Source organism: Acomys russatus, chromosome 25 (genome assembly GCF_903995435.1).
Source record: "Acomys russatus chromosome 25, mAcoRus1.1, whole genome shotgun sequence".
In the NCBI taxonomy this organism is placed as follows: Eukaryota; Metazoa; Chordata; class Mammalia; order Rodentia; family Muridae; genus Acomys; species Acomys russatus.
Window position 1 is genome coordinate 52,598,939 of NC_067161.1, and position 142,263 is coordinate 52,741,201.

The 142,263-nt window shown below is 46.5% G+C and overlaps 6 protein-coding genes and 1 pseudogene across 8 annotated transcripts; 3 read left to right on the top strand and 4 right to left on the bottom strand.

Moving 5' to 3' along the window:
• Window positions 1-7,700: 7,700 nt before the first annotated feature.
• Kiaa0753 (KIAA0753 ortholog) lies at window positions 7,701-55,841 on the bottom strand. Its single transcript, XM_051167306.1, has 19 exons — window positions 55,444-55,841; window positions 54,210-54,355; window positions 48,823-49,417; window positions 46,707-46,813; window positions 45,355-45,417; window positions 42,086-42,301; window positions 40,156-40,366; window positions 33,311-33,543; window positions 31,159-31,325; window positions 29,473-29,592; window positions 28,339-28,428; window positions 28,013-28,102; window positions 24,044-24,122; window positions 22,932-23,027; window positions 19,146-19,331; window positions 18,137-18,218; window positions 12,088-12,208; window positions 11,441-11,665; window positions 7,701-7,818 (listed from the first exon to the last, which is right to left on the bottom strand). The coding sequence occupies exons 2-19, from the start codon at window positions 54,300-54,302 to the stop codon at window positions 7,701-7,703; spliced, it is 2,892 nt and encodes a 963-aa protein (XP_051023263.1). The 5' UTR covers window positions 54,303-54,355; window positions 55,444-55,841.
• Window positions 55,842-55,975: 134 nt separating this feature from the next.
• LOC127208703 (collagen alpha-2(I) chain) lies at window positions 55,976-59,460 on the bottom strand. The gene has a single exon (XM_051168231.1). It carries the CDS (start codon window positions 59,107-59,109, stop codon window positions 56,221-56,223), a length of 2,889 nt encoding a protein of 962 aa, XP_051024188.1. The 5' UTR covers window positions 59,110-59,460; the 3' UTR covers window positions 55,976-56,220.
• Window positions 59,461-59,870: 410 nt separating this feature from the next.
• Txndc17 (thioredoxin domain containing 17) lies at window positions 59,871-61,853 on the top strand. The gene is made up of 4 exons (XM_051168232.1): window positions 59,871-60,038; window positions 60,476-60,557; window positions 60,949-61,024; window positions 61,633-61,853. Exons 1-4 carry the CDS (start codon window positions 59,894-59,896, stop codon window positions 61,699-61,701), a joined length of 372 nt encoding a protein of 123 aa, XP_051024189.1. The 5' UTR covers window positions 59,871-59,893; the 3' UTR covers window positions 61,702-61,853.
• A 603-nt stretch (window positions 61,854-62,456) lies between these two features.
• Window positions 62,457-70,921, bottom strand: Med31 (mediator complex subunit 31). Of its 3 annotated transcripts, XM_051167641.1 has the most exons (5): window positions 70,826-70,921; window positions 69,612-69,689; window positions 69,250-69,346; window positions 63,467-63,691; window positions 62,457-62,844 (listed from the first exon to the last, which is right to left on the bottom strand). In XM_051167641.1, exons 1-4 carry the CDS (start codon window positions 70,851-70,853, stop codon window positions 63,499-63,501), a joined length of 396 nt encoding a protein of 131 aa, XP_051023598.1. In that variant the 5' UTR covers window positions 70,854-70,921; the 3' UTR covers window positions 62,457-62,844; window positions 63,467-63,498. The 3 variants fall into 3 exon arrangements, with proteins under 3 accessions (XP_051023598.1, XP_051023599.1, XP_051023597.1); XM_051167642.1 differs by lacking the exon at window positions 63,467-63,691; XM_051167640.1 differs by lacking the exon at window positions 62,457-62,844 and having other exon boundaries at window positions 63,177-63,691.
• Window positions 70,922-71,070: 149 nt separating this feature from the next.
• Window positions 71,071-71,758, top strand: C25H17orf100 (chromosome 25 C17orf100 homolog). The gene has a single exon (XM_051167604.1). The coding sequence runs from the start codon at window positions 71,180-71,182 to the stop codon at window positions 71,573-71,575; it is 396 nt and encodes a 131-aa protein (XP_051023561.1). The 5' UTR covers window positions 71,071-71,179; the 3' UTR covers window positions 71,576-71,758.
• Window positions 71,759-98,864: 27,106 nt separating this feature from the next.
• Window positions 98,865-122,257, bottom strand: Slc13a5 (solute carrier family 13 member 5). Its single transcript, XM_051167664.1, has 13 exons — window positions 121,925-122,257; window positions 121,427-121,547; window positions 116,635-116,763; window positions 116,224-116,360; window positions 114,792-114,979; window positions 113,630-113,798; window positions 111,864-111,986; window positions 108,679-108,897; window positions 107,744-107,844; window positions 106,512-106,630; window positions 104,401-104,562; window positions 101,657-101,794; window positions 98,865-100,142 (listed from the first exon to the last, which is right to left on the bottom strand). Exons 1-13 carry the CDS (start codon window positions 122,017-122,019, stop codon window positions 100,011-100,013), a joined length of 1,833 nt encoding a protein of 610 aa, XP_051023621.1. The 5' UTR covers window positions 122,020-122,257; the 3' UTR covers window positions 98,865-100,010.
• Window positions 122,258-131,385: 9,128 nt separating this feature from the next.
• Window positions 131,386-132,223, top strand: LOC127207969 (cofilin-1-like; annotated as a pseudogene).
• Window positions 132,224-142,263: the final 10,040 nt, after the last annotated feature.

Below are 142,263 nucleotides of genomic sequence, written 5' to 3' on the forward strand. Positions count from 1 at the left end.
TGGGCTCTCTGGCCAGTACCCTATCTCCCAGGCTCAGGTAGCCTGTGACACGTGCAGGTCATAAGGCAACAGCACTCCCTTTCGGTATCAGGCCCAGCTCAGAATGGAAGGAGGACACTGACAGAGAAAGCCTGGCCTGGACCGTTCACATGAAGGTGTCTACACATTTGTAACACACATGCCTGGGTTTTCTGAAAGAAAATGCTACCCAGGGAGCTGTCTAAATAGGTGACAAAGGCTGGAGAGCTGGGAGGAGATTGGGCAGGTCTTAGACCTGCCAAGACTCCTCCATCATTCAGAGCAGAGACACACAAGCCAGAGAGTTAACAGGATACGCCTGCAGGGGCTTTGTGGCGATGCTCACCTGTCCCTGACATGGCCTCTGAGCCTTCAGTATCTTCCCCTCTGTAATGCCCTTCAGTACAGTTCCCATTGTTTTCAATCCGTTTTCTCATTCACTGTAAAGCCAGGCGCCTGCAGACTCTTTGCACGGTTATTGTGAGGCTGGAGTGTGTATGCCGTATTGGGTTTCATAGGGATTGATTAACACAGATGGAGCACTTGGCAAGGGCCTGGGGCTCCCAGCAGACTCCCCCATTTAGACATGGAATAAAGATTAGAGAGCTGGAGGGCAATCTAGGGCAAACCATGCTTTCAAGGGAAGGGAGGGACGAGGGGTGGAGCTGCCCATTCCAATTCAAGGGTATCTTCTTGAAGCTGGGTGAAATCCCTTGCTGGAAGGAAAAGATGAATAAGGCTAAAGCCATTGCTGCCACCTAATATCCAGGCAGCCTCCTCACACCGTGAGGCTCTCTTGTTCATTTGCCCTGAGGTGAAGTGGGGAGGCTTCACCCTGCAAGCCCTCCAGCACCTGTGCTATCTGCACTCTGTAGTACTTTCATACCTGTGTTTACCTTCCTCAGGGTGTGAATGCCTTCTCTGTATGGTCCCCTCTGCAGGCAAACGCTTTCCTCCTTTCTGGAGTACAGTCTAAGCTACCTACCGCTCAAGGCCCAACTCAAAATACTCCCTTCTCCAGGAAGACCATTCCAACTGCTCTCCTCAGTGGGAACGAATCCCTCCTTCTCATCTGTTTACTTCAGCTCTGTTTTCATTCTGCCTGCTTTATTTTTGCATACACATTTGAGCTTTAACATTAGTGCAAATTGCAAGTTGTCATCTGAAGACAATGGTGTGTTTGATTTGCTTCTGTGTTGGGAGCTGAGCCTCAGGTCTTTGGTGTGGCAAGTGCCTGCTCTACTGCCTCTGCCCGGGAGCTGTTGTGCTTCTTTCACCTTCACGGGCTATTTTTGCTTGGCCACCATCAAGTCCTCTTGTTTCAGAGAATGGGGCCTTCTGTTTCCCACCCAGGTGCAGAGATGACGGTGAGCCAGCCTCTGTTCCAGAAGACAGGCGTCTCTGACCTGACCAATGCGGGCAGAGGGATTAGATGGGACTGTTTCTCCTTACTGGAAGTGACCAACACCAAGGACTCAGGTGCCAGCTTGGAAAGTGGAAGGTCTTTATGCTGTGAATGTTAAATGGGCTGCTTGGGCCCATGTGGCTCCATGTGGGACCTTGAATTTCTCATCCTCCTGCCTCCAGCTCCTCTGTGTGGGGATCACAGATATGCATCACTGTGCTGTTTGTTTGGTGCTTGGGACTGAACCTGAGGAGTTGAGCATGCTAAGCAAGCATGTTACCCACTGAGCCACAGCCATTAAGGAGACTCGCAGATCAAGCAGCTGTCAAATACAAGTCGAGTCTTCATTTTTAGTGGAAGTAGTTGGTGTGGCCGGTCCTGCTCTGTGGCTGCCACAGTGCTTGGTTCTGTGCATATGAACACAACCGAGCCATGTCTGCTCTTTTTGAGGCAGCCTGCCACAAAGTCCATTTTCACCCACTCTAATCCTGGCACCATTTTCACCTACTCCATCCTAAAGTGTTTCCTACTTTCTTGCTGAGGCTGGACCCTGCCTGACGCTGGCCTCCATTAATAGTACTGACAATCAAGTCACTCCAACACCTGGGGGCTAGGTGCTATAATTCTACCACCTTGTTTGACTGTCACACTAACACTGATACAGAGATTATTAATCCATTCTACAGATGAAACTGAAGCCAAGGGAGCAGAAGATTTCCTAACCACAAAGTAATCCTCACCAAGTCTGGCTGGAAATCCTCTGTTCCTCCCCTTGTACTGCAGTGCCCTTCCCCGGGCCCTGAAAGACAGGCAACTGTGACGAAGTGGTAGGACCTGGGGGTTAAAGATGGAGACTGGTAACTCTGGATCTGTCACTGTCTGGATGCCCCTAATCGAGTTCCTCTTCCGTAACCTTCAGTGTCTCCATCTGTAAAATGGGACTGACACTGCACCTCCTACAAAGGGTTGTGATCCAGCTTAGAAAGTTCTAGTGACCTCCAAGGCCCTAGACAAAGACAGCAGACCATCTGGACAAGCCCCAGATGTGCGGCCCAGGTAAGCAAAAGACAAAGCTAGGAAAGTGCTGCCAGATGTCCAGATGGAAGGACATGACAAGGAGCCACACAGGACAGTGAGCAGGAAAAAAAATCTAAGAGGCCAGGAGAGCAGTCCAGAGCCCAGCTTCTTGGTGCACGCCAAGGCTCCCTCCTAACAAGTGCTGTAAAAAAACCTAACAGTGAATAATTATCAAAGCTTACGGCCAGGGATGACCTCTGAGTTCTCAAGGCCACATCCTTTAACTTTCACTATAACCTTAGGCAGGTGCCATCTTCTTGTCCCCATTTCACAGATTAGGAAACTAAGGCATGGGGTTTACAGGGGATTTTAGCCGCCTGGACCACTGCTGGCACATAAAGGAGCTGCTATATGACACAGAGTGAACAGCATATACCCAAAGGCACTTAGGAGGGTTTTTGTTTTGTTTTGTTTTTGTTTGTTTGAGCCAGGGTTTCTCTGTGTAGCCTAGGCTGTCCTGAACTTGCTTTGTACACCAGGCTGGCCTCAAACTCACAGAGATCCACCTGTCTCTGCCTCCCTAGTTCTGGGATTAAAGAAAGGCACACACCACCATGTCCGGCTGGCACTTGGGAATTTTAAGTTGATGGGTAGACAGGAGGCCGTGGTAAACCCAAGTACACATAGAGTCTTTCTTGCTGTCTAGATAACTCTATCAGACATCTGTGATGATCAAAGCCCTTTAATCTCACAGAGTATCTTGGAGCTGTGGCTCTCCTGGGGTCCTGAAGAATTCTGCAAACATTCTGGTAGCTGGGCCAGTCTCCATGGTGCCCAATCCCTGCTTTCTTTGTGCAGCTGAGTAATCAGTGTTTTCTGGGCTTTTCTAGGTCAAATATAGCTTAGATTTGGTGAACCTGAGGTTGGAGTGTGATGGACGGCAGGGCCCAAATGGCAAGATTTAAGTACTCTTACCTCCCTGGACCAGAGATTCAAGAGCCAGAAGCTCCTTTGAATTCTCCCACGCCAGTGGCCTCTCCTACACTAAGAGGCAGACGAAAGGCATTGAAGGCCCTACCCCAGCTGGAGCAGGAAAATACACTGGGTTTTTAGGTAAAGGCTCCGTTACCTGCATCCTATGAGTAGGAGGTCTTAGGAGACCTCACCAAGACCAGGAAGTCAGAGGAGTAGATTTGTGGGCAGGATGCTTGGGAAAGAAGGAGGAAAAATGCGTGTCTAGGCCGGGGAGAGAGACAGGGACTAGGACAGAGATAGAGGAGGGCACATGGCAAGTGTAGTTAAGAAACCCAGAGCTAGAACAGAAGAGAGCAGGGTAGAAGGCTGGACTGGAAGTAAAGGGCCCTTAGCGCGGCCCCCAGGGAGCAGAGGTGTGTGCGAGAGAAGGGCTGTCAGAGCACAAAAGGTGGAGGTGGGTAGCCTGCCTTCCAGCCCTGCCCCCCATAAAGTGCCATGGCGCCTCATGGCTGTGCTGAAGATAGTGTGTAGGAGCTTCAGAAACCACAGGGCAGGCCTTCAGAGGCCTCCACAGAGGACTGTATGGTATGGGAGTGGGAAAGACAGAAGCCAAAGCTGCATGACTCAGGGGGATGAATGATGCTATGCAGAAGAGGCTGCTGGCTCTTGTTGAGGCACAGGGGCCCTGGGACAAGGCTGCAGCAATGTCAGGAGCCACTGATGGAGAGATGCATGAGACTCTGGTGAAAAAGAAAAGGCATCGAGGGAGACTGGGCACGTTCAACACTCTAGGACGGGTAGTGGAAAGGGGGACATCTAATAGGGTGTGTGCAAGCTCTGGCTGGACCGAAGATGCACACGGGGCCCTGCGTGGACTGGTGAAAGCAGAACGCCTGTGTTAAAGGAATAGAGGCCTGGCAGGCTGGAGACAGGATGCAGCACAGTGCTCCCATGGGAGGAGGAGATGGGCTGCTCACGGGAGTCAGCAAGGGAGAGGCCCTTTCTAAAGACCTAGAGTAAACATACAGCATGGCTGACAGGAACCCTTCCACCCCGGGCCCACACTGATGGCCACTGAGATGCACACCCATGCTGAAACTGACTGCTCTAGCACCAGCTGTGAGCTCATGGGACTTCAGCACTGATAAGGACGTACAGCTAGGTACCTGCCTTCTGCTCTGCATGGCTTGCTTAGAGGAAGCCTCCAGAGCAGTGGGTCTCAACCCCTGAAAGACCACCGGAAAACTCAGTATTTACAGTACGATTTGTAACAGTAGCAAAGTCACAGGAATGAAGTAGCAACAAAAATGATTTTATGGTTGGGGCCACCACAACATGGGCTGTAATAAAGGGTCACAGCATCAGGAACATTGAGAACCACTGCTCCAGCGGGTACCTCAATGGTGACCAGGAGTCATAGTGAGGGTACACTCTGGTTTTCAGTTGTTTCAGGGAATTCCTACCAGTGTCAAGCTAAGACACTAACACTGTATTCAGGGGGTCACTCTTTCACCTGTGAGCCAGTGGCACTGTGTCCCCTCCCAGCACTGCCTCTTTTGCCCACTCTCCTGGAGTTCTGCAGTTCAGAGAGGAAGGAACCTGGACCAAGTGGGGGAGAAGACGCGGAGAGGTTTCCCTCATCACTCTTGCTCCTCTTCCAGCATCCCACCCTGGTACAGGAATGGCGATCACACCAAGAAGGGGGAAGGGTCACCTTCCTGCCTCCACCCCAACTCACTTTTCTAGCCTTGGGCCTGCCCCACATCCAATTAACAGGAGCAGCCAGACTAAGGCCCAGGAGCAGCTGGGGCAGACAGCCCACCACCACCACATATAGCAGTCTAAATAGAGGGAGAGAAATTTGCCACAACGAGTTGGAAATCAATGGGAGTGGACCCTAGGAGGCAACGTGCACCCTCCTAGATGTCCATCTGCCAGGGTGCACAAGGTCAACAGGCATTTGTGGACTTTACTGAACGTGATCCATCCTCTATATATTAATTCAAGTGAACCGGCAGAGCAACAACTATGTGCTAGGCCAAATCCCTGCCCTCAAGTCTACCTGAGACAAGGACTAAAGAGGTGGAGGCTTCTAGCCAGACAGTGAAAGAGCCTACAGAAGGGAGCACTGAAGAGCACACAGGCATCTCAGCAAACTGAGGGAGCTCATGCCACACAAGCGTACTCAACTCATGCATGGTTCTCTTTAACACAGGCCGTGAATACGTCATGAGAAAACTGCAGGGCATTAGAGAATAACTCACATGTGCTCACGAAGCAAAAATTCTAGTGGTCTGGCTGCCAGGCTGTACGCAGGCACATTTATAGAGTCAGAGCATTTAATTCCCATTTCCAAATTCCCATTTCTTGTGGCTCACTCCTGTGTCTCATTGTGGCTGCCGGTCTGGGCTACAGAGCAGACCCTGGGCACGAGGCAGGGATGAGGCTCAACCACCTTAGCTAGTGGAGGTCAACTGGTAGAGAAGGCTGGGCCAGACCTTCAAGGACAGGCTGCAGCAGGAAGTACTTAGCAGTGTCTAGGGACACTACGTGGGAACAAGGAGAGTGGGAGCACATTGACATAGTACTCGTCATGGGAATGGGTGACTCCATGACCAGAGTCTATCTCATGGACACTGGCCAGCTGGCAAAAATTCTCCCTTCCTACTCGAATCTATTAGTGGGGGTGCAATGGTATCTATCTCACACAGAATACACAAGCATTAAGTTAGTGCAGGGAACACTTTTAGAGCAATACTCTAGTATGTGCTCAATAAATGTTAGGCTTTATTAGCACTTATTTTTCTCTGAGGTGGCAAATAGTCCACTATGTTCACATCAAATACAAAAGCATTCTCAGTGGTTTCTGTAAATCCCATTTCACATTGCCTGTAGGGAAAAGGAGATGTAAATTATTTCAAATAGACATGTTCACAATTTAAAATACTGAGTTTATTTTTTTAATCAGCATAGTAAAAACTGCATACAAATGACGTTACACTACCAATGACAAGTGCTTCTATTGGCTCAAGCACATGCTTAACCCTCCAGACCTAAGACTTATGAATCTCTTAATGCCCTTTACAGTGAGGTTATATAATATTAAGCAGGAAAATAGTAAACATAAATTAATTTTGCACAAATACGTGTGACCAAGAAGCTTAAATCATCACCTGAACTTCTAGTACCTTAGAAGCAATCCCAGGAGGCCACTTTGGGCACTCACAGAAGTGAGGTTCACATTAGTTCTTGGGTATGTCTCTCCCTTTGCTCTTCACATTTCTGTCACCAAGCCTCATGCAAATTGCTGAGGCAAATTTTGACCCAGGCAGACTTTTTTTTTTCAGGCAGTTGCCTCATTTTTACGCATGTTCCTTTTCTCTTTCTCAATTCAGAGTTTCTGAAAATCTTGGCAGCAGGACCCATGGGCCTTCAAAAGGCCACAAGGGCATCTTCAGTCCTCTAGAGAGTCCAGAGTCTTCAAATCACCCAATGACCAACTCCCTCCTCCAGACGGGTTGCTCTGTGTGAGGAGAGAAGCTTCTACCCTCTAGGAGAGTAAGCTGGCATAGGGATGGACTGCCCTCTCCTGTTCTCAAACCTCTTCTGCACTCAGAGAAATGCCTTTTATACCAGCATGTGTCAAAACAGCAATAAATGACTCCGAAGAACTGAAAACGTGAAAACCCCCTAGGAAGTGAGCCTTGGAAAAAGGTGTGCTTGGCATACATGCTGGGCTGCCCACTTCTACTGCTGCTGAGCAGAGGCTTGGTGGCATTGCCACTCTGCATTCCATGTCATTTGCTACCCAGTAGAGACAGGTGTCCTGTAAGGACACCACCAGTGACAATGTGAGGGACACATCTGCCAACAGGAGCCAGGTGCTTGGACCAAACAGTAACTGCACTTGGGTTAGCACTGACTCCCACCCCCAACCCCTGTGGGCTCAACAGAGGCTGGAATCCCTATGTGAAATATCTTTATCTATTACCTTTCAAAACATTTTGATCTCCAAACTGAGTCAGAGGAATGAACATACCATTTCAGTAGGAAAATTATACTAAAAATGTTGTACCATTATAGTCCTCTCACGCTCCTCAGGCACTAATAAATATAACCCATCCTTTCATAACTTCCAGAACCACTGTTAAGGCAGAGTGCGGAGTGAGGATGACCTCACTGGCATTTCCCTTCAGTGGGCACTGAGGACAAAGACCGCCCATGGGCTGACACCAGGGTGTGCTGTCCCTCCTGCAGGGGTCTGAGGGCCCGGCCTGGACAGCTTTCAATCCGCAGCCTCTAGGAACTCTGAGGTGAACACAGCTTCTGCATAGTCTTCACACACATCCTGCAGCTCCGCGGCCACGGCCCCCAGCGCTTCATCTACCAGCTCATCTGAAAAGCTGGAAGACAAAGGACACAGCTGAAGGCGTGGGCAGCCAAACACAGAGCTGATCAGTATTCATGAAAACCTAGTGAATCAACTCGGAAACTGTGCGAAGATCCAGAAGCCAGAAGAGCCAGGATGCTTCTGGAGAAGAAAGGGGTGAGAGCTTGGCTCGTCCAGGTGTTAAGATGGTAGTACCTCGATCCCCACGCCCAGCAAGACAGACAAAATGGACAACCCCTGAGATGACGACATTAGAGGTGACAGGAAATGAATGACCTGGCCACAACCCAGCCCCAGGTCAGAGAAGGTGCAAGCTTTCTCTATGGGAAAGGGCAGGGCCCTCCAAATCCCAGATTCCTCTACATAAACATGCCTGTACACAAAACACACAGCCTTTTTCATCTGAACTGTTGGAGAGTACGCCGCAGACCTGCATTCCTCAAGAACTTCAGTGTGTCCTAGAAAATACACTGTGTAGGCAGCTGTGGTAACATCACTATAAACCATTATCTAATCTGACCTACAGACTATTCAAACCTTGCTGACCATTCAAGCGACATCCAAGAACATCCTTAAAACTTTTTTTTTGTTGTTTTTTTCGAGACAGGGTTTCTCTGTGTCGCCTTGGCTGTACTAAGGCTCACTTTGTAGAGCAGGCTGGCCTCAAACTCACAGCGATCCATCTGCCTCTGCCTCCGGAGTGCTGGGATTAAAGGCATGCGCCACCACGCCCAGCTCTTAACACTTTTTATAGTCCAGGATCCAGTCCAGGCCATTTAGTTGTCTTGGCTCTCTAGACTACTTTCAGTTATAACACACTCCTCAGTCTCTCTTGAGGAGTAAAGCTTTTTCTTCCCTCACACTGGCTCCACATCTGGGCTTGTCCAGTATGCTCTTACAATCACTGTCAGCTACATATTTCTAGAACAAAAGAGGGATACTGTGTCCCCTCAGTGCTTGTCCCTTTACTGATGACTGCTGATTTTGGCCACTCAGTTGTGGTGAAGTCTGCCAGGCTTCTCCCTTATAAATCACCATTTTCCCTCTCTAACTAATACATATGGAGATATCTTCAGAGTCACTTGGTGTTTGGAGGGTGTCTTATATTTTCATGGTCTTTGTAACTCTGCAGGTGATTGACAGCCACTGTCTCTCGGATTGTTTCAGATTCACTTCCTTACTCTTCTCTTCTTCTAAAATCATAATCCCGCATGTGTTAGCCACACTGCTTGGTCTTCCATGTCCCTAGTCACCCCATCTTTCACCCCATCTTTACTTTTTATCTTTATTTTTGCCTTTCTGCACCACTTCAGTCAAACACACACACAGCTCCACATTCCAGGCTTCCCAATCTCCCTCCTGTTGTGTCTAACTTGCTATCGAGCCTATCCAATGCATTCCTTATTTCAGAAAGTATATTTTTTAGCTTCAGATGTATGTTTATATTTTGATTAGCTCCCAGTCCTCTGGCAACATTCTAAGTTGAGTCTTTATTTCCATGTACACACCAGACAGCGATTTGAGGCTGTAAACAGATTCACTATTTGGAGGTGCTGGGAATACGCTGTTATTGTTGTCTCTCTCTTGCCTATTTTCACTATAAAATAGACACTGTTTATGAAAATAATAGAAATATGATTAAGTCTCCCGTGATGATATGATTTTCCCCCAGAGAAAATATGTTTGTTTACATATGGAGCCTGGGGAACAACAGCTTCTAGAGTCACCTCAGCAACTGAGAAGATGTGGCATTGAGCAGAGCCCCTAAAAAGACCCATTTATGTCCAGGTCAGCTGAACTTACAGAGAACACAACCACTCAAAGTTTCAATCGGATGTAACACAAGGCCTGGAGCTGCAGCGCAGTAGTTGAGGGGTTGGCCCAGAATGTACAAGCTCCTGGGTTCAATACTAGCACCATAAACAACAAAGCGAAGAGACTTTAGCGTGGCACTGTTGGGTTCCAGCCTCTGCCTCTGCCTTCTGACCTGAGGAGGTTGTAGTTGGGTTCTCCAGACTGAATCACGCAGCACCACACTGTGGGCGGAGCTCTTTTCTCCAGGGTCCTGACCTAGTTACTCTTCATTACCTAGTTAGTATTTGATGCCTTCAAGTGTATGCATTTTATTTTTAACCCAGCTTTTCTATTAACAGTTATCCTCAGGGGAGAAGTGGTCCAAATCACCACGTATGTCACTTCTGGAAGCAGAGGACCACCTGGTCTTCGTGTTTGCTTCACTCTTTGTTCCCACTACTGCTCCTCCACCAAACTGTGAGGAACACAAGGGCACTTCTCACTCACTCAGCACAGCATGAGCTGGCGGCATGACTTGGAGCTTCCTCTCAGCTTTCTTCACAAAGCAACATCCCTCCTGAAGCCCTCTGTCTGTCTTCTCTCAGTCTGCACTGGCTGCTTCCTAAGCTAACTGGCAACTTCTCTTGAAGTGGTTTTGCCATTTTTTTGTTTGTCCCATGTTGGAATCCAGGGCCCCTGAAGTCCTAAGCCATCTTCTTTCTTTTTTTGACCAATTTTTAAAAAAGATTTATTTACTTATGAGGCATACAGTGCTCTGTCTGCATGTATACCTGAAGGCCAGAAAAGGGCACCAGATCTCATTACAGATGGTTGTGAGCCACCATGTGGTTGCTGGGAACTGAACTCAGTACCTCTGGGGAGCAGTCAGTGCTCTTAAACTCTGAGCCAACTCTCCAGCCCTGCCATCTTCTTTCTTAGTGCACAGCTTGCACTGGGCAGCACATGGCCTCCAATAACTTAAGGAGAAACAGGGATACCAAAAGCTCACAAATATATAAAACAAGAATGAAAATAAGAGGCATGTCTAAAACTTAAGGGAAAAAATACAAGTGATCTATTTAGCTCAATGATGAAAATGCCTTGCAATTGTAATAAAGTGGTACTCTATCAGAGGAAGTGAGTAAAAGCAGTGCAGTCAGAAGCTACCTGCTTGCCAAGGCTAGTGTGTGTCAGTCATGAGGATTTCATAATGGCTATTTCCTGCCCAGCAAAACCTGTGCTCTCTCATGCAGTACAGTTCCCAGCAACAGCATCAAGAAACCAGCCCCAACTTGAGTATTTATATTCATATATTGAAGCCTTAACTTCCAATGTGATGGCCTGAGCCTGGAAGGAAATGAAGTTCAAATGAGGTCACAAGGGTAGAGTCCTCATGATGGGAATAGTGCCCCAAGAGGAAGAGATAGTGGACCTCTGCCACTAGAAGACAGAGCAAGAAGGCAGCTGTCAGCCAGCCAGGAAGGGACACTCAGCAGACACTCCGATCTTAGATAACTCCCAGCCTCCAGACTGTGAAAAAGGCATTCTTGCTGTCTCTCAGGCTACAGTGTTTTACGGCACCCTGAGCTCAGCCTGACAGTCTGCCTGAGAGGAGGACACTCAAGGGCACTCTGCTCCTCCAGGTGGCAGAGCCCATAATGGTTTTCATGGTCTCCTGATCTGAAGAGCAGTTCACAAGGGAAGCTGCCCACCAGCCCATGAGCAGCTTCTGGAACCCCAAAGCCCCAAAGAATAAGATCTTGTCAGGCCTTCCTCCAGTTTCTTTTCAAGTCTAAACTTTAGTCCTTGGCTTGTAAACAGAGACACAGAAATTTACTGACCTTTCAGCTATTAGCCATGGGTTAAAGGAGCCTATGGCCTCATGAGACATGATCCGTAGGAACTGCTCAAACCGGCTGCAGTAGTCACCAATGCTGTGCCGCATCCCTGCTGGGACACAGAGCGGAGTTCGGCCTTCTTTCTGATGGAGATCTTCTCCGGTGGAGGGAAAGGGGGCCTCCCTCTTCTCTGGTCCCTCCTGTGTTCCCATACTTTCTTCCAGTGAGCTGAGAATACATAAGAAGGATAAAGCATTCAAATGTAAGCAAGGGTGAACTGTTCCTGTATCACCATAGTTTGCCTTCCTCATACTGAACCAAACTCAGCATCCTATGCGTCTTTCTATTACAATAATCCTCCACACTGCAAGCATTCCTGCTCCACAGATGAAATAAAACTCACACTAAGTGTCAGGACAACATGTATAGACCAGACTGAAAGCCAGCTAAATGCTGCCAAGTGCTGGAGGCTCCCTTACAATGCAAGTATTCAATGTCCACCACAGAACCACTATTTTACTGATCCATCACAGAGTTTGCAAGACCTTGCTCAAAACAACTTCTATCATGTGGGAACTAAAGGGATGTAGCATTTAACTACGCCCAGTGCCACCAACTAGCAAACATCACACAGTGTCACTGCCACTTACTTGGCATTGCAGGGCCTTTCTAATAAGATGTTCACGGCTGGGTCCTTGGGAGTTGCTGTCTTGGTGACCTTGATTGGATGGGGAGCCAAAGGTCTTTCACTTACTGCTGGTGTAGTCTGGTCTAGAAAGGACAGGCATAAAATGACTATTGTCAAGAAAAAGTGTGTCCTTCTTAAGAGTGTGGTAGTAACTAACCAGCTGTGAGAAAATCACAGCCATCTTTCTAACACGACCTTGTAAGACATAGGTAGTGGTGCAGATGCTCTTCACACACAAAGGTGTTTAAGGTTACAGAGAAGCAAAACCCTGCAGAGCCAGTCTTCAGGAAGGACTACTGCTCCCCAGCTGTACGCAAGACTCCTTGCCCAATCTCCAAGACTTTAGGAGACACCATTTTCCTGGGACCCAGCTGCCAGTCAGGGGTCTGAAGTCATGAAGTTTGTTTTTTAACCTTTGATTACTGAAGAAGAAAAAAGCCACTCAGACACCAACACTTAATTAGCTGATCTAACTTGTCTCTGGACATTGTTGCAAAAAAAAATCTGAATGAGAGTCAAAACACTAATTTATTAACTACAACTTGCAGGCCTGAGAGCTCTCCTGAGTTTCAGGTGATTTCTAGTTTTAAACGTGTTTCAAGTGGAAGAAAAAACCTGTCACTCATGTGAAGTTGTCCCAGCAAGACACCTTTCCTGACTCACACACATTCTTGAGATCGCACACTGCCAGGAACAAACACTGCAGAGGTCGGCCTCTGTAAAAAATGTTACCGCTGCTGAGTACAATCAATGTTCAGTTATTCTCAGAGTTGAAAGCAACGCATTAGACACCACACACCGTACGATCACTGTAAGTTTGGTTCTGAGCCAACAAACACGAGGCCTGGATCCCTGAGTGGTCTCGTGATGCTGGAAGTGTCCAACACTCACTTCAGTCCTTGGTATTCTAGAGAACTCCTATTTTTTTTTTTTAAAAAAATTAATTATTCGTATGTGTATGTCTGTGTGTGAGTGTATGCACTGGAGTGCAGTGCTGATAAGTATCAGAAGAGGGCCAGATGCCCTGGAGCTGCCTGAGCCTAAGTGCTAGGAATCAAATTCTAGCCCTTTGCAAGAGTAGTGTGATCTCTTAGCTGCTAAGCAATCTCCCCAGACCGTAAAGAGCTCCTCCTAAGTGTTAATGCAGCCTCGACAGAGAGACTTATTAGCAACTAAAATTAAAGGTTGTCCTCTTAAAAGGAAAGGACACTAAGTTCCTCCTAAAACTGTCTTTCATAGTATGCAACCTAACTTTGTGGCACATAGCCAAACCATCAGTAAAACACATCCCTTTCCTGTCTCCAACTAAAAAAAAAAAAAAGTTAAAATGCCCACTGTCTGACTATGCACTCATTAGGCACATCCCTGCTGTACCCTCAGTAGATAAGATGCCAGCATGACTAACTGGCAAACTTTCTAGGCCTCAGGGAACATGGGGCTTAGTTGGGAAAGTTGAAGCACCTTGACAAATAGCTGCAGCCTGCTAGAACAGGCAGTGGGAGTGCACAAGTAAGAACTGGGCAAAAGGAGAGAGCTCTAGAATAAAGGTTGGGTATCCCTAATTGTTTGGGACCAGAAATGTTTCACATGCAGGAGTTGTTTAGATTCTGGGACATGTGTATAAGCTTCATTGACTGAGCATCTCAAATTGGAAAGTCCAATCTGTTAAGGCTCTGGAAGCACACTGTATCTCAGCATTTTTGTTTATGGCTGCTTGGCCTGTTTAAGAAAAAGTACTACACAGGTAAGATCAAACAAACTAGACCCAGAAGAACAATTCAATTATTCGCCCATGAGGTAGAAGCCAGAGGTTGTCAGCACCAGTAACAACTAAATGCCCCAAAACACAGAAAGAGTGTGTAAGTGTTGTTAGATGGCCCATAGTTCTAGTAAAGTTTAACATAGAGAATACTTTTTCTAAACCAATGACTCAAATTTGTATCTTGAGATAATTCCATGTGATATAAACTGGCACCAACAGTTGGTGCCACAACAAACAGACCTGCAGCTTCCTTCACAACTCTAGTTAAGTGTAATATGCATTGGATTTAAGTTCCACTGGGGGTGATACTCACCACATCTACTGCTTTGTCAGGAAGATGAACATGAGTCAAAACAGGTTTGATTGACACTTCCCAGGCAACTATGGCATCAGCCTAGCAATTGCAGCCACAATGTCAATGTTTTGCGTTTTAAAAGTGGAAGAGAAAAGCAAGTCTCTTTCACCAAATAAAACTAGAACAAGTGAGTATCTACCAGCCTTTTTCTCAAACTACAAATGACTACTTATGATGGACCATAAGGCTAAACATTAAAGCTAAAACAAACAAACAAACAAACCATAAAGCTTCTAGAAGAAAACAATATCCTCTCACCTCAGTGGCACGCAAACTTGTCCTGAGCCACAAAAAAGAAATCACATATAAAGATGATCAAGGCTTTCATAAGAAGTAAAACTCGAACATCATTGAGAGGAAGTAGTTAGGCTATAAACAGGAAAAAAATCTACAAAACATCCACTTGAGTGATGGCTGTCAGGAGGTACTGGGGGTGGGGCAACCACTGAAGCATAAAGAGGGTTGTTCTAGGGGAGAGGTATGTGAAAATAAATGTTCTGGAGTTCAGAAAATAGCAATGAACATTGGTCAGACAACCATGTGAATATAGCCGTCACCTTAAAAAAAATAAAAATAAAAAGGTAGTACTGGGGAGATAGTTCAGAGGTGCATTGTGCACTGTGCACACTCAAGACCCTAGGTTCGAGCCTCAGCATTGCAAAAATACAAAATACAGAACCAACCCAACCCAACCCAAAACTTTTGAACGTATGCCTAGAATACACAAATAATTGGTATAATTAAAAAAGGGGGGGCACCCAATTAAAAAGAAGACAAAACAATTTTGAACCTCCCATTAAGAATTATATGCCAGTGGCTGTAGCTGGATTTTTGCTACTATGTGGGTTCTTCTTTTTGCCACCCTTTACCTCCCTGCACCCCCAGTTTTACCCATCACTAGCTAGGAGAGAAAGAAGACAAGAGGAGAGAGATAGAGATCCTTGAACTAATTTCTTTCTTCTTGTTTCTTTTTTGACCACAACTACAAACAAACCACAACCAAGCCCCATGAAGACTAACAGCCAGCAACCTTGCCTTTTGGGGCCCTAACACTTAAATGCCCTCTGAAAAGTTACTGGAATTTCAAATACCACACAATCTCAGAAACTATCTGCAGCTGGCAAAACCATGCCTCTGCTAGAGCATGAGGCAAATCACAGCCAGTTGCTGCAGACAGCCCAGACAGCCCAGCACCCCATACCTGGGCTAAGAACAAAAATACATTTTTATAATATTGCTGTGTTTTTAAAGAAACCAAAATTACAAAATTGTCACAACATTTCTCCCTTCTGTTTTAAGCCATTAATTACAATGGGAAATTAGTAGTGGCCAAGGTTTTCAGAATACCTCTCCTGCTCAATTCTAATCTTTATTAGTTTTGACATTATTCAAAACTTTTCATTCCCTGTGGTAATATAAGCAAATGCAAAACTTTCACTGCCTTCCACTTTGATGTTAACAATTAGCTACTGATCCCTTGAAAGGGTTCGCAGCATTACTTATCAAGAAAAAGAAATTGAAGGCCCAGAGAGATGGCTCAGTGGTTAAGGGCATAAACTGCTCTTGCAAAGAACATGCGTTCAGTCCACATCTGACAACTCCCACTGACTTGAGATCAAGCACTACAGAAATCCAGTATCTTTGTGTGCCCCACACGCACACACATATAACTAAAAATATGCTTTAAAATATTAGAAAGAAATAAAACTGAAATACAGTGAGATACCAATACCCCTGCCAGATTCATTACAAGGACACAATGTAAAAGGCTGACACTGACAGAGGCAAGCAAGCACAACTCAATGGAGAAGAGAGCTGACAGGCTCAGCCTCCTTGGCAACAGTCTGGCAGGTTTTTATACAGTTTGGAACATGCAACACATGACCTGGCAAGTCTACTTCTTAGGTATTTATCCAAGAGTAATTAAAACTGATGATCCACACAAAGACTACAGATTACTATGTTTACAGCAGATTTATTTGAGACAGTGTGTGTGTAAGCAAGGCAATCCTGGAATTCATATGCTCCCCAGGATAGAAGTCTTGATCCTCCTGCCTCAGCTTCAGATCACCATGCTTGCTTTTAGATTCATCATTAACTTAAAAAAAAATCATTTAGATTTATTTACTTTTATTCTACATTAAGTGTTTGCCTACACATGTGTACATACTGTGTGTCTGCTGCCACAGTGGCCAGAAGAGGGACCCAGATCCCTAGGAACTGGAGCTACAACCTACTTTCATCATGTGTGTTGGGAACGCCAAGGTACTCTGCAACAGCAACAAACGTACTTAACCACTGAGCTACCTCTCTAGCACCTTAGATTTATTCTTAATAATCCTAAACTAGAAGAAACCAAATATAGACTTCCTGCAAACATGCAAATTAGATGTTTTACATACATCCCAAGGAGTACTACTCAGGAAGAAAGAGGAAGGATAACAGAGGGTTGGAGAGAGGGCCAAGCAGGAGGGTAAACGGACCATCAGCAGCTGGATTCTGTATTACCTCCACTGCAGAAGGGACTTTAAGATCCTGAGAGGGGTGGGGAGAGTAGTCTGTGATTGTGACTGTAGGCATGTTTACACTAGGCAAAGAAAGAAAGGTCGGACTACAGGAGGGAAGGTGGCTGACCATGGAAACAGACACTGGATAACAAGGCGTGTCTGGGGAATGGAGGCACCCTTAGGAACAGAAAGAACTGGAAGAAACAGACCCTCATCAGGAGCCTCCAGAAGGAACCCCACCAGCACTTCCACTTCTTTTTCTTTTTCTTTTTTTTTTTTTTGAGACAGGGTTTCTCTGTGTAGCCTTGGCTGTCCTGGACTCACTTTTGTAGACCAGGCTGGCCTCAAACTTAGTGATCCGCCTGCCTCTGCCTCCCGAGTGCTAGGATTAAAGGCGTGCGCCACCACGCCCGGCTTCTCCACTTCTTTTAAAGACTCGTTTTCAGCCTTCTGATCTCTCAAACTATAAGAGAATAAGTTTGTGTTCTAATTCAGTAATTTGTGAGTAAGGAACACTCTAAGCTTCGATTCGCTATAGTAGGAACAGGAAATAAGCAACAATAGGCTATAAAATGTTATGTTGACTGAAAAGGTCTAGACAAGAACACATCTACCAGGAAGAGGCTGCACTTACTCAAACCTCTACATTAGTCACCATGACTGAAAAGCACAGTGCTGCCTAAAGTAGGGCACTGACTGGGAAGGGCACGGGGAAACTTCTGCAGCGATGGTGTGTGCTACACTTAGACATAAGTTTGGGTAAGAAATAGATCCATTTGTCAAACCCCCTCAAATGACGCAGTTAATATCTGTGTGTTATATGTAAATTTTAAAAGTTAATGTGTGTGTGTGTGTGTGTGTGTGTGTGTGCGCGCGCGCGCGCGCGCGCGCGTGCGCACGGGCTGATGCAGATATAAGCACATAGGCAATATCCTGGCATGAGGTCAGGAAAACCTTAGGTGTCAGTGAGGACCTCCCCCTTTGTTTGAGACAGGCTCTCTTATTGCATCTGTCAGCCGAGCTGGCCCAGGAGCTTCTGTCACTTCTCCTGCTTCAGCCTCTCACGAAGTAATTTCGCTATCCCTTATATGTAAATTTACCTCAAACAAAACAAAACCATAAATAAATAAGAAACTCAAGCTGATGCTGCAATGTGGAGTAAAATGTGCTGTTATCTAGCAATTTACTTTAAAATGCATAAATAAGATTATCTGAAATGTAAAGCTGAGATGAATGGAGGACAGATTGGGTAAACAGTGACATGGGAACCTCACAGCTGCAAGGTAAGGGTTTTTGTCGTCATTGGACAGATTTTTATCAACCTTTCAATATGTTTGAAAATTTTCAGAGTTAAACATTGAAGATGGGGTTAGGGAGAAACACCTACCATTTCTTCCTTCGTGCATCCATAAGTGAGGGTCAGCGTATACAATTTTATTATATCTTTGGCGAACTGTCTCCTGGTATTTCTTTAAAAAAGAAAGTTTAATTTATGAGAAAATGTAATTTTCATTATAAACCAGAAGTAGTAAGTATGGAAACAGCTCAGCAGACAAACACTGATGAGAACAGGTGTCTGCGGGGACAGACGGTGAGCAGGTCATGAGGGAAGCCTAGCATGACTAGCACCCTGCAACCTCAGGCAGCTGTGTCCCCTAGAGCTGCTGTGGTGATCGATATATCATGTCCCCTGTCCATCTATGACCACCTGTATTTTCATCTTGTTTTGTCTTTCAAGCGACATATGTTGTCTACTTAAACTCCTTAGGACAACTTAGATCTAGGGACAACAGTTAAAAGAATAGGACAAACAGTGTGTCTTTAAATTTTCAAAAACAACCAAAAATTATCTTCTTTATAATTTCTTACTTAGCAATGAGAAATAAAGTTAATCACATAACTTAAGTTAATCATGAGCAGTGCCTGATCTTGAACTATCCAGTAGGATGTCTGAGGTCTACAAGTGTATAAGAAAAAGGGAGTCATTCTGAAAGTAAAAGTCTGGAAATTAATTAGGTGAGGACATCTGTGATTGACAGGAGAGGCGGCAGAAAGTGCCAATAAACAATGGACGCGAAGGCCAATGGTTCAAACTGTGGGGTCAACTTTTGTCTCTATGTTTTTGGAATCACAAGTCACTGTTAATGGGGTGACAACAGAACGGACCTTTTACTGGGCTGTGTCAGATGGTGTGCTAAACGCTTTACATCTTCTGTTCTCAAACACCTCATGTCTTAGACAAGGCAAGTGACTGAACCAAGGTTATACACTCAGCTGGCAACAGAGCTTGGATTTAAAAGTAGGATCCCGTGGCTCCGCCATATTGGGCCGGCAGTGTGATAAGGAGCAGAGGTGAAGCCCCACCAGCATGACAGACCAGTCGCCCAAGACCTTACTTCCATTTCCTCCATCCGGAGCATTATGGTCCCTAGATCTGGGCTGTCCTTGCTGGTTCCCAGTGTGGCTGAAATTTCTGACCCCGATATCTTGTCATGAGTCACAGCCCAGAGCTCATGAGCAGTATTTTCCAAACAGTCATGCAGCTGACGAATATTCTTGGATTCAGAATTGACGCCTGAAGCCTACAAAATGAAGGAAGAAACGGTGGAGAGGTGAGATAAAGAGAACTGAAAAATTAAGGCTTATTGTTCAACATTATAACTGCAGGCATAGTGATCCCCATGGCAGAGCTCCTATGCTGCCACAAACTTAGCAGTCACACCTAACAAAAGCACCAGCCAACACAACCCTTACCAGTCACTTAACTGACCACACTAAGCAAACAGTGCCAGTACTGCCAATGTAAGCAGCCCCTTCACCTGTGCCGGCTGGCAGAGTGTGTGTCTCTTTTGCCATCTTTAGGGGAATGTTCCCTATTTTATATGTCGCACGTTCTGGATGACATGTCTTCTCTTTTGGTCTGTGCCACTATAAAAGCCTCACAGCACTGCTAAGTTCAGGTTCTCTGCTTGAGGCTCTTGTTATAGTCTAAGAGAACTTTACTGTTCTCTCCTGATTTTGTGTTCTTTAAATCCACAAAGTACTTTACAGTTTGCAAAGCCTTTCTCCTTGCTTGTTTCTCTCCTCTTCCCACTCCCTCTGCACCCCCGTGTCTGTCTGTCTCTCTCTCTCTCTCTGGAGACAAGGTCTCTCTACATAGCCCTGGCTGTCCTGGAACTCACTATGTAGATCACAGTGGTTTGAACTCACAGAGAACTGCTTGCCTCTGCCTCATGAGTGCTGGGATTCCAGGCTTTTGTTATCACACCTGGTTATTTATGTTGATCCTAATAAAGGTCTATACTATGATATACTTTCTTTCTTTCTTTCTTTCTTTCTTTCTTTCTTTTCTTTCTTTTTTAAAGAATGTCTTCTGGTAAAGAATGAGACATTCCTGGGAGTAAGGTCTGGGCTTGTGGTTGTCATTTCTTCTTTCTTCTTTCTTTTCGTTTCTTTCTTTCTCTTTCCTCCTTCCCCTCCTCTTCTTCTTTTTGGATTTTCAAGACAGGGTTTCTCTGTATAGCCCTGGCTATCCTAGAACTCACTCTGTAGACCAGGCTGGCCTGGAATTCAGAGATCTGCCTGCCTTACCAGGCCAAGCAGGGCTTATCTTCCTATCTATATTATGGCACTAAAATTTTTTTATTTTCGGAGTCAGAACTTAGCCCAGTGCTTAGCACAAAGACATTCAGTGAAAAATGACTACTATGGCAACTGAAAACAACTTTTCCAGTTTACAGAAGTATAAGGAAATGAACGAATGCTAAAGAAATAAAAATTAAAGAAATAAAATGAAGAAAAATAGTTAAAGTTAAGTGCTGTGGTGGGTTGTGGGCGGGGCTCTCTTTTTCTGAGAAGGGGAGGTGGTATGGGGAAGAGGGTGGGAGAGTAGGTTCAGGAGGAGAGGAATGAGGGAGCTAAAATCAGAGTGCAAAGTAGATATATAAATTAAAAATAAATGTAAAAATATATTTGATTATTTAATCCTTGTATTAATAAAACATTTTATTAAATTAAGATATATTTAAAAAGTTAAAAATATAAAAGCTAAAAAAACAAAACTCAGGTGAGATTACAAAAAGAATGTAGAGACAAGTATACCAACAGTACAGGTCTAGTTAATTAAGAAATGTGCCTGTTAGCGTAAGTAAAGGTTTGCACTTACACAGACAGGAGTACAGCTGGCCATAGTGGTCTATGATCATAATTTCCATTTGAAAGACTTTTTTTTCTTTTTCATTTGTCAGTTTTTCAAGACAGTGTTTCTCTGTGTAGCCCTAGCTGTCCTGGAAATCACTCTGTAAACCAGACACCCTTCAAACTCAGAGACCTGCCTGCCTCTGCCTCTGCCTCTGCCTACCAGGTTCTGGGATCAAAGGCGTGCACCACCACCAGCTCTTTCTTAAGTTAACATATTTTTTTAAAATTCTAATTCATTAAGACAATATCCACAAGTGAATGTTTGTTTACATTTATTTATTTTTTCAATTAAGAAAATTAATTGAAATACAATTATATAATTTGCCCCCTTCCCCTTCTGCTGTCCAAACCTTCCCACACCTACTCCTTTATCAGTGTTACACACACACACACACACACACACACACACACACACACACACACAGGGGGGGGGGCGGATAGAACCTGCTGAGCCCACTTCGCAGTGCTTGTGTGTACATTTTCAGGGCTATGCAGTTAAGGGGCTCATCCCTGGAAAAGACTAATTTTCCTTCTCTCAGCCTGTTTGGTTTTGGTTGTTTTGTTTTATTGGTTTTGTTTTTCGAGACAGGGGTTCTCTGTGTGGCCCTGACTGTCCTAGAACTCACTCTCACTCTGTAGACCAGGCTACCTTCAAACTCAGATCTGCCTGCCTCCGCCTTCCAAGTGCTGGGATAAAGGTGTGCACCACCACGCCCAGCTATTTGGCTATTTTTAACACTGATTATCTTCCAGGTTGATGTACAACCTGGAAAACTCTTTGCAATGAGAATGTTTCTAACAGCCCAGAATTCTAAGCAAGAGATGGGTTTTCTCTTTCAAACAATTGTATTAGAAATGATTTAATGCCTGTAAAGTAACTTGTGTATAAAAAGGCCTTTATTATTCAATGTGTGTGTGTGTCTGTGTGTGTGTGTGTGTGTGTGTGTGTGTGTGTGTGTTACTGTTAGGAATCCATTTCATTTCCCTTTCATATTGAAATGCCTTACGGAGCTGTTTTCCTAGGTTAAACGCTAGCCCGTCACTTCATTGGGAGTCTAAGAGAGGCTTTTAGTGGTCACACTGCAAAAAAACCACCAAAGCATCACACACCTGAGACTGTCACGGCTAGTGACTTAGCAGCCTGACTTCACTTGGGACTCTTAACACAAATGAGCAGCACACAAGAATTACAACAATGAAGCTGCTGCTAAAATCCTGCTTAATAGTTAAATTGGTTGAATACACTCTTGACCTACAGTCTGGCTCCCCAGGCCACTGGGCTATTGAAACGTCCCTCTGGCTTCCTTCTAACTCTTTTATACTCTGCCTGTAACTTGCTTTGAGCAGTTACAGCAGCAAGCACTTTTTTCCAACCTTTAGAAGACTAAAGGAATGTAACTTGCACCGTTTACTCCAAAGTCCCTAAGGCTAGTCAGGTGGGTACAGTCCACTAAACACTAAAAGCAAACCCTCCAGAGGAAGATCATCTTGAGCAACAACAAAAGAGAATTTTAATTTTCTCAAATGCTTTCACTTCTGTTTTTCTTCTCTGCTAGGCCAGACATGGGTACTGTGTACTCAAAACTTGCTTGCCTAACAAAAACATTAGGGGTAAGAAGAAAGGAAATTAGGCCAGTACTGAGGCAAAGTAGGCTGGACGAAAGGAAAATGAGGGCAGTGATTCTTGTACCGCAGGCCATCCACGTTCAGGGCCACAGTTTATCTACACTCTGTCATGAGGGGATGAGATAAAAGTGCACCAACAAAGCACCTCGTCTCTGGAGACGTCTGTGGGCTGTTGGCAAGGCTGATCCAGACACAGAGCTAAATATACACCCTAAAAATTAACATGCCACATAAGAAAAATAATCTTCATTTTCCTTGAGTAGGATAATGCAGTGTTTGCAAAGTGATCTGCACATCATTTTCCCTTGACTGGGGACATCATCACACAGTAACAGCAGAGTACCAACCACACACACCTGCTCAGCAGGCTGGGCTGCCGCCGCCGCCGCCGCCGCGTTCTGTGACGGACGATCCTTCAAATGACTATTTACCTCCACAGAAGAATTAACTCTCTATTAATGGAAAAATGCATTCATAGATTATAAAAATCCACATTCACAATTCATATGAGAACAAATGAGCCATGCTGCAGAATAACCTGTGTGGCACTATTCCTCAGCTCTAGCTACTCTAGGCTTTTTGCAGCAATTAAAGCATTGGGTCCTTGTTAAAACAAACGCCATGTGCTGTTCTTGGTGTTCCAGACATTTTCTATGTCTACATCTGTCGGTGAATACTGACAGAGTAGCTATATGTCGCTATGCAGTCATTCAGCTTGTTGTATACTTTGTTCAAGAGTCACATGAGGTGGCTGCACATCTCTAGGAGGCCCCTGAGGCTACTAATCTGAGGAGCTCCATGAACTCTCTAATAATCTAATACTTCTTAGTCTCAGAATGCCAATCAACCAATTAAGGTTGATAATATTCTTATGTGGCCTCATCTATAAAAATGCAAATGACATGCTTCTATTTCCTGGAAGGATCTATCGCGTCTCACTACTGAATCCCTACTGCTTACAGGAGGGTGACACAAACTCCTGGTACGCGGTAAGTCATTTCATCTTAGAGAAAGTCCTAGTTTGTGCAGAAGTGCCTCAAATTTCTCTCTCCAATTGTAAAATAACCAATCAAGGTCACAGAGACCAGCACCCAGGCGATCATTAAGTGAATACCATCTTCATCAATAGATTGACTTGGAAAGAATGGAAAATGCACTCTCAACTCCTTCCCTAAGTTAAAATGTCCCCCTTCTCAAAAGCAGTGCTTCTCTTCCCCTTAGCTATACCCTCTCGTGCCCACCCACCCACACCCACACAGAGGGCACATCGAGAGTGGGCACTGTGTGGTGATCTGGAAGTGCTGAGGGGCCAACAGTGAAACCATGTTCTGCACTGCAGGCTCCCCATCCTGCAGCCTCCCACCAACAAAGAGACCCTTGGCCCTCTAAAATGGGTCAGTGTGGCCTATGTAACAACTCTTTTCATTTCAGAACTGCCAAAAGGAGGCAAATGAGAAGAATCAATTACCTGGGCCTTGACCAAGAGAGGCTTCAACCGCTCCAGAACTGCCTCCTCTACCTTGTCAGCTAACTCGGTGGCAGAGACACTGTTTAGAAGTAAAATTGAAAACTCAAGTCAGAAGCTAGAATGTCCTATTCTACATAATCAGGCAAAGGCAAAGGAAGTGATGACAACCCACAGTACTCCTCCAACTGCAAAGGCCACAGGCATTCCCTGGGGTCTTGTAAAAGGTAGCTCTAAGAGAGAAGAAGTTCCCTGCTCCCTCTCTCCCCTACCGTCTCTCTTCTTACAGATCAGCATGTAGTTCTCAGCTACTTCTCCTGTACCAAGCCTGCCTGCCGCCATGCTCTCTGCCATGATGCTAATGGACTAAGTCTTTGGAACTGTAAGCAAGCCCCCAACTAAATGCTTTCTTTTATAAGAGTTGTACTGGTCACGGTGTATAGAACAGTGACTCAGACAAAAGCCTAAACATACAAGAAGCATGCAACCCAGCAAATTCACTTTGGGCATTTACTATAGAGAATAATAACACATTACACAATACATGGATGTTTATACAGTCTTTAATAACAAATAATGTCAAGCTAAAAACAATCTAGCTGTCCCTCAGCTGTTTACTAAGATAAGTGGTTAAACCATGAGATCCGCCTCACCATCATAAAGAATGAACAAATAGCACTCTCTAGAGAATTATATCAGGGAGAAAAGTCAACTCAGGAGCAGGTGAGACCGTTCAGCAGCTAAAGGCATTTGCTGCCAAAGCCTGATGAGCAGTTTGAGCCCCACAGTTGCAAGCTGGCCTCTGCGTTAGTGGTGGCCATGCTTACTGAGTCAAAAGGTAGCTGGGGGCAGCAGGGAGGTATGTACGGCTATAAAAGGGCAACAGGAGGGATGGTGGTGCTGATGGGTATGTTCCAGACTCTATCAATGTCAGCTAGTCGCATGAACCCTCACTGTGCCGATACCTTTATCCTGGCTATATGCAGTCAACAGTTTGTTAAGATGTTACACTAGGTAGCTGAGAAATGAGTGCCCAAGATTATTGTAACTTTGTATGAATACAGAATAATAAAAAGTTTAATATTAGCAAATTTTCCACTAAAAATCATTTCCAAGTTGGCTAATAATGAGTATTTTAAAAATTAGCAAATATAAGCATAGACCATTTTTAGATTTAAAATGTCTGAGAAAAGATTTCTTCCCCATCCCCCTTTTAAAAAACTTTTTTAAGGCAAGGTTAAGCTATTGGAAAATGAGCTGGCCTCAAGTCAATCTTCCTGCCTTAGTCTTACAAGTGATGGGTCACAGGCATACACCACCATGTCTAGCTCATCCTCTCTTAAGAAGCTAAATTAGAGGGCCTAGCAGAATGGCTCCTACAAGGGGTGAAAAAAGTCCATTCTGTCATCAGTGAGATGGCTGTGGTAGTTTGAATGAGAATGGCCCCATAGGCTCACATGCTTGAATACTTGGTCCCCAGTTGGTGGAACTATTTTATTTGGGAAGGCAGTAGGTGTGGCCTTATCGGAAGAGGAGGGGGAGACCTCAAAGCCATCCGTTTCTCATCTCTCTCTTTCTTTCCTCCCCTCTCTCTCCCCCAACTTGTTGAACAAAATGTGAGCTCTTAACCATTCCTTCATGCTGCTATCATGTCTAATTTTCTGAAACTGTAAGCTTTCTTTGATAAGTTGCCTTGGTTGTAGCGTTTTATTGTAGCAATAGCAAAGTAACTGAGACTGGGTAGCCTGAGAACGCACCAACATTCGCAAGGATATCCACAGAGTGGGCTTCAGCAAGTACGCCTCCTGAATACTCAAAGATCTGAAATCTTCCATAAAGAAGATGGGAACACCATACATGCACAATGACAGCAGACGCAACAGAGCCATCTGGGCCAAGTGTGCAAGGAATGTTCCTGTCATATCTGCACTTGTCCAGAAAATGAGGGTGGGTAATCAGCAAACAACAAACTCCATGCTTTGGTAATCTCTGTCCTTGTTACAACATTCAAAACCATACACACAAAACAACAAAACCCTCTTAACAACCAAACTGCAACCATCCCCCGACACACACAAGCCCTGCAGTGTAGAGGAGGACTGTCTGAAGCGTCAGATAAAGCTATAAAGTTACAATGTAAAAAAGCTAAGTTAAGCTGTGCCTCATCAAAACAGGAGCACAAACAGGAAGAGGGTATGGCAACATGAGAACCCATGTGAGCAGATCTCTCCTGCATGCTTGTCTTGTCTTCCCTGATGCTCATGACGCGCTCGGCCCTCTGCAACTTATCTGCTAAGGGTCCTCATCTCATCCCATAGGCTGCCCAGACAGAGCTGAGAGAGCAGAGCACGGCCAGGCAGCCCACTCTCCAGACTAGGCTTCCAGAACTTCAGTGGACCTAGCTTACCTACAGCCCCGAGGTGGTAAACTCTGTCTTGTCTGCCATGGCTCACTCATGCCCTTGCTATAGGAGCCCTGCACTCGGGCTCTTGAATACTCTGAGGAAAGCTTAAAGTCAGTTTTGATCCAGATTCTGCATTTATCTAACAGGAGCAAAGCTGCCCTTCCCATGCTCAGCTAATTTTGTACCTCTGTTTCCAAAATTAAGGTTGTTGGCAGAAACATACACATCAGTAGGAGATTTGTGAACAAAGGTAATGAAAAGATGGACTCAGAAATCTGGGCAGTAGGTACATCTAAGGGAAAGGAGGTAGTTCTGAGACAGCATTACCTGGTTTGGGAGGTAATGCATAGTTATTTGTTTTGTTTGTTTGTGTTTTGGTTTTTAAAGAAAGGGTTTCTCTGTGTAGCCTTTGCTGTCCTGGACTCGCTTTGTAGACCAGGCTGGCCTTGAACTCAGAGATCCGCCTGCATCTGCCTCCCCAAGAAATGGGACTACAGGTGTGCGCCACACTACCCGGCTAGGTGTTCATTATGATATTCTGAACTATATACATGTGAATTTAGTGTTTTTTTCTACGTGCATACTACATTTATTTTTTCAGAAAAAAATTACACAAAAAGGAATAAATGAGGTACAAAAAAGGACAAATGGGTAGGAGTCATAGGCCAACAACCTTCTAATAGCTAGAGATGACCAAGGTGTACTCCCTCAGCAGCAGTGTCCACACCATCACTGTGATGGCCTCTAATGAAAGAACCATGGCCCTGTACGGGACTGAATGCTGTCACAAATGATGATAAAATTGAAACAAATGTTTCAATCAGTGCTTTGCTAATTTGACTAGAGGGTACATGCTTATCAGAGCTAGAAAAAACTAGTCAACTGTGGCAGTGGCATCAGCCCCATTACATCTTAAGTGTATTTCTTTATTGCCTGTTAGGTGGCAGCACTCCTACGTGATGAACGGGAAAAAGCAGCCTCATCTGAAACCCTCAGACTATATTCATGCTAACATGTGGGAAAAAAAAAAATCCACACACTGGGTTAGAGAGATGGTTCAACAGTTAAAGAGCTCTGGCTCCTCTTCCAAAAGTCCCGAGTTCAATTCCCAGCAACCACATGATGGCTCACAACCATCCATAATGAGATCTGGTGCCCTCTTCTGGTGTGCAGGTATTACATGCAGGCTGAACACTGTATGCATAATAAATAAATAAATCTTAAAAAAAAATCCACAAACTCATTATCACATGCACCATGCACTTCCACACACCCTCCTCCCTCTGCAAGCATTAGCGCTAGGCAGATGTCTAGGGATACTAAGCAGCAGACAGAGGCAAACACAGAGCACTCTCCAGATCACACATGCCTTTGCAATTCTCCTTCACTCTCTACACATGACCAGGAAACTGTGAAATGGTGCACATGAAACATGCAAACTCCATCCATTTGATTACTCACTCTTGAAATGATGCCAGGTCAAAAAAGTCTAGGTTGGCTGATAAAACTCTACGGATCAATTAAAACAGGGACACATACCCCAACACTCTCTGAGGGCCAACATATACCTTAATTTTTGGAGTCTATCCATTTCTTCAGTTTTCAGCTCATCCAACTCTTTGGTTCTTCTAGAAGTCTCGGCCTCAAGCCATTCGAGCCTAAGGTACAGTAAGTCATGTCAACTCTCCTCCAAGCAGAGTCAGGACTCCCTTGGCAGATCCCATCTCAGCTCTACCAGAGGCTCCTATTTCTAGGCGGCTTCACAGTCTCAAAGAGGCAGAAAGCCAGTTAGCACAAGAAGTGTGGCCGCCATCAACAGGCCTGACTCACCATCCAAGGAGGGATAACGCAGAACAAGCCAGCCTTCTTGTTTACCTCAGAAACAAACACTTACCTCTGCTTTTGTGTTCTTTCCATTTCTTTGGCTTCCAATTCCTCTAGTTCCTTCAATCTTTTGGAAGACTCAGCATCTGGCCAAGAAAGCCTGACAGACAGACAGGATTCAAGGTAATCATGCCTCAATGCCACAGGGTGTCAGTAGCACAGAAACAGAGCAGAAATGGCCCCTCCCCTAACCCAGCACCAATCCTGGCTCTCTTAAAGGACTCAAGAGGTAATGTATCCACTGTGTGCTCAGGCAGCTCCCACAGCATGTTCCTATGAAAGGGTATTTATGCACAAAAGTACAAGCTAGTACATATACAAAAAGCTGTGGCAAGAAAGCCAACCACCACTGATCTCAGGACATGTTACTTGTTTAGACAAAGAAACAGACCCCAAGTGTAGGAGTAAAAAGAGCCAAATAAAAACAAAAGGGAAAGCTAACTGTAAACAACTTTATGTGCAGGTTAAAGAGTTTAGATTCACCCCTAGGCTTTGGGGATGTGAATACCGCCCACTCCTCTCTACGGGCTGAAGATGGAGCTGGGGCTTCACACACACTGGAGCTGCACTGCGCTCCTGAGTGCCTCAACCCTAACACCTACTTTCATTTTTGCTTTTCCAGAATTTTCAGGGTTATTTCAGCCAAACAAATGCAGAGCAGCCAGCTGGCTCCACGGCTATCTTCCATGGAGCACTCTCCTTACACCTCATGTTTGTTCCTACCTGTGCAGGTCCTGGTTCAATGTTTACCTCTCTACGTGAACCTTCACTCTCTGCAGCAAGAGGTAAACGTTCCCTGTTCTGAGCACCACACGCCATCTTATATGACAGCTAATTACAGGCATTTCCCACTGGCTGAAAATGAAGACTGTGACCATGGTCTTATTTGCTTTTTAAAAAGTGCATAGAGCGCACAACTGTGCCATACACAAATTAGCAAATGGCATACATACAAGTTTTCAAATCAATGAAATAAAAAAAAAAGGGAAAGAGTGGTGGGCCTGTGGTAACCTGGAGAGTGCAATGGGGAAGCTTAGCAATCTAATTTTAAATAATCGTTTTTAGGCACTGGAAAGGCAAGAAGAGCTTTGCTTCAGAGTCTGTATAACTGGAGCCCTTTATTTTGAAAACTCTTGGCACAAACCTGGCTGTTTCTTGCTTGGCAGCAGCACCCAACTGACTTCCCTGGTGGGCACCCTCCTGCTGAAGGGGCTGCTCCTGTGCAGCCTCTCTGGCGCTGGGCTTCGCCCTCAGCCACGCGGCACTGCACAGAAAGGGAACACGTGCCGTTTGTAGTCATTCATTCTCCCCTGGGACTCATCCTAAGAGAACTATGCAATACAGCGCAGCGCCTGCCGTCTACATCGAAAAATCAAATTGACAGGATCTTCCAGCTCTCATGCCCAATGTCAAACGGAGAAAGCTATCACAGGATAAATAATGTACTTCAACAAAACATGCTATAAATGTGTAAGTATGAGTCACTAATAATATCCCAGGTCACATCCCTGTAAGTGTCACTGTTAGGTGTCTCACAGCACTGTGATCCAGGAAGCCTTATCTGCCCCAGGTCTCCAACCACCATACATACAGTCTAGGGCGGTGGTTCTCAAGCTTCCCAATGCTACAACCCTTTAATACAGTTCCTCATGCTGTGGTGCCCTCCAACCATAGAACTACTTCATGGCTACTTCACAACTGCAACTCTGCTACTGTTATGACCCTAATGTAAACATCTGATATGCATGCAAGCCCTGCAACAGAGTCATCTGACCCCAAAGGGTCACGACCCACACGTTGAGAACTGCTGGTCTAGAAGCTAGTATGCACTGCATTTGGTTAGCAGTGCAAACTTTAACCTGTTGATGTTTTATATTACCAACTCAACACAGATCCCTGAATTGACACATATAAAACAAAGAAATCAGAACAAAGTCATGAAAGCAAAATAAAACAAAACAAAACAAAAAAGCCGCCCCATCCACCCCAGTCAGGTCAGAAGACCCAGCTCTTGGTCACATAAGCTTCTTTCAACACTGCTCCTTCTCCCTCCCAAGGGTGATAGGTGTGCACTTCCAAAGACACACATGCACACCTGCACACCTGACTCACTAGAGCCAGGCCCCTTCCAGCCAGGCAGACTCCCTTTCCTTGTTCTTACATTGCTGTTTGTGTCACCTCCTTTGCACTGCTAAACATTCTAGTTCTTTCCACTGCGCCATCAAGGACTCCCAAACCTTGCCAAACAAGCTCCCCTTTATCTTTAGCCACCTCCCTGAGCCTGTTTCAAACTGGACCCTGCTCCCTGAGAACAGTACCTTCTCGCTAGCCTGTGGGACAGCAGCTCCACACTGTCCTCATGCTATGAGTGTGGGTAACAAGACAGTAATGTCTACCTCCTGCACGTAGGGCAGAGTCCGATCAATAGGATGAGCTCAGAGTTCACAGCTAATTTGACTTAAATTAAAATTATTTAAAAATATCTACTTCTTCAGCTAAGGTTAAGTGAATGCCTATTATGTGTAGGCACTGGACATTAAGACCGAGAGAGATACGATGCCCAGCCTCAGGAGAGCACAGCCTGTTCACAGAGCAGACATCAGTTTACAATCCTTCCTACACTGACACATGCCCACTGAGGTGCTCCACCCGCGGACAGGTACAAACAGAACCAATAGGCTTCTAGACAAAACCTCCTGTATCACTCACCCAAATAAGCATCTCTGCCCAAGGGGAAGAGTGAAGCCTCCTAGTTCATCTGCTCTAATGTGTGTCCTCTGTGGAAGGAAATGAAGCCATACAAACTCACAGCCCTTGAACTTCTGCATACCATTTAGGAGAAGCTGGGGGGGACGTGGGATTTGGAGGTATCCAAGGAGCTCTGAGGTCTTTCACAGGCTGTCTGTTTATTTTTAATCTGGATGACACTGTTGTCTGCTGCAACCTGCTTTTGCTGTAAGATTGGTTTGGTTGATGTTTTTCAGATATGTGGAGTCCCTGTAAGAAATAAACATGCACTACAAAGCCAAACAAGTCTCAGAGACACTCCAGTTCCAACATCTGACTCACCGGAGCACAAAGAGCCTCTTTGCTATTCATGCGACTCATTCATTCTAAAGCTAAGAGAAAGCACTCGAAGGAGAATGGGAGAAGCATGTAAGTCACACCGAAGTAAACCTGGGCGAGGGTGGACCGGGAAGCCTCGGTTTTTCCACATTTATATATAAAATACTTATTATCATTTTCCTTAATTAGATCTCCCCCTTTTAAAAGTTCATGTTTGTTTACAGGTAAATTACAAAATATTCTTAGTCTAACTACAATGAATGACACAATTTCAAATACCATTGGGCATGAGGCTGAGAAGAGATCCAAGTAGAACTCTTTCTTATAGGCTCAATCCTGATTTCCAATGATACCATTACACGTTTGTTTGGGAAGGAATAGACTTGATCCCAATCCATGATCTGTCAGTTATTGGCTGTTCTGATTAGTGTTTTGTTGTCTTGTCACAAACTGGAGTCCTCTACAAAGAGGGAACTTCAAATGAGAAAGAAAGTACCTCCATCAGACTGGCTTGTAGGCAAGTCTGTGGGACATTTTCTTGATTAATGAGTGATGGGAAAGAAGCCAGCTCACTGTAAGCAGAACCATGGGTGGTTCTAGGTTGTATGACAAAGTAGGCTGGGCAATGCATGGGGAACAAGTCAGTAAGAAGCATTCTTCCATGGTCTTTGCTTTAGTTCCTGTCTTTAGTTTCCTACCTTTAACTCCTGCCCTGGCTTCCCTTTATAACAAAAAAGACCTTTCTTCCCCATTTTGGTGTGTGTGTGTGTGTATGTGTGTTTTCTTTTTCCTCACAGCAACAGAAAGGAAACTAAGACACTAGTAAAGTACCAAATTTCCTTTTCCAAGGTCATGTGATAATACCCAGGCTTGCTAGAGAAGCCTCCGGACAGCACTACCGAGTGGCAGACATTGCAGTAAGTGTATTAGACCATAGGTGCTCATCTGGCCAGTTTTCCATTGCAAGACTATTGCTGCTGCTAATTTCTAATTAATTAATTAATTACATATGTATAAGTATTTTTCCTGCATGTATATCTGTTTATTACTTGCATGCCTGGTGCCCATGGAGGCCAGAAAAGAACACCAGATATACTGGAATTGTTGGTTGTGAGCCACCATGTGAGTGCTGGGAATCAAACCTCAGTCTTTTGGAAGAGCAGTCGATGATAACCATTGAGCCCCATAAGGAAGTTTTAGACAGAAGCTTAAAATGTAAGGTAATTTCAGATCACAAGCTCTGACTACTCAGCTAGCTCCCAAAGCCATATAAAAGAGCACTCACCTAAAGTGGCCCTTTAATATCCACAGACTATTATTGGTCAATATTTATCTTTAGTAGAAATGTTTTTATGTGTACATGCGTTTTGTCTGCATGCATGTCTGTGCACCACATGTATGCAGGAGCCTGTGGAGGCCAGAAGAGGGCATTAGACCACCTAGAACTGGAGGTATGGGTGGCTGTGAGCCATCACGTGGGTGCTGTGAACATAATCTGGGTTTTCCAGAAGGGCAGCAAGTGCTCTTAAGACCACTGCACCACCTTCAGCCCCAGGGGCACACCCTCCACTAACCCTCAGGGCAGAATGTTAAATCCTCTCAGCTCTCACACTTTCAAATACTGAATTTTAAGACAAGCTTTCTAATTATAACCATGGTATTAAATTAGTTAGGATCTTACTGAAGCAGAGAAGGATAGAATGTTCTATCCTATAACACCACTGCAAACTGGCTTTTGTTAAAAGAAAACAACACAAACCTGGAATTAAGCTAAGTCAACTTAGATTTCCTGGACTCAGGGCTGTAGCATCCATCTGCCCCAAACCAAATGCTGGTCCTCCTCTTTGCTAGCTTGTGTGGCCCTGGACAAAGTCAGATGAATATAAACAGGTCACAAGAAAGGAATGACTTCATACCTGCTGTAGTCTGGCTGAATCCAAAGCATCTCTCTTCCTAACTGGCACGTGCTCTGTCATGGTCTTTTTTCTTACTGCTTGTGTTTTTCCTGAGGTTAATGCTTCATCTTTGAAGTCTGTATCATGGCCCAATACACAGGGGTCTTCTTCTGGAAGGAGCTCTGCGTCTAACACGTCAAGTTCACTCTCCAGCCTCTGAGTCACTGGAAGCTCCGCATCAGGCTGCCACCCATCTACACAGAGATGCCAGAGGAGAAATTCTACTTAAGCCACATAGGGTGACTGACTGAACAGTACCTGAGATCTGCCTTCCAGCCCAGCTCTGTGAAAGCACTGAGGCTTTGTTGACACACCCACTACTCCTTACTGACACCACCAAAGGTGCCCAATGCCCAAGCACCAGGGCCAAAGCGGAATCCATGCCCATACTGACCAGCACTTAGCTCACAAACAGCATGAAGTCCTAAAGAAGAAAACTTCAGAGCTTTAAGAAAAATAGAACATCATCATGTCATCAAGACTAAAAAGACTTTCTTAAACTCAAATATGGTATCGACTTAGTAGGGTTTATTTGATCAAAGTCACCTTAACAAACCAGGCAAATCTGGAAGGAGATCCTTGAAATACTAGGTGTAATTAACATGGATTAATACCCAGATGATATAAACAACTTTTACAAATCTATAAAGGAAATAAACAGTTCAGCAGAGAAATGGGCAAAGTATAGAAACTACAATTTAGGCAGAAAAACAAGGTCAATAACAGCATGAAAAAATGAAAAGCATTTAGTAATCAGGAAAATCAAGCCATAAGCTGGTGTTCACAGCCATTAGAATGGGGAAATGTGACATATGATACAAACATAAGTGAGGAGGGAGGAAACTCAGAAACCACTAGGGCAGGAGTGAAGCGGTTAACTCCCCTGAAGAGGGGCTCCCTCTGCCCTGAAGGCTGAAGAGGGGCTCCTTCTGCTCTGAAGGCTGAAGAGGGGCTCCTTCTGCTCTGAAGGCTGAAGAGGGGCTCCCTCTGCCCTGAAAGTGAAGAGGGGCTCCCTCAGCCCTGAAGGCTGAAGAGGGGCTCCCTCTGCCCTGAAAGTGAAGAGGGGCTCCCTCAGCCCTGAAGGCTGAAGAGGGGCTCCCTCAGCCCTGAAGGCTGAAGAGGGGCTCGCTATGCCCTGAAAGTGAAGAGGGGCTCCCTCAGCCCTGAAAGTGAAGAGGGGCTCCCTCAGCCCTGAAGGCTGAAGAGGGGCTCCCTCAGCCCTGAAGGCTGAAGAGGGGCTCGCTATGCCCTGAAAGTGAAGAGAGGCTCCCTCTGCCCTGAAGGCTGAAGAGGGGCTCCCTCTGCCCTGAAGGCTGAAGAGGGGCTCCCTCAGCCCTGAAGGCTGAAGAGAGGCTCCCTCAGCCCTGAAGGCTGAAGAGGGGCTCCCTCTGCCCTGAAAGTGAAGAGGGGCTCCCTCAGCCCTGAAGGCTGAAGAGGGGCTCCCTCTGCTCTGAAAGTGAAGAGGGGCTCCCTCTGCCCTGAAGGCTGAAGAGGGGCTCCCTCAGCCCTGAAGGCTGAAGAGAGGCTCCCTCAGCCCTGAAGGCTGAAGAGGGGCTCCCTCTGCCCTGAAGGCTGAAGAGGGGCTCCCTCTGCCCTGAAGGCTGAAGAGGGGCTCCCTCAGCCCTGAAGGCTGAAGAGAGGCTCCCTCAGCCCTGAAGGCTGAAGAGGGGCTCCCTCTGCCCTGAAAGTGAAGAGGGGCTCCCTCAGCCCTGAAGGCTGAAGAGGGGCTCCCTCTGCTCTGAAAGTGAAGAGGGGCTCCCTCTGCCCTGAAGGCTGAAGAGGGGCTCCCTCAGCCCTGAAGGCTGAAGAGAGGCTCCCTCAGCCCTGAAGGCTGAAGAGGGGCTCCCTCTGCCCTGAAGGCTGAAGAGGGGCTCCCTCTGCCCTGAAGGCTGAAGAGGGGCTCCCTATGCCCTGAAAGTGAAGAGGGGCTCCCTCTGCCCTGAAGGCTGAAGAGGGGCTCCCTATGCCCTGAAAGTGAAGAGGGGCTCGCTCAGCCCTGAAGGCTGAAGAGGGGCTCCCTCTGCCCTGAAAGTGAAGAGGGGCTCCCTCTGCCCTGAAGGCTGAAGAGGGGCTCCCTCTGCCCTGAAAGTGAAGAGGGGCTCGCTCAGCCCTGAAGGCTGAAGATTTGCAGTCCAGCAGCTGAGTCACAGGCACACTCAGCCCGGGGAACCTGTACATGGAAACACAAAGTGAGGAGGTGCAGCCTTTACTTCACCCTGTCACTGTTTATAAAAGCAGAAGCAGCCAGCATAGTGACATGGTGGCACCTGCATATATTCTCAGCTGCTCAGGAGGTGGTAGGGAGGATCACTCCATTCCAGCAGTTCTGGGCCACCCTGGCCAACGTAGTGAGACCTTGTACCACACACAGAGATGTACGGCAGAAAGCTGGGAACAACTCAAGCATTTATTAAGTATGAAGAGATTTTAAAAAATTATCTATGGTTTGTTTATTCAAGGGAAACCCACACAAAAGTTAGAGCTAGAACCCTAAGAGGGTCTGAACTAGAGCACTGGAAAATTTATATTTCATCTATTAAATGAGTAAGTCTTACTAATTTAAAATGTGAACCACATTACAGGCTGATACATATGTGAAGCAATATATGATGAACACGTACATGAGCAACTCAGACATAAAAACAGAATAGGATTGTATGGTAACCTCTAGAACGGGAAGGAAGGAAATGGAATGGCCTTAACAGTACCTATCACATTTTTTGAAAAAAATTCCAGAGTTAAATGTTTTAAACTGCATAGTAGATACATGGTATTTAGTATTTTCATCCTTTCTGTTTAGATAGAACCAAAAACAACTGGCAAAAAAACCCAAACAAACAAACAAAAAGGTGGGAGGGAAATCAATAAAAAGATTCCTGGTGGCGGGCTGGCCGGTGGTGGAGCACGCCTTTAATCCCAGCACTTGGAAGGAAGAGGCAAGAGGATCTCTATGAGTTCGAGCCCAGCCTGGTCTACAAAGCAAGTCCAGGACAGCCAGGGCTGTTACACAGAAAAACCCTGCCTCAAAAAACAAACAAACAAACAAACAAAAAGTCCTGGTGATATTCTGCTATACTCATTGATTGGTGCGTAGCTCAATTGTCATAAGAGAGGCTGCATCCATCAATTGATGGAAATATAGGCAGATCTTGGGGAATCCTGAGGAAGAGAGGGTAAACAGACTGTAGGAGCCAGAGGGGTCAAGGACACCACAAGAAAACCCACAGTATCAACTAACCTGGGCTCATGAGGGTTCACAGAGTCTGAGCCAACAACCAGGGAGCCTGCATGGGAGTGACCTAGGTCCTCTGCTTATATGTTACAGTCATATAGCTTGGTCTTCTTGGGGGGCTTCTAACAGTGGGAGCAGGGGCTGTCTCTGACCCTTCTGCCTGCTTTTGAGACTCTTTTCTTCCTACTGGGTTGCCTTGACCACCCTTAATAGGAGGAGAGGTGCCTAGTGTCACTGCAACTTGATATGCCATGTTTGGTTGATATCCATAGGAGGATGCCAACCCTATTGTGAAGGGAAACAGAGGAGGAGTGGATGGGGATAGGGGAGAGAGGGGAGGCTGTGGGGGAGTGCCTGGGAGGAGAGGGTGGAGGAGAAACTGGGGTGGAGATGTGAGAGAGAGGGGAGGGGAGAGATGAAGAGAATGAATCAAAGTAAAGAAAGCTTTATTCAGATTCTTCCTTAGCAGCAGCAAGTCAGGACCCAGATCCCCCCAAGCCACCACTTTTCTTAGCTGTTCTCAAAGCTCCTTAAGTTACACAGTCAAGAGTACAACCCAGACAAAAGGATGCCGCTACTCAGTCCGCAGCTTAGTAACTCCCATTCAGCTGTGAATGGCATCGAACTGCCCACTAATGCAGTGCAAATTCATGGGAGCTGAGTCTGAGGACACTGCTGCCAACAGAGTGGCAGCCACCAGCCAGCTCCTTGCATCCTCACACAGTACAGTAATGCAATCAGTAGTCAAAGCCTCTAAGAAACGCACTAGCCAACCATTACTTAAATCACAAGGAAGCTGATCCAATTGGGCTCAATCATAAATCCCAAATGACAGAGACCGCTTCTCTCCCTTGGGGCTCCCTGTGACATTTTAGAGGTATTGGGTAGGGAGCAGGAGCTTCAGGAAATTAGAATGAAGAATTAGGAACAGGAAAAGTGCTATCTAAAATAGAAATAGAAAAATGTGACCTTCTGAAAGATCCTAAGAACAAGAAAAACAAAGCTAAAGATCACCACATTGCTCTCCAGGAGCAAATTCATGCAGCTTGCAAGCCGGTGACTTATAGCTTCACTTCATAGTGACGGTGACAGTGTGGCTGTTACCACGCCTCATATTTGGTGCTACACACTTTTGTTTTTAACAGAATTCACATCCATTTGAGCCCCATCCTACAGGAAGTACAGGAAGAACAGGGTTACTAAAAATTCTTCAGGTGAGGAAGTAAATCAGCGTTTGCTCACGGTCACAAGGAGAGTGAAGCAGATCCAAGCCTCCTCCCGTGCCTGCAGGAGGAATTTTATTTATTCCATCCCCCATGCTCAAAGAAGGGTAGAAGATGGGTGGGGCTTGAGCTATAACCAATCCTCCAATGTGATGGACATTCCATGGCAATCTCTTATATTTGGGGCTTCAGAGAGCTTATGGGTCGCTATGCACATGGGGCTTCCTGGAGGTGGCATGCCTCTTCCCACATGCCTGGCCTTAGGTATCTCCCATGTGGGTATTCACCTGTATCCAGTGTAGTACTTTGTAATGGAAGTAAATGTGAGTTTATGAGCAATCCTGCCATGCCCAGATTTAGAGTGTCAGGTTACAACCCAAGCCCTGAAAATGGTCTCTCAAGTGGGGCTGCCTTCTGGAACTGAGCTTTCCACCTGTGGGACGGTCAGAATTGGGCTGAGCTACAGAAGCCCTCTTCACACAATGAACTGTAGTGCTCCACTGAGGCAACCGTACAACACTGAGCCATTCAGAGTCCACACAAGAGCAGCAGATGAGCAAGCACACCATGAAATGGAGACACTCATGTAAGTTTCTGACCATTAGAAGACAATGACAGAAGAAAATGCCCAATAGTAAATTACAGTGAGGAAAAACCCTCAAACTCTAACAAATGAGAAACACAAAATAAGGTCAAAGGCACATCAATGTGTCACTGTCAGTTCTCTCAGTAAATCTAAGACACAGAGCTCTACAACAGGCAGGCGGATCTCTGTCAGTTCAAGATCAGCCTTGTCTACAAAATGAGACTCTGCCTAAGGGGGGTAAAGTTAACTTCTATGCTGGAGATTGCTCAGAAGTTAAGAACCTATGCCCACCTCAGCGCCATGCCAGGCCACTCACAACTGTCTCTAACTCTAGCCCAGGGAATCCACAGCCCACTTCTGTTCTCTATGGGTACTACACACATGTAATTAAAAACAAAACAAAATATTTTTTAAGAATTAAATACATACCGGAGGCCAGGTGAGAGGGAGAAGGACACGGGGCATTTCCCAGGTGCAGGCCCTCTAGTCTCAGTGCCAACAGTTCATAATGTGCATGGAGTTCTCGTTTCTGGTTTTAGCTCAGCAGTGAGCTGACACTTTCTTTGCACTCTATCTAATGAGGATTAGGGCCAGAAAGATGGCTCAGAGGATAGGAGGGGCTTACTATGCACTGACAACTTGAGTGCAATCCTTGGAACCCATGGTGCATAGGGAACATTGATCCCTCAAAGTTGTGCTCTAACACCCACAGATATACCTATCACCCCACCATATCCCTTCTCTCTAATTATAATTGTAAATGAAATAGAACCTTTTTTAAGAAAGGAAAATTAGTTTACTGGTTTTAACCATAAATGTTTATAGATTATTTCATCTATCTAGACAATGACCAAAACCAAACCAAAAAAAAAAAAAAAAACCAAGAAAAGCAAGCAACAAAACCCTTTATTTCATCAAATCTAAAACATCAGTTTATAATACATATCACTATCCTTAGAAATTTTAAATTATTAAAAATTGTAACTGTTATAATTAGTTACCAGGCACATCCCTTAGCAGGATATTGTGGCTCATACGTGTAATCCCAGCACCCAGAAACTAAGACATGAAGTTTGCAAAGTTCCAGGTCAGCCTTAGTTATAGGCTGGCCTGTGCTACCAAGCAACACAGGCAGGATGGCTCTATTCAGGGGTTGGGGGTATGCCCTCCATCTGGCTGTGTGGCTCAGTGGTGCTAAGTCTGCCTGGGTGTGCAAAGGCTGGATCGCTAACACTAAAATAAGAAGAGCTCTCTGGTTTCAGAAATTGTCAACTGTAAGCCCAATGAAATATAGCAGCTAATAACAGACCTCAAGACACTCCCAGATTTGAAGCCAATGCACAAACCCAGCAGCTTCCTTTAAGTGGCAATAACCAATTTCATAATTAATTAAAAATTTCATTCACAACAGCAATAGAACTATAAAATAGAAAACTAGAAATACATGTAGCAAGGAACTTATAAAACTCTACACACAGAAAGCTCTAATACTGGACTTAGGTATAGAAAAGAGGCCTGCACATGTGTGCACCCACACCCAGGACAATACAGTCTCCTTAGCACCACGACAGAGCAAAGGGATGTAACTTGCTCACTGCCTTCTGGAGAAGCATATTCCAGGCTCCAGTCCTTGGGCATATGCTCGCTGCTACTTCCTGACCCAAGGGACAAGGCCACAAATACTGACTTCCTGGGGTGGTGCAGTAACTATTGCAGCCATTTTCACAGAGTAAAATATCACACAGTAACATCATGAGACACATACCAGCAAGAAGCCACTTTGCCACAGAGGGTCGGCTGGTTTCCTGTGGAAATGTCTCCTTTGTGACCAAGGGTCTCCTCTCACTCTTGGACAGTACAGCTGGCCACCTCTCCAGGATCCTTTGGCTGCCATTAGGAAATCTGCTCCGAATTTCTGTGAAACATTTCTTTACCTTTTTAGGTGACAGTTTCTTTTCCAGGAGAGACTCCAAGGCCTGCCATGAAATGGCCGTTATTCTCTCAGCTCACCCACTAGAGTATGACTTTAGTCTCAACACTAAACATAACGCCTTCCAAGAGGCAGGCCATTGAATGGCTAGCTCTAGCGGCTAACTTAATTCAAAATTGGTATTATTTATAACATGTGATTAATTAATAAAAATAACTTCCACAAGTTCTTTTACTACTTGAGCTTGTTAAAATCAACAGTAAAGACGTTACAAGCATGAGCAATTCATTCTAAGAGGTTCCCTAACCTTGAAATTCAGAATCATCATTCTGGAAATTTAGCACAGTCTTCAGAACATAGCCATATGTGCTTTAACAGGTTGTTAATTTTCAACAGAACCTCACGAGTATTATTTTATGTGAGTAACACATTATACTAAACATACATTTTCATAAGCTAACGGACCTTAGTGGGTCCAGCGGCTGTTTGCTGAGGCAGTGACAGCAGGAGGCCTCCACTCTCTAAGCCACATGCAGGCTCTCAGTACCAGGCAGCAGCGGTCAGTACACTGGTCGGGGAGGCTGAGTTCACAGGGTCATAGGGAATAAGACAGTAAGTCGGGAAAGGAATCAACATGAATTTAACTTCCTACATTACTGAATACTGTCAAAACTAGGGAGATCTATATTATAATTCCGATGCATTGTTAAAGGTGCTCTTGCTCAGGGTATGGGGCAATCTCTTGAGATCCTTTATAGGATTTGGAAGATAGGGCCTCCAGACAAAATTACTTTGTCCAGCAAATGTTTCTTGCAGGTAAGTTGAAAGAGCATGACGGCATGATGGGATATGCTGTCAAAAGTCCTGAGAGCTGCACTTGACACTCACACTCTGATAGTGAGCTCTGTCTACACGGATGTAGCCAACGTTAGTAATGGACGTTTGCTAGACAGCAGGACTGCAAAAGCAGACCAGGTATCAATGATCACCAGAGCTAGTAAGTGACGGCCAGCCACGCCTTTCCGTCCTGAGGTCCCCTGGCTACGCCATTCTTCCTTGAAGGCCAACAGCTTACTAATACAGGGTCATCTTTTCCTATTTATGGTTGAAGATGTGTAACAATGACAAAGGTGGCTAATTGGCTCCAGCTCTCAAGAGATCTGACTTTTGCTTTAAAACATAGCACAATACAAATTAGTAGTAACAGATTTATTTTTGCAAAAATTAAAGGCTACATTGTATTGCAGGACTCTGCAAACTTATGAAACTATAAAGCCAAAGCTCACTGCTAATGCTGTCTCTGTGACCAGTGAGAGCTAAGACCCCTGTCCATTCCTGACCAGAACATGTGGAATGCCAGATGTTTCCAGTCATCCCAAGATCTGAGGTTTTTGCTTGCATGCATGCTAAGTGTTTTCTTTCTAGAACCTATCTAGTTCAACTACATTAAACACTAATCTGAGAATTCCTTGCCATTTTCCTTCCCTTTTCTTCTTATTCATTTATTACTGTGTGTATAGATGACTATGGGCATGTGTGCCACAGTATGCGTTATTTGACATCTCTTATGGTTCACACTTGGAGAAGAGAAATGTAATACAGACTGGAGTGTAAAACAATAAAAATGTAAACTAATATTCTCTGCAAAGTACCGAGTTACCAGGCAGCAGCTTTGTCTTGTATTCTCACTGCCTAGAACTAGACTCAGTCTTTTCCCTGTCTGGAAACAACACCCTTTTAACAAAAACTGGAGTCCATTTCGTACCTCGATTTGCTGCAAGATGTCTATGACCACATCTGGCATGGAAGGGTCAGAATCCAGCTTGACAGAGCACAGTGAAAGCTGACGAATAAGGCTGCCCAGTTCCCTACACCGAGCAGGAACTGGGTGCTCCCCTCGGTCAGTAAACTGAGTGACAAACACTTGTAAGGCCCGGATGGCTCCTCGATGAGCGGCTGCCAGCCTAGACATTGCCCGTGACTGGCAACAAACAGAAGCAAGGGGTGACTTTAGGTTCTGACTTCCTAACACCACAGCAACCTTTAAGAATATCTGGAGTCTACTATACAAAGTGCTCCCTGTTGTAAAAAACCTTTTTCACATAGAAGAGAATTATAAAATCTCAAATTTTCTAGAAACAGGTTCTTCTCTTTCCTATTGTTTGCATACCTGGAGAGACTATACAGTGACCTGTCTGTATACCAGGAGTGACTGTACAGCAACCTCTCTGAATACCAGGAGTGACTGTACAGTGACCTGTCCGTATACCAGGAGTGACTGTACAGCGACCTGTCCGTATACCAGGAGCGACTGTACAGCGACCTGTCTGTATACCAGGAGTGACTGTACAGCGACCTGTCTGTATACCAGGAGTGACTGTACAGCGCCCTGTCTGTATACCAGGAGTGACTGTACAGCGACCTGTCCGTATACCAGGAGCGACTGTACAGCGCCCTGTCTGTATACCAGGAGCGACTGTACAGCGACCTGTCTGTATACCAGGAGTGACCATACAGCGCCCTGTCTGTATACCAGGAGTGACTGTACAGCGACCTGTCCGTATACCAGGAGCGACTGTACAGCGACCTGTCTGTATACCAGGAGCGACTGTACAGCGACCTGTCCATATACCAGGAGCGACTGTACAGCGACCTGTCTGTATACCAGCAGTGACTGTACAGCGACCTGTCCATATACCAGGAGTGACTGTACAGCGACCTGTCTGTATACCAGGAGCGACTGTACAGCGACCTGTCTGTATACCAGGAGTGACTGTACAGCACCTTGTCTGTATACCAGGAGCGACTGTACAGCGCCCTGTCTGTATACCAGGAGTGACTGTACAGCGACCTGTCTGTATACCAGGAGTGACTGTACAGCGACCTGTCTGTATACCAGGAGCGACTGTACAGCGACCTGTCTGTATACCAGCAGTGACTGTACAGCGACCTGTCCATATACCAGGAGTGACCATACAGCGCCCTGTCTGTATACCAGGAGTGACCATACAGCAACCTCTCTGAATACCAGGAGTGACTGTACAGCGACCTGTCTGTATACCAGGAGTGACTGTACAGCGACCTGTCTGTATACCAGGAGCGACTGTACAGCGACCTGTCTGTATACCAGGAGTGACTGTACAGCAACCTCTCTGAATACCAGGAGTGACTGTACAGCAACCTGTCTGTATACCAGCAGTGACTGTACAGCGCCCTGTCTGTATACCAGGAGTGACTGTACAGCAACCTGTCTGTATACCAGGAGTGACTGTACAGCGACCTGTCTGTATACCAGCAGTGACTGTACAGCGACCTGTCTGTATACCAGGAGTGACTGTACAGTGACCTGTCTGTATACCAGGAGCGACTGTACAGCGACCTGTCTGTATACCAGGAGTGACCATACAGCAACCTCTCTGAATACCAGGAGTGACTGTACAGCGCCCTGTCTGTATACCAGGAGTGACTGTACAGCGACCTGTCTGTATACCAGGAGTGACTGTACAGCGACCTGTCTGTATACCAGGAGCGACTGTACAGCGACCTGTCTGTATACCAGGAGTGACCATACAGCAACCTCTCTGAATACCAGGAGTGACTGTACAGCGCCCTGTCTGTATACCAGGAGTGACTGTACAGCGACCTGTCTGTATACCAGGAGTGACTGTACAGCGCCCTGTCTGTATACCAGGAGTGACTGTACAGCGACCTGTCTGTATACCAGGAGTGACTGTACAGCGACCTGTCTGTATACCAGGAGTGACTGTACAGTGACCTGTCTGTATACCAGGAGCGACTGTACAGCGACCTGTCTGTATACCAGGAGCGACTGTACAGCGACCTGTCTGTATACCAGGAGTGACTGTACAGCGACCTGTCTGTATACCAGGAGCGACTGTACAGCGCCCTGTCTGTATACCAGGAGCGACTGTACAGCGCCCTGTCTGTATACCAGGAGTGACTGTACAGCGCCCTGTCTGTATACCAGGAGTGACTGTACAGCGCCCTGTCTGTATACCAGGAGTGACTGTACAGCGACCTGTCTGTATACCAGGAGCGACTGTACAGCGCCCTGTCTGTATACCAGGAGCGACTGTACAGCGCCCTGTCTGTATACCAGGAGCGACTGTACAGCGCCCTGTCTGTATACCAGGAGCGACTGTACAGCGCCCTGTCTGTATACCAGGAGTGACTGTACAGCGCCCTGTCTGTATACCAGGAGCGACTGTACAGCGCCCTGTCTGTATACCAGGAGCGACTGTACAGCGCCCTGTCTGTATACCAGGAGTGACTGTACAGCGACCTGTCTGTATACCAGGAGTGACTGTACAGCGACCTGTCTGTATACCAGGAGTGACTGTACAGCGACCTGTCTGTATACCAGCAGTGACCATACAGCGCCCTATCTGTATACCAGGAGTGACTGTACAGCGACCTGTCTGTATACCAGCAGTGACCATACAGCGCCCTGTCTGTATACCAGGAGTGACTGTACAGCGACCTGTCTGTATACCAGGAGTGACTGTACAGCGACCTGTCTGTATACCAGGAGCGACTGTACAGCGACCTGTCTGTATACCAGGAGCGACTGTACAGCGCCCTGTCTGTATACCAGGAGCGACTGTACAGCGCCCTGTCTGTATACCAGGAGCGACTGTACAGCGCCCTGTCTGTATACCAGGAGCGACTGTACAGCGCCCTGTCTGTATACCAGGAGTGACTGTACAGCGCCCTGTCTGTATACCAGGAGCGACTGTACAGCGCCCTGTCTGTATACCAGGAGCGACTGTACAGCGCCCTGTCTGTATACCAGGAGTGACTGTACAGCGACCTGTCTGTATACCAGAAGCGACTGTACAGCGACCTGTCTGTATACCAGCAGTGACCATACAACAATGTTTTAGATCCTTTTTCTTGGAAGGCATATACACATTCAGAACATTTAGCAGCTTAGTCCCCAACAAGTGTACATAAACACTGACAAAACATTGCAAAATGCTCTGTTAATAAGCATTCATCAGAATTATAACATACCTTCTTAGTGTGTTTAATTTTTTGTGGACTTAATTTATCCAATTCTTCCTGGATCTCTTTTACCTGTTTTTTGAAAAGAGGGAAATGAGATTTTTATGTCATTGATCTTTCTTATAGAAAAACAGACCCTGTTTTGTCTAAACATAATCCTTATTAACTCAAGTCACTCAAAAATGAGAAAAGGTTTCTCATTCACTCCCCAGCACCCCCCAAATACTGACTGGTTTCCAGTTCAAAATGATTACTAGAGCTATGCCCAAGTTCCCAGTGTAAGAAGAAGTGCACATGAGAGTCAGATAGAAGGGCAGCTCACTAAGACTCAAGATCCACACTGAAGAGTTTTGCTTTCTCCTGGCTGTACTAACACATATCGTGGATCCCAACCCTGGGAGGCAGAAACCGTGGTTATCTGAGTTCTAGGACAGCCAAGGCTACACAGTAAGACCCTTTCACATCTCTCACACACACACGTGTGCACACGCATGCACACATACACACACACACATAGACAGATAGACAGAGACAGAGAGATAGAGAGACAGAGAAAACGTGTGTGTTACCAGGCACCACTAAAGTCTTTAAGTGAAGATCTGACATGGTAGATTCATGATCCAGAACAATCTCAGGTGGAAACAAATGTAGCCTGTTGTGCAGCACGTGCCTAGCATAGTCTCTGGGGCTACGGTGTAGAATAAGAACCAACACAGGATTCAAAAAGAACGCGTAAGGAAATGTAACTATGGCATTTGCTTTTAAACAAAGTATAGCTTTTGGTTCAAGCAATAAAAACCAACAGTAACTTCAGTGACCAGAAATGATTTTAAAGCAATCTTTTTAAGAAATCCATTACATATACACAAACAAAATCCAATGCAAATGCCTGTTTATCAACCATTAAATGTTCCTTGAAAGGCAATAGTCTTCATTCTCTACTATGAAATAAAGAATAACACATGTAATAAACTAAAGACAAATGAGTGAGTCCCTTCAAGACTCAGGCTCATATGTACAAGCATTCTTTTCAGAAGGAAAAATGTCTTTTAATAGATTCAATCGACTCTGCCCCCAAAGTAAAAAACAAAAGTTTAAGGAGCCTGGTCATATGCACAACACGCACGCACGCGCGCGCGTGCACACACACACACACACACACACACACACACACACACACACACCCTTTTTGTCAAAGACTATGAATTACCAGTACGTTAGTTTAGAAAATTAAGCCTGAAAATTCACTAGCATTTATGTAGGGCCCTTTGTGCTCATCTTTCTGTGACAGACAGAAAACTGCACGTCCCTAAGAGACCCACATGCAGGCCACCTGCTCCAGCCCCTTTGCTTTTCCACACCTGCTGCTGAAGAGTATAGAGCATGCGGGCACAGCGCACGGCCTGCTCCTGCCTCCTGACTCGGATTCGACGCTCTTCGTCTGGGTCCAAAGCTTCTTCAAGTCTATCTGAAAGCATTCCCCACATAAGGTTAAAAACCACACACAGAGATGCTAAGCACTTAATGGAGTAATAACTGAAGATCTCGAGTCTCACTAAGGAAATGAAAAGGCTGGCTTAGTGGATTTAACTTCCAACAGCCGAAGCTAGGACTGCGTGAGTGCCCTGTGTATGTACTCAGGGACAGAAGGGACAGGGAGATGCTAGCAAGCTCTCCTATGCACCACAAGTCACTGAAACAAATCCCACTGGACGGCAACTTCACTGTCTCAAAACTCTTTTATATTGAGCCAAAATTCACAATGCTTCCTCTTATTTAAAAAAATCTTTATTGGACTATTTTCATGTTAAATGAGATCATGGTAAATTCTTTCTCTAGCACACTAAAATAGAGTTGTTAAAAATCATTTGAGTGTCTAAGCCTTCACCTATGTGTCAAGAAGCACACCCTTATACACACTGGCTCTCCACAATTTTTTAAATATTAGCTCAGACCGTTTCTGGAAGACTACCTAGAGGAGAGCCAATCTATCCATTTATTCTAGACTACTGTTTCCAAATATATTTACAGAATTTTCTTTTACAAAACTCTTAGCAGACAAGTTTGATCAAAGTGGTACTTTGCTCCTGTAAGTATATTCTGAGTTTGATTTTCTCAATTGTTTCACATGAGAGAGGTGGGCTGAAATGCAGCTTGGCAGTATAGCACTTACCAAGTACATGTGGGTTAAGTTCTAGCACCAGTTGAAAAACAAAAACAAAAACTAACAAAAAACAAACAAAAAACAAGAACAAAAAGGCAATTAGACTGCTTTAAAAAGGCAAAACTTTGAAGCCAGAAGTACAAATCCAGGTAGATGTCACATGGGAGCCTCTAGGGCAAACTACTGCTGCTCTCTTTGGGATACATAGTGGGGTGAAATCCAAGTTCACATACCTGTGAGAACAGAAACAGGACTGGTTTAGGCAGGGTTTTGTTTTGTTTTGTTTTCAAGATGGGGTTTTTCTATGTAGCCTTGGCTGCTCTGGACTCACTCTGTAGACCAGGCTGGCCGTAGGCAGGGTTTTTAACTCTTCACCCTGAAGGTGATTCTAACGCAACCAGCTGGAGTGGGGCGCAGGCTTCTGAGCACAGAAACGGAAACTGTGTATCACATGTCTCCTAGTCCTTGGCCTTGTCAGGACAATGCTGTTACAGTTACCAAGTGCTGGTGACCCACTGAAATATTCAAGTAAACAAAGGAAGCCAGATCAGCCTTCTTGCAGGGCTTCCAAAGCTCAGCTCTCAAAGTCCTGGTCTCAGACCAGATCACCACAGCAGACCTGGGAACTTTGTTCCTGGGAGCTTGGCTTCTACCTAAAGCAAGTGGCAGCATCATGCCACAGACTGACACCAAGGGATATCATGAGAAATAAACCACAACGCTTCTGGAGTGTTCTGTGGAGATGTTCTGAACCACGTACGATGCTCAGGCATTGTATGATATGCTCATTAGGAAGACTGACAAGAGACACATTCTGGCTGTGTGTGTGTGTGTGTGTGTGTGTGTGTGTGTGTGTGTGTCCGCACACATGCATGCAAGTCTTCCTATCTCCTATCCAGCCACGTCCTCTGTGTGTAGTTTTATCTTGTGTCAGCCAACAGGTACATTATAAGGGATTTATATACTTTTTTCTAACATGCATATAATGTATATGTCTATCTTTTAATTAAACTTTAAAAGCAAAATATAATTTTAAACTATGTACTATCCTAGCCCAATAGCTCTGTTTGCTACACAACTCTTCATGCTCCGCTGTCTAAGAGCTAGGCTTGATGTCCTGTTTATTGACTATACTAACCCTGCTCTCCATTCTTGAATCTATTAGTTCCCGAGGAAATGCTAGGTCCACAAGATTACTAAGTACTGTGAAAATGGTATATGATGATTATATTTCTTCCCTTCAATCCTGTGGTCAGATATGAAGCATCCCACACCATGGCATCTCATCAAATGAAGAACTGAGTGGTTCTCACCTTTTTTAGTTACGGCTTCTATTTTATGGAGACAACTGCTCAGCTCCTTTCGGAGTCGCTGAACTTCTAGCAGGCCTTTCTGTTCCCACAGGTTTTTGTGCTCCTCTATCCTGGGTTGTGGCTGAAGTCCTGGATCGTGGGTAGGTGGTGAATTTGGCACAGTAAGATCTGACTGTCCTGGATGCGGTGCGTACACATACACCTTGGCGCCTGAACTGGAAATGCTTACTTTGGACGGCTGGTGGCTGCAATGACAGACACCCTGACTCTTTGAGTCCTTCCTTTCCACTTTAGTGTGTACACATTTGTGAGAGCTATGGGGCTGACTTCTGAGATGATCTTTCATGTGTTCTTCAAACTGTCTTCGTTTTACATCTCTTTTGGCAAGGTGGACAGCATAGCTAAGCCTTTCTTCCGATATGACAGAAAATGAGACAGAACTGCTCAAGTCATTTCCAGCTTTAAAATCCAAGTCTTTACAATGATACAATTCATTGTATGGGTGTTTTAGTTTTTCAATTTTAATCGCATGTGGGCAAGAGTATCGAACTGCCAAATTGCTGGGATGTGTAGGCACATTCCTATTAAACTGCAGCTGGTTCAAGAAATAAACAAAAGTAAGCTCACGTTAGAAAAATAACATTGCACAGCTGACACACACACAGACATACTCTCTCCACTGCCTAATATGTCACCCAGGAGACTGTTTGCATGAAGAGGGATTTTTCTGGAGTGGCCACAGAACCAGACACCTGCACACATCACGACAAGGTTCTGCACTAAGTCACCCAGTCCTGCCGTAACAGCCTTCCACCCGGTGACAGAATGCTGGGCCCTCCTATAAAGGCTACTTAGAAAGCTTCATGCAACAGCCAGTAAGTTCTTCAACTCTCAATCATAGATCCATTCTGTTTCAGAATGTCAAAATCTAGCAGGACACAAAGACCCTGGATCAGAGCTTCCCACATCAGCACATACCTCACAGCAGCCCAAGCCCTGGATGCCATCCCCAGGTCTTCGGAGATTTTCATCTGGTCATTACGTTTTACCCTGTATCCACATAAGCACTTTGCTCAAAACAGTCCAGTTACCCAGACGTAGAAGAGTTAAGTTCCTACCAGATTTCATCATCCCAGACAGCCTGATGGTGTTCTACATTTAAACAAACATGCTTCCACATTCCTGGTGCTTTTAAAGAACTATTTCCATGGTTACGTTTTCTAATCTTCAAAAAGCAGCCGTTTAGCCTAAGCTACAATTGTATTGAACAGTTAGATTGTTCTAGTTTTTCTACTAACAGGTACAGGTGTGTGTTTAAGATCTTGTTTTGTTTTTCCGCCTTTACATTATTTTCTTAGGTTAAGTAATGTGCTCTAGGATTATCAGATCAAGGGAAATAAATAATTCAGACTTCAAAGGGCCTAACTACTAAATGAAAGTAATGGAGTCCATGTCACTGAATCCAGTGGCCCCAATCTCAGAATACCGTAATTGGGAGATCTCCCCAGCACTCACAGTAAGTGTGGTCAAGTAACACAGAAACAATAAAACTTCAGGAACTTCTGTGGGGGAGGTGGGTAACAAAGGAGCAGGAAAAAACCAAACAACAACAACAACAAAAACACCTGAAAGGTGCAGAGATTAAAAAGACCAGTAAGTGAAATCTGTACCCTATCTGGAGAAAGCCTTTCCTGTAAACATAATTCAATATCCTAAGAATCTAATACACATGCTGGGAGGGGATGAGCTGATGAACTCCTCTTTAATGTGAACACGGGAAAAGCTTCTCTGACCTATGATTCAAAATTCATGTGTAATAAAAGTATCTCTGACACGGAGAGTGAAACAATACATGACTGATAAATGTGACTACATTAAAAGGAATTCTTAGCCGTACAGTGGTGGTGCACTATTTAATCCCGGCACTTGGGAAGCAGAGGCAGGCGGGTCTCTTGAGTTCAAGATCAGCCTGGTCTACAGAGCGAGTTCCATGACAGCCAGGACTACATAGAGAAACCCTATCTTAGAAAAAAAATTCAATAAATAAATAAATGAAATTTCTTTGAAATATTTCTCCCTGGTTAAGAACCAACAAATACACAAGCACACAAATAAAAGCCCCAATAAGCCAAGCATTAGTAGTGCACACCTTTAATGCCAGGGGGAAGCAGAGGCAGGGATCTCTGTGAGTTCTGGCCGGTCTACATAGTGAACTCCAGGACAGGCAAGGCTACATAGAGAAACCTTGTCTCAAAAAAACAAAACAAAAACAAACAAACAAACAAATAAATAAAAAGCAAGAGCTGAAAAACTGGAAGAAAATATTATTTGCAAATACAAAGGACTCCATATGTGTGTATGTGTTAACTGGGGGTTGGGGGAGGGGGGCCCCCTGCAGCGTGAAGAGATAAGAGTGAAAACCCAGTGCAGAATGAATTCCTCAACCTGGATCAGACTTCGGGGAGTCTAATGCCAGGTAGTGGTTCATTGTCAACATATTTAAAACATAGTACAATTTGGGGAAAGGTTTCCAGGCAGCAATCAGTCCAATTCCAAGTGCACAATAAAGCTTAAGGTGTGACTATATAGAAACTCTTTTACTAAGCAAGTGTGACCATGAGAGTTCTACAGCTAAAAGTACATGTGGCATCTCTGTTGCAGGATATTTGATCCCATTGTGAACCCCAAGATTGGAAACTGTAAAATCCCGTTTCTACCTGTGGAATGGCTCAGCGCTAACACACACCTTTAATCCAAGAGCTAAATAAAGTCAACCCTAGGTCAAGAGCTGGAGCAAGTAACCAGCTGACAGGAATTAAGCAGAAAGGAGGGTCTTTGAGTTAAAGGGTATTTAATACAACATGGAGAAGAAGGAGTTTTTGGCTTTTGGCTTTTTCCTCTGGGATGTCAGCTGAGTAGGAAGGTCAGCAGGGTGCTTTCTCTGCCTCCCTGAGCTAGCAGGTTAACTTTACTTAATCCCTTTACAGAAAGCACTTGGATTAAAGGTGTATGCTAGGGCTGAGCCATTCCACAACTAGAAACAGGTTTTTCCAGTTCACAATCTTGGGGTTCACAATGGGCTCAAATATCCTGCTATGCATCTCCCCTAAGGATGAGTAGTGGTCTAGGGAGGGAAGAATGTGGAATAACCATTCTGGGGAATTTGGGTGAAGTCTGCCTCCACATATAGCAAACAGGTCAGCAGGCTGTTAACAAAATCCACTCTCAGCCTTCTGGGTGGGATGCAGGTGTCAATTTTATCTTCTCCATTGTGGAGACACCCCGTGTGATGAACACTTCTGGTTCTCTTCGGGCTCCAATGGGAGTACAAGGACCTTGGTGTCCCTAACAACTGAGGTTAAAAAACAAACAAACAACCCACAGTGGGCTGGAGAGATGGCTCAGTAGTCAAGTGTGCTTAGTGTTCTTGCAGAGGACTCTGAATCCGGTCCCAGCACCCACATTAGGTGGCAGGTCACAACTGCCTGTAACTCCAGTTCCAGGGGATTCTAAGCTTGTGGACCTCGACAGACACCTACACTCATGTGCACATATCCATATGCCTGTGTACATTCATATAATTAAACATTTTTAAATCTTTAAAAAGTGTTCATCAATATAAAAAAAAATTGTGAAATTCCACAAGATAAAAGAGTACAGCACTTCATGCCTTTGGTAAGATTATGAGGAAATATATTATCATAGAATAATGCACATAAATCTACATAGGCACACACACATTTTTTTCTTAAACACAGGAGATGGGAAAGACAGAAGAGATGAAAGAACGAACATGGGAAGAGGAAGAGAGAAGAGAGAGAGAGAAAGTGGGGAAGAGAGGGGAGAGATATGAATGTGCACTGGGCACAGGCACACTGTTTTCTGGGGCAACTTGGCAATACTCAGCTACTTTTGACTCAGCAGTCCAATATCATTGCTGGGATACTATGCACTTTCACTTCCAACTGTACAGCTATATAAAGGCTCACTTTCTAGTATATGGTTTAAAATTGCCAATTACTGAAATCAACCAACAGGCCCATATAGGGTTGGTCATGGAATAAACTTTGGGACAGCCGCAGAACAGTGTTAGAAATGTTAGACACGAGGATGTCTCTAGAAACAGCACTAGGAACTGGCGTGGGGAGATTTCTTGGAAAATAAGGCTGGAAAGAATAGCTGCAATATTAAGAAAAAAAAAGTGCCATAAGAATACATGTAAGTATCTGGTTCTTATGGCAAAAGGAATAAGACAAAGAGAAATGGGAGTTAATGAGGTTAGTTATCCATAGGGTATGAGTGGGAACAGGAAGGAAAGAACAGAAGGACAACCAGGGGGAGGACAACACTTTCCTGAATATACCTGTTCGCACAGGTTTGCACTGGAATGGCATGAATACATGTGAATGTTCCACATACCCCAGGGAGGGACGGGGGTGGGTGTGGGTGCAATAAAGACAACAGAAAACCTAGAAAGGAATAGCAACCGAAAACAATAAAACAAAACCAACCAACCACACTAAAAAATGAGAGTGGAAATAAAATTTAACCTATAACACTTTTTTTGGTTTTTGTTTTTCTGAGACAGGGTTTCTCTGTGTAGCCTTGACTGTCCTGGACTCACTTTGTAGACCTGGCTGGCCTCTAACTCACCGAGATCCATCTGCCTCTGCCTCCCCAAGTGCTGAGATTACAGGTGTACGCCACTGCGCCCAGCTTTAACCTGTAACTTTAAACACATCCTTTGGACTACCACCATCAGACACATGAGGCACTTTAACAGCTGCTTGTGGGTAAGAATATCAGGCTTCCCACTCTGGCCTAGAGGGGTCCAGCGCCCTCTTCTGGCTTCTGTAGGAACCCTTGCACACACATGTGCACATACATTCAGACAGATAGACACATAGGTTTTTAAGTAATTTTCTTAAGTGTGATAATGGTAAAACTAGGAAAGAAAACTCATTTTTAAAGTGTTCTGAAATATTTAAATGAAAGTATCACTATTTGTACCTTCTTTTGGAATGCTTATACACAACCTTAGAGACAGATAGTTGAGCAGACAGAAAATGGGGCAAATTACTAACAACTACTAAATCTAGAAAATGACTTCAAAATGTTCGATGTCTTTTTATTTTTCAACTTTTCTTTATATTTAAAATGTTTTGTAGGGCTGGAGAGATGGCTCAGGGCTTAAGAGCACTGGCTGTTCTTCCAAAGGTCCTGAGTTCAATTCCCAGCAACCACATGGTGGCTCATAACCATCTATAATGAGATTTGTTTCCCTCATCTGGCTCTAGAGTACAGGCAGAACACTGTACACATAATAAATAAACAAATCTTTTTAAAATGTTATGTAATATTTATCTGAAGGAAAACAGCAAAACAACCTGGGTCTGAAGATTTCTGGGGTCACTCATCCCATCTCGTTGGATACTGGATGCCAGATGAACACAGGGAGAAGCTGGCTGGCTTGGTCCCATCACATCAGGTAATCAAGAACATCAGTGACAGCCTAGTCACCAGGCAAATCTTCCTTAAATGAAACATGTCTAAAATTAAACAGTGCAACTAACTTCAAACAACAGATTAAGCACCCCACAATCCCATGCATATATAGCAACATTCCAGAGTAAACCCACAGTAACCTCATGCAAGAACGACTGCTTAGAAAGAGGTCTACGTCTTGTGTTGGAGTTTGGTCTGGTTCTATGCATTCAAATGCTAAAGTAATGGCCCCCAAGATATGACTGCAGCTCATGTACACCAAGTGATGCTGTGTTAATATTGCTAGCCAATGTTCTCTGACTTGTTAAATAAAGTTTCTGGCAGCCTATAACTGGACAGACGAGAAGTAGGCATAGCTTAAGTACCTGGGCTTGGGGTCAGAGAGGGACCATGACAGGGGGCAGAGAAGGAGGTCACCATGGGGCATTATGGACCATGAGCATGTGGCCATGAAGGCCGGCCTGATGAAACAGAAGCACCCCAGGAATTAACAATTATGGCAAGTAACTTGGGGTACATTGCTGGGAAATAGCAAAATAGCTTAGCGAGTTAATATCTGCCCACTTATTGAACCTTAATACTTTTATAATTCTAAAAAGTCTCTGTCTCAATTATTTGGGAACTGAGATAGAGAATCCCTCTGGAATATAATATCCCATCCATAACTTCTTGCATTTATAAAAAGCAACCACTTTTGAAACTTTCATTTTCAAAAGAAAAGGGAGCCACTATTTTAATGATAATCTCAGGCCATTTTCATTTTAAATCCCAAGGGTCTACAGTAAGAAATTAGTTGTTAAGACAAAATATTGTTTTGTGATCAGTTTCATAAACACGCTGTACATAAATAAATCCTAATGAAATGTGTTCCTCTGTTAAGTAGCTCAGATGATATTCCGAGCGAGTCTAAATAAAGCTAGGGTCTAACCAGCGAGCAGGCTAGCTCCCCCATCACCCCCACTCTGGACACACTCACAATGAGTCCACAGTTGCTGAGGAACCGAGGAAGCGGTAAGGAGATACCCCCTCATCCTTCTCTCTAGTCTGAAGATTTTAACATACTTGAATGGCCCTGCCACTCAGGGGTTAACCACGTTGTCACACATAGTCACTTACCTATTTCATGGCCTGAGCCTCAGCTTCCCAGCTAGACAAGGCTCCTTGAGAACTCAGGGTCTTTCTTGTCTTACTCTTTTATTTCCCACAATCAGTACTTTGAACACAGTGAACAATTAACTCAACATGGTCGCATTAAGCAATTTCCCAAGAAATGCTAAGGTTTAAACACACTGGGGAATTTGTCCTTTCAAAGAACCCTATAGTAAATCAATCAGGAAATTCAAGGTCAAGAGGAAAAACCTAGCTTAAAATTTTTTAAAGCAAATCTGAAGTTTACAGCCTGGATCCTCTTAAAGGCAGATGCATTTGCAGGAACACAAAGACAGCTGTACAAGATCCCTTGTTTCTAAGCTACAGAGACAGGATCCAAGGAGCAGATGGGAGGCACACGGGTAAGGCAATGCCAGCTGGCCTGCCAACACCACAGGGCTGGAGCTGAAGCCACAGAATGAGCTGCAGAGTTGGGGCTGTACACCTCAGGTCACCAATCTCACACACACACACACACACACACACACACAAAACACACACAAACACAAGTCCAGGGACGCCCACCCCACACCATTCCGCTGTAAAAAATCCTGGGACAGGCCTCCTTGTAATGCATTCCCCATCTTTCTAAAAGTCTCCCTGTGACATCACCACAAAGTATCTCTCCAGGAATCATAAGGTCCCGACACATCCCACTTCCTTCACCTATGCCCAAGACAAATGGTTACCCAACCTCTTTCCCCCCCAGAACCCCAGGACATCTTCCAATTGCTTTCTATACATCTACTGGAAGGTGCCTCTCAACCCGCCCTCCTCCCTCTCCCCCAAATCATCCTCTCTCACTCTAGCTTCAGGAACCCCTTCCACAACTCTCTGGCCACTCCCCTGCAGGTCAGCTCTGAAATGGCCAAGACCCACGTCCTCCCTTGAAACTGCTGCCCCAGCTGTTCTCACTGCAGATACCCTGGGCACAGTCTCACAGGCTGTTTCCTCCCCCGAAAGCCTTGGACTGCCCCACATCCTGGCACCAAGCTCATGGGTATAAGACACCCCCACAGCCTGGCCCCTCCCTGCAAGCCCCAGGATCCCTCTACTCACTGTTTCCTCCCTTGATGCCCTTACTCCTTCCATGGACTGTCCCCTTGCCACTGTCATGTCATAGTCACCTTCATTTGCTTCCTCTCGAGGGGACTCAGTCACCCACACTGCAGCAGGTACACACCCAACCACAGGAACCCCAACAGCTGTAAGCACCTCCTGATGCAAAGCCCCCCTCATCGCCTCAGAAAATGTCCCACTGTTTCTCCTCCACAGATCAGAGGCACTATCAGAGCCTGCTTCCCTCTCAAGCTTAGGGACTCTGCGGACAGCAGGCGCCTCGGCCATTTGTCTTCTTTGCCATATCTCTGAGCTTTCTCCACCGCCACTGTCTACCACCCGGTGAGGCCCAAAGAGCCCAGAAGCTGTGGGCACTCCCACAGTTGTGGCAGTTCTAGCAGTCCCAGGCACTGGGGCAGACTGTCTTCTTTGTAAACCCTCACAGAGTGTCTCATCCACTGTGAACTCAGGCAGCCCTACGGTCATGGATACGCATGTCGGTGGCCTGCCTCCTACTGAGTCTGAGGCACTCCTAGATCCAGTGTGCTCCCACACAGAACTAGATGCCCTGGGAGCCACGCCCACACCAGCTGGAGATACCCCTGCAGTCACAGGTATACCTGCAGCCTGTCTCCTTCCTGACATGCCAGAGAAACCTCTGGAGTCAGCCTCTACCTCCAGAGAACCAGGCACTTGAGGAGCCATGGGAACCCCAATAGCTGGTCTCCTTCCCCATGAGCCTGGAAGGGCCCTAGACTCAGCATCCTCTACCATAGATGAACATTCCTCAGGAGCCATGGGCCCCGCAGAGGCAATGTAAGGTCTTTCTGACAGGTCCACACCATCTGTAGAGCTGCTTTCCTGACATACACACAAGGTGGCAGCAGGCACACCCAGAGCTGAGGGTGCTCCTGGGGCACACCTGAGCTTTGGCCTCACAACTGCCTCCATCAATTCCACAGCCCGCCTCCTACCACATGGACATGAAAGAACCCCACAACTGGCATCCTGATCCACAGCCCCAGGTATCCCTAAAGCTGCAGGCCCCTGAGCCTCTTGCTCCCTCATGACCTGCCCCCTCTCCCACAGGCTTAGGAGACTCCCACTGTGTGTCTCCTCCATAGCTGGTCCTGGTAATGGCTCAGCCAGAGGAGGCCCCAAAGCCTGCTGCCTCTCCCACAGGCCTGAAACATCACAGCCGGCTTCTTCCCAATCTCCTGATACCACCACAGTCTGCATGCTCGGCAGCTGTCCTGTTCCCCACCATCCTGGAGCACGTGCATCGTCCGACTCCTTCCCCAAAGCCCTGGGTGCTCCCACTGCCTGTTCTATACCCCATAGCCCCGTGGCACCTTGAGAACCTGTCTCCTGCTCCTCAGAGGCAGACAACCCTGCAGCCTGAGCAGCTCCCCACGGCCCTGGGTCAGTTCCACATCTAGCTCCGTCTTCTCTAGGACAAGACACTCCCACAGGCTGTGCCATGGCCCTAGAACCTGTATCTTCCACCTCTTGTCTCCTTTGCCACAACTCCAGCCCCCTTTGGGGGGTAGTTTCATCTTCCATAGCCCTGGGAAGTACCATCAAGGCATCAGAAGCCCCTACAATCTGCCCCCTTTCCCATAACATATGCCCATATACAGGTTCTTCCTCCAGAGCTCCAGAACCCTGCACTGAATGCCCCTTGCGACACAGACCTGGGGCACCCCCACATCCCCTCACTTCTCCCTCTGTGGGTCTTTTCAAGGCCTCAGAACATCCTATGGCCTCAGGCACCCCCATAGCTTGTCTCTTTTCCCAAGGGCCCATGGCAGCACAGCTTATCTTCTCCACTACCCCAGGTCCACCCACAGCAGGAGGTGTCTTCCCAGCTTGTCCCTGCCTACATAAGATGGAGACTCTCTCACAACCTGCCCCTATTTCCCTAGCACAGGGCAGTCCTGAGGCCCTGGGGAATGCCCTAGCACGTCCTCTCACCCAGGGCCCTGTGACACCACCTTGGCTCGTCTCTAACCAGGAAGCTCGCCCGGGAAGGCCCTTTTCGACTGGCCCCTCTCCCGCAGGAACAGGATGGAGCTCCACTCTGCTTCCTCCCCAGCATCCTGAAGCTACCCTCATAGCCTGCACCTTCAACCACAGTTCCAGGATGCTCTCATGGCCAAGTGTTCTGCGACGACCTTTCCTCTCACAGCTTGGTGGACTCCCACCGTCTGGCTCCTCCTTGTCAGATCGAGTCACCCACACAGACCCAGCAGGTCCAACCACCTCGGGCTCTCCCAGAGCCCCGTTCACCCACACTGCCCTGGTGTCCACTGCTGCCTCAACCGAGCCTGAAGTCCCTGGTATCCCAAAGGCCTTGTTCATCCCAGTGGGTACTGCGGGCTCCGTAGTCCTTCTCCCCCAAGGCCGCCTACCATCCTCCGGCCTCCCTCCGCTTGCACAGCGCACTCCCCGCACTGAAGACCTCGCTCGGCGCCTTACTCCATAGCCTCGGAACATCCTTACATTCCACCTCCTAGCCCACGGGGACCAAACACCCCGCCACGACCTGCCCGCCCCCACACAACGAGCCGGCATCTTCGCTGCCAGCGTACACCCGCGCAGCCAGGGCAAGGGCCCCGTGCCGGGCTCCGCAGCTCCTTTCCACAACGCAACCTCGGGCACGCTGTCTTTGCACCTGTTCCCCTAGACAGCGTGTCCAGCAAACGCAAGTACAACACTCGGATCCGGCCCTCGCTGCCTTTCTGTCTCGCAGCTCTCTCCGTACCCCCGCCCAGTCCCGGACGCCGCCCCCAGCCCCGGCCCCCCCTAAAGTCTGACAAATATAAAGGTAATTGAAGGGGCGGAGCTGCAAGACAAGCCGAGGGCAAGGTCTCTACTCACTTGTCCCCTCTACCTAATGCAGCTTCCCAGAATCCCCCTAACTCCCGCCCGAGCCTACCTGGCCTGGGCGCGGTGACCAGAAGACAGGCAGGCGACCACAAGCTAGGCCTCGCTTCCGGCCTCTAGTCCAGTCGCCATAGCAACAGGCGCGGGGTGGCTTGGGAGCCGTTGAGCTTCCTGAGCCATATGAGAATCAAAGTGGTAAACCGCGATGGGTTTTGCAGTTATTGTCCATGCGGCCAGGGTGAGGACCAGACCAGGTCAGAAGTCTGTATGTCCGTAGGGAGCTGGCGCCAAAAAGAAACTTCAGCAGACCAAATGGACGGTCCTAGCGAGTTATGGCCATCCTAGGCTCCCGTAGCACCACAACGCTCCGGCTGTACCGCCCACCCGGAAACTTGTTCACGCCCTACTTGGGCCCCGCCTTGAGCGGCCGGACCCTAAGGCACCTCCCGCTCTCCACTCTGGACTTGTACCCATGGCCACCTTCGAGGAGGTGAGCGTGTCCGGCTTCGAGGAGTTCGATAAGGTTCTGAAGGACCACCAGGGCAAGACCATTTTCGCCTACTTCAGCGGTTCTAAGGATGCGGAAGGGAAGAGCTGGTGTCCAGACTGCGTGGAAGGTGAGGCGGGGACTGCGTGGGTGGCTGGCCTTGGAGGGCGGGAAGGAGGGCCCTGCTGACGCCAGCAAGTGGGGCTGTAGTGGCGGAGACCGTGGTCCCGTAGTCCCGAGGAAGAGTTTGAGCTCCAACCCAAGGCTGGCCCTCGTTTTTATCATGGACTCAGATCTTGGAACCTGGTTCTTTAAAATTCTCAGTTCTCCAAATGATTAGTGTCTTATGAGAAAAACCGGACTCCATGTGTGCTTTCTGGCGTTCTGGGTGTGTCTTAAGGACAATCAGGACTAGGACTTGGTGAATCACGAGTCCAGAAGAGAACACCGGACTGTTAGATCCTCGGTCTTAGAGCGGGTTAAAGTTTACTAAGACTGGAGAGAGGGGATAGCAGGGCGCAGGCTATCTCAGTTGATGTATAATTGCTTTTTAACTTTTTTAAATAGCTGAGCCAGTCGTTCGAGAGGGGCTGAAGCATATTACTGAAGACTGTGTATTCATCTACTGCCAAGTAGGAGACAGAGCTTAGTAAGTGACCATGTATACCGTATGTCCAGACATGAACTAGATTATTAAAACGTTGGGTGGAAAGGAACTCAGGTAATTGCTCAGGCTGTGTTTTAGGTAATGCCTGATAAGCGAAACAATTAAGAGTTATTGAATTCAACTTTAACATGTATGCTCAGCCACATATCATCAATGAATTTGGTCTGGAATAAGTTCAGAATTCTATTGACTTTACATTTGTTTTTATCTCCGTGACACTTTAAATGTAAAATTTGCAGAGGGCAATACATAAGTTACAGTCCACAAGCAGTTTAAATGTTAACAAAAGCAATGATTACCGGTATACTAAATAAAGATCAACTATTGAGTAAACTAAGCAGTATTTTTCATTAACTCTTTCCTTTTGGAACAGCTGGAAAGACCCAAATAATGACTTCAGACAAAAACTGAAATTAACTGCAGTGCCTACATTACTTAAATATGGTACAGTAAGTATCTGCTTTTATGTTGTGGCTATAATGTCGTTAAAACTCAAGTTGTTTTTTAGAATCGTTTGAAAAGATCTGACATTTAATTTCCAAAATTACATTATGGTTCAGAAACACACAAGTTGGTGCCTGTTCCTCTGCCAATCCCACTGAACTATTAATAATGAAGATGTTAGTGTCTGGGGTGTAGTTTTCAGCCACTTTTAAGATTCTGTATTCAAAAGTTGACTCATTCTGGAAAGCACCTGTGTCAATTTTCTCTAAATCCATTTTTCAGGCTTAAAAGGGCTCTCCCTTTATTTCAACCCTGCCCCTAGAATCCTAAGTTAAAGAGTTGAAAGAGATGTACTGGGCTTGCTGTCTCTTGTTTTCAGTCTATGGGGCTTCCTGGTATGAATGAAATTAAGGCCCTTGAGGCCAAGTGTTTTATTGAGTCATCTTAAGACAAGTATCTTGACTATTTAATAAAGCTTGTTACAACTAGTTGATAGTTTCTGATGGCGTAATTTCCGTATTCAAAAATTTGTCAAAGTAGAATTTACTCCACTCCTGGTAACATTCATAGCAGTAGTAAAAACTTGCTTGCTTTTTTTTTTTTTTTAAACCAGCCTCAAAAACTTGTGGAGTCTGAGTGCCTTCAGGCCAACCTCGTGGAGATGATCTTCTCTGAAGATTAAGATTTGAGGATCTTCCCAGGCAGTGGTGGCGCACGCCTTTAATCCCAGCACTTGGGAGCTAGAAGCAAGGATCTTTGAGTTCCAGGCCAGCCTGGTCTGCAGAGCTAGTTCCAGGACAGCCAGGGCTACACAGAGAAACTCTGTCTGGAAAACAAAATTGATTGCAATTGTGTCTTGATTTCTTGGTTTGCTTAAAAGAAGCCACATACTTGCTTTGAATTGACAAGTCAATTATGTTAGAATCAGTCTAAACAATAAAGAATTAAAATACAAACCTCCAATTAGCTTTCTAACACATGTCTATCTAAAAGATTTGAATAAAATAGGTCTTCAGTATGGCCACAGTAAGTAGCTCAGAGGAAATATTGCGGATAAAAAAAATCTGCAGCAATTAGGATCTATTTCCTTAAATTCTGTGTATGTGCAGAACCCTTTTCTGCTTTTGAAATGAATTTCACTAAACCATCTAGGAAAGACACATGGAATTCATAGGCTTAATTCAGGCAGTTTTGTTTCACAAATGTCTAAAATGTGATTCTCTTGAGGTGACACAGTCTTGTTCTCCTAGCCCCAGGCAAGCTACTGTCTAAATCTCAATTTCTTCAAATGAGAATTGGGTTAGGCATAGTTACACCCACCTGTAACCTTACCACTTCAGAGGCTAAAGCAAGAGGATCACAAGTTTGGGGTGAGGGTGGACTACAGACCCAGACCTTGTCACAAATGAATGTGGGTTCTATTCCCAGTACCACAAGGCAGCTCAAAACCATCTATAACTCCAGTTCCAGGGGATCTGACACTTCTGGCCTCTGAGAGCACCAGCATTCAAGTGGTGCACAAATACACATGTAAGCCAAACATTCACATAAAATTGGGGCTGGGGGGGCGGAGTATGTGAGCCAAGCCTAGCTGTTTCTAAGCCTAGGACTCAGGAGACTGAAGTGGAAGAATCACAGCCCCTAGTCTACACAGTGAGACAGACCCTGTCTCAAAAACCAGGTAAGAGTTGAAGAGATGGCTCAGCGATTAACAGTTCTTGCTGATCTTGCAGAGGATCCAAGTTTGCTTCCCAGAACCACACAGTGGCTCGCAACCACCTTCAACTTCCTTCCACGGGATCTGATACCCTCTTTTACTGACCTCCTTTGGCACCAGGCAAATGGTACACATACACACAGACACATAAAATAGAAAAAATTTTAAAAGAGAGTTCAAAGAAGCGTTTTAAGACAGTACCTACTTGCACTTGCCAAGTAAGTTAGCTCATCTTTAAGGACAAGAGTCCGGTTAGTCATTAACTGCCCGTCTTTCCATGCCACCCCTGTGTCAGATATCTTACAAAGCAGGAGCAGATGGGCTTGCCCTCTCATGCAGAAAGGAACCCTTCCTGTAGTTCCTTCTCTGATTTAGGGATCTTAACTCCAGCGCCTCCCTCTCCTGAAAACAGGAGAGGTGGATCAGCTAATCTCAGTAAGGTTCCTAGAGATGATCTGACCCAGAGTACCACTGCATGTCACCATGTTCTTAAACTGCTCTAAAGCACCTAACACTTCCATTCTCATTCACTTGGTTCTGTTAAATGCATTTGAAATGTAAAAATCCCCAGAGAAATCAAAGTACAACGATTCGAGTTTAACAGAAATAATCTATTAACAATCAAAAGTTTGCCAACCAAAAATAGCACTAATGGTTCTGAGTGCTACCACAACAGGGGTAGGCAGAAGAGTCTTATCTCTGTACTGTACAACAGCAATACATTATATACATGTCCTAAGAGCCTGGTCTGTCCCCAGCTCTTCATTTTCCTGCTGTGTTATTCTGTTGCTGCTGTTCTGCCAGGGCTTGCTGAAGACGCATCCGCTTCCGGGAATAGTGCTGCCAGTGTAGAATCTGCTGCTCGTCAATGAACTTCGCACACTGAGCGTTCACCAGCTCTTTTCGAAAGTGTTCATACTGGAGGAGCTCTAACATGTGTAAACACTGAGGGTACCTGGGTGAAGTTCGTAAGTTAATTACCAACATAATTTAAGGCATCCCAAGTTCTAATACATCTCCCTAAAAATGACTCAAGCCTACCACTTCTGTCAGCACAGCGCCTCTGGTAGTGTCGTTCCCATCATGTTATGTCAGAACAGTACTCAAAGTTCAGAAACCTTAAGTAACTTGCCCAAGATCACACACCCAGAGTCAAAACTGGTGGATAAACCACACACTTCTAGTTTTCTAAGAGAGGAACATGAACACTTTTTAATTGAAACATTTTTATTATACTTATTTATTGTTTATGTGAGAGGGAGCACATGCCCTGGGATACCTGTGGAGGTTGCCATGGGAGTCCTAGGGATCAAACTACGGTCATCAGGCCTGCAGACAAGCGTCTTTACCCACTGAGCTATCTCCCTAGCTCTGAAGACTTTGAAAATAATGATGTGTTTAATAAATAGCTATTGGTTTTCCATCAGAAGCCATAAAAGGGAAACCTTAATTTAAGTGACTCAACTAACTCCACAAGAACCGTATACATTGCTGGTGGATATACCTGTGCTCCCAGTACTCAGGAAACTTAAGGAAAGTACACTGAATCTGAGGGCAGTGTGGGGTCGTATTGCAAGATTACTCCCTCCAAAAATCCCATGAATACAGCGCTCTAATTTTCCACAAGGACTACAGCAAGAAATCATGAATACTCTTAAGACTGAGCAAATAAATACACTAGACTAAAAAAACCAAATATTTGATTATCTAAAATGGAGAAGGAGAAGGAAAACGGTAAGTAGAATACATGCTGTGTCACTGAGCTGGAACTGTAAACAACACGTCCTCAAGGCTTTTTAAACTTTTTATTTTGTTTATGGGTGTTTTCCCTCATGTAAGTTTATGAATCACAAACATGGAGGTCAGAAAAGGACACTGGAGCCCCTAGTACTGGACTTACTGATGGTTGTGAGCAGCCATGTGGGAGCTGGGTATCAAACCTGGGTCTTTTGGAAGAATAGCCAGTGCTTTTAACCTACGACCTATCTCTCCAGCTCCATCCTCATGGCTTTTAACACACACACACACACACACACACACACACAGAGACATAGATGTGTATGTGTCCATATATAAATATATACATACATGCAGTTCCTAGCTTTGTATGCACAACAGCCTAGAAACAGAACCACTAAAATATCAATGAGTACACTTAAAGTCTCCAGAGCTTCATTCTCAGAAAGCACTTACTAGAGTTTCTTGAAACAACTAATTCCAGGGCTAGGACGGACAAAGTACAACAAGAATGCAGAATGCATCATAAGAAATGACAAACATGGATAGAGATATGTCAGAATTCACAGGTGCCAAGCTCAAGTGCTCCAGCAGCCAATACTGCTGGAATAATTAGAGTCAAGAAAAGATGACTATAATCATTGGATTAAAAAAAAGAATCCAAAAGTTGACTATGGGGGCTGGAGAGATGGCTCAGAGGTTAAGAGCACTGTCTGTTCTTCCAGAGGTCCAGAGTTCAATTCCCAGCAACCACATGGTGGCTCACAACCATCTGTAACGGAATCTCATTCCCTCTTCTGGTGTGCATGAAAAGTTGACTCTGACATACATGTTTAAATTAGTAAATAACAAGAGAATACTTTTTCTTGTTACAGACTCTGACGAGTAAATACAGAATGATAGAATTAGAAAATTCCTCAATAAAAACTGTGAGGAAAGTATCTGCAATAATGCTAAAATTAGGGAGAAGGGAACAGATGAGAGCAAAGCATGACGACACTTGCATGAACGTGTCAAGATGAACCCATTACTTTGTAGGCTAACCTAAAAATTACTTGATTAAAAAATGCTGAAATCAGTGGGCAAAATTGATATCTATATATCTCAAAGTATTTTCCCAAATTACTTATCAAATATAAAAGAAAAACAGTAACTTGATGTGGGGAAATCTGGAAGGCACCACCTAACAATTGATCCAAATTAATATCACCACTAACAGACAAACAGACTTCACCTGACTCTGGATTATGACAAACCAAGAAGGACAAAGTGACAATGTAGTAAGTCAGTGTTTGGTCAGAGTGAAGATGAGAGAGGAAGTGGGGAAGTGGAGAGTCAGGCAGAGAAAATACCAAGGAGCTCATGACATAGCATATAAGCCTGAAGTGGGTGACACAGTAGATTCAGGACACCAGTAGGAAAACTGAACTTCATGGGGGCTGTAGACTACACAGCAGACTAAGGCTAATATTCTACCAATGCAGTTTTTGACTGACTTTTGGAAATACTCAGAAAAGTCAAGAGAAAGTCTAACATTCTCTTTTCTTCTTCCTGTTTCCAGCTAAGCATGCCCTCCCTAACACTTGAGGCTTCCATAGCTGGCCCCCCTCCCCACCCAGGAGCCAGTCGGTCCTCTGTGCCAGCTTCACTCGAGGAGCAAGCCTTTTCCTTCTCCTTCCTTTCTCTCTTTTGAGCAGCTGTCCAGATTTTACAGCTTACTTGCACTGGGATATTTTTTGTTGTTGTTGTAAATTATAATAATTTTGTCCTGGAGCTTAAAAAGGAGGGAGGATGAGGAGGGGACAAGATGAAAATGAGAAGGGGCATGGGGGGGGAGTGGCTATGGCTGCCACTGCAGAGCCAGTGCTCTGCTTTCCTTGCAATAAGGGCTTATTGTTTATATTCCAAATAAAGAGTTGCCTGTAGTTACTGATAACTTAGCTCAGAATACTCTATTCCCACTACACTGACTAATTCCTGGTGGCACATCAGTAATTTAAAATATTCAGCTCTGAGTATCAGGTAGGTGGGTGGCATTGAACCTCTTAAAAGTTTAGTTTCTTTATATGCAGAGCCATGTGAGCAGCAAGAGAGTGGCCTTAGGCAGTGTTTCCTCAGTCACTGGGATCTAGACAGCGCCCTATCAATTTTGTACAAAACAAAATTAGACTACAAAATAGGGAGTTAGGCACATTCTGAGAGGCCACAACATACTACTGTTAAATCTACAGGATAAAATAGAAGAGGTACAAATGGAAGACTCACAATTTGATTTTTAAAAATAAAGAAGACATAAACAGGAGTCAAGTGAAAGCATTCACTTCATGGAAATAACTGGTGGATTTTATTAGTATGGCCCTCCTAGGAAGTCAACAGTTTCATTCCCAACCTTCTTCCACTCAAAAAAAGTATAGTCAACTTATATCGAATCATCACGAGGAAGATAAATGCCATTTGGTATGTAGTGCTCTGAGCACATCTGAAAGCCTATGTTTAGCTTGTTTTTTAAATTTTATTGTTTTTACTTTATATGGATGGGCATTTGGTGCCTGTGTTTATGTGTACTATGTGTGTGCAGTGCTTTCAGAGGCCAAAAGGCATCAGAACTTATGGAACTACAGTTTCAGGCAGATGGGACCCATCACTGGATGCTAAGAACCAAACCTGGGTCCACTGCGTGAGCAACAAGTCTCTAGCCAACCCCATCTCCCAAATTTCCTTTGAGCCAAGGTCTAACTATAATCCAGGTTGGACTCAGCCTCAGATTTCCCCTGCTCTTCCATGTGTAGGGATTAAAGGTAAGTACCACTTTCCCTGCATGCACCACTTTCCCTGTTTAGTTTTTTGTTGATCTGCAACATAACTAAAGGTTCCTGAGAATTCTGGAAACGGTGACACTAAAAAAGTGACTGAAAGCACCTATGAACAGATGTCTAAGAGAAACACAGCTGGTGCACGTACTAGCTCTCAGTAAGCAGGCCACATGCTGGGAAGTCTGGAAGGGTTAGAGTTAGCTCCTCAGCTGCAACCAGTTGCTGACCCAGGAAAACGAAGGCCTCCACTCTTCCCAAGTTTCAAGACTCAGAAATCTGTTATATAAAACCTTCCCATCTTTAAATTAGGACAACTATTTTAAAAATCTAAAACCATGTGCAGATATAATGAAGTTGTCCAACAGGGGTTAATTCACAACCTCCTCTGAATTTAAACATCTATAGCTGTTATCTCCAAGAGGGCAGAGATTAACAGGGGGAAAGGGGAAAAAAAGCCAAAAACACAAAACCCCACAAACAGGGTAGAGCTACAAGGAGGTCTATTTGATCTCAATGTAATGAAGAGCTGTCTAACCTCTAGCCATCAATGTTAGAAGCTGCCTCTAATAGAGTGACATATGCTCACTGGAAGCCTGCAAGCAGAGTGCAGATAATCATCTTTCAACAGCTCTACTGGAGAGACTGAACTTGAAGGTGGCTAAGTCTTTTAATACACAGTCTGTAAATCTGCTGGGACATGGCATTATAATCTAATAACAACTCTCCTTTGGATTCCTAGAGGAATCAACAATTGCATCATGAAAAGCAAATCAGAGTGCAATTAGTACTACAAGCAGCCGAGAAATCAAGTCAGGAAAGTGACTAGGATTAAAAAAAAAAAAAAAAAAGGTTTAAAATGATTTCCTCTAATTTTAAAAATAGGGTCTCTGTGGCCCGAATTGGCCTTCAACTTGCTACATAACCAGGCTGGCCCCAAATTCAGAGATTTGCCTGCCTCTGTTTCCTAAGAGCTGGGATAAAAGGGGCACCAGACTAAACTCCTGGGTTTTGTTTGTTGGTGGTGGTGTTTTTTTTGTTTGTTTGTTTGTTTTTTGGGTTTTTTTTGTTTTGTTTTGTTTTGTTTTGGTTTGGTTTGGTCCTTTCCTCACCCTTTGGGGTGGGGGCAAGACAGGGTTTACCTGTGTAGCCCTGGCTGTCCTGGAAGTAGCTCTGTTGACCAAACTGGCCTTAAACTCAGAGATTGCCAACATCTGCCTCCCCAGTGTTAGGATTAAAGGCATGCACCAGTTGTTCTTTTTTTAAGACAAAGAGAGAGTTGAGTTTGAGGTTTTGTTTTATATCATTAACAGGGACAGTTGTGTGGTTGTAATGTTCCTAGAAGTTAGTCAATCCTATAATGGAACTATCTTTTGAATAACTTGATAGTGCCTGTTTTATTTGTTTGTTCATTTTTTAACAGTAAGTTAATGTGCACAATACATTCAGCACAGAGCTTAAAAACAGGACACTATAAAGAAGAACGGTAGCTCTAAAACTCCCAGAAAACACTACTTACTATGGGTTAATTTTCAGCTTATGGCAATGCCACAGCATTTCAGTAGATTATGGATTTGTACACATTAGAAACCCAGAGATACAAGGAAGTGTTAAATGACAAGGTTAGACAAGACCAAATTACTTTACAGCTTTAGTCTAAAACCAGTTAACTGGACCTTATCAACGTGGGCAGAGGTGGCATGTGCTGACACATGACGAAGAGAAGTAAGCTGGCTTCCACATAGACTGTTGTCTGGCTTCATTGGAAGGGAGAGGTAAGAATAGCAGAAATAAATCAGATTACTGTAATAATCCAAGTTAGAGATGACAGTGTCTTATATTAACTAAAAGTAGAATGATTCAAAATATAGATTTTCATTCTGACACTGAGAAAACTGCTAAAGATCAGTACTTTGTATTTATAATAAAGTATACACAGATTTAGGATTATAAAAAGTAAACTTACTTTAGATACTTGGCATACTCTGGCTCCTTCCAGTAAAGCAAGTACTTAAGATAATTAACAAAAGCTTTGTCTTTGAAGTAACCTCTTTGGGCAAGAACTGAAAGGCATAAAGAAACAATCTGCATATCAACCAACTGCTGGACAACTGACTTGTAATCTCTAAAATAAAGTAGCTCTTCTCAACATCCCTACCCCCAAAGCAAAAGGAATTAAAAAACATAAGACCCTGTTTGTTCAGTTAATACTTACAGGGAAAGAAAAACCCCATCAACATATCAAAGTAAACACTATTACAAATTGCATCTCTTCTGTCGGAAATCATCAACAGCTAGCTACTTAACTTAAGGATGTACTCAACTTACAATTAAGGTAATTTGGATTGGCTAAACATTGCACAAATTCCAACTCCAACTGAAACCGAAGCCGATTTCCAGCATCATCTAGGATGAAAAACAGTTTTTTAAAAAATCACCCAAAATAAAAGTCACAATATGAATACTGTTAGGCACAAAAACAAACCAAAGGTGAGAAGGCTCAACAGGTAAAAGTGCTTGCGACAAAGTCTGATGGCCTGAGTTAGATGCCTGGAACCCAGAAGGTTGCAGTAAGACAAGCGACTCCCCCAAGCTGTCCTCTGACCTTGGCATGCACTGTCCTCCCAACGAGCATACACACACATATTAACTTATAAACAAATATCAAAGTGCAGGAGAGACTTCCTTAGAAATTTATAATTCACGTATGTATGTTTGTGTTTTATATGTGTGTGAGAATGTGTGTTTGTGTGTCTGTGAATGAAATATATCAACATGCAGGAGAGACTTCCTTAGAAACTCTAAGAGTGGAACCCGATTTAAAACAAAACAAAACAAACTGGGCGTGGTGGCACAAACCTTTAACCCCAGCACTTGAGAAGCAGAGGCAGACGGATCTCTGTGAATTTGAGGCCAGCCTGGTCTACATTTCTAGTTCTGGGCCAGACAGAAGTACATAGTGAGACCCTGTTTCCAAAACAAAAACAGTAAAGAATTCTCTAAAGTTCGTTGATGAAAATAAATGGAGTGGGTATTTACCACCAAGGACGTTAGCGTAGATCACTGGATAGTCTCTAATAGCTGCGCGGTCTCCTATGTTAATGAGTTATAACGACCACCACTACCAGCGATTACGTTAAGCAAAAATAAAGTGCTATTAAAAAAAAAAAAAAAAGGAAGCAAGTTGCAAATTGATTAAACAGGGGAGGGAAGATGGTGATCCGCATTAGAACGATACATCAGTTACCGACACATCTAGCAAGCTCAGGAAGAGAGTCCAAAACAGACAGTGGAAGGTCTCACTCAGTCTTCTCCCTCGGTCCCGCTCAGCCCCGGGAGCCAGAGCAGGAGTTGGGGTTTGAGCAACACAGGAGCAAAGATAATCTCACAAGCCATACTCCGAAAGGCCACCGCCTTCTCCCCCGCCAACCAGAACTCTAAAGATCTGAGCCCGAAAGACAGCTCAGGGAAAGGGAGACGGGAAAAGTCGGGACGAAAAACCGTTCCCTCGGCGAAGACTCCGGGCTCACGGTACAACGTACCTGTCTCCATAGCGACGGCCGCAGCCATAACTGCAACAGAGATGCACGAACACGACCAACCAGACTGAACCGCAGCCACGGACGGTAAGGGAGGACGGGAAACCACGGCTTCTATTTCCGGTCGCGGGGCGGGTTGGGACACGAAGGCGGGGCCAGCCTCAACACGAGCGGGCTGCGCGCGCAGGTATCGAACGGGGCGTGCCAGAGAACCTTGTTGCTAGTCGGTCTCGGCGTCCCGCTGCCTACGCTGACGTAACACACCACCCTGACGTCACTTTTCCCTGTGTGGCGTGACACAGAGCATGAGTCTTGGGCCTCTTTGTCCCTCCTGACCAGGGTGTATGAACTGGCAGCATGTCCTCACCCCTTCGGAGCAAGTCCTCCGCTCCGCGAGTGCAAAGCCACAAAGAGACGTCTACGGTCCGCGTGGAGACATCTTCCCACTACGAGGAAACGTCATCCCACCGCGTGGAGACGTCCTCCCGGCAGGTCCGAACGTCTTCGCGGCAGGTGGAGACCTCCCAGAGCCACCGAGAGGGGCCTTCCCTCATTCCCTCCGCGAAGCGACAACCTCGATTCCTCGAGGTGTCCTCCCAGCACGTGGAAACCTCCTCACAGCGCACGGAAACATCCTCCCGCCACGTCAGGACGTCGTCATCCCTGCGGATGGAGACTACTATGCACCGTGTAGAGAGCCCAGCCAGGCGGGACAAGCAAGCCTCTCGCCAGAGTGCCAAAATGGCTCGATGAATGCTACCCAAAGGCCATGGCCTTTAGCCAGGACTGAAGAGTTGCCAGCCAGCCAGCTTCCAGCAGAGCCAAGCATCTTTGCGCTATGGAAACAGCGCATAAATCAGTGTAAGAAACAGTCTGTGGTTTCTGGACGCTGTCAACAATTATTGGCATTGCAGCGCCTTAGGCCATCCTGCTATTGACCCACTGTACTATTTAACTTGAAGCCAGCACAGAAGGGTTTCAGACATGTGGTACTGTATAAACCCAGCCAATCGACAAAGAGGCTCTCTCTGAGTCTCTGTACAGGTAAGTTTTGTAGTCTTAGGTCCCTTTAGAAAATACCTTGACGAACTGACATTTGCAAAGAGGGGCCAAACTTGTCATGATTTGTGACCACTGGCCTGATTATGTACCTGCTTGAAACCTGCAGGACAAGGAATCATCTTTCACAAATTATTAATTGACCTTATTAATATTTTATAAATAAGTTTTCTTATGTTTTTTATACATGGTATTCCACCTACGCCTTGAAAAAAATAGGTCAGAGGGTATTAAAAAAACAACGCAAGTCAATTAATAAAAAATAGTCTTGGAAGGGAAAATGAAGAGGAAGCCACTGACCCCTGACCTGAGGGGTGAGGTTGGTAGAGGATGTTACTGAGTGCCTACTGTGTGCTACGTACTAGTCAGAGCCTGTCAATTATCGCAGTGGAGAAGACTAAGATTTTCCTCTAGTGGAGAGGCAAACACGAAAGGGGAAAGTAAGACAGTGTTCTGTTGTGTTCCTGTGAAGAAGAGGTAGCTTGTGGTAGAGACTGGGAGTTCTTTAGAGAATATGTTCAGGGGAAGCCTTCCTGGTTGGGTTATATTTGATCTGAGATTCGTGTGGGTGAACGGTGAGCTGTCCCAGGGTCTCAGCGGCGGTGCCTTCTAGACAGAAGGAAAAGCCCGCGTTTAAGAAGTAGGTGGGAGCAAACTGAAGATGTTTAATGGAACAGAAAGACCAGTTAGTATATGAGGGTGTGGTATTTTTTTCTTAATTTTTAAAGGAAAATTCCAGTTCATACAGAGTCTTGAAAAACACAGTAAAGCGTTTGAATTTTATTCTTGAGATCATCAAGAAAAAATTTTTGATGCAAGGGAGTAAAGTGCATGATGCAGTTTACATTTTAAATCTGTCTTGCCATCGTTGTTGTCTTGGTACCCAAGTTGGGAGTGATTTTCCTCTCCTGGAATAGTCGGCAGAGGCATATGTGTCTGGGAGCAGCATAGAAAGTGCTCCTGATATCCTTAAGTGCCTAGAAGCCAGGGATGCTGCTAACATCCCACGCTGCCCAAGTCAGCACCCCACCCACCCCTCCACCAACAGAGAATCGCTGTGCTGAGACCGTCAGTCATGGTGAAGGTGAGAACCTTTGAAGGCTCTGGTGGCTTTGCTGGAGCTTGGGCCCCTCACTTCTGCATGGCAGGATTGTGGGAAAACTGAAAAACAGTCGTGGAAGTGTAGATATAGTGACTTCCGGTGAGGAGTATAGCAAGCACTCTCAGAGGAAGAGGGTGTGTTGCTCTGTAAGGAACCTTCTCCCCCTCTTCAATAATGTATGTGCTATTTACCCCTAGAACAGAACAGCCGCCAATGGCCCTGAGTCAGCAGGACTCCTTGCTCCTTCCAGGCACTTACTTAGTCCCCACAAGCACACTGGGCTGTCCGCCAGAGTGGGGGCTCAGGTCAGGAGAAATGTTATGACTACTATGAATGTTATAACCCTCCTCACCACCACCCCGAGGCTAGCCTAATGGCTCTCTTCCTCCTAAACCTGCTATTAACAAAGAATTAGCTAATAACAAAGGATTGTCAGTCTTTTCCAGTTTAGTAGTTCTTCTTAACATGCCCAGCTGTGCCTAAAATACTAACTCTCTTCGTGGCTTTGAGAGGAACAAAGCAGTTGCTTCTCTTTGTGTCCCTTATTAATCTTTGTTATTACAAAAGTGCTTTGTGTCTAATGTAACAAAATAAGCCATGTATAAAAAAACATTTGGGGGCGGGAGGGTGCTTCTGAAGGACCCAGGTTCAATTCCCAGCACTCACGTGGCAGCTCACAACTGTCTGTAATTCCAGTTCGAAGGGATCAGACACCCCCACACCAATGCACATAAAGTAAAATTAAATTATTTCTTTTAAAAAAAAGAAACATTTCAGGCTATATCATCTTTCCTTTCCATTTCTAGCCTGGAAATAATGTCAGAAATGTGATTGTCCTTCCAGACTTTTCACCATTAACAAGTGCTTCTGTTTCCTCTTTTAGTCATATCTGGAAGACTGCCTGGAGGTGGCTGGAGGAGCCAGACACCTGGCTTCCGGGTTGTTGATGCTTCAGCAAGGGCATAGCTCCTGGTAGACTCTGTTGTCCTGTCTCTAAAAGAGAGTTTTTCTAGTTTTCTTCCTTCACATTTCACTTACAATGTTTCAAGGCTGGAACACAGAGAGAGAGAGAAAGAGATACTTAGAGCAAGAAAGTGTCAAAAGTAAAGGATGGGATGAATCGCATATTTGCCATAATATATTTTACATGCCGCAGCTGGACAGTGTGTTGATGCAGGTCATTGTTAATGTACCCGTTGCACTTGTACATGTGTGTTACTGTTAGCCATGCTGTGTGTCTTCCTCACATTGTCCTCCGTAGGAAATAGTGCTGCTGTGCCTGCCATGTTATCATACAATGTTAAAGTCAATATGTGCAGCAATAACGAATAAAGAGCACTGTTCTGCATTTGTAGTGAAGACGGCCTTTAATGACACAGTCTAATCACTGGGTTTATTGTGGCAGGTAATAGTTGTGTTGCCTTCAGTTGCACCAGCCAGATGAGCTTGAAAAACTAAATAAATGCAAATTCTTATAAAGAAGTCACTTCTTATTATCTTTTTTGATTTATTATCTGCGGTGGTTTACAATGTTTATTGCCTGTTGTATTGAAAAGAAATGGCTGCGTGTTGTAATTCATACCTGAAATTCCAGGACTTGGAGGATTGCCATGAATTCAAGGCCAGCTAGGGCCACATAAAAAGTATCAGACTAGTCAAAGATACATAGCAAGAGTCTACCTTTAAAAAAGAAAAGAAAGAAAGAAAAAGGGGGTGGCTCAGAGTGTAAAGGTACTTACCACCAAGACTGATAACCTGAGTTTGATTTCAGGGATTCACGTGATAGAAGGAGAGAATAGACCTCCAAAAGTTGTCCTCTAATCTCCACACATATGCTCCCCACAATATATATGTAATCTTTTATACAATTTAATATAATGAGTTATTATATATTTAATATACATAAATTATATGTATATATAATTTATATAAAAATATATACTTGTATATGCATATTAAAATTATGTATTATATGTAACTGGACTTTGTGGGTTCTTTTTCCCCATCCCTATCTCAGCCCTTAACACTAAGTAGGAAAAACAGAAGGAGATCCCTGAATCTAATTTATTCCTTTTGTTTTTTTTTTTTTTTCTGACCACTGCTACTAACAAACCGCACCCAACATCCCTAAAAAACCAACAAGCCCCCATCTCACCTCTTGAGGGGGTGGGGGGGCTCACATATATGTACCCACTGAAAGGTTCCCAGAGTTCCAAATATCACACAATCGCAGAAACTATCTGCAGAGCTGGCAAAACAGTGTTTCTGCTAGAGCACAAGGCAAATCATTGTCAGCTGTGCCGCAGCCCTATAGCCCTACACCTGGGATTAAAATAAAAGCACATTCTTTATAATATTTCTGTTGTTTTTAAAGAAACCAAAATTCCAAAATCCTCAAAAATGTCCTCTCAGACGGAAAGCACAGCAGAAGGATCAAGGTAATTGTTCTTCCTACCAGTGTTTTTCCATCTTATCTGGGAAGAGACGCATTTACCAAGGACTTCTAAGTGTTATCTGTTTGATGCAAGCTGAATCCTGCACGTTATCTGTCTTTAGCTGCAAGGGAGGCTGGGGAACCAAGGATTTAGCTTTCTAGCCTGAACGGTGGCAGGAGAACGGGAAAAGGCTGGGAACTGATAACACAGAGAGCCAGGCAAGTGCTTACTGCATGTTGCCTCCGAGGATGATGGTGTCTTACAGGATGATCTTCAGCGGGCCTGGGGCTTCTCGGCAGTGGCTTGCTTGTTTGTCTTTAGCCCCAGACAGCACTGCTCAGGGCCTTTTCTCGTGGGTGCTGTGGAGCAGAACATGTGGAACACATTTATGCAGGTTAGTAATTCTTTACCCCTCCCCCTTTCAGAACATTTAGCGCTTTGCTCCCCCCTCTTCTGGTTTGCAGTGCTTCTAACAGCAACAGCTCTACCCTGGCCTTTGCTCCTCTACGCGGAGGTGTCCCATGGCCTCTGTCCGGGTGCGCTCTGTGTTGTTGGTGGAGCACTTTATGATATACACTTTGGTGTACTTTATTTCCCTTGTCTTGTATTTGGGGTTGCTTCAGAAATTTGGGAGCCATTACTCCTTGGAATGTGTTTTCCAGCCTCTCTCTGGGCATAAATCATGGCTGTAGTGAAGCTGCATGAAGCTGACCCGTATCTCACTGGTGCTCTTTTGTTTTGTTGTTGTTGTTTCTCCTTATTTTACTGGCTACTTTGTATTGCATTTGTCTTCATATTTAAGTTAATCATTCTTTATGCAATGTCTAACCTACCGTACATGTCATACAGTGTGATTTTTAATTTTTAATTTAAAACTTTTTTTAAAATCTCTTAATAGTTCAGCTTGGATCTTTTAAAATATCCAGCTTGCACAAATAAGCTCCTCCATGTATTCCTTTTATACCTTATTCCCACGCCCTGTCATTACCTTTAACGTACACAGTTTGGCGTTAGTAACCATTTAATTCATCTTTGTTGATGTCTACCATCTGTATAATCTCTGGGGCAGTGTCTAGGATTGACGTCTCCTCGTTATGAGTTGTATTTTGTGGTTGAATTCGTTTGTATGCCCTACATAGTAAGTCTTAACTTTATTAAGTGTTCTATAGTTTTCATATTCTTACAATTCCTGAACTTTGAGCTAGTGACTTATAATTTATTTACATTGTATGGAACTTTAAGCTGTTTTATGAGTCCTAAGTGCAAGGTGGGCACCGGTGCCATCTCCAGAGTTCTCTTTCCATGCGACTTTCTTGTTCTCAGTCAGAGCTCCTGTGAATTCGGCTTCCCTCCTCAACCCCGTTCTCCCCAGGCTGCACACCCACATTTCTCTACGGGCAGTGAGCTGGGACAACCACACAGCTCGCATTAGTTTCTTCAGCTGGTCTAGGCCAGCAGGAAGCCTGTTCCTCTGCTCTGCCTGGAATCCTTATTGTCTAATACAGGTTTTGCTGGAGGTTAACGCCGTTTCTGTCTTAGGTGGCGGAATATTCAGGTAGGGATTGTGGACAAGTCTTCGTAGTAGCTGTCATTGCCCAGAAATGGGACATTTTACAGTCTCAGAGATGGATGCAGTGACTGTGTTGATCTGTTCTCTTTCATTTTCAAAACAGGTGCACTGTAGACCCTGATCTCTTGATCCTCCTGTCTGCACCATCTGCGTGCTGGGATTACATGTACATGCCACCTTGCCTGTCTCATTGTGTCTCTTTGAGGTCATAGTATCATTTTTCTGTGAGGGTATAGGAGCTTTGTTGGGGGATGGTCTGATGTATTTTGATGCTAATTATTGCTTGCTGTCTCTGACCCACCTTTTGATTAATAAAAAGCCATCCCACCTGGGCAGGGCAGAGGAGATAGGTGGGGCTAGGAGAGAGGGATTCTGGGAAGAAAAAAGACTGCCAAAAGGAAAACGGAGAAAGACCTGAAGGGAAGAGAGGAGGCTGCCATGGGTTAGCTGGAGGAGAAGCACATGGCCGGGGTGGATGGAGAATCCGGCCCAGATGAAAAACATCAACAAGTATTTGGCATTATGGATGGGAGGTAACTTGATAAAAGTTATTAAAAACAGATAACATAAGATTAAGGCAGGGATCCCATGCCTGCCCCACTATGGGAGGTAGTTTAGAGGATTAATGTCTGCCCTGCCCCAGGTTAACTAAAGCTATTTTAAAATATAACAAGTGTCTGTCTTGATTGATTACTAGCCGGGACTACAGATAATACAGGTAATACAGATAATTTTAAGAACAATAGAGCTTAAATATAAATGCTGATTATCAATGCTGTTAGCTATACCAGTTAGTTTACTCATTGGCTGCAAACCTCAGCACATTTCTACTCCGCGACCTGTGGCTCTGCTCATCTGCCACCAGGGGGCACGGTAGGACGCATTCTCTTGAGGACCAGAGTCGCCTTTTCTGGACTGGCAGAAACCAGCCACACTTCCCTTCCCTCGGTAGCAGCCAGATACACTTGGCAATTTTCTATTTGAAGAATTTGTTTTTTTAAAACTAACCTTGGAACACCAGCGCCAGCCAGCCTTCCATCCATTCTCAGAAGTCTGCAGTTTCTACTCTACAGGATTCCTGGGAGTTTCTCAGCTTTAGCCAGTCCAGGCTCTGCCCTTCCTGTCTGCTACTGAGCAGACACTGTCACCGTCACAGAGGTTCCCTCCCTCCTTCCTTTTTAAATTGCCCATTCATACATAGCCTTTGCTCATTTTTCTTTTCATTATTCTTACTGATCATTTTTATGGGTACTAAATATATTTTAAGCTCAGATTTTGTTTGTATTACATACATATTATCTTTTAAAATAAAAGCTTTATTTATGTGTATGTTTTTGTGAATGTGTGCTATGTGTGTACAGCTGCTTGTGGAGGCCAAAAAAGAGTGAGATACCCTGGAGCGGAGTTTCAGGTCGTTGTGAACTGTCTGATGTGTGTGTGCTGGGAACCAAGCTCCTGTCCTCTATAAGAACACAGCTCAACCACTGAGCCAGCCCCCACATCATATTATTAAAGTTTAGGAATCACGTCCCTCTTTGAATTTTAAATCTCTTTTTAAATATCAAAAGACAGCTTCTCGTCTCCCACCATTGCCTTTATCTTGTCTAGTTTACTTCTCTGTGGGGCAGCGGTGTGTCTGTCTGCATAAACTGACCCTTCCAGTGATTTTTAACCTTCTAGCCAAAACTATTAAAGGCTGGAGAAATCTATTTAGTGGGTCACAATATATTTTAAAAGGGGGGGGGGAGTTGTAGAGATGGCACAGATGGAGAGAGTGATTGAGAACACTTACTGCTTTTACAGAGGACCCAGCCTGGGTACCTCTCAATAGCTTGTAATTCTGGCACAATGAGGCCTCTTTAGGCACCGCTCACTCTGTGTGTGTGTGTGTGTGTGTGTACAGACAATATTTTTAAGAATTAACTGACGCTGGATGTGGTGGCACATGCCTTTAATCCCAGCACTCAGGGAGACAGAGATAGGTGGATCTCTGAGTTCAAGGCCAGCCTGCTTTACTGTTCTACAAAGTGAGTCCAGGACAGCTAAGGCTATATAGAGAAACCCTGTCTAGACTGGTGAGATGGCTCAGCAGGTAAAAGCACTTGCTGACCAAGCCTGTTGCAGTCCAACTCCCAGGAACCATGGTGGAAGGAGAAAAGGAAGGTTGTCCTCTGACTTCCACATGGACACTGCGCCATGACTACATTCATCCTTAGAGTTATCATATATACATACAATAATAATGGGAAATAAAATTTTTAAATGAAGTCAAACAAAAACTTAGAACACATCACATTGCTTGGATGTTGGGGCATAGGAGGAGAGGAGGTTGGATCTGGACAACTGAGGTGTGGCCCCGAGTCAAGAGTGTTTACTGTAGCGTTACAGCAAGGGAACAGTTGGTTTCTCCTAAACCCTTCAAACAAGCATCTAGTAATGGGGCATGTGACAGGAAATGGACAGTGAGGCATCGTTATTAACTCAAGAAAACATGAAGTCTAGTTAAGGCTTGTTAGACTTGTTGAAAGGTGTTAAGGGCCATTTGTTCACAAGGGTGACATGAAGTGAGTATAGGTAACTGATTTCTCAGAAGAGCTGTTAATCCCATTAAAATCCACCAGAAAAAGTTGCCCACATGTTTTATTGGAAAGATAATTGAGTCTCAAAAAGAGACATCACACATCCCTGCCCCTGTCCGTGTGTGGCCAGGCCTTTTCAGCATAAAGACATATATCAAGAAAATTTGTGTTTCAGAAATGACAAAGAGGTATGAAACCACTATGCCTCCATCCTTCTTTTTAGACAGGGGTCTCACTGTGTAGACCAGGCTGGCCATCCTGCCTGTGCTTCATGAATGCTTACATTAATGGTGTTAATCCCATAGTTTATCATACAACAAATGGCCATCATGCCTCCCTACTGATCTGTTCAAGGATTCAAGAATTCCGGGGGTGCTTGCACCTGCCATGATCTGGAGAAACCCTATCCATTTTTGCCAGCACTGGGTGAGATCCCCCTGGCTGCCCTCACAGATTCACCTGCATAGGGTTAGACTATGTATAAACCTGTCCACGCCAGGTCTGCTCTGTGCTTCGTAAGGTTTCATTTACAAAAGGGTCCTGGTGCTAAAATAGAGTACTCCAAAATCACCAAGCTTCTCCTATCCTTTGCTCTGTGAGGAAACTGCTAAAATCCCTTGCCAATCACACAGCAGCTTGGGTCATCTTCAGGGAACTGCCCCCGTTTGTCAGCTAAGTTGACCAGTGGAGACACATATTTAGTGTCAATGGCCTGTCCATATTGTCCTTTAAAATGGCCAGGAGAGGGGCTTACGGCTTCCTTAGTATGTGTTCATTGGTGAACTTCCCAGCCTGAAGGCAACTTTATCCATTAGTTATGACAAGCCGCAGTCCTGGAGCCTGTGACTTTGCCAAGAACCTACAAAAAAGATCAAGGCCTAGAAAACTCGTTGGCTTCAAAATACAAACCAAGACTGAAAGTAATGGGTTCTGGTGTGAATCAGTCCTACTATGCGTCAAAGGACGAAGCACAACTTCTGAAACTGATGAGGCACAGGACCTCTTAGTGGCTCTGTGGTCTACACACTAATTATGTGCCCTGGGGAGATTCTAGAATGGAGCCTCTCTACCAAATCATAAGATTGACCTAGCACAGCAGTTTGTAAGAGCTGCTAAAAACAACCCAATTCTCTTTGAAACTTTTGGGCAGTTCTGCACATGCGTGAATCCACCTATAGGTGGCCCACTTTCCCCAGTGTTTGGATAAAATCCTTAGTTCTCCAAATGAGAGGTAGAATACAAGGTAAGTTTAGAAAGTATAGAAACATGAATGCATTTTTGCATAATTTTGATAGTTGTCTTTTTGTTTGTCCAGGGGGCGGGGCGGGGAGGGGGTGGAATGACATCTTCCCCTCAACATTGTGACGTCACCAAAATCTTATATAGGCCTGAGTGGGTTCTTGAAAGGTTTAAGCTCATTGATTTAAAGAAATTATACTGCTTGCATGAGCAGCCAGCCTTGGCATGGCTAAAGGCCTGGAGTGACCTGGTACACACCAAGGTTGGGAAGCTCTTTCCAGCCTCATTGGTAGACTGAACTCATGTTTTCAGATTCCAGTAAACATGGAAGTGTAATGTCAACTTAGTGGGTCATAACCAGCATTTTCTTGTTCATGAAATAAAATAAGAAAAAAATACAAATATACCAGTTCTCAAATTTAAATTGTCTCATAAAACATCTGTGTAAAGCCACAGTGTAGGATACATTTCTACTGGGAGTCGCTGTCAAAAATAGGGAAGAAAGAGGCATCTCTGAGGTCTCCCTGGCTGAGTCCCAGCTTGGAGTCCAAAGCCAGCTCGCTTGGTGCTGTACAGACAGTGGACAGCAGAGGTCAATCTCCACACAGCTGCAAGGTTTCACTTCAGAATGTCAGAAACCGGAAGGGAGTGCCACGCAGGCTAGAAGCCTGTGGTTAGGAGAAAGCCATCCTGCTGGTCCTCAGAAATGGCTGAGTAAGGCATCGTGACATGCTATTGCCGTGGCATTCACAGCCACTCTGCACTCTCCAAGAACTGGTTTTTAACTCCAGACTTTCCTAGCCCACTTTGAGATGCTTCATGTATCTGCGTCTTCTTGTCAGACAAGGTCCCGCCATGGAAACTTGGGCCTCAGCTGTGTCCGTCTTGGAAAATGAGAGCATCACTGGACATGCCCATGTGTACTCTAAGGACTTCTCTGTCCTCCTCAGTTCTGGAGGGACATTTTGACTGGCACTCACTGTCCCAGGCTATTGAAAGCGCCGTGCCTTCCACAGGTCTGGATGGGGTAGGTAGGTCAGGAGACGAGGTCAAAAGGTTGAGAATTCCTGGCCAGGGGAAAAAAAAAAAAAAGCTTCAAAAATCCTAATGTGGGCTGGATGCTCTGGACTGGTGCCCTTGAACACCAACTTGCTGCACAAGGAGCAGATTCCTAGTCCGCTGCAGTGCAGTCCAGGGGAAGCCTCGGGGGTCAGTGGAAGAGCAGGGGACAGTCAGTCCTAAGACAGGAAGACCAGGTCAGTGCTGCTTCTGCTTGGAGGAGGACTTCAAGAGTAGAACCAGAATCAAAGGGTGAGGAAATACTAAAAAGACACATTTGGACTCTGGGGAAAAAAAAAAAAAAGGAACAGTTTTTTAAATGTACTTACTATCAAGCCTTAAATCTACAGCCAGACCTAGAGAGCAGTCCTGCTCAGCTGGTTCCATGGAAACCCGAGGTTGTGATTCCAGTGGGCGTCGGAGTCACAAAGAAAACTCCGCTAAAGTTGAGCCCATCTTAGGTGTCCTAGGCCACTGAACCCCCACCACCACCACCACCACTGCACACCCATCCAGTAATGAGCACTGTGAGTTTTTCTGTTTAAAAAAAAAAATAAAAAAGTCTTGGCCATCACTTAGAAAGACATGTACAGTAGGAATCTGGCCTGACATCACAAAGGAGCCTGGAAGGCCCCAGGCAGCCTGATACTGAAGGAGAGGGTGAGGAGACCAGGAGATGCCTGGTTCATGTCTTCCTCACCAAGATCTTTGGGTGTTACCTCTCTTTCTGCTCCCTCACTCAGGTTGACATAGCATCTCCCCTCCTCTCTGCCTAAACTGGATGCCCTTCTCTGTGCCCTGTGCCCACCCCACCCACCCAAGCTCAAGTTGTTCTCTTCCAGACTCTGAAGAGCTGTCACTCACTGCCTGGGCTTCCCCATCCCATAGTCTTTCCCTCTCCAAGTCTCTCTTCCGTGGCATACCTTCCTCCTGGTCCCACTGTCCGATCCACTGGTGGCTTCTCAGCCCCCATCCTCCCCGACCTCCCTGTATCATTTAATACTGAAAGACAGTTTTCTCCTCCAAGTCCTCCTCCTCTCTGTGGTTTCCATGGGCCTGACTGCTCTCCTGGCCCCTCTCATGGTGTCAGCTCCTCTGTGTAAGAATCCTGCAGATGGCCCCAGAGCGCTTCTCTGGGCCTGCTGCTCTCACCCAGCACTCTGCCCAGCTCAGTGTCACCTGCTGCCTGGCTGCTGGGGTCTCTCCTGCCCAGACCTCTCTCCTGAACAGCATTCCTTTGTGGCTGTGTCCTGTAAGAATCCAGACTCCTCTTTCCTCTTCTCCTTTCCTCTTCTTGGTCCAGCTCCAAAATGCTTCCAAAAATATGGCTTTAAGATATGTCATGTTTTCCTTCAGCTCACTCTTCAAACACATTGTGTCCTTTATACTATCCCTACCTTGGTCTCTAGTTCTCTGACACTGCCCTGTCACCTGCTCCCTCCGAGCCACATACTGGTGCTCACTCCTATGGGGTATCCTCTGTGTGACTTGGTTTCCTGAATGCTGGAACTCCAGTGCCATTCCACTGAAGAGCAAGTCAGTGAGATCACAGAAACTAGAGCCTTGTGTCATCCTGTGAGGGCAGCAGAGTAGGCATGGCTTGTACACTGTCTTTGTCTGACCCATCGGGCACCTCTGCATGAGCATGTGACCCCCTAACAACAGCTGTTGAGCACATGAGTGTGTACAACCTGGATCCAAACTGAAGCTTAAACACAAGGCAGGAACCCAGCTATGATACAGGAGCCGATGGCTCCTGGGACTTTGGGAGTTAGGGCCTGGCTCCTCGCTGTGCCCCCCCCCACCCCCGACCTCGACTCCTTTCACCGTCTCTTTTTCCTCCTTGCCCATTCCTGTAGGTTGGATCTTAAGTGTCCTTCAACCCAACTGCCCTGCATGGATGAGGGCAGACACACCATTGAGAGACTGTGGGTCCTTTAGGAGGTAAGATTTAGGTTATTGGGGCTTACTCATATGGGACCCAGCCCCTCCCTCCTCCTGTTTTGCTTCCTAACCAGTTTGCTTTTCCATGCACTCCTGGCATTGCCACCAGTGGCCCTCAACCAGAGTTTTACAAGCAGTGGTCTGCAGAAGCATGGCCTAGAACCTCTAACACTGTAGGATAAACAACCCTTTTTACTTTATACATTAATTAGTTCAGGTCTGTGGTTAGAGTGACAGAAAGCTAACACACCTACCTTGCCAGCCCACATTCTAATCTTTAAACATGCTGACACTTACTCTTGCCTTGAGTTAGTCTTCCCTAGGTTGGTTTTTTTTTTTTTTTTCTAAGTGGGCCTGCTTCTTCACACCCCTCAGGTGGTACACCAGGTACAGCTTTGCCACTTATGGAAGTTTGAGTGAGATGCCCTCCATAGTGTCCAGCATTCGAACACATGGTTCCCAGCTGGTGATGCTGTTGGGGAGCCATGGCCTTAACTGCAGGAAGTACATCACTGGAGGGTGATGGCCCTTGAGGTTTCAAAGACTGGCCATTCCCAGGTCAGGTCCCTCTCTGCTTGCTGCCTGAGGTTTAAGTTGTGAGCCCTCATCTGCTCTCAGTATCCAGCTCTTGCCACCAAGCCTTCACTCAACCACCATTATCTCTAGCCCTCTGGAACCATAAGCTCAAATAAACTCTTCCTTGTATAAGTTGCCATGGCTGTGGTGTTTTATCACAACAACAGAAAAGTAACTAAGACATCACTGAAGGATCTCCTGATCCCCCAGTTACCAGATATATATATGTATATACACACACATATACATATACATATAGATAGATAGATAGATAGATAGATAGATAGATAGATAGATCCTGTATTTCTCCATGATGGTTGTCACAGCAAACAGCTACATCACTCTTATGGAGCAATCATGACTGCCTTATATTGCCCACTGGAGGGCAATAACTGAAACTGGTTCACCATGTATCCCCAAACCTGTAATGGTACCTGGAACCCAGCAACTATGTTGTGGGTGTCTTAGGACGAACAGATGAGTGAGTGAATGAATGAATGGCCAATATTAATTCAGAGCCTAGGAGTTCGGACATAGACAGAGACTGATGCCGGACTCTGCTCCAGGCAGGGCCAGATTGACTGGCATTGAGCCAGGGTGGGGCTCAAAGGCAAAAAGCCAAGGAAGACCCAAGTAGACTTAAACTTGCCCTGGATCTCCTGTGTTCCTTATGTTAGACAGCCTGTCCTCCGAGCCCTGCTCCAGTTCCATCTCCCCATGGAGCCTGATCTGTCCCTCTGCCCCAAAGTCCACCTCTTGGTATTTGCCCTCCCCACCACTGCCATCTCTATGGACATCGCTATGTGTCTGATCCATAGTTTCCCTTCCTTGTTTGCTCTTCTTCCTCCCATGACATTGAAAGCACCAGAAGCAGAGGCTGTCATAAGGCCTCTTTGTATTCCTCAGGATAACCCTGAACCAAATGAACAAGGTTGGCTTGTCTGGATCTGGACATGGTCACTGACTGTTCCTGGCCTCTGTGTGGTGGGACATCCCCTGGCAGAAAAAAAAAAAAAAGACAGAAACAAGGGGTGCAGCATCCCCTGAGCAGGATTAGTGTCCGTTCAGAAGGCATTGAACAAAGAGGGCATTGTCCGCTGACTTGCTCATTCACATATGGCACGGCCTTGTCCCTGTGCCTGCTCATTCACCCAGTTTATTGAATTCCTTCTGACTGCCAGCTTCTGTGATGGGCACCAGGGACAAGGAGAAGACCCAGAGCTGACTCAGGTGCAGTCAGATCATGTCTAATATTGAGTCAGAGCAGGCTGAGAGAGGTGAGCCCAGGACCTCTCTTCTTTGATTATTGGTCTGTAAGCTGCCTTCACCCACATGGTGCTCCAGCTAGGAATCCAGACAGCAGACAGCTTCAGCAGACTGCTGTGCTTGCAAACAGCAGACACCTCACAACCTGGAAAGCACTTCATCCCTTTTCTTAAATGAATACCCACCTCCACCATATCTTTTCTGGTTTGGGCCTTTCCAGATGTGACTCAGAGAACCCCTCTCCACCACAGGAGCCAAGCCAGGTGGGGGGGCTCTGCTGACAAAGAACCCCACCCACCCAAGCCTGAGGTCTGTGGGTTCAGCTTCAAGATCACCTAGGGAAACTCCAGACAGGGAGTGGCAGAGTAGGCTGAGGATGAACAGCAAGGGTGGGACAACTGGTCAACCAGATGGACAGCCAGACTGTAGGACCTCAGCAGGGTGGGGCCGTCTGGAGTTTCCAGGCAGCTGTTCTATGTAATTATTAATTTTAATGTACAGGTGTTCTTGTTTTCACATAAGAATCCTGATAATGGAATCAATTAGTTATTATATTATCTATTTTTTAAAAAATAGTTGTGCCAAATATGCCACATCAGGCCTAGCCCTGAGGAAGCTGAGACAGGAAGACTCCAGGTCTAAGGACAGCCTGGGCTACATAGTGAAACTGTCTCAAAAAAAAAAATTATAGCACTGTACTCTAGTGCACTGGGTGCAGCAGATAGCCTTGGCTAGCCATCTTTATGTACAAAGCATTTATTGTCCTGTTGGATTATTTCCTTGTAACACATTCCTGGGAGTGGAATTAGCATTTTAAAAAGGTATGAGCAACTTAATAGCAATGGAACCTTATCACCCAATTTCTTCCCCAAAGGGCTGTGCTAATTCACACTTGAGCTGACAGTGTGTTTAGGTTAGTTTTCACCATATAAGCAGCATGCACTGTTATAACTTTGCTAATGTTCGCTAATTTAGTGGGTGTAAAACGGCACATCAAGGTTCCTCTAATTTGCCTGATTATAGTGAGGGTGAGCCTGCCTGGAGGTGCTAATGTAAGTATCTCGGTAACAGGCTCCCCACAGCCTCTCAGCCACTGTTCTGGTCTGCTTCCATACCACTGTCAGCCTCTGTCTGTCTTTACACTCTTTCTTAAGCCATTCCTATCTTTATCTCTCTGCTCTTCTGGGTTCTAACCAGTCAGGGATGCAGGCTGTTTATGGAGGTCCCAGGCAAGTACGGCTTAGCTGAAAGCTAGCCTCTAAGCACAATGGTTTTCCGTAGAGAACTACCTCTCCAAAGTCTACCGGTGCCCATCTTTCCACCTGGACCTCAACAAGAACCCTTTCTCATTTGTCCAGGTAGCTTCACCTAAGTTGAACTTTTAGCTTAAAGCCAGTGGCAATAAAGTCTAAGAAGTAGGAGCGGCCAGACTGTCCTTTGGTGACCCTCTCCAATGAGGTGTCCTCAGTGCCACACCTTAAGCCAACCAGCCAGATGGGGTTTCATGCCCAGGCAGTTGGAAATTTGTGGTCAGAAAGAGCCGATGAGTGGGTCCCTCAGAGTTCAGATGTGTAGGCAACAGGGTTCCATAGAGGCAACAGTGGTTTGGCCAGCCCAACCAGCCCCTTACCTAAAGCTAGAGAAGGAACCCAGCCTTCAAGCTAGAAACCTGGGCCCAAGCAGACAGAGGGCCACTAGTAGTACCCTATGCAATAGCAGGGCCAGTGCTGGGCTCATGCCACAAACCACCTTCCAATGGTACCGGGAGGATTTCAGACAGGCATCAAGACAGCTGACATTGAGGGAAGTGAGCTCATATGCACATGGTGAATGCACATGGAGGGCAAATGGCTGCCGCAGGCAGCACACCTGGCCCTGGCAGCACACCTGCCCCTAGTATCACACCTGCCCCTGGCAGCACACATGGCCCTGGCAGCACACATGGCCCTGGCAGCACATCTGACCCTGGTAGCACACCTGGCCCTGGCAGCACACCTGGCCCTGGTAGCACACCTGGCCCTGGTAGCACACCTGGCCCTGACAGCACACCTGGCCCTGGAAGCACACCTGGCCCTGGCAGCACACCTGGCCCTGGCAGCACACCTGGCCCTGGCAGCACATCTGACCCTGGTAGCACACCTGGCCCTGGCAGCACACCTGGCCCTGGCAGCACACCTGGCCCTGGCAGCACATCTGACCCTGGTAGCACACCTGGCCCTGGCAGCACACCTGGCCCTGGCAGCACACCTGGCCCTGGCAGCACACCTGGCCCTGGCAGCACATCTGACCCTGGTAGCACACCTGGCCCTGGCAGCACACCTGGCCCTGGAAGCTAGTCTACAGCGGCATATGAGTCTGGAGAATTCAAACCTCTTCAAACCACTTGCTCGCTTTTAAACAGCTTTTAAAAAATGATTACCCAGGAAACATGTCCATTTCTAGGGCATTTGAAAAATATCAGAAACTATACAGAAAATATCAACCTTTTCTCCACTCCTCCAAGGTAACTGCTCCTCTGGTTCCATCTCACACTTGCTTATGCTCCTCACTTAACTGTCTAGCATGGACAGTCTATCTTGCTTTAGATTATGAGCACTTGGACTCATAAAAGACCAGGAAACTGTCCTTCATGAGTCTGTCCAATGACTGTATAACAGTCTTTTGAAAGGACACCCCTTAATTATCTACCCTGATAATTCTATTATTAAGCATTAGAGCACAGTAGAGTCAGCATTTTCTTAAGTCTTGTTTTCATCCAGTTTGATTTTTCCCTAAGCTCAGTGTTCCACTCATATATGTGTGTGCATGTGTATGTTTGCAGGTGTGTGCATGTGTGTGTGTGTGTGTGTGTGTGTGTGTGTATGTGTGTGTGCGCGCACGCATGTGTATGTGTGTGTGCGTGTTGCAAGACTCTGCATAGTTCAACACCATCAATGATGGCAAGAAATGTCTATTATTTGGAAGTCAGTAAGTCAACTACCTTCTTTTAGAAAAAGATTTATTTTTATTTTTATTTACTTTTGTGTGTCTGCATGTATTTTGGGGCGTTTGTGTGAGGGGCTGGCAACTGTGGAGGCAGAAGAAGGCTTTGAGTCCTTTAAAGCTAAATATACAAGTAGTCGTGAACCACCTCATGTGGATGCCGGGAAACCAAATCAGGTCCTCTTAACCCTGAGCCATCTCTCCAGACCCTATTGCCTTCTCTTAATGCTTTGTCATCAGGGCTTGGGTAAGAAAATCCCCAAACGGCACACTGAAGGCCACTTCTCTTGACTTTGAAGTTTCTGGTCTACAGTGAGAGGTGTTGGTGTGCTCTCTAGGCTGAGGTGAGTGGACCTCTGGAGTTAAAGGACCTGTCCAGGTCCACATTACACACACAAGAAGCAGCCAGGGCTCTACTTCCATGCTGTGAAAATCCAGGGCCCTCCCTCACCTCACCTTCCACTTCCGCTCTCTAGCTGTGGGAAGTCAAGAAGGAACTTGGATTTGAGCCTTCCTGTACTCAGAGGAGTACCATTGACAAAATTTTACATATCAAATCCAAGTTTCTCAAAGATGCTTCTGTACTCTGGCTCAGGAAAGACTGGAGACTCGTGGAGGCCAGTTGGGATGAGAGATCACATACGGAGAATGTGACCAACAGAAAGGACTGGCATGGATGCGTATGCATGTGTGGTTGTGGGCAGAGGGCAGTGAGGAACATTAAGGGTCTGGGGAGGCCTCCCACAAGGGCCCTCTTCACTGTGAAAGGGCCATTTTTATCTGCTACACGTCAGGCAAAACCTATGCCAACTGCCAAAGACTTCACCTCAAACCTAGAAAATAAGAGAGAGGACGGTATGGACTACGTTATATTTAAAACAAGCCCACACAATGCCTGTAATTTTTTCTTCTGACTCCGTAATTACAGCCCAAGAGCAGCCAGATCACAGTTAACCCCACACCGACCTGCTGTTGGGACACATTGAATTAGAGGGTTTGCCGCTCTTCGATAGTCTATTTTGGATGCCCTGCACTGGCAGGTAACAGGCCTTTCACAAGGCCTGTCTTGTTGGAGCCCCTCCCAGGCAGGCTTCTCAAAGGGCCGAGTCAGCAGCAGTTCCCGAGAAGGCAGCTGAAGGTGGGGAACAGCTGGGATGCTGTGTTACTGCCCAAGCCCAGCTTGGGGCCTCAGGTCTGAGCCTTGGAACATCAGGGTGGACCTGGGAGCAGGCCTGGGTCAGGCCCAACAGAGTTTCTGCTCTCTGGAAGACTCCAGAATGCTGCTCAACTTCCTGATGTGGAATCCCATGGATGGACAGGCCGCTGCTTGGCTCTTTGACATGGCTGCTACAGGCAGGTTCATGTTGCCCAAAGGAGCCAAGTTCAGAAAATAAGGGAGAGAGGGAAGCATGGGAGGAAGGAAGAAGGGAAGAAAGCCAGAAGAGCACAAAACTCCCAGACACGTGCAAGGCCTCTGTCACCTCCCATACCAGTTGATCTGCCAGAAAGCACCACCTCTCAGCCCCAGGGTGATGCTTCAACAGAGCGATGGTGAGATTGGGCCTTCCTGAATATGAACCTGTAGCACCAGCTGGGGCCCAGAGGAGTCCTCCCAGACTGGGTCAAGCCTCCTGGCAGCCCTTTGGGGAAGGCTGAATGGCACCATCCATCCAAAGACGCAGAACGTGGCTCTCAGGCACTCTGCACACTTGTTCCCTGGGATCATTCTACCAGGCAGCTGCAGCAGGGTCAACACAGTTTCCATTTTAGGAGGACATGAAGCTCAAAGATGTGAAACTGGCCACTTAAATGCCATCCACCTCCCAAGTTAGAGAGTGAGATCTAGAACCCAAACTGTCAGAACATCACAGACCATCCAACTGGCCTGAATCCCCCAGGCCTAGTCCAGAAGCCCCATGGCGGCTCCCATGCCCTTGCTAAGCACTTGGGCCTAAGGAACCCTAGTACAGGACTCATATGTGCCAGTGTTATTTCTGTGGGAGCCCTGCTCCAAAGCACCCAACAAGCCAGGTGTTCTAGACCCTTGCTTTCATGGCCCCACATAGACTGAGGGCTCTGTCTTCCTGCCATGATGCATCTCACTTATACTCCTGGTTTTGTCCTGAAGACAGACATGACTATGTTCTGCTAGACTTCCAAAGACACAGCTTGGGTCTGGTCTCTCTGTTACTAGCCCATACATGGCCCACAGGAAGGGGCTGCCAGCTGTCTCTTGTAAGGAATAAGGAGAGTTTGAAAGACCATTTGCCCTCAAAATGTTGCTTAGAGCCCATCCTGTGAGACCCTCTTCATGGCTCACGGGATGGAGCCAACCCTCAACAGTCATGCTTGTCTTCAGGGCAGGGGAGATCGCCATTATTCTCTGTGACCCCCTGACCCCCCCTCCGCCTCACTCAGCACATATTGGCAGCAAGCAAGGTCAGTAAAAGTAGAACTGAATTGCTCTTTACAGTTACACACACACACACACCCCACACACACAACACACACACACAACACACAACACACAACACACACCACACACACACACACACACACACACACACACACACACACACACACACATAAATGTAGACTCAGATCAAGAGCACCCAACCTGAACCAGCCGTCTATCTGGGCGGAAACCACCAGAAGCTGGCATGAGAGGACTGTTTGCTAACTAAGAATGGAAGCACTGAAATAAATTCTAACTTTAAAAAAGAAACACGCCCCACAGGTATTTTTATTTATATAACATTTATGCTCCATTTTTAGGTCACAGGCCCCTCAAGGTGGGCCCTGTCCTCCCACAGGCCCCTTCTGCACCCCACCCAATAATCATGGCTTTACCTGCCCTCTCTCCTCTCCTGTTTGCCCTGCAGGGTTTCCCTCGATTGCAGGGTGTAAGCTTCCAGACAGCCCAGGGGCCTGTCTCAGACCTGTGTCCAGACTCCTTCCCTCCCTCCCTTTCTCTCTCCCTTAGGCAGGAGTTAGGGAGAACCAAGTCAGCACAGACCTAGGGCTCTGGGGCAGAAGATATGACAGGCAAAGCCAGTTGTCTGTAAAGGCAACTGTCCCTTGGTTGGCCCAATACCGGGCAGGCTGATGACTAGATCCATGCGAGGAGCTAGGTCCTTCCAAGCCAGAGGACCCTGCTTCACAGTTCAAACAACAGTGGGGTGGCTTGGGTTGGAATGTGAGAGAAAGGACTGTTGGAAGCAGGGTTCTTGTCTGGACCTACCTTCACTATGGTCGCTAGCATTTACAAGACTCATAGGCCCCAAGTCCTGGGCCCAACTCTTCCATGGCCTAAGGAGTGTTGCCTGCTGAAAGAGCCAGGTAGTCTCACTTCAAGACCAGGAGGCTCAGAGCCAGCCCCTCTATGAAACCTAGCAGCCGGAAAGACATGGCCTAGAGGGCTGTCGCTCTGACTCGACACTTCCTGCTTGTCCTCAAAATCATTTTGTGCACCCAAAACTCAAGTTCCAGGTGGCCTCTTCCTGGTTTTGTGAAGCACCAGATGACCCCTTAGGAAAGGAGCCAGTGGCTCAGACAACGGCACTGACCATGGCACCAAAGGGTCAGGAGGCCCTTTGTCACCTGCTCCTGTTCTCTCATCATTCACCCTCCTCCCCATCCAAAGCCTTGTCATCATGGGTCCCTCACAGAACCAGCACACCTCTGGCAGTATTTTTGCCCCTAGCAGAATATCATGTGGGCGAAGAGTTCCCAGGGAACCTTCACTGATGTGCTTGGAAGAAGCCAGCATAAGCCCAAGACTGGACACTGGGCATCTTTGTCACAACACTCAGGCCCCCAACTGACCATAGCTGTGGTTTCCCACAGTGGGGACAGTAAATCGAGCCATCAACATGACCAGCCAACCACCAGCCACTGCTGAAGTCCAGCAGTGGTCAGAAGTCTGGTCTCAGTTGCCCTCCAGGCTGCAGGCCTTGCTGCCGAGCCTTGGAAACCTGGTTCCCTTCTCAGAGAAGCACTGCTCTGTCCAGGGCTAAGGCTGCTGCCCTGCACACCTGTAATGAGTGTAGTGGCCTGGGCTCATCTCACAATCCTGGTGTTACATGGAGGGATCCAACAGCACTGGGTACTCAGTGATTGTGGCAGTAGATCACAGCTCCAGGCCTTTGGAGGGTGCCTTAGATGCTGTCAATGTTACCTTGGGTCTATTAAGATGGCTCCAAGACTCACCCTCATCATGGCCTAAGCAAGGAGGACCCTGGGGAATGGTGGCTTGAAGAGAGCTCTCAGAGCTCCGGGAGAGTCATGTCTCAGAGCGGAGAAGCTGGAGAAGGCCGTGTGTCCAGGGTCCTGGGCCGTCTACTTCACACTAGACAGAAGAGACCCATCTGGAAGCATCTGGGGATAAGGGACTTTTCTGACGAGACCTCCTCTCAGAAACTGGAAGGGCAAAGTGTCTCTTCCAAGACTCTCCTAGACTACCTGGTGAAGACTTAGAGGGTGTGAGGGACCATCCAGCACTCGGGGAGTCTCTCTGGTTTCTGCTGGTGTGCTGTGCACTCAAGGTCAGCTGCTGAGGGAAACTGGGATTTCTAATGCAAGCCACCACATCTGGCTTCTAACCTGATTCTGGGGATTGCACTCAACCATCAGGCTTACCCAGAAAACACCGTTTCTCTCCCCTAACCATTACCTTGGCCCCTGCCCAGGAATTTTTTCAAATGCTTAAAGACAAACTACTACATACATGAGGCAATAAAGCAAAACTTGAGTATAGGAGAAGACAATATTGTAAAGGTATCACTTTTCACCTGACAAAGCCATCCTGGTACACTCATCCAGCCAGACTTTATTGTGCATCTACCATGTGTCAGATGTATTCTAGGCATAGGACGAACATCAGGAGGACATATACGCACGGGCTTGTGTTCTTAGAGATGGCAGAAGTAGGAAAAATAGAGAAGTAAATCAGTAAATTACAGAGCACGGTTGAAGGAGGAAGTACAGTGGAGGAAAGCCAAGGGCTCAGGGAGAGTGCCAGGTGGGCAGGGACTGGGCAGATACAATTTGAAGCAGTTTAAGAAGTTTCTCTAAGCAAAGATGTGAGGCACAGAAGGGACAGCCAGAAGCCGGTGCAACTAGATGCGAGAGTGTCAGTTGCTCTCAGTCAAGGGGGACTCTGCCCTCCTGGGGAAATCTGGCAATGTCTGGAGACATTTTCATTGTCACAGCTGGAGAAGGAGTTGCTATTGGCATGTAGCAAATAAAATCCACTATTGTCCAGCAACAGCAGCCCCTTACAGCACAGCTATTCCATCCAAATCATCCATAGAGCTGAGGTCAAGGCTCCCTGGGGTGAGAGCAGGCAGAGGGGTTGGAGTCAGAGCCAGAGAGGTAGATGCTGGCCAGAGAGCCAGGGTTGTTTTGGAACCAGAGACGCTGATTCAGAAATTCTTATGGAAAATGTGTGAGTCTAGGTAGGGACAAAAATGAAAAGAAGGAATAAACAAGAGTAGTCTCAGAGAATGGTATACAAAATCTCATGACACATGGCTAATCTCTTCAATCTATAGAGTTCTTATTCTCTCTTCTTTCTCTCTCTCTCTCTCTCTCTCTCTCTCTCTCTCTCTCTCTCTCTCTCTCTCATCTCTAACAGGGTCTCTCTGTGTAGTCCTGCCTGTCCCAGAGCTCAATATGTAGACCAGGCTGGCCTTAAACTCACAGAGATCCTCCTGCCTCTACCCCAACTGCTGGAATTAAAGGCTTGTGCCACCAATGCTTGGCTCCAAAAGAAATCTTTAAAAAGCCTTTCTAAAAAAAAATGAGCAAGAAATAAAAACCTTGAAGGAAAAGACTAAACAGACTATAAATACAAGGAAATGTCCAGCATTCACAGCTTAAATAAAACACACACGCACAAAGCTGTTATATCTGAGTGGCAGAGTTTAGCATTCACTAGGCCCTTGTATCAAATGAATGAATGAATGGGTGAATGAATGTCATAAAATAGTATTTTTCAAAGATGAAAGAACAAAGTTGAGTAAGATTCTACACAGAGTTGCCCAGGTGTCTGTGTGAGCAGGCCCAGGCACAGCTCTTAAGACACACAGAGAAAGCCTGCTTCCTGTTGGTATTCCCAGAATCAAATACACATCCTTCAAGCCAGATGCCAATTTTGTTCAAAACTTAGGCACAGATTTCTCTTGAATAGCACCCGCCATTCACGGGAAGTGACCTAAGTGTCCACCAACAGGGGACTTTTTACTCCGTGGTGCACACTTACAGTGGAACATGAGCACTGTATGGAGACCCCCCTCTCAGTCCTTCCAAAAGTAATGAAAGCATATGTGCACAAAACAAAGCCTCCAGAGACTTTCATAACAGCTTTATTCATAATAACCCCAAACCAGAAACACTCAAATGTCCAACAACAGAAAATAAATCAATAGATGTACACAGCAACACGAATACATTTCGAAAGTATTTTGTTAAGCAAAAGAAATCAAACCTGACAGTATGAATATGTGATGCCATATCTGTGAAGCTCAGTGGGCAAAAACCAATCCACACAGACAAACCAGAACCTGCCTTCCCATAGGAGGAACAGATCGCTGGCAGAGGCGGGAGAATCTTTTGAGAGGAGGAGGATGGAGTCAGGTGCCTTTGTCATAGGACTGCACACTTCAGATTATGTCATCTATGAAGTTTGTCTTTATCTTTTTGTTAAAAAGTTATTATCTATGTATAAGTGTTTGCCTGTACATATGCCTGTGCAACACATAAATGCCTGGTGCCAGAAGAGGGTATTGAATCTCTTGGAACTGGAGTTACAGATAGCTGTGCGCCACTGTATGGGTGCTGACAACTAAGTCCAGGTTCTCTGGAGGAGCATCCAGTGCTGTTAACCACTGAGCCGTCTCTCCATCCCCTTTAATTTTATCTTAATTCAAAATTTAACATTAACTATTGAATGAAAAAATGTCTAGCCAAGCTTAATGTCTTAAAATAGAATAATGTCCAAATAAACGATCTCATGTGGGGTGGAAGGGAGGAAACCAAGCAGAATACACAAGCCATAGGCTTCTCGCTGCCATAAGGAGGCAATTTCTCTTTTACATAATCTTGTGTATATGCAATGCTTCTAGAAAGCTATGTGAGCAAAGGTTGACATACCTTTGAAGAGGGAATGTGGGGCACTCGAGGTCTGAAATGGGAAAAGCACTAAGATAGTTCTTTGTTGGAATTTCTTACTGTTGGCTCATATTAATTTGTTGTTACTATAAAGCCTGATTTAAGGTCTTGATGGGATAACAAGTGTTCTGAGGTTGAATTCCAACCCCTCTCTATCATTGAGACCAGGAAGGTGTGGGCAGCCTGAGGTTCTAAGCTGGACGTGGCATTTGGACAGGCAGATCATGGTTCTTCCAAGCTCCCAAGCATCTGAGCACTGCCTGGCTCCAGACAGCAGTGGACATTAAATCAAAATCTAGCTGCAAAAATTCCAGGCTGGCATGACATACCTCTAGGCACAGAATGGAAAAGCTCTTTCCTGTAATGTGAGGAGATTTGGCTGAGTGAAAGGATTTTGAATGAGAAGACGGTGAAACCTCCCCTGGTAGGCCAAGAGACAAAGCTTGTAGATGCTGGTGGGACTGGGAAGAGACTACTGGGAAGAATCGGGACCCTGCTTTAGGATGGGATAGCCAATACAGATCTAGTAGTCAGCTTTAATTTCTATAAGAATATACCTGCAGGCTTAGGGCTCACTCTGTTAGTGAGCGGATGCCCTGCCTAGAGTCTGGAGCCACGGCTTATCTATTGCAAGCAAGAGGCTTGGGGAGAAGCGACTTCACTCGTCCCAGGCAGATGCCCCAAAGAAACTGTGAGTTCAGAGGGAGCAGGGAAAGAGACCCATAGCCTGCCCTTGGAGACACATAATTTAGTGATCAGAAGATAAGGGGACCCTGGGCTTTGGCCTTTGGCAAATATAGTCAGAAGACAATAATGGTCAGAATTTTGTGTTCAGCTAATCATGACCCCCAAATGTCTGGTTCACATAGGAAGGAGGAGGAGGAGGAAGAGGAGGAGGAAGAGAAGGAGGAGGGGGGGGACCGGATGCAAAATGTTGAGTGCAAATATAGGTTTTACCCAAAGATGGCTTTTTGCAGCCAGCTAATTCTGAGGAAGCGTGCTAGCTGGCAGAAGAAGAGGGCTGTTCAGTAAGATGAGGGTCCCCACTCTGGGAAAGACCCTTACAGATGGTCTAATCTGGCCTTTTCACAGTGGAAACTGAGGCACAGAGCATATAATGACTTGCTTCATGTCACCTATGGGGTGACCAGATGGGTTTATGGTACACACTGTAGCCAAGAGGGTCCAGTGGGTCCCTCAGAGAAACCATGACCCTTGGAAAATGGAGGTGGTGCTGCAGCTCTTTGATAACTAAGCCACCTGCTCTCTTGCTGTCTTCTAACATTTTCCTGCTGCAGTCCTTGGACTGGAGAGATGACGTCAGACGCAGTTGCTTACCCAGCAGCTCCCCGTGCCTTGCCTTTTCTCCTGCTAGGATTTATAGTCTCATTTGTTTAGTGAATGGAAACCTCTTGATCAGAAAACACAGACCGATTCCCAACTCAAGGTATTGCAAGTGAAATCCATCTCCTCCATTAGTGGCTGGTCAAAGGAAGTGCGTGCACTCTGGTTCTATCCAGTGAGGTATAAAGGGGAGTCTCCACAGGGCTTCTGAGAGAGGTTGTGTTTTCTCTAACGAAAGAGAAAAATGTACTTTGGCACCATCAGAGCCTCCAAGCCCTGCACCCTCTCTGCATTCCTAGAGGCAACCTAGATGTAAGTAGGGCCCAAGGCTCCGGTGGGAGGGCAGAAGTACGACTCCCTGGGGATGACAGAATGGGCTGTGGAGCCCAAGACTTTGGCAGCCTAAGTGAGTCTCTTGGGTGATCTTCCCTCCACACTTCCCCTAAGTAGACCTCAAAGGGCCCTATAGCGATGTGCTGTCCACTTGGCTCTCAGTTATTTACAACCCAAAGCATTCCACATGAACACAAGCCATTCATGTTGGTGCACCTCCACCCAGCTCCAAGAGATGTCCCTCAGGGACAGCCTTAGGTCATCTTCTCCCACTATGGGTCCTCCTCTCCAGAAGCTTCTGTTCAGCCCTCAGCTGGATGGAGTCTAGGAGGAGAGTCCCCCACACACCCTATCAAATCCTTTCCTCCCCACTGGCCATGCTTGAGATGCTCTGTTGCCCCAGCCTCGCTCACTGCATCAAGCATGTGCCCATCTATGTAGATCAGTCCCCTGACTTATTGGTCATACTCATGGTGACCTGCTCTGGATCAGCCACAGTACTGGCTCTAGGACCAGTCATGGATAATCAGTCATAGTAGGGCCATGGAGAGTGCTGAGTTAGGCGAGGAGAGGCTGTCAACGTGATTCAGGTGGCAGGAGTTCACTGTCTCCACCATGCTTGCCTCGGGAAGAAGAGTCTCAGGGAAAGGACCAGTTCTGTTTCAGCACTGTCCTGAGCCCATCTCAGAGGGAGCAACAAGGAAGGCCTCATGTTTAGAGACCTTCCCTGGGCAAGCAGGGCCTTAGGGCAGGCTGACTCTCAGCCACCCACCTCTCCCAATAATCCCAATAAGGCCAAGGCCCCTTGTGGCTAGAGGAAGGAGAAAAGGGTTTAGAGTGAAAGGCTTGTCTTTATGGGATCCGGAACTGCCACAAGCTGGACTTAGAACTCATCCCCTGGGTATCCCGAGCCTTGTTTTTCTTCAAGGACAAGTGATGATCCTGACGCTGGCTGTCTCACAGGGTAGCCACAAACATGGAATATGATAACTGGTAACTTCACTGGGTCCGGGAAGGCCAGACACCCAGGAGGTAGACAGAGAGCAACTGTTTATTCATCTGCCTCCCTCTGTCTCCTCCACAAGGCACGAAATCACAGACCAGTCAGCACACTGGAACTTTCCATAGCAGTCTGAGTATTTGACAAAGGCAAGCCTTCAACAGTGTGGTCAGGAGTCACACCGCCCCCCTCCCCAGCAAGGAACCAGACAGATACTTGGTCTTTGATGGGCACTCCTTGGACCCCATACTGTCTTCTGCCCAGAAAAAAAAAATGACATCCCTGGACCTTATCTACCCACCAATGCATCTTTTCAGAGCAATACAAGCAGGGAACAGAGTGTCACCGAAGGGCAAAGGAGAGCTTCCACTCTTGCCTCCCTTTGGGTTCCCATGGCCACTATGAACTCCCCATACCATCAATTTACCCTAGCAGAATCTGTCTGCGTGGGACCGACAAGTGCCACTCATTCTCAGCCATGCTCTGTTGCCACCAGGCCTGGCCACAATACACGGCCAGCAGGGGAAAGGCTTTCCCAAAGGAGCTCAGAGTCCAGCAGGACAGACAAAGTGCAGTGGCCCAGTCCTTGGGAATGAGCTGTGGGATCCGCTCTGGGTCTAACCAAAGGGAGACTTCGGCAGCCAGCTTTGACACCATCTCCCAGAGAGACACCGTTGTCCATCCTTGGAGAGTGATCCCAGCCATACTGGAATGGCAGGAAGAGCATCCCCAGAAAATCAAACTAAGTGCCCCCCTGGAAAAACAGGGGTTTTCTCAGGAGCCTCGATCCAGGGGGGCTAAGCAGCTGCTGGCTAAGACAATAAAGGGATCTAGGAGCTGAGGGAGGCTCACGGGGGCGTCAGGGAAAGGGGTCCGAATGGTTAATTAATATGAAATGAGGCAAGGAGGGGACAGGCCAGCCGATGGTGAGCAGGAACGTCGTGATGTTAGCACCTCAGGTTACCCAGCCTTTGCTGACGGCACCACGTAGGATCTAAGGCTTCAGGAGGTCACTCTGGCAGTGGGAAGCTGTGCAAGATCAGAGTTCTGTCCTGGATGGGAAGTCCCTTCAGAGTGACAGAGATGATCCAGAGGGCATCCAGAAGAGGTCCAGGGGCTGGCCTCTCAGCCTGGTGAGCTGATCCCCATGTGGGCACCGTGGGAACAAGCATGTGAGTGCCGGAGCCCAGCATGGGGCCAGCAGTCTTTCAAAGCCACATGGTACAGGGTCTTGAGTCCTGGTCCCTTTGCTTCCTGCCTGTCCCAGAGGAGCTGGTAGGGCCCCGGGCACGCTGAGCCTCATGACCTCTCAAAGGGGTTCCCTCCCTTTCTGAGCCCCTCTCCCCATCACCCATTACCATCTCTGTATCTGAGCCTGGAGGAAGAGGTGGCTAGTTGGCTAGATCTTCTTAGGGTGTTGGCATCATTGGATCACACTGGGGTTGAGCACCAGTGCTCTGTGCAAGCTGTGCCAGAAGGTTCATTGTTCTCAAAAGGGTAGGGGGTCATGTTTGTGCTCCGTCGCTCTTCCTAAGTGTTAATGCTTGTTGAGTTAGCCCAGTCAGGGAAATCATCCAAGTTAAACATGAACCTTCCCCAGGTGTTGACCGATAAAAACACACTTGCGATCCCAATAAAGTTCATTATGAATCCTGTCTTCACCTGGAGAATAAAAACACGGTAAGTCAGCAACTCAGATCTCAGTTGAGCCTTGTGTTCCTGTACCCTAGGCTCCTCTCATGCCCAGACAGAGCAATTCGAGTGCCATTGTTGCTGAAGGAATTCCTGGGAAGGAGCCCGTGCAGGTGGGTTCTCTCCACCCCTTGATGATGCTGGAAAGTGACTTTAGAGAGGTGAAGACAACAGCCACTCCTTGCGACTCCCCCACAGCTCCTTCTGCCCCCCAGTTGGTGTGATTTCCTAATGCTCATGAGCTATTACTCCAATGCCTAAGCATAGACTTCCTGCTGGGACTCAGAATCAACTATACAGCGTGTGGTTTCTGGGATCCATGTGCTTAATTCAGGAAGAGCCCCAGAGTGCCCCGGCAGAGGCTCTGAGATCACGAACAGCTGACTAGTTAAGGTGAGAACCAGTCTGGCTTCCCCCTTCCACCTACTCAGCTCACCTCCAGCCCAGAGCCCCAGAGCTGTCCTTTCCACACCAGAGGTGAGAAAGCCAAGCCTGTTGCTCTGTCTGCGAGTGTGTTTGCTTCCAAGGCATCATTGACTCCCAAGCAAATGGGCTCCCCTCCCCATTATACTTCCTTGCTTCAGATACCCCGCATGCCTCTTTGACTACCATCCCCATCCTGGATGTCCTCACGGTTCTTACTGGTTGTAAATTCTGCTGCCATGTGAGGGCCCCATTCAGCCAAGACTTCCCTGGGACCCCCGAAGGTTTCTCCACATAGGGTTTTTCTAGCATCTTCCATGGGAACAGAACTCATTTGAAATACGAGATCGTTTCAATAAACAAGAAAAGCTGCAACATAAATGAAGATGAGAGCTGTAGGTCTAGGTGTTCAGTGATGCTCTCAGATCACATGGCATCCTTCTGTTATTCTCTCCTTGTGTGTGTGCAGGTATGCTCACTCATGTTCACATGTCTGGGGGCCAGGAGCTGGTGTCAAGTATCTTCCTCTATCATTCTGTGCCTCTAAATTTCTTTTAGACTTATTTTACGTGTATGAGTATTTCGCCTGCTTGTATGTATGGGTTCAATGTGTGTGTGCCTGGTGCCCGAAGAGTTATGGATGGCTGTGAGCCACAGTGTGGGTGTTGGGAACGGAGCCCAGAGCCATCGTCCCTCAAGCCCTCTGCCTCCCCCCGCCCGCCCCCCCCTTTTTTTTTTTAAGACAGAGTCTCCTCTAGAGCCTCCTGAAGCTTGCTGATTCAGCTGTCCTAGACGGTCAAGGAGCCCGAGATCCTTTTGTTCTCACCACCCCGATGCTGGGGTCACAGGCACACACCACCATGCCTGGCTTTTGGTGTGAGTGTTGAGAATACAGACTTGGTCCTTATGCTTTGCAGAGCAAGCACTTTACCAACTGGGCCATCTTTTCCAGCCCCATATGACACCATCCCTTTGAAACTCACACATTCTTCATAAAGGGGGGCATCCCTTATACCGAGAAGCATCACCATCTATTAGGAGCAAATAAAAGGGGCTGTTACCATGTCAATGACTTTGAGGTGTCCATAGGCAAACACGATGGCATTAGGCGGAGTGGCTACAGGCAACATGAAGGCAAGCGATGCACTCATGGTGCAGGGGATCATGACGTACAGTGGGTGGATGCCGATGGAACGAGACTGTAGAGACACATAACGCTGCAACTCAAAGCACAGAACACACAGAAGCCCCCAGGCCATAGAGGAACATTCCCTAAGGCCTGGGTCACATTCTAATCTTCACATCTGTGTCTGGCTAGTCCCTGCATGATAACTAATGACCACTGAGGGCTGAGCTCAGAGGCCATCTTCCTTAAAGGCCTTTTTGGAGGCCCTCAACTAAGTCTGTATGTTTTCTGGTGGCAGGGGGCCACTCACTGTGAGCCAGAAGCCATACTGCATCTCTTGCACCAAATCTTAAAATGTCCCATGAGCCACCTGTCTGCAGGAGTCATTCCTTCTTGCCTACAAATGCACCTATGGGATCACTTTGCATTGGGAATCTGGTGTCCGCGTTTTTCATTCTACATTTTAAAATTCTGCTACATCTACTAGTACAGGGTTGGCATTTGTTACGTTTTTAGTGAATAAATAAGTAACATAATGTGAACAGCTGCCAAAGACACTCTTTATTGTGCTTATTTCTGTGTGTAAACAGGTCTGCAGAGATCTCACCGGAACAATTTGACATCAAAGTACAGGAAACTGACTCAATGGCGGGCAACAGAAGGATGGTGCATGCATACAGCACCGCTCAGGCGGGTGCTCACCACGCTTCACTTTCCGTGTGTGTGTGTGTGTGTGTGTGTGTGTGTGTGTGTGTGTATGTGTGTTTCCAGGCAGGCACATGGAGGGCCTCAAAAGTAGTTCTGGGCAATTTTACCCAGAGATTTTAGCTCTAAAAGAACCTCTCTGTCTTTTTGGGGGGGAGATTTCTTTTTCCTTCACGTGTATGAGCGTTTGCCTGAATGTTTGACTGTGCATCATGTGTGTTCAGTTCCCAAGGATGCCAGAAGACAGTGTTGGATCGCCTGGGACTGGAGTTACAGGGAGTCGTGAGCCTTCACATGGGTGCTGGGCATTGAGCTTGGGTCCTCTGGAAGAACAGCCAGTGCTATTAATCACTGATGTACCTCACAAGCCCCATAGCACAGCTTATTTTCAAAGGAGCCAGCTACCTCCTTAGGTTAAAGCTTATATTGGCCTAGCCGGGAAAGTTTGTGCTCATAGACTTCACAGGCCATGACAAAGCCAGGACTTTGCGGAGGAGAGGAACTTCACTGTGTTCCTGGCACCAAAAGATCCTTCTCCCCCACCCTTCCTCCCTCTCCTCCCTCTCCTCCTCCACAGGTCTTCTTCCTCCTCCCCTTCTCCTCTCCAGTCTCCCCCCCCCCTTTCCTCTTCTTCCTCCTCCTCTGCCTCTTCCTTCTCCACTCCCTTAACCCTTGCCTGTGCAGCTGAGGAAAGGTGACAGCTACCTTGATATTTTAAACAGTTCTGACTTCTTTGGGAATAAAAAGAAAGAAAGAAAGAAAGAAACAACACACTCCAGTTTGCTTCTGTGAGCAGGCTTAGATAGAAATGTACCAACTTCAACTTTGGCCCTGGCCTCAGATCTTTTGTGAGTCTGCGTCTGAGATCAGACTAACCATAGCCTTTCCCTGCTGTTCTCCATGGCAGGCTTGGCTGGCTCCCTCTCTCAGGTTCTCTATGAATCATGTATGTTTTAGGAACTCTCAGCATATCTCTAAGAAGGGGGCTCAGGTATTTTGGCTCTTCCTGAACCCCCTGAGGTCAGCACCACTTTTGATGAATGACAAGGGGGAATATAAGGACGATGACAGCTGATTTCCCCATAGGCTTGCTTCCTCCTCAATTCCCAGCTCACACCTGAGCTCGCCCTTAGAACACTGGACAGCATTCAGCATTCCTTCCTCTCCCACCTCTGTTCTCCATCTCAGATCCCAGTGGCCCCTCTCTGCCCTGGGAAGTCTTCAGGCGTGCCCTCTCCCCATCCTGCCACAAAGACCTGCCCAAGACTCCTATTCTCAAGTCCCACTCCCCTTGGGATTCTCTCTATAGTCCCAGTCAGTAATATTTGTCCTCCTCCTACCATCTTGAAAAACGACCCAGGTAGTTAATATAATAGTTGTGTGGTTTGTGTTTTATGTGAGCATGTAGTGGTGGTCATGGTGGTGGTGGTGGTGGTGGTCATGGTGGTGGTGGTGGTGGTGGTGGTGGTGGTGGTGGTGGTGGTGGTTGTATGTGTCGTACTGGGAATTGAGCCCAGGGCCTTGGGCACACAAGACAAGGGCTTTTGACCACTGAACTATAACCCCAATCCCCCCTTTTTTTTTCTTTTTTGAGACGGGGTCTTATGAAGTCACCTTGAACTCACCATGTGGATCAGACAGACCTTGAGCTTGTAACCACCCTGCCTCCATCTCCCAGACCATGTGGCCCATTGATGCAGTAAAGTTCAAGCACCTGGTCCACGTCTGATGCTTTGAGCAGTGATGGGGAAGAACAGAGATGAGTGGACCGAGCACTGAGGGACGGCTCCAAGACCAGGGCCATCAGGCGTCCACAAGTCCACATCAGAGCCAGGGCCCTGCTATCTGGGTCTTCGAGCCTGGCGAGGCTCCAGATACTAATTTTACTGCCTCTCTCGAGATTCAGGAAATGGTCATGGGTCCACAACTTCCGATAAAATACCCCTTTCCCCCCCCCCCAGAAGGTCATCTTACCATGGAGGCAAAGATGGGCAGGAACAGGGTGGTGGTGGCCACATTACTTGTGCACTCCGTGGTCATTGCAACAAGGCAGGACAAGATCAAGGTAATGAATGCAGGTCTCACCGAGTTGAGGGGTTCCATCTGGCTCGCCATCCACTCAGAGAGCCCTGAGGCCTGGGAAGCGTGGGAGGTCATCATTTCAGGGCTCCTGGCTTACAATCCCTCTAGGTTCCAGGGAGCTCTCTCCATCTCATTTCCAGTTCTTTCTCGCATGCAGGTAATCTCATCTATCCCTACAGCCGCCTCCTCCTCCTCCTCAGCCTTTTGCCTCCTACAGCTTCGCTTGTGGCTCAGCTGATCTATTAACTAGGTTCAACCATCAGAAGTCATCTGGAAGTTTCTGTCCAAATGTCCTGTGGAATCATGATCAATGTGCCTCAATCTAAGTTCCTCTTCTTCAGTCCAGGATCTGTCTCTTCCTCTGGGATCCCTAGCTGGTGAGCGGAACTCATACTGGAGGGGTTTTGTCCTGCTAATTCCTGGTTCCCACTCAGTCACCCTAGATGGCTCTTACACACCTTCTCCCTTTAGCCTTCCACACTCCTGAGGCTTGGGAGAATGATCCGGGCTGGAAATTTAGGACTTAGCCTTGGAGCTCTGGGATACAATGACAAGAGCAAAAAATAGATAGACAGGAGGCCAAGGGCAGAGCCTGGGGAAATGATCATAGTTATGGGAGAAGAGGAGAGGCAGAGCAGGCAGTTGAGCAGGAACAATGAAAGAAGGAAGACAGGAGAAAGAGCTACCCTGAGGGTCAAAATGACGGTAGCACGTGTGCAGGAGAGAATGGCCACACTCTGAGGAGGAGTTAGATGAAGACTGAAATGACCCCATTGTTTCTTCTCTAGTCCTCCCGGTCAGACCGACACTCCAGACGTCACGATGGCTGCTGCATTCAAGTCCTGGCTGCTTCTGTCCGCCTTCAGAATCAAGGCCATGCTTGCTATCCTGAAACTAGACCCTTAGAATGCTGGCTTCCACTGGCTTCTCCAACCTCATTGCCTCAACCAGGTATGCCTTTGATCTTATGTCACTTCTTCCCAAAAGGTTCTTATAGGCACACCCTGGTCTCTAGACTGTGAGGTCTTTAAAACCAGATGCCATGTCTCGATATCTTCCATAACTTGTGTGCCTGGCCATCATTAGGAGCGTGCTGGGAATGTTTGATGAGTAAAAGAAAATGCCAGATGGAGAAAAGAATTGGTGGGGGGGGGGGAATGGTGGAGAGAGAGAGGTAACTAGACTGGTGGATTTGTTCATCTGATGTATTAAACTTTATAAATATATGACCTATATATTAGGTTGGGGATATGTTCAGTGGTATAGTGTTTTGTGTTGGCTTAATCCCCAGCACTAAAGAAATAGCATGCATGTATTCCTGGTACACCAGACTTTGTCCTAGATGCTGAGGAAACTGTAAATACAATACTGACCAAGTCTATCTGATACATCACATCCCTGGATGGGTGGAAAGATGGCTGGATGTGTTGGGTGGATGCAGACATGTATAGAATTGATGGTTAGGAAGGAAGTTAAGAAGATAATAGGAAGGAAGAAGGAAAGAAGGAAGGAATAGTGAATGAGTGGGATGGGATGGATGGATGGAAGGGAAGAAAGGGAGGGAGGAAGAAAGTGAGAAAGAGAGTTAGAGGGAGCCAGAGAGAAGGGTAGATGGATGGTGAGACCAGCCCCAAGCTAGCTTGGCCTCTTCGGCTCAAGGGGTAAAACTGCATTTTCCCTTAAAGACTGATCTCCTCCTCTGCTGCTAAGTCCTTAGCTAGAGACAAGTTTTGAAATTCTGAAACCATGTCAACAAGGAGTTCAGCAAGCAGAGGGCCCAGCGGACACGGTGAGAATCCTGAGGAGGACTCAAAAGAGACCTCCCTAGGATTCACCAAGACTACAGTGTCCTCAGCCTCCTGCACTTCCCTGCCTCCCACTACAGGATGCTGTTCGTGATGACCGCATGCAGTCCCCTGCAGTTCTGTGAGGGAGACAGATGACCCAGGGATGGAAACTGAGGTGGATGGTGACATTTGCCACCTCTTAGGCCACCTAAGTACCTCACATCCTTTTGCCATAGCAAATCCTCCTCCCAGGAGCAGCACGATGCTCCAGGGCACTTTCTCTTGGGTGACCTTCCAATCCAGCAATGCTGGAGGGTAGAATGGAGTTTTCCTTTCTGTGGAGAAAAAGCATGTACATGTACCTGTGTGTACGCACACATCAGAAAACAAGAGACATAATCAGGAGCAATATGCCAGTGCATACATACATATTAGCTAAAGTTTGCAGTGCTCACTGTACACTTTGCTAGAGGCAGGGCGGGGATTTGGTTATATGCTTGGCTGAGGGCATAGTAAGTTGGAACCACCTTTTCAAAAGCCATTTGGCTATATATAGTTTAAAAACTATGAAGATATTTTAGGGCATCTGTATTCTTTTACCATGGTAATGACACTGCTAGGAATTTAGCCTAAAGAAACACTTTAGAAGAAAAAGCTGTATCCAGAATATTTAACTTATAAACATGAAAAATTCAGGGCTGGTGAGATGGATTAGGGAGAAGAGATACTTCTCAGCAAGCCTGCCAACCTGAGTTTGATCCCCAGCTCCCATAAGGTAGAAGAGAACCAACTGCCAGGAGTTGTCCTCTGACCTCCACATGTACACTATAGTTCATACACACACACACACACACACACACACACACACACACACACACACACACCACAGGGTGGGGTAAGGGTGTGATTTTAAAAAGCATTTTAAAGAAAAACTCAAAATGCCCAAATACTCCGCAGCAGGGTTACAGGACCCCTCTATGTGGTATTATAGAAGGTCAATTTGGCGGCTGTAGTATACTGGGAATGTTTATAGGGAAACCCAGAGCCAGAATAAAAAGCTAAACAACAAGAAGTGAGTTCAGGCTGGGTGTGCTTGGATGACAGCTTCATGGTGTACATGCATATTACAAAAACAGGAGGGAGAGAAAATAGTGACACCATCATGGAGAATTGGAAACCCCTTTTGTACCTGTTGTGATGTATAAATAAGATTTCAAATGCTTAAATTCAAAAAAAGAATCTACGCCATCTAGACAATAACAACAAAAACAAAACAAAACAAAAAACCCCACAAAACTCCATTTCCCTAGGCTTTGTAATGTAGCCAGTCAGTCCAGTTCAGTAGGACAGAATTCTCTGCCCTCTAGACCCGTGGACCATCCCATGGGGGATCCTTTGCTCTCAGGGTTCCAATCACGATGGCTGTAAAGCCGTGAGAGAAGCCTTACCTTCCTCAGTCTGGCTGCTGAAGTTGAACTTGGGCTTTTGTGAGGGTACGATGAAAAGCAAGATGGCCACAAAGATGGCCACCGTGGCATCGCTGGCATACCTACAGAGGGAAGCACACGCAGGGACTCAGTGACAGTCGTACAACAATTTGCCCCGATCCACAGGTCTGGTCCAAACTTCTTCAAGAAGAAGATGGCTCCATTAGGTATGAAAACCAGAGGCCCCAACATCAAGGTTAGGAGTGGGTGGGAGGCCGAGTTGTGACTGTAATAAGTACCCCCAAAATTCTTGGCCTCCAACTTTGGGTGAGGTCCCACCACAGAATCTCATTCCTCCATCGGCCTGTACTGATCCATGGGTGAACTTCATGATTTCCCAATATGGAGTTTTAGACTTCTGGATTCACTGGCCCCCAAGGAGTCTGGTGTTAAGTACCCAAGATGGAGTAGACCATTGCATGCAGCCACCTCCTCACCCACGTCTTCTGCCTTCACTAGGATGGTCATTCCTCAACCTTTCTTGTATGCTTTTCCATCAGAGCTAGGAAAGAATCTACATGTACCCTCTCCCACTAGGTTTCTAAGTAACCGCTGAGTCTTGGATACAATCTAAGGAAAGATAAGAAAGGAAGAGGGCACCAACCAGGGCTCTCAGGGACATACCCTCAGCCTTATAAACTGTAGCAGGGCTATGGCCACCCTGCTCACCAAGCATCTTTGGTTCAGCCCTCTGCGGGACATGAGGGAGCCACAGGAACAAATGCACCTGAAGTTTCATCATGAAGACTGATTTTAAAAAACCAATGCATCTGAAAGCCCACAGGAGGTCCCTCTAAAGGACATTCTCCAGAACACAGGGCCCAAGTTGTACCCACTTCTTGCCACCTATGGCTGAGGACAGTCACATTTAGATGGTGCTATCCACATCAACTTACTTGGTATGTCCATCGGACCAGGCAACGGACAGCCAGCCAGGCATGAAGCCGGGGTCTCGGGTGAACCACAGGGTGATAAGCAGGACGAAGCAGAAAAGCACGTTGCATTCGGCGTAGGTCAGGGGCCCCAGCTTCCTGTACTCCTCCTGCAGAACCTTGTAGGCAACCGCCTCGTTGTTCTTCCTCTTCTGCCCGCAGCAGACGCAAGATTTTTTGAAGCTGGACCAGTAAGGATGAGAGAATGGCAGAGCGGATGAAATGACTCGGGAGCTGCTGGGATACAGGCTGCTGGATTCACAGCAGAACGCCATGCCCAGATACATCAGGTCCTGACTTCTCTGGACATGCTCCTGCCCTCACTCTCTGCTCCTCTGACTTCAATCTGCTTCGCTCCCCCCCCCCACCCCTACCTTGATCATTTTAGGGGGAGACTGCTGAGAGCTGAGGGTAGAGGCTGGGGGCCAGAGCACAAGCTCAGGAACACTTCCAGAGCTAGGGTGCGGTGGTACAAAGGGGGTGCGCCGCCATCTACGCTGAGTTCCAGGGACAGCAAAGGAGCGGTTAGAAGCCTAAGCAGAGCCGTGTGGCTGGGTGGGAGGATAGAATGTGGTGGTCATGTCCAGCAACAGAGCTGAAGTAGCCATCAGCGACAGGAAGACTGCTTGTGCCCCATGGTCCCAGGGAGAAGGGCATGGGAGGTTCTAGAGCCTGCAAGATCTGGACTCATACAATCCACACATGATTTTTTGAAACTAGACCAGTAAGGCTGAGAGAATGGCAGGGCAGATGAAATAACTTGGGGGAGCTGCTTTCTCACCACAGCCTGGAGCTGCCTTTCACAGTGCTGGGATCCTGCTCACATCACTAATGTTTTAGGAGGATAGAAGGACTTGAAAGGAGAGGGCCCTGAGAGAACTGGCCAGACAGGGGCTGGGGTTCTTGAATTCCCAAGGCCTAGAGGTGTGCGATGAAGGACTCAAGAGACCTCATGTAGGCAGCAGCTATGGCTGGGACAGGAAGTAAGCCGGCCTAGGCTCTACTTTGCCTCTTCAGGGTGTTCCATTGGAAGATGGGCCTGCCAGGGTGGCTTACATGGCCTCCCCTGGGGCGGTGTTGGCTTCAAGCAGCAAGAAGGAGTTGGGGGGTTATAAAGAAAGGCAACTGTGTTGTATGGAGTGGGTAGCTGGGGCTGATAATGAATAAAATGCAGATCCCAAGTTCTTCTCAGAAGACATGTCACACAGATGTCCCTTCTGTTGGCCTCAGAGCAGTGGAGCAAGGCCAAGACTACTGTCGCTGGAGAGCTTTCCCCTCCAGAGCTCTTGCAGGGCCTCACACAGAAGCCACAGGAGGACTGAGTTGATGGAAAGGGCTTGGATCCCACAGCCATGCTGGATGTGAACTGCCTTTGAGGGCAGCATGGCAGTGTCAGTGCCAGTGGCATGGCTACCTCCCAAGGACACTGGGACGTCAGAACTTGGCCTCTTGGAGTACTTCGGGATCAGGGAAAGAGGCAGCAGTGAGAATCCTATGTCTGCTGAGTCAGCTGAGGCACCCATGCTGAATTGGGGAGCCACATATGCAAGGGAAGATCACCAGGCTCTGTATGTTCTGGGGTGTGGCCTAAGGCAGGGGACCTCTCCTATTTCTGCTGCGCTGTTCTCTACCTTGCGGATCTGGAACGGAAACTAGGCTACCTGTGAGCCGCACTGCACATGGTATCCGAGTTGGAGTGCCATGTCAAGGAGGACTGGGGTAGATGAACACCACGCTCCCCCACTGCCTGCAGCCAGAAGTCCTGATTATTCATGGTAAATGCTGTTCAAGAATCCCATGGTCCACGAGAGTGGTGGAAGCTGTCGTCTAACCTTTGAGGGCCTTTGTGCCCCTGTCACCTGCTAGCTAGGAGACTGGTGGTACCCTAATAACCTTGCTGCCAGTGCTTTCCTCTGTGGTGGTGGTGGTGGGGACTGGAAGGTTAGGGGTGGGGGTGTTGGACGGGGGGGGGGTGTTTGGATGCAGAGGGGTGGGTGACTGGTGGGGAACCCTGCCTGATGCCACTAAGTGCTGTTGTAATTGCTTTGAATGGGTGTAGCAATTTTGTAGTGTCATTTTGTAAAAAGCAGTTCCACAGTCAGAAGAAAATGGATTTAAAAAACAATATCTTCATGAAGTCACAAGTTCATAGGCCTTTTATCCTCTCTACCAAGTCTCTTCCTGTGTCACAGATACTCATCTTTTTCTGTGTTCAGGATCCCTGTTGGTTCCAACAACTGCCTTCCCTCCCAGTGCTTCCTGCCACTGGTAAAGTTATGTCTTTTAAAACAACAACTTAGCCAGGTGGTGGCGGTGCATGCCTTTAGTCCCAGCACTCAGGAGGCAGAGGCAGGTGGATCTCTGAGTTGGAACCTGGCATGGTCTACAGAGAGAGTTCCAGGACAGCCAGGGCTACACAGAGAAACCCTGTCTTAAAAAAAAAAAAAAAAAGGATTTGTCAGCCCCATGTCATAGTTTCTGTCCAAAGTCTGGCTGCGTCAAAGGTGACTCTGGGTGAACCAATAGGAAGGTAAACTTTCCAGGCTTGGCACATTCCTGGAAACACCACAGCCACTAGGGGAAGGTCTGAGGCTAAGACGGACTGCATCAAGAGGATCACTGTGACCTGGCCTGCTAGACCCATGTGATCAGGTGGCAACGTGTCCAGTCATGTTGGCATTTAGGGACAGGCTTCTCTTCAATTGCCCTGACCCACATAGACAGCACACATGCTCTTTCTCTCTGTGGCAGGAGACATGTAGGAGCCAGAGGGGCCTGGTTTACAGCCAAGGGGAAGGGGTGCTATTGGAGGACAAGGATAAGGTTCAAAGGGATACGATACACCCAGTGGAAGCTCCAAGGAGTGGGTCGTTCTAAGGTGGAACAGAGGAGAGGAAAAGCTGGGAGAGGGGTGGCCCCTGAGTAGCCTGCAGTGCTGGAGAGGTGAGCATGTTGAAGGCAGGAATTCGCCCTCTGGGCTAAAGGAACAGTACGTGCAAAGATACAGCAAGCCTCCAGGCACGGTAAGAACGGGAGGACAAAGCAGCACACATCAGGCTGGAGAAACAGAGTCTTGCAGAAGATCCCTGTAGACTGGCCCAGGCCTGAGGGCTCTGTCAGATGCCAGCCTGAGAATGGCCCACACTTACTTGGATCTCATATAAAAACACTGGATCCACAGCCAAGCCATCAGCAGCATGATGAGCATGTTGGGGAAGGCAAATCCAAACCAAGAGGCAAAGTTCACAACATCTTTGCTGTCAGGAAACAATCTGAAAGGAGAAAAGTCAGTCTGTACCTCCATCACCATGCCGAGCTGTGGGGAGCAGGACAGGCAGATAAACAGCTCCCCCTACCCCCACCCCCGGCCCACACGGAGATGGGTCTGACCTCAGGGCCACATAAGCCTGGGGTCTCCACACCAGGCTTCACCATTGTTACGGACCCCAGAGCATGGTCTCAAGCAAGAGATAAGACTGAAGAATGAGTGACTAGGAACCCTTCTGCGAATGCAGACGGTGCTGAACGGTTCAGGAAAGCAGGGCCCAGGCCTCTAGGAAGACACCCTTTTGGCACAAGCGCGCATGATCTGGCTGACAGCTTCAGGGAGTGCAGGGATGTCTCTGAAGCCTCACACTCTGCGTTTCCGCGGGGTGGGGGTCAGGGGGATCTTCCCTTCGGATATTTCTCAGGGTGGGACTGGAAGGTGTTCTCCAAGCCCTGCCTTCCTCCCAACCCAGGCTTTGCCTCCCTAAGTCCTCTTCTAGGCCCCTTTAGCTCGAGGACATCAAAGTCCACCCAGGACTACCCACACACAACCCTGCCAGGCTTCTTCTTCTTCTTCTTCTTCTTCTTGTTCTTCTTCTTCTTGTTCTTCTTGTTCTTGTTCTTCTTCTTGTTCTTCTTCTTCTTCTTCTTCTTCTTCTTCTTCTTCTTCTTCTTCTTCTTCTTCTTCTTCTTCTTCTTCTTCTTCTTCTTCAGTAGAATTTAAGGGAAAACTCTAGGTCTGTGATCACAGAAAACACTTGCAGGATCAAAAGACCCTAGTTATTGACTCTCAAGTTTCTGACCTAATGGGCTGGCTGCTACTCAGTCCTCCTGTCTCCAGGGCCAGCTGCCCTCCCCATCCCTGTACAGATCTCTTCTCTATACAAAAGAAGCCCCATCTCCTTTTTGTTCCTTGCCATTATAATGTTTATATACTTTAATCAGCACATTTATTTACCAGGCTACCTGAAGCTCCCTGTATCTGGCACCCTCAGCAGACCATGAACACCCTATGGTGGAGCCTAGACGTCTCTCTCCTCTATGACCTTGCAAGCCCACAAGGCAGAGCTCAGGTGTGGCATCCTCACAGCCTATGGCCCTTTGCAGTCAAACCTGGACACTTCTAGGCTACCCTTGTAGTGCACCTAAGGCCTCAGGAAAATATGCAATTAGTGGGATTATAGTGTCAGAGACTGCAAGGCAATAAGTGGCCCCACCCCAATTCACTGTGCCATCTGTAGACCCTGAAGATTACAGGACCCTGGCCACTGTCAGCCAATGTTAATGAGCTCTTTTAGAGATGTCTGTTTTCTGTGAAATTCGTCCCACTGCCATTTGCTATGATGTTAGCTCAGAGTCCAGTCTACATTCCCTGTCTGAGCTAGAAGCTCTGAGCCATTGATAGAAGTTGGACTTGCCCCATGGCAGAAAGCAGCCTTGTCTGTGAGCTCCAGGACATCAGGTCCTGGGACCTGGGAGGGTTGTTAGTGGGTCCAGGGATGCTGGGACACAGACTCTATGGGGCTCATCTTCCCACCCTTCTCGACCGACAGCTCCAGCGTCAAGACAGGAGGAGAAGAGATCTGAGTAAGCACCCCAGGCCCAGGAACCCACGGTGATGTCTCCTGAAGGCACAGTCATGACTCACTCCTGCATCTGGCCCAGGAGCACCACGTTGGGTCCCGTCCCGGTCAAGGTGGCCGTACCCCCAATGCTGGCCGCATAGCACACACACAGGTTCATAGCCTTGTACATGTTCTTTGTGTCCTGGTCCTCCTGCTTCTGCAGAGTGAGGTCTTCAAATATCATCAGGTTTCCTATGGTGGAAGCGGGGCTGTTAACCATGTCAGCCGAGAGGGCCACCCAGCCCATTCAAAGCTCTAAAGTGAGGTGCACACCTTGCCCGGCACACATACATATTCCTCAGCTCCAGCCCCAAATCACAATCAGCCCCCATCTGCCTTCCCACAGTCCCTTCCCATGGCTTCCTGAGGGACCCTCATTACACTCGCCAAGCCCAGAAACTTAAGGTATATGTCCCCATTTCCTGGTTCTTTGTTGTTGGTTTCTCAAGCCTCTCCATGCATCTAAGGATGTCTACCTCAGATACCTCTCCTCCTAGTGATGCCCTCCCTCTTTGAGCTGCTGTGCTATCTGGCTTGCCCAAGGCTTCTCCTGAAGCGAGTGATTTGGGTGAGGGAACCCACTTAGGTCACCCCACCGGGCTCCACAAGAGTCAGTGGTCAGACTGTGCCTGGTCATCTCCATGTTGCCAGGACCTCACCCAGAGCCTAGAAACCAGGCACAGGTTCTGAGTTCCTCCCAGGCAGAGTCCTGAGGGAGGATATGGAATGGGCAGAGGGTGAAGTAGACCCTATCCTGCATCTTCTGAATCCTGAGCCTAGTAGGAAGCAAACCCTAACACCTGTGGGAGTGGAGCCAGGGATGACCTGCTCAAGGAGACCCAAGGAGACAACCTTGAAGAAAATAAAAAGTAGCATGGGTGAGAAGCATCCAGCGGGTGCTCAAAGATGCCTAAACAAATTCTCAAATGAATACTCAATGCTTTCTATCATAGGACCAGTTATAATTTCTGGCTAAACAACACAACATTCTAAGCTTGACTAAAGGATCTTTCTTTTACATAATGACCACAACCCTAACACTAATCATAACAAAACTATTTCCCTATTTTCCCCTTCTATGCATGTTTAAGGAATGGCCCGAGGAGACTGGGAGGGAGGAGGAAGCCATAGCATCTGGCAACAGTAGGGATGGCCATGGCTGCAAAAATCTAAGCCAGGGCGTACCTGGCAACTCTCTGGCCTTGTCCTTGTCCGACAGCTCCAGTGTCCCCTGGCAGGTGTCCACAGCTACATTTGCAGCTACCATTTGCTGCAGCATAGCCTCCACAATGGGCACCATCATGGCCGTGGTGGCAGTATTGCTGATCCACATGGACAGGAAGGCTGTGACGAACATAAAGCCCAGCATCAGCCTGCAGAGGAAGGGCAGAGAGGAAAGCCAGTCCCTCGTGCCCTATGGGGCCACATCCCAGGGCACGACTAAGGGCTGGAGCCACCCTTCCTTTCAACTCAAGACCAGGTATTCCAACATGGGGCTGCAGTTTGATTAGCTATCTTTTCTGTCTTTCCATTCTTCTTTCCTTCCATTCTCTCTCCTCTCTCTCTCTCTCTCTCTCTCTCTCTCTCTCTCTCTCTCTCTCTCTCTCATCAACTTGACTGGATTATGAAATTCCTAGTCAAAAGGCACACCTCTGAGTGTGACTGTGAAGGACAGACCATGAGGTCATGAGGGCTCTGTAATAATGAATAGATTGACACCCCCCCCCCAATGGACTTAGAATATGATGGCATTATCGGGAGGTGGTAAAGCGAGAGAAGTGGAGCCTATGACCCAGCCAGCCATGAGACTGGGGCCCAGTTATTGGTACCAGGCATGAGTTCCATCTTTTGGAGAAGTCTTTAAGTCAGATCTGGACGTGCTTAGTGACTCCCGTATCATTTGTGTCACTACTACACCACAGGGCATATGGCGGAATTGGACATGGGGGATGAGCTGGATGTGATAAAAACACATTATATGCATGCATGAAGTTCTTGAACTAGAAAAGAGGTGGGACCTAGTTAAAAGAAGTATGTCATCGGAGCTTGTCCTTAGTGGAGCATCTTGCCATGACCTCTGGCTCTTGTCCCCCTCTCTTGTGCCCTGTCTGCTGTAGGTGAATCTCTGCTATCACACACTTGTGCCGCCATGATAAGACCAGTCCACCATGGACTGGCCACCATCCAAAGCTATAAGCTGAAATAAATCATTCTTTAAGTTGTCCCTTTGAGGGTACATTTCCTGTGACCCCCTCTTCTCACAAACATTGCTGATGTCTATACTGATGGCTGTTGGGTCAGCAAGAGGCCTCAGACTCAACTGTGGCTCTAAGAAACTCCCATTTGCCAGGGAAATTTGCCCTAGCAAGACCCAGGGTAGAGCAGTCCCACATGCAGGTAGCTTAGCGTTCCACTTAGATCTAAAAGATTACCACTGCCCTGCATAGGGCCTCTCCTTCCCTAAACCCAAAGACCTAAGCAGACTCACTCTGTCCTACCAAGAGGCCAACCCTCCACCTCCCCTTGGATGCCCTGCCCCTTCACCCTCCACTCCTTTATTCCACGGTCCCATGGTCCCCAGTAGAGCCACGTGGCCAGGGAAAGAAGGTGTACTTACCGTGAGGGCTTGGTTCCCACATAGAGCAGCATTCTCAAGGCGATCCTCCTGTGAAGCTTCCAGCGCTCCACAGCCACAGCCACAATGAGGCTGCCCAAGAAGAGCATGTTGGTGTCCTTCATGTATTGCACACATACCTGGAGGGTGGCATAAATGCACCATTGGGGAAATCCTCAATCACATATAGCTTGGGCCCGAGGCTGCTACCCAAGTCTCCTAGACAGACAGCTAAGCAAGCCAGATACTGATTTTAAAGCCAGCTTGCCATGATCTATCACTATGCCTTCCCTGAGGGATCTACTACCAGATTCTGTAGCTATCCATGCGCCTTGGGAGCTCAGAGGGGCTCAGGGAAGGAAAAGAATACATGGGAGGACCAGGAAGTCACCTGTCACTACTTGGCTCACTCACCTGCTTGGAGTCCAGTATCTTCAAAAGTGGGAAAAGCAAGACAGGCAGGAGGGAGGTGACAGCCACCGGGATGACATCTGTGCACCAGTAGATGGCCATGAGGATTATAACGTAGGCACACCTGACAAACTGAAGAGACAGTTCTGAGGCCCCAGCAGGCTTCACTTCTGCATCCCAGCTCCCCAGCAGGTCAGCTGCCTGTGTGATGGGGGAATGCCCTGCTCCTGGGCCGTGTAGTGCTTCCAAGGTTTAGGATAGCCAGGAAGAGCCAACCTTTCCCTTTCCCTTGTCCCTCCCCCCTTCCTGCTGTGTGGTCCTAGCACCACAGTAAACAAATGCTTTCCAAGAAAGATTGTACCCCCAAAAACAGCCCAGGACACCTCCCTATTAACTGAAGCGGTGTTTCCCAATCCCGTGCACTAACATCTGGGGTGGAAACAGGTCCTTGTGATGGGGACTGTTCTCTAAACAGTGGAACGTTTGCGTCATCCTTGTTCTCCATACAATAGACACCAGTAGCATTCTCTCTATGTCACAAAGAGTTGTCTCCATGATCTATACATTTCCTGCTGTGGGCAGGAGAGAAGATTGAAGAACTTCAGGGACTGTCACCCCAAAAGGTAGTGCCTTGAAATATTGATCATTTTGATCTGAAGGAAGGTGGAAGACAACAAGTTCTGGAAGAGGTTGTACCCTGAGGCTGTGTGTCTGCTTAAAGTCAGGTGCTACCAATAAGAAACAACGGTAACGGTCTCTGGCCCTTTCTCTGAGTCCTCACTAACTAAACTCACAGGCAATAAGGAAGACTGAAGTCTGAACTGGGCTTGGTAGTGCTTGCCTGTAATTCTAGCATCTAGAGGCTAAGGCAGGAGGGCCTTTGCAAGTTGGAGTCAGCTTGGCCTATATGGTGAGCTGCAGGACATCTTGGACTACAAAGTAAGACTCTATCTGAACAATAACCACAAAGCTACTAATCACAAAAAAACCACATTTCAAAGTCTGTCAACGTACCTTAGAACCAGTTGTCACGCACCACTGCCCTCCACCTCAGTCACGATTTCATTGTCTCGTCTGTGAGATCCAATGGACTTTGTCCCTAGCCACTGTTTATTTCTTTAAACTCACTGGTTTACCCTAAAGATCAGTTAGTGTTCCCCTAAAACATGTCTACAGTCCCATGGTTTTCCGCCCCTTTGGAAAAGGAGTGTGAGCTTTGTGGGGAGAGACTCATGCCTGTGAACAATTAATCTTTAGGGTTTTTTTCCTATCATTTTTCAGTCTATGGTCAGAAAACAAAGGTGAGCCTTCCCTTTCTCTCCTATAGGATGGATACTGGTTAAAAGCCACTGGGGTGATCTCGGGGATGGGTGGTAGTGGCGATCCCTTTTGGGCACGGGCAATAAAGAGGTATGCTGTAGAGAAAGTTTAATAAAGCTAAAAGTCAGCCTGCGTCTACCACCATGTTAGAGCAATTGTATACACTGCCATCCGCAAGTCTCCTCTCCTGCTCCCAGTCTCGGTACCACTTTGGTCTCCTTTCCCATCCTTATCTATAAATTGATGTCAGAGGGTCCCTACAGAATGTGTGACACCCAGAAACTCCTTGAAAGCCTCTATTCTCTGAACCAAGACTGTGGATGTCCTCTGACCCTCCTGAAAAAGGATGGACCACAAAGCTAACTGCCTCCTCGCTTCCAACCACTAGCAGGAAGTCCAGGAGCCATCTCAGCCCTGAGTAATCAATCAGCACACTTGGCTATCCCTAATACAGACCCTCCCAGTGTCAGTGGAGAGCGCAGAGTAAGAAAGGGATGTTGGAAAAGTCTGTGGAGAGAGAGTTCAGTTGGCAAAGTGTGGGGACCTGAACTTGATCCCTAGAACAAATGAAAACACCAGGTGCTGCGGCATACACTTGTGGAGACAGCCTGTGTGGCCAGATCCAGGTCACTGAGAGACCCTGTCTCAAGAAACACAATGGATGGCAGCTGAGGAAACAACACTTGATGTTGACCTCTAACCTCCAAATACACACACACACACACACACACACAGACACACACACACACACACACACACACACACACACACACACACGCACACACCCCAAAACAAACCCCACTAAGGTGGGGAAGTAGTAGCAACCTGGGAGAAGATGATGAATTCTTAGTAAATTTACTGCACTTTCCTGCCTCTGAGAAGGTGTCTGGAAAAGCAGCTGGAAGTGGAAGTGGTGGGAGCAGGCACTGCGGTTTAAAAGCCGCACTCAGCTCAGAGCTAGCACACAGAGGGGTCAGCGGCTCCCAGGCACAGTGTAATCAGCCAGGGCTGAGTGTTCGTCGGAAGGCACTCACACATTCTAAGCCATGTGCCCTTAGGTGACATCTTTATTGTCAACTAAGGCAAAGCGATGTGGCTACAGCATCATTTTATGATGCAATCTGATCTGATTGATCCACAATTGGAAACATAGACTAGTGTTGAATAAAATGCCATTATATGGCTCATTACACATACTTAAAGTGAAGTTAGCAGAACTCTCCTTCCTTCTCCTTCGGGTGTGTGTGTGTGTGTGTGTGTGTGTGTGTGTGTGTGTGTGTGTGTGTGAAGAGATCAATTGAGGTATCTGGAGAGCTGTCCATTAAAACATTAGTTATAAGGCAAGGAGAGGACCTCATTTTACTTGACACTTTAGACTTGTGAAAATAAGAATTTCTTACAAGTTTAACAGAGTGATTAAAGTTCTCACTAGGCTTATTAAAAGCAGAGGAGGGATCAGAGAAAGGATAGAAAAACAATGGACCTGAGGAGAGTCCAACAAGCAAGGTGAAAGAAAAGAATGAAGAGAGCCTGGGGAGGGGCCAGGAGCCACAGCGGGCAGTGTGTCCTGGGAGCCATCACCTGGTTGGGACAGTGGTGCTCAGGCTGTCCCTGGGGTCCCACTAACAGCTCTCTTCCTCTGAGTGTTTGTGTCTCTGGGTTTCCTTGCACAGTGAGTGTGGTGGCATGGTGAGTGGGGGCAAGGAGCTCTTTGGTTATGAGCAAAAAGAGACACAGAGGGAGAAAATAGGAAGCCAGGGATCCAGGCTCCCAGAACACAATCCAGTTAGAGAGAAAGTACAGGAAGACAGTGTTTTTGGAAGAATCTTGGCTATGGTCTTCCAGTCCCCCAATCTTCATTCCCAGAACATATACACATGCACCCCAGTTGGGAACCTAGCCCACTGATATCACTGATATTTATATTCTCGTCTGTCTGTCTCTGTCTCTATCTCTGTCTCTGTCTCTGTCTCTGTCTCTGTCTCTCTCTCTCTCTCTCTCTCTCTCTCTCTCTGTGTGTGTGTGTGTGTGTGTGTGTGTGTGTGTGTGTGTACAGGCATATGCCAGGGATAAAGAGGGGTCCTGGTTATACTGTCCTCTACCAGAAAGGTCAACCAAGCAACTATAATTATTCCAGGGAACATCATTCCCCACCAGCAGAGCTAAAATCACAGCTTTCTGACCTGGATGCCTCCCACAAACAGGGACAGTCCCAGACCTCAGGATGCTCACAAACAGTGAGGTAACTGAAGAGCCCTCACAGTTGATCTGCTATCCTTGGCCGTATGAGAGGGGGGCTCTGCACATTCCCTGCCCCCATCCTAGGAGCCAGAATGATCCCCTTTTGCTCTCAAAGCTTTAAAGTGCCAGAATCCAATCACCCCATTGTACCCACCAAAGCACCCAGGCCTAGAGAGCAAAAGGTCTTGGGGGACTGCACAATGTAAACTGAGTAGAAGTGCACCGCTCTCCTCTCAAAGCATTCCCTGAACAATCCCTCTGTTTCTCAGACCTGCCTGTGGAAGGGAAGCAGGATCCAAGCAAGGTTTCCTGTCTGGGCTGAGAGTGAAAGGGCTGAAAGAGGGAACGGAGGAAGGGGCAGCCAGCAGCCACAAAAGGCTCCAAAGAGCTCTGGCCTCGCCAAACTGGCTGCACACAACCCAGCAGAGTCCAGCCAGGGCTCCCACCCTCCTCTGCCCTACAGCCAAGGCCATTCATTCTCTCCCTTCCTCCGAGGGGCACTAGGAGGCCAGGGCATGGGACACAGCTTCCCTGCAGCCCAGTGCCATGCCACCCAAGGCGTGAGCGCTGGGAACCTGTCCCACCCTCTGCCACAGCCACAGCAGGCAGTAGGCAGTGTATAACATGCCTTTCAGGCTGCAGCCACTCAAGAGTGGCTTCCTTGCTTTTAGAGCTAGAAAGAAATGTAGATCGTAGATGGGAAAACAGCCTCAAAAATCAGGGCCAGAATGTAGCAAAGGCAGGATCCACACAGGTGACACTCTCTTCCTGTAGTTCCCTGGCTGAAGGCATCTAGAGCTGGGTAATGCCTTTTCCCTAGCAAAGAGGGACGCAAGGAAAGCCCAGCCCTGATCGTCCCCACTGGCCCAAGCAGCATCTTTGACTGAGATAACGTGCAGATTTTGCACTCAAGGAGGAGGTTCTGAGTCCAAGGCTAAGCCTGTAGCCGGGTTTGTGTGAATCAGATCTGTCCTAATGTCCAGGTCTCCGTGTTTGCCCGGACTGGCTCTTGGGCCCTGCAATCGGTGCACTCTAGGACGTGTTCGCCTAAGGGTTTCTGAGTCTCTAAGATTCTTTGCAGGGCATCTGGTGCCTGGAGCATCTGAGCACGCGCCCCAGGGGAGCTTGTCCCCGCGGGAGAATCCATGCGTTCCAGCTCAGCATTCCCGAGTTCCGTGCCCGTTATTGCACTGGGCACCCGGGTTCTGCCGGACTTCCCAGACACGCAACTGACCTTGTCAGGTACCAGAATGATGAGTGGAAGCAGCAAAATCGGGGAGAAGAACAAAATCACGAAGGACTTGAACTTGGTCACGTAAGTCTTCGCCGAAGCCATCGCGTGGAAGGGAGACAGACTGGAGGAAGAGAAGAGTGTGAGGCAGCTAGAAGCTCCGCGAGCTTAAAAGGGGGCCGCGCGGTCCCACCGGATTGGGGGGCGGCTACAACTCCGCCTCGCCCCCATGGCGGGGCCTCCTTGCGGTCCTGGGGAGGAGCCACCCCTCGGGGGCTGTGGGGCGTGTCTGTCCCAGGGACTCTGCCACCCCGCGGCAGAGGGAGGTGTCTGCAGATTCCAGTGCTTGGCACCAGCCCTCTATGGCGGGCACTGAATCCTGGCACCTCAGCGCTCGCCAAGCCCCCTTGGAGCTGCTCTGGACGCCAGGACCAAGCAGATTGTGCAGGTGGTTCTGCCAGCTTAAGAGAGAGAGAGGGCCCTTCCTGTTCTCACTCCTACCTGCTCTCTCTTGGTCTCCGGGGTGTCCCAGATGAAAAGCTCCACCAGCCTGCAGGGTTCTCAGGCTCCTCTCTCCAAGGCGCTCTCCTTCTCATCCCGATCCCGGAGGGGTGTCTCTTAGAAGCGATGGCCGAGCCCAGTGCCACCGCGGTCCCCTCAACCCCAGGATCCGCTGGCTTCCCCCTTGCGTTAGCCCTTCTCTAGACATAGAACCCATTTCCCTCCTCGTGCCCTCTCCCACCCAGCGCACCCTGGGCGCTCTACAAGGACCGCTAAGGAAGGCGATCACTGTCCTCGCAGTCCGAACGATTTTCACCCTCCAGCGGACGCGCGTGCGCAGCTGGCGGTCTCCCTCCAGGCGCCAGCTGCGGCTGCTGCCCACTTATGGACCGACCACCTCGCTAGTGCCATTTATGGAAGGAGGTGGGGCTCTAGAGAAGAGAGGACGTAATCCCGTCAACGGAGAGAGTCATTCATTCATTCATTCATTCATTCATTCACTCATTCACTCATTCATTCTGCCCTCAACAGAGCTATGTTTAGTACCAGCTGTGCTGTCTTTTTTGGGTGCAAAGACTTTAGCACCTTGGTGACTTCTTTCTCTCTTCTCTTCTGCCGGCCTCTCATTCTCAGTTTCCTTTGGGGAGTCTTATCCATGCACCACAGACTGCTTCTTAGACATTACATGCACGTGGCAGAGTCCAGATTCCTGTACAGTCAGCTCTCACCACTAACGGAGATGCTACCCTGTTGCTAGTGTGCTTAGGCCTAGGATGGCTGCTTCTGTTCCAAACATTTGAAACCATCAATATAGTCTGAACTACACAGAGACCAACTATTAGGACGGCATTTACATTTTGTTAGGTGTTGCAAGCAATCTAAAGGTGACTAAAGAATAAGTTATACGCAGTTACTACGGGTTGCATGAGAGCAGCCTTCCCTCCCACTTCTCCATGCCCAGCCCTGTCGCCTGCCACCGGGAAGAGCTATTGTGTTTTCCACCTTTCTCAGCCAATGGAACACGCGTTTGTATCAAGATCTTGACTTTGTTCCTGTGACCTGTCACCTTTCAAGTCTGCAACTGTCTTTTTTTTTTTTTTTTTTTTTTTTCTCCATTTGCATCTGTTTGGCCCTGGAACCCCTCTCCTCCTCTCCAAGCAAGTAAAATTAGATATCTCTTTTTGTGTTGGTGTTGGTGTTTCAAGATTTTATGTGTATGAGCATTTTGTTTGCGTGTGTGTATGTGTACCATCTGCATGCCTGATGACCCAGAGTCAGAAGAGAGTGTCAGAGCCCCCTGGAACTTCCCCAGTAAGCTTCGCTGGCTGGTCAGAAAGCCCCAGGGCTGTGCCGGTCTCCATCTCTACCACACCTAGCTCTCACATGGGTGCTGTGGACCAAACGTGGGTCCTTACGTTTGCACAGCAAGCACTTTTCTGGGTTGTCTCTCCATCACCCCACAGTTCATTTTTCCTTCACAAATACACTAAAAACACATAGGAAATGTGACCATGGTTTATTTCCTTTCTTTCTTTCTTTCTTTCTTTTCTAAGAGCGGGTTTCTCTTTGTAGTCTTGGCTGTCCTGGACTCACTTTGTAGACCATGCTGGCCTCGAACTCACATAGATCGGTCGGCCTCTGCCTCCCAGAGTTCTACAGGTATGCACCACTGTGCCCAGCTCTTGACCATGATTTCTAATAAGGTAACTTCTGAGGTTTTTTTTTCCTTCACAAATCCTAAGTATTCCCAGAAGCTGATCACGGACTTTGTCAATGAATGTACCTCCATTTCCCAAAGGAATGCCCCACCTTTGTCCTGCTCTACAAATAAATCTGGCTGCTCATTGCATTGCATCCTAACAAGAGCAGAATTAAAAAAAAAAAAAAAAGTTTCTGATGCAAGGCTGTTGCCCAAGACCCCAGCAAAGTACAGGCCTCTAGTCTTCTGAAGTCCAGCAGCCATGGAACACCTCCACAAATACAATGAGGATGACTACTACTATCTTCTGGATGGAGGGGGGCCCCCACCCTGAGCAGGGGGTGGCAGCTGCAGCAGGTGGTGGCCTCTATGAGGAAGCTCAGAGCCTGGATGACAGTGAGAAACAACGGGGCAACCTGAACCAAGGAGGCCACATGAACCCTGATGACAACCTGGGTCCTGAAGGTGACCAGAGGTTCCAGGAGCCCATGGAGCTGAACCCAGAGGAGCCAGTGCTCCCTTGACCTGAGGTTCCAAGGCCCCAGCCCAAGAGGCAACAAACTCAGCTCCGCTTTGCACAGTGGCAGATGCAAGAGATCGAGGCAGTTTTCCAAGAAACCCAGTGCCCGGATGAGCTCACAAGGGAGGTCCTTTCCAGAAGCATGAATGTGCCTGAAGGCAAAATGAAGGCAGTGTTTAACAACAGGGGAGCCTAACGGGGCCATCGAGAGGAAAGCAATGCTCGAGAGCATGCCACCTGGAATCCAACACTACATTTTCATGATGGACATCAGGGAGCCCTAGGGTACCAGCTGTCCAGGAGCTGCATGGAGATGGGCTGTCTACTGTCACAATTTTGTCCTTCATGAGGGAAAATCGAGTCTCTATATTCTTGCCATTTGTATGACAGTAACAATAAAGATGAAATTTTCACTTAAAAAAAGTTTTCATGACAACTTATAAAATACAGAAATTACATTGCATCTCTACAATCTTGATGCCAGTAGTATAGGCTTGCCTCAGGATGAGTTCTGTACTTTCTTTCATTTATTTATTTATTTACTTATTTATTTATTATGTATACAGTGTTCTGCTTGTATGTACACCTGCAGGCCAGAAGAGAGAACCAGATCTCATTGTGGATGGTTGTGAGCCACCATGTGGTTGCTGGGGATTGAACTCATGACCTCTGGAAGAGCAGTCAGTGGTCTTAACCGCTGAGCCATCTCTCCAGGCCCGAGTTCTGTACTTTCTTAATGTCTTTTTAAAGATTTTATATTTATTTTAAAGTGAGTGTACATGTACGCTGGTATATGTGGGTATGCACACAGGAGTGCAGTGCTAGAAGAGGCCAGAAGCAGATACAGTAGTAACAAATGCTTGTGAGGCACCTAAAGTGAGGGGAGCTGACCTCGCATTCTCTGAAGAGTAGCAAGCTTTCTTAACTGCTGATCCATCTCTCCAGCCCCTCTCAACTTAAAAAAAAATTAGCCCTGAAAATATTATCCAAACATTGAGATACATTTACTGAACTCACAAATAAATTGTTAACTGGAAATAACGTTCACGATGCACATAAGGTTGTTTGAGGGGATTTTTAGTTGATAATGGTTATATGGCAGGATAATTTTTACCCCATCTGAATCATTTCATGCTACTTTAATCTTAAAACTAAGATGTCGAAAGTCCACAAGAGCTTTTGAGTGTTTCATCAGCTTGGCTTCAGCATCAACATGTAGTGTTTACTCTGTGGTCAAAACAAAGCCAGCATTAAGTTTTTGAAAATGCGTCAGTTGAAGGGTCGATTTCTTACAAACTGGGGTGGTGAAGAAAACAGGGACGAGACAGCTCTCGGTCACATAAAGCAGCAGGTGCCCTTCTCCGGGAGCATCCCTTGGAGGAAAGGCAGACTCTTCCACAAGTGGTGCTGGAAAAAGTGAGTATGTAGAAAATGAAACTAGATCCAGCCCCCACTTCTCTGTATAATAAGCAGATAAACACAGGTCAAAGTTCTTAACGTAAGACCTGCAGCTACTGGGAATGTAAACTATTACAGGTGTGCTGAGAAGCAGCTTGGCAGGGTTCTTAGGAGGCTAAGCGTACGGTTACAATGAACCCAGCCATTTTTTCCTTGGATTCTCACCCTCAAGAGAGGCAAACTTGCTTTCCCACACAAACCTCTGTATGAATGTTCTTTTTTATAACAGTCCCAAAGTAGAAGCAGCCTGAATGTCCCTGTCAGGGGAGTGGATGGATAAACAGGCATGTCCACACAGGGGAGTCCCCAGCATGAAGGGGGCACAAGTGCAGGGACCACAGCAACCCTGAAGAGCACCAAGATGAGTGAAAAGGCCAGTCTCAAAGGGCCACATATAGTGCCCTTCCATTTATAGAGTGTGCCACAAGTGACAAAATTAAAGAGAGGAAAATAGAGCAGTGTTTGCCAGGGGTGAGGTTTGGAAAAGAATATTACCAGTGTGGTTTTTTTTTTCTTTCTTTTTTATAAAGGACAGCTAGAGGGTGACTCCGTTGTAACCGATTGGTATTGTGGCCTGATTGTGGTGACCAACACCCAAATCTGTATGTGTGATGGGATTCTGAAATGCCATACACACACTCACCAACTACTTATGTAAAAACACCAAATCTAAGCATGATCCTTAGTTGAGTTGCAGTATTTTATCAAAGTCAATTTTGGCTTTATTTTTAAATTAAGTTTAACTAGTAAATAAAAACATTAAAAAATCATATATGCTTCTGGAGTACCATGTAAAGTTTCAATGCATGGATACATTTTATGATGTTTAAATAAGATTGCATATATTTTAAAAGTTTTTTCTTTTTTTCAATTTATTTATTATGCATACAGTGTTCTATCTGCATGTAACACGTGCATACCAGAAGAGGACAACAGCTCTCATTAGAGATGGCTGTGAGCCACCATGTGGTTGCTGGGAATTGAACTCATCACCTTTGGAAGAGCAATCAGTGCTCTTAACCTCTGAGCCATATCCCCAGCCCTTAAGGTTTTTTTGTTTTGTTTTGTTTTGTTTTTAATTTCATTCTAGTAGGGGACCAAAAATAGCCCTGCTAAAATCTGACATACTTTTTAAAATCTAAAATATCTTCTATAGTAAATCTAATGTATTGATTGAATTTGACAAAATGTTTCTAAAACTTCAGTAATTGTCACTTATTCATTATGTGCAAATTGGCTGTTAGCATAGGGGAATCTGGAGACTAGTATGTGGAAAACAGTGTTTTTTTTGTTTTGGTTTGGTTTGGTTTTTTGTTTGTTTGTTTTTTAACTCTTTGGATGTCAAACTGTTTCAAAATAAAGTGTTTTTATGTCTTCACAAATGAATAAGTTTCTGCATAATGAATCCTTCTCAGTTTATAATTTTTGTTGACATCTGGGCCCCATAAAATGTTACTATTCATGAGACCATGGCCCACAAAGACAGAAAACACGAGTGGGAATATAGCAGGTGAGTGGATTCCCCTGGGCTTTGGGTGTCTTATCTGTGAGAGTGTTGGGCATGACAGCTTGAGTACATGCATAGATGGGCTGCTGCAGTGGCTGGCCATCTTATTACCTCAGGACTTTAACTTGGGAATGCTCTTATTTGTAAACAAACTCTTGTTACTTAAAAGTCATACACTTTTCCCAAGGCTAGACCTACAACAAAGTATTGGTCAGTTTTTCCCAAGGCTAGACCTGCAACAGAAACTATTCCATGAATTGTTATTAATCAGACCAGGTCTAGGACTGTGCTCTTGGCCGAGGGTGGATGGCAAGGAGCCCCAGATTCTTCTTGCCCTGGACGGTGGCTGGGCTTCACCCAGGCAGAGCAGGAACACAGAGGGCAGGTGCAGAGGGGGCTTGTGGGAACTCACAGACCTCTAAAAGCCTGCACTGCTGTCAGGCTTGGCACACGCTTCTCATCCCTCACCCTCTGTTAGTCACCAAGCTCCGGGTCAATACGCTGGGGGAAAACACCATCTACAGAGAAAGGAAGCAAAGGCAGGGCGACTGACCACCACGAACCACTGGCGCCGTCTACCATCCACGATAGATACTGAGTTCAGATGGGCACATTGGCTTCTCTTCTGAGTGACGTGTACAGAAACGGAGCCCACATGAGTCATTTGGGTTCAGACAGTTGTCACAGGGATGCAAATTCACACCTATTCAAAATGGAAACTACACTTTTTTTTTTGGTAGTCCGATTCAAATAATTAGGCTGGTAATTAAGAGTAACTTGCCAAATAGGTTTTATAGCTGATGCTTCACATGAGCTAGCTGATAAAAGTGTATCTGACATGCATGATGGCAGGAAGTCATTGTCAGTCTGTGACGTAGTCTCTGATTTAATGATCTGTGTGTTTCTATGTGTATGACTGTGCGTATCTCACAACGCATGTTGTCTTAGTCAGTGTTCTATTGCTGTGAAGAGACATCATGACCACAGCAACAAAAGAAAGCACTTAATTGGGCCTTGATTACAGTTCAGAGGTTTAGTCCACTGTTGGCATGGCAGGAAACATGGTGGCACACAGGCAGATGTGGTCCTGGAGAAGGAGCTGAGAGTTTTACATCTGGATCCACAGGCAGCAGGAAGAGAAACACTGGGCCTGGTTTGAGCTTTTGAAATCCCAAAGCCCACCTCCAGTGACTTGCTTCTTTCAACAAGGCCACATCTATTTAAACAAGGCCACACTTTTTGTTGTTGTTGTTTGTTTGTTTGTTTGTTTGTTTGTTTTTCAAGACAGGCTCTCTCTGTCCTGGACTCCCTTTGTAGACCAGGCTGGCCTCGAACTTGCAGTGATCCACCTGCCTCTGCCTCCCGAGTGCTGTGATTAAAGGCGTGTGCCACCACACCCAGCAAGGTCACACCTTCTAATCCCTCTCAAGCACACCCTAATAACCAAACATTCAAATATATGCTCTATGAGGGCCATTCCTATTCAAACTAAGGGACACTTCTGTGGAGTCAGATCTCTCCTTCCAATTTTCCTTTGGCTGTGGGATTGCACTCAGGTCATCAGGCTCATGCAGTCTGGCAGCAAGTGTCTCTATCCACTGAGCAGTCTCACCAGGACACACCTCCCTACTTAAAAGCCTTAGCAAAGCCTTTTTTGCCATATATAATGGTCTGAATGACTGCCTCCCAAACTTTATCTAGTATTTGTTAGTTTGAAGTGCTGAGGATGGGTCTCAGCGCTTAATGAACACTAACCTTCTGCTATGGGGCTATCATTCCCAAACTTTATACACTAAGATCCTCCCCCCAAGTGATACATTTAGGAGGTGGAGCCATCGAGGTGATTAAGTCATAGGGCGGCACCCCACTGGAGAGGACTGGCAGCTTTATATAGGACTCTATTTAGCTGGCTTGCCAGTCCCCTCTTGGGAAGACCCACTTAAAAGGTACCATTTAAGGCCCAGAAGGCAGGCTCCTACCAGACACCAGTTCTGTCTGCTTTGATCTTGGACGTCTGTGGCTCCAGAACTATGAGGAAATACCGTTTCTCTTAGGGTATCCATTTAATAGTATTTTTTTCAAGCCAGCTAGAGCACACTAATACTGTACTTCCCCAAAGCAGAATGAGTAGCTGCTTTGAAGAAAGAATAACAAATACTTTCCCAAGTCAGGTGATTTCTAAGTATTTTCCAGCGGGAGGGAGAAGGACAAGAACTCAACTGAGTTGCCAAGTGATGCAATAAGACAAAGGGGCGGGGCAACCTCTGTGACTAAGCATTGTGTGATTTGGGCTGTTTAACTCGGGGAAAGTTCATAGATTTGAAAGATGCTGCCTTAAGAAAATATCTTCCATTCTTGTGTTTTCATTTGCATTGAAATATTTCTCCAAGGGCACATTCACACCATGACACAGGGTTAGGACAATTTCAGGGTCCTGCTTCCAACTAGTGATAGGAAACCTCACCCAGGATGGGGTAGAGATGCCCAGGCCCCAGCCCAGCTGAACTCCCTGCCCAAGCAAAGGGTGATTTCCCTATATATAATAATTTGTCCAAATATATGCTGCTCCATGTGTGTCGCTTTGATCAAATATATGCTTATGACAACTCAACGTGTGGAAAATGGTCACAAGAAGCTTGAAAACAGCAGTCAGTGTATACACATAATTTTGCTGTGGGAAGATATGAGTGTGGTGACAAGATTTTAATAAAATATGTTAATGGGGCTATTGTTTGGTTTGGGAGGAGTTTTAGGGATCCAATTCAAGGACTCATATTCAGCTTTGAGATGTCCTCCCAGGCACTAACAAAAGTTTGATGAGTTAATAAGAATGGAAATATAAAAGAAAAAGATTACATTAACATGCTGTTTAGAACCCTTTGGAAACATTTTAAACAGTAAAACATGCAGTTTATGTTCACTTATTTTTGTGATTTAAAAAAAATTTAAGCAGCAACCTCAATTTCAGCACTCAGGAGGCAGAGGCAGGCAGAGCTCTGTGAGTTTGAAGTCAGTCTGGTCTACATAGAGAGTTCCAGGCCAGCTGAGGCTATATAGTGAGACCCTGTGTTTTTAAATTGCACTAGTTATTTACTTTGTGCGATTGTGTGCATGTGCATTCAAGTGCATGGATGAGCATGCATGGAGGTCAGAGGACAACTTGCAGCAGTCAGTTGTCTGCTCTCACCATATGGGTGCTTGGAATCGAACTCGGGTTGTTAAGCTGAGCTGGCCTTTTATGTTTATTTTAACTGTTGGGTAAAAAGAAACTAAAAAAATGCATGTCTGTATTAGTCAGGATTCTCAGTTTGAACCAATAGGATATAGGATATAAAGAATCTATTAAATAGGTCTGTGTTAGAATAACAGGTGTCTCACATCTGAGAGACAGAGAACCTCAGTCCTTGAGGCTTAGGTACCTCAGCAGTTGGAATAGTCCCACAGTGACTGTACCACACTAAAGTGGTTGACAACCTGGTAGTTAGTTTACCAGGCTGAGTGCCTCAGTAGTCCCAGTATGGTGCTGAAACCATAGAAGGGCCGTAGTCCGTGAAAGAAGCCTACACACGCTGGTTCTGATACCAGCGAAGAAATATCAGCAACAGTCACAGTAAAAAAAAAAAAACAAACAAACAAAAAAACAAAACAAAACAAAACAAAAAAAAACAGCTCATAGGCAAGGAGGAAACAGGGACTGGGCAGAGCAGAAGAGAATGACCTTCCTCCTGCCACGCCCCCTTTCCACCTGCCACGCCCCCCCCCCCCAATCAGTACAGTTCTTCAGGTGAGGCTCCCTTCTCAGCTGATTCTAATTCGTGGCAAGCTGATAGTGAAACCAGCTACCACAACACCCTACTGGAAAGCAGCAGGCTGTTTTCTTATGTGTACATTTCATCATAGTGAAACATTTATCTCCTCAAACATTTCTTTCTGGTAAAACCTTCTGAGACTCTTCTAGCTTTGAAATCCACAATACCCATATCTACATATGTTCAATAGCCCACCCCAGAAAATGGCTGCTAACTATGCCTTTGTGCCGTGCATGAACGGCTTCATGCCTCCCCAGCTTTACATTTAAATATTTACAGTAATAGGACAAGACAGTCACTACAATGTTAATCCAAACTATATAAAATTGTTAATTTCAACCTGTAAGTGTCAATTTCATATGCTCAAACTAATACTTAAGCTTAAAAAAAAAAATAGGAGTCAGATCCCCACAGCAGCTGCGCCAGCTCAGTTCTTCTGTAGCTCTCTCCGTCTCCCTTTCCAGAAACATGGCCTCTGGTGCGGCTGTCTCTGATGATCTATCTCATCAAAGTGTTCGAAGACATGAACATTCCCAAGTCCTCAACGCCAGAAGTGAAGAAACGCAAGAAGGCGGCGCTCTTCTGCCTGAGTGAGGATGAGAACATCATCCTGTGGGGCAAGGAGATCCGTAGGAGATGTGGGGAAGACTGTGGTCGACCCGACACCACTTTTCTCAAGATGCTGCCAGACAAAGACTGCCGCTACGCTCTCTACAGCACAGCCTACAAGATCAAGGAGAGCAAGAAGGGGAGCCTGGTGTTTATCTTCTGGGCCCGTGAGAGTGCATCCGTTAAGAGCAAAACGATCTATGCTAGCTCCAAGGGTGCCATCAAGAAGAAGCTGTCAGGAAGCGAGCGAACTGTTACAAAGAGGTCAAGGATCGCTGCACCCTGGCAGAAAAACTAGGTGGCGGCGCCATCATCTCCCTGGAGGGCAAGCTCTTGTGGACCCCTCCAGTGTTGCAGGCTGCCCCTTTCCTGCAAGACCCAGGGGCCTGGCGGGACCCCAGCAGAGGGAGGGCAATCCCTTCATCCCAGCTGCCAAACTCCCCTCCCACCCCCTGGACCGTCCTCTTCCCTCAATCCATGACGGTCTGGCCTTCCCAACCTGCTTTCCATCTTCTGATTCCTCCTGGGTTGAAGCAGACCAAGTTCCATCCCAGGCACCCCAGTTTGGAAGAGCAGCCCATGCTGCCAAGTTCTAAGCACAATGGTGACTCTGTGTTTGTCTGTTCAGTTCTGTGTGGAAATGACCCCCGCCCCCGCCCCCGGTCGCCAGCTGGAAGGACCAGTGAGGGACCTGTAGTTAAGAAAATTAATAAAAAAATAAAAGGCTAATTAACAAAAAATAAACAAAAGCATTTTAGATGCTGCTGAAGATAAATACTGAAGACATATTTTTTTTTTCTTTTTTAAAAACTTTTTATTAGATGGGCATGGTGGCACATGCCTGTAATTCCAGCACTTGGAAGGTAGAGGCAGGTAGATTACTGGGAGTTCGAGGCCAGCCTGGTCTACAAAATGAGTCCAGTACAGCCAAGGCTACACAGAGAAACCATGTCTCAAAAAACCAAAAAAAAAAAAAGAAAAATTTTTATTGATTCTTTGTGAGTTTCACATTATGCACTCCAGTCCTGCTCATCTCCCTGTCCCCCCATATCTGCCTTTCACCCTTGCAACCTCCCCCACCAAAATAAAACACACAAATAACAACAACGACAATAAAAGCATAGAAAACGTCTCGTCGTGGAAGCTATGGTATGTTACAGTGTGCCCTACTTTATGTCCTTATTACTCACTTGCAACTGCTCGTTACAATGAGCCACTAGTCTGGATCTCTAGCTTCTGTGACCCCCATCAATACTGGTTCCTCATTGGGACTTCTCCCTGTTATCCCACAAGACTTCTTCTGTTTTATCACACCAAAGAAAAGGAACAGCAACACCCCACTCCCTGGTACCAACTTCTGTCTCAGTCAATTTCTATGACTGTGGCATCGGGCAATTGAAGTGAGGTTGTCGGGCTTACAAGGCAAGTGCTTTTAAGAGTTGAACCAAAAAAAAAAAAAAAAAGAGTTGAGCCCCCACACCAACCCTACACTCTTTTTGTGGTGTCATTATTCATGATCAAAAAGCATGAAGTCTCACTCCTAACTCATAGGAGGAAGGATGAACTACTCGGTGCACATTTGTGAAAATGCATAGCTTTTAAAAAAACTTTTTACGATGTTATGTCTATGATGTGTCTTTGTCTGTATGTATGTCTGTGCACCACATGCATGCAGGACCCTTGGAGACCAGAAGAGGGTGTAGCACCCCTGGAACTGGAGTTACATAGGGCTGTTAGCCACAATGTGGATGCTGGGAATCGAATCCAGGTCCTCTACAAGAGCAGGCCATGCTTTCAAACACTGAGCCTTCTCTTCAGCCCCTAAATGGATATCTGACAGAAATTAAAATGAATAAAATAGAACTCTAGGTACAAATGTGGACAGATCTCAAAAACATAAAGCCAAAGGAAGAGGCAAACTGCAAAGAGATACAAATATTTTCATTTCATTTATGAAAGATTGAACCATATGCGAAAGACAGTATCATAGAGCTAATGGGTCCACAAATATGTGACAAATATTTTAACCATACAGAAAGAATAATAAATTCCAAGCTCAGGAGAGTACTTATATATGGAGAAAGCAGGGGTGATGAAATGGAAAACACAGAGGCTCTTACTACTAATATTTGTTTCTAAAGCTACAGGTGGATAGCTATTCTTTATATTTTCATGTGTTCCTTTCTATTTTAAATAAAACATGATCTTTCTCTAAGCTTTAGTTTTTAAATATTCTCATTTATATTACATAAGTGCAAATATAGTTCTCTGAGAATTCCCCAGGATTTTGTGATTGTTCCGATTGTTCTCCCAGCTACTGCTGAGGTAAAATAGGCCAGCAGGGTCGCCATGTCCTCACTCACTGTTCCCATCAGAATCCTCACACACAATGTGTCTGGAATGGAAGATGGTAGTCTCGCCAGTCTGGTCAAGGTGGTCACCCAGTCAACCTGTTCTCTCCATGCCGTTTGTGTTGAGATGGTCTACAGCCTTCCCACCCTGACCTTGCTTGAGCTTGTCTCATCTTGGAAGCTAAGCAGGGTTGGGCCCAGTTAGTACTTGAATGAGAGATAGTTGAGATGGTCTCAGGAAGGACCCAGAGGGCTTTCAACGCTACAAAGCAGGTTATTAAACAACAAATTACTGGCCCTCCTACCCCACCTCTTCCCACTCTTCCCCTGAGGCAAACACTTGCAACAGGGCTCTCCAGAAGGCTCTTCCAGTATTTATTTACCTACACGTTTCAAAACAAAATAAACTATGATTTTGCAACTTCTCAAGTTCAGAAACTACTTGCTGACTTCCTCTCATAAGAGACAAGCGCTTGGCTCTTCCATGTCTCTTCCCCTCTCCCTACATTGACTCGATATATCTTATCAATATTTTGGTTAAGTCGATGCTCAAATTATTAGAACAATGGCCTGCCGAGCCCTGTGATGTTGAGTGCTTTGCCAGCCTTTTACATTTTTCCTCAGGGATCGTGCCTGTTTTCTACTCACTGAACTTCCTAAAGTACAAGTTATTTATTTCTACTCTTCCTGCATCTCAAAGAACCTTTTACTATGATTTCCCACATGGTCTAACATAATAAGGTAATTTATCACTATCTCTTTGGAGCTAAAAGTAAATAAGTCCTTGAACCGTCTGTTCTGTTCCAGCCTGAACCACTTGTCCTCTAGACCTGCTTGCACAACTGGTATCCGGGACTTCTCCTTGCCAGCAACCCGAACTTTCCCTCCGCCTCCCCTCTCTGGGATTTCCTATTTCTTGATCCTATGCCATATTGCTTGTTGGTTTATTTGTTCATCTTATTGGGACACAACCAACAGTGGTTTCCCAGGAGAGCTTGTGAGGCAGGTGTGCATGCCCTGACTCATTTTGGGTAGCTATAGGATGCAAGACGGAGAATCTATGTCTCCGGCATTCAACTTATAGGGGAGATTGATTTTGGCTCACAGTTTCAAAGTCGTCAATTCATGGCCAGTTTGCTCTGTTGCTTTTGGGCATATGACAGGATAGATCATTAAGGCAAGGAACTGTAGCAGGGCAAAGCTGCTCACCATACAGTAGCCAAGAGGCAAAGACAGAGAAAGGAGGAGCCAGGGTCTCAACAGGCCCTTGAAGGGCATGCCTTCCCCTACAACTAGCCTGGCTTCCCTCCCATTAGATCCCGCCTCCTAGTGGCTCCATCGCTTCTCAGTGGCACTGTCAACTGGGGAACACGTCTTCATACACAGCCTGTGAGTGACACATCAACATCACACGTCCAATTGCATTTTCACTCTTCTGTGCTAATGTCACTGTGACTGCTGCTAAATCCTAGGGTTTTTTTCTCCCAGGAGGCTTTGAAGACATTTTTTAATGCTCCCTCTGGTTTGGAGTAACTACTGCCTTAGTGCTGCACTTTAGATTTTGTCCAACTCATGGTAAGCCATTGAATACAGGCCCATTTGATCTGTAGTTCTAGTTCTGGGAAATTTTCTTGAGTAGTTCTTGTGTGTCTTCACCTCAGTTTTAGCTGCATTGTAATCTTATAAAGCCACTAGCTTATGTATGGCCTATTGCTGGCACCACTGTGCAGTGTAGGGCCACACTTGAAAATGTTATCTGCAGGGTTTTGCCCCTCACCCATCCCCTGTGGAGACAGGGTCTCACTGTGTAGAGCAGGTTGGCTTTGAACTCACAGACATCCTTCTGCCTCTGCCTGCTGAGTGCTTGGATTAAAGGCATGTGCCACCATGCCTAACCACATTTGTCATATTTTTTTCAGTCATATGCAGGGTTAGGAGTTAATCCCAGAGCAGCGTCTATATTAGGCAAGTACCATACTACTGAGCTATATACACACTAGCCCATTTTTGTCATTTTTTGTTCATTTAACTAACCACAACTTGTTTCTTCCTGTTAAAAGAGCAAACACAAGGAAACAGCGGCCACCCTTTCCTCTTCTGATTCCATTACACCTTTTAGTAACTCTGGGTATGTGTTGCCTTTATTGGAAGTTGGTTTCTTTTAGTCTCAAAGATTCAAAGACTTAAGTCAACTAATTTAGTTATTCCTAAATGCCTGGGGATGTGGGTGCACCCTTCTGAATAGGCACACACTGACATGATGGCAAATTTTGCACACATATTCTGGGAGCACCTAGACTCCCCAAATGCTCCAGGACCCTGGTAACATTCAATAAACACGGAAACACAGAAGCCTAGAAAGGCTGAGGCATCTCAAGCTCCTCACTGGCAACACTGTCAGGATTGGAGTACAGCTCTGACAACACCCAAGATGGCCTCAGTGAAGGAGCTCTGAAAACATCACCTGGGCCAAGGATGCAGCTCAGTGGTAGAGTGCTCAATCGGCAGCCAGAACATGCAAAGCCCTGGACAAAAACAGATAAATGAGTAAATAACCAAACCAAAATAAAAACCTTACAGGGTGGGGCAGAAGGGTCTTCCCAATAGCCTTGAAATGTCCACGAGATTGGGTTGGGATTGTAGATTGGCTGGCACTGGTGGCGACGTGTGACAGATGTGTTTCTAACTGGTAAAAGGAATGGGAATTTGCAAAAGCCAACTTCCCACAGGAGTGGATGGAAAATCACTGAGCGCCTGGAGCGTCTGTGTCTAGCCCATGGGGCTAATGACCAGGTTCCTCTCCTGTGCTTGCCAACTATGCACGAGCTGCCAGGACAGTCTTCTGTCTTCAAGAACCAGCCAGGCCTGAAGCCTGCCCCAAAACACAGTCACAGATATCCCCAGGGTTGGATTCTGCTGAGAGACTAGTCATTTGATGCAATTGCGTGTGGTTAGAAAAACAAACTCCCACTCTAACACGCTGTACTCAGTGAGACTGCAATGTCTGTGATCATGTCTCCCAGAGCCTGAGCCCACTCTGACCACACGTGCTTCCACACAGCCGACAGAAGTGTGTGCAATTCTGATGTGTAATTTTTGTTTGGGAAGCAGAGCACCTCTGTTCTTACAGAGTTTTCCTTAGCCTGCCGATCCCTTGAAAGGCTTAGTAGGCTGTATCAAGATCTCCCTCAAGGCCACCTACACTAATGTTCTTTGAAGGTGCTCCCCTGCCCCTCGTGATCTCAGACAGCTTTTACACAGAATCTCTCTTTTTATTGTCAAATCAGTGTGTCAAATTATATATTATCATTCCTTCATACCCACCCAGTGGTCTGGGTCCCAGGGGAAGGTACCACACAGCAGCCTGTCTGAATCCCATCTCAGGGTTGGCTTCCTGTGCAAACCTTCACAAGCCCCCTCCTCTCTCCTGACCCACGGGCCTAGCACAAAGCCACTGCAGGAAACTCCAGACGACTGCCAAGCCGCAGAGCGGGTAGCCACAGTGTCCTAGAAAGGAATTCTAAGTTCACAACAGAGTGATTCTACAGCTTTTTTATGGGGCTGGATTGGGGAGGGTCTGTAACTGGCCAGAAATGGATGACAGAAGAATACAGTCCTGGAAGCCCCCAGCTGGGCTTCAAGTTGCAGCGGGAAAGGGGACAGGCTGTGTGCCAGCCATATTGTGCCTGCATCCATACTCTGGCTAAAAATAGGAATGGCTCAGGAGCAGGCATGTGGGCAAAAAGAATTTTTTTTTATCTGTAACGTTCCCTGTTCTTAAAACAGAACATGTAGTCATGCATACTTTCATAATTATAAGTTTTCTTTTAAAAATCAAAAGAAGATGGTTTTTATTGCCACTTTAAGAACCCTTGCATTCTAGAGTGTTGTGTGTGGGTGGAGGAGATTCCTAGCATGCTATTTAATTATCTCAAACACACAACCATCCTCATCCATTCAGGCCAGCCAACATGTGGCTGCCACTATTTCAAACCGCAGAGGTCGCTGCTTTCCAGGCCCAAGGCACATGGGTCCCCTCAGAAATGCAGGTGATAGAGCAGAAAGGGCTTGGTGTTCATCAGCTTTCCATCACTGTGATAAAGTGCCTGAGGTTAACAATGTTTTAGCAGCAAAGGTTCATTTTGGCTCAGGTTTTCAAGGGTTTCAGACCCCTGAAAAAATAATTGGGTACCTTTGATTGAGCACATGAAAGAGGAGAACTGCCCATTTCTTGATCCTAGGAGGCACAGGGGGAGACAAGGAGGAGTCAGGGTTCCAATTCTCCCTTTAAGGACATACCTCAAATGACCTAACTTCCTCCCACTAGGCCTTACATCCTAACAGTTCTACTATCTCCCAGTAGTGCCCTGAGCTAGAGACCAAGCCCTCAAACACACCGGCCTTTGGGGGACATTCAAATTCCAAACTGGAACAAATTTGCTGTCAAGTTGGTTGACAAATTAAGGTGTTCCAGACAGGAAGTACAAAGATAAAAAGAAATGGGTCCTGCATCAGAGATAGCAGAGAACTCACTCTTGAAACCTAGATTTTGACAGGAAAAGGGAGGGATGGAGCAGGAGAAAGGCATTCTACAAGAAGTAAAGTCTTGTAAGAAAACTGAGGTTATAGGTGAAAAACAATCAGAAACAAACCACAACAGGAGCTGCATAGTCACTTTTTTTTTCTTTTCAAGACAGGGTTTCTCTGTGTAACAGCTCTGGCTGTCCTGAACTCGCTCTGTTGTCCAGGCTGGCCTCAAACTCACAGAGATCCACCTTCCTCTGCCTCCCAAGTGCTGGGAGTAAAGGCGTGTGCCACCACCACCTGGCTGCATAGTCACTTCTAATTGCCCTTCCCATCCCTGTCACTACCCCTCTTATCACGACTGTCCCCCTTACATCTGCCTCGTTGACAGCACCAGCCTTTCTGGAGGCATTTCGGCAGATCGCAGCCTAGGAGAGTTTCGTGGGTTTTCCCCCCTTGTTCTTGGTGGTCACAGACATCTGGAGAAAGACAAGAGTGGGCAGCAAAGGTCACAGAACTAAGGAGCTTGCTTAACTGATGGGGGAAGGGGCTCAAGATACCAGTCTTGGACTCTGAATTCTGACCCACTTTTCCTGTTAAAATAAATTTGTAGGGTGAAACCCTAGGCTCTGGCAGTTCCAACAAGCTATGTTTACCCACTCTGTCTGAATACTCCAGCTAAAGAGATAAGTAACAGGAAAAGCAGAGGAAGAAGTCCGCTCAATGTGTCCACACTGGGAAGAATAATAAACAAAGGGGCCCAGTGAGTGACCTTGTCTTGGTGACACTGACATGAGGCTTAGGCTCAAAGAAGAGCTAAGTACACATAACTGAACAGAGACTGTCAAGGTGTGGTCATGTCTCTTCCACCATCTTTGTCTCAGCTCCAGTCTCTCCTGCAAGGTGGCCCACCAAGTTGTTAGAACAATGTGACATCTCTTCCTGGAAAACAAGTTCTTCCTCCTGCTAGTAACCAGCATCTCAGCCTCTCCCTTCCCCTGGTGTGGCATTCCCGGAGAATTATTTTTAATGGTGTAAATTCCTTTACTGTTAATCTCTCCCCTATATCCATCACACCTAAATCATGTAGGGTCCGGTCTTTCATTTCTTAACCCTTTCCCCAAAAGGTGCTGCCTCCTACTCACACAGCTGAAGAAGGGCAAGACTTCACAGTGGACCCACTTTTGGCTCTCCGTCCCCCAGCCTGGAGCCAGGAAGGCATGGTGACAGAGGGATGGATACATGGATGGCCTGAGAAGGTGGGACCAAGGACACAAGCACTATTGTGGGCTCAGTCCTACTTCTCCAGACCTGGTCCCTGTGTGGGGGAGAGTCAAAGGTATGACTGGCCAGACCTGTCATACCTAGCATGGGCAAACCCCTTTCTGGAGAAACCAATGAAAGCTGTGGGCTTTCAGCAAGCTAGTGCCCGGTGTTTTAAAGCTGTTGCTGTGGGCATGTTCCTAGCTCTGGTTTTTCATCGAAATGATATCCAAGGGTGCAAGAGAGAAGCAGCCCCTGAGATATTATTGGCTCTACCAGGAAAGGAGCCAGCCTGGGGCAGGAGCAGCCAGGTCCCAAAGGTGGCTGACACACACATCATAGAGGCTCTTGTTGGGTGGTACTCCATAAAAGAGGGAATCTAGATCACAGAGGAGGTCCTGGGACCCTTGAGGTTCAGTAACTCTCCAGCAGGCTGGACTGGTTGAAGATGAACACTGGAGCAAGAGGTGCCAAATCAAGGCATTAAGCAGACACATCAAGTGGGCCCACAGGTAGTTCTTACAACAAACCGGAGGAAAGTCTGCTGTAGATCTCAGATGTTGCCTGACCATATCCTTAGCTTTTGAACTGGTGGAAGCTGGTTCTGCTAAGAATCTATTTTAAAGGTTTTGCCTGCTAGTCAAAAGACATAGAGGTGGGTGGTGAGTGGCTGCTAAGGAGACTAATAATAGCCCAAGGTAATTTGACTCTGAATAGGTCAATGTGAGCTGGTCTGGTGCTCTTTACCTGGCACACCAACATTCAGACTAGAGGGTTGCTTCCTCTCGGTACCTCCATGCCCGGCTCCTGAAGCCAGCTCCTCTCTACCCAAACAGCTTTGCTCAGAAGGATTGCAGGGGCTCTTAGAATACCTGCGTGCTGATCCTGGCTCTTCTCTGCGGCAACACAACTCTCTCACCTACGTTTCAAATGGAGTGACAGCTGCAGTCATCTGTACTTCAGGGTAGGAATGCCTCTGAGAAAGGGGTCCTTATAGGATTTTGTGAATATCAGAGTGTGTTTAACAGTATCAGATGATGGAAGAGACAGAGTAGAAAACGGAAGTAAAAGGCTGCTCCCAGAGGAACGTCCTCTTGATGTGAACAGAAGCATCTCTAGAGAGACCCCTACATATTCAAGAGCTTCCATCAGGTTTAAGTTTCCCTAAGTGGAGCGTTCTCGTTACCAGACACATTCTGGCCCATAACCTGTCTGCCTAATTAACCTGGTGGGATTTAGAATCACTATGAAAACAAATCTCTGGGCATGTCTAGATTACGCTGAGGTTGGAAAACCCATGCTAAGTATGAGACATACCATGATGGGGAGGGGCACCCTATACTAAATGTTTTAGAACAAAAGCCAGTTAAGCACAAGTATTTAACATATTTCTCTCTGGTCTCTGCTTCTTGGCTGTGGATAGAATGTAGGAACTGCTGAACAGCCACCTCTGTCCCTGCTTCTATGCTGCCTGGACCATATGATGGACCATATTACCTGAAACTGTGAGCCAAACAGACCGGTTCTTCTTTCCGTTCCTCTTGTCAGATATTTTGTTGCATCAGCGAGACAAGCAACTGATACAGTTTCCTTGTTAGGATCCCGGCCTAATGACGTATACTTGCTAAGATCCACACTCAGGAGGTGGGGATGGAAGGATCAGGAGTTCAGGACCACCTTCAAACTCAGAGCATGTTTGAAGTTGGCCTGGGATATAAGAGCCCCTGACTTAAAAAAAAAAATTAACAGAAATTGATCAAAGAATCTGGATTTATTTATGGTTTCACCAATGAGAACTAAGAAGTCCAACCCTACCCCATGTCTGTGGACTTAGTGAATTACGGAAAGCCACGAGAAAAAGGCCAGAATGGATGTAAAATTAAATACAATACTGGCTAATTGGTCCTTTCCTGGGGGAATGGGGACCTGGGTTCCAGACTGCCTTCATTCTCTGTAAGAAAGATAGTTTCTAATATAAGTCTGAGGCAAGAAAAAATAAGGTCTTGAAAATGCCTCCATTTTTAAAGAGAAAATAGTCTGGGCATTTCCTGAGATGAAAACTTCCCACCCAGAGTCTTTGTCCCTAGGCCCATTCCTTTTACAGGTGTATGTTGAAGCCTTTCCAAACTTTACTGGGGGGTCAGCTTCAAGCTCAAGACTTCTGTATTCCTATGAAGCACACTAATTTTGTAAGTTAAAAAAAATGACAGTCTCATGGCTGAAGGAAGGGTCACAGTGTTTCTTTGGAACATCTCGTGGTCATATTTATACTGTAACCTTGTTGATACATGAAGTGCTGTGAGTCATGACGGCTAGACTGGGCTGGGCTGCTTCAGACTTCTTTGGTGGCCATATATCATTGTCTTCTGTTACAGTTTTTGTGGTTACTGAACAAAATCCTGTACAGCAGGTTGACAGACCTCTGGACTCTACTGAACCTTAAGATTGGAGCTTAAGATAGCACCCAGGCCAGCCGGGGATGCCTTTCCTGATATAGGCAACATCTGGATCTGTATAAGGTTTGCCCACTTTTGTGTAGTTCACCTGTTTGATGACCACACCTGCTTTCTTTGGGACAAGTATTCAAGTCCAACAGTCT

What these genes read in the sequence shown, in the direction of transcription:
- Kiaa0753 (XM_051167306.1), bottom strand. Translation starts at nt 54,302, where the DNA reads ATGGGACCAAGCCAGCCAGCTTCTCCCTGTGTTCATCTGGCATCCAGT. An exon ending in AAATTAAACACACTAAGAAG is followed by an intron (nt 42,302 to 45,354) that starts GTATGTTATAAT and finishes GTTTGTTGCCAG; the next exon opens with TCACGGGCAATGTCTAGGCT. An exon ending in GATAGACTCCAAAAATTAAG is followed by an intron (nt 24,123 to 28,012) that starts GTATATGTTGGC and finishes ACTTCTAAACAG; the next exon opens with TGTCTCTGCCACCGAGTTAG.
- LOC127208703 (XM_051168231.1), bottom strand. Translation starts at nt 59,109, where the DNA reads ATGCCGGCTCGTTGTGTGGGGGCGGGCAGGTCGTGGCGGGGTGTTTGG.
- Txndc17 (XM_051168232.1), top strand. Translation starts at nt 59,894, where the DNA reads ATGGCCACCTTCGAGGAGGTGAGCGTGTCCGGCTTCGAGGAGTTCGAT. An exon ending in CAAGTAGGAGACAGAGCTTA is followed by an intron (nt 60,558 to 60,948) that starts GTAAGTGACCAT and finishes CTTTTGGAACAG; the next exon opens with CTGGAAAGACCCAAATAATG. An exon ending in CATTACTTAAATATGGTACA is followed by an intron (nt 61,025 to 61,632) that starts GTAAGTATCTGC and finishes TTTTTAAACCAG; the next exon opens with CCTCAAAAACTTGTGGAGTC.
- Med31 (XM_051167641.1), bottom strand. Translation starts at nt 70,853, where the DNA reads ATGGCTGCGGCCGTCGCTATGGAGACAG. An exon ending in GGCCGTCGCTATGGAGACAG is followed by an intron (nt 69,690 to 70,825) that starts GTACGTTGTACC and finishes TTTTCATCCTAG; the next exon opens with ATGATGCTGGAAATCGGCTT. An exon ending in CAATCCAAATTACCTTAATT is followed by an intron (nt 69,347 to 69,611) that starts GTAAGTTGAGTA and finishes TATGCCTTTCAG; the next exon opens with TTCTTGCCCAAAGAGGTTAC.
- C25H17orf100 (XM_051167604.1), top strand. Translation starts at nt 71,180, where the DNA reads ATGTCCTCACCCCTTCGGAGCAAGTCCTCCGCTCCGCGAGTGCAAAGC.
- Slc13a5 (XM_051167664.1), bottom strand. Translation starts at nt 122,019, where the DNA reads ATGAGAAGGAGAGCGCCTTGGAGAGAGGAGCCTGAGAACCCTGCAGGC. An exon ending in TGGTCCGATGGACATACCAA is followed by an intron (nt 107,845 to 108,678) that starts GTAAGTTGATGT and finishes TTCCCTCTGTAG; the next exon opens with GTATGCCAGCGATGCCACGG. An exon ending in TGCCCATCTTTGCCTCCATG is followed by an intron (nt 101,795 to 104,400) that starts GTAAGATGACCT and finishes GTGTCTCTACAG; the next exon opens with TCTCGTTCCATCGGCATCCA.